General features: G+C 45.8%; 29 non-coding genes across 29 annotated transcripts; 10 read left to right on the forward strand and 19 right to left on the reverse strand.

Annotated features, from left to right (window-relative positions):
* The first annotated feature begins 11,035 nt into the window (after positions 1 to 11,035).
* trnas-uga (transfer RNA serine (anticodon UGA)) lies at positions 11,036 to 11,117 on the forward strand. The gene has a single exon. It is a non-coding gene; the product is annotated as a tRNA-Ser (tRNA).
* Positions 11,118 to 12,683: 1,566 nt separating this feature from the next.
* Positions 12,684 to 12,756, reverse strand: trnaq-uug (transfer RNA glutamine (anticodon UUG)). The gene has a single exon. It is a non-coding gene; the product is annotated as a tRNA-Gln (tRNA).
* Positions 12,757 to 15,965: 3,209 nt separating this feature from the next.
* On the reverse strand, positions 15,966 to 16,039 carry trnai-aau (transfer RNA isoleucine (anticodon AAU)). Its single transcript has one exon. It is a non-coding gene; the product is annotated as a tRNA-Ile (tRNA).
* Positions 16,040 to 16,596: 557 nt separating this feature from the next.
* On the reverse strand, positions 16,597 to 16,667 carry trnag-gcc (transfer RNA glycine (anticodon GCC)). Its single transcript has one exon. It is a non-coding gene; the product is annotated as a tRNA-Gly (tRNA).
* A 213-nt stretch (positions 16,668 to 16,880) lies between these two features.
* On the reverse strand, positions 16,881 to 16,962 carry trnas-aga (transfer RNA serine (anticodon AGA)). The gene has a single exon. It is a non-coding gene; the product is annotated as a tRNA-Ser (tRNA).
* Positions 16,963 to 18,230: 1,268 nt separating this feature from the next.
* Positions 18,231 to 18,304, reverse strand: trnai-aau (transfer RNA isoleucine (anticodon AAU)). The gene has a single exon. It is a non-coding gene; the product is annotated as a tRNA-Ile (tRNA).
* Positions 18,305 to 18,863: 559 nt separating this feature from the next.
* Positions 18,864 to 18,934, reverse strand: trnag-gcc (transfer RNA glycine (anticodon GCC)). The gene has a single exon. It is a non-coding gene; the product is annotated as a tRNA-Gly (tRNA).
* A 20,035-nt stretch (positions 18,935 to 38,969) lies between these two features.
* On the forward strand, positions 38,970 to 39,043 carry trnai-aau (transfer RNA isoleucine (anticodon AAU)). Its single transcript has one exon. It is a non-coding gene; the product is annotated as a tRNA-Ile (tRNA).
* Positions 39,044 to 51,465: 12,422 nt separating this feature from the next.
* trnat-agu (transfer RNA threonine (anticodon AGU)) lies at positions 51,466 to 51,539 on the reverse strand. Its single transcript has one exon. It is a non-coding gene; the product is annotated as a tRNA-Thr (tRNA).
* Positions 51,540 to 52,711: 1,172 nt separating this feature from the next.
* On the reverse strand, positions 52,712 to 52,783 carry trnag-ucc (transfer RNA glycine (anticodon UCC)). The gene has a single exon. It is a non-coding gene; the product is annotated as a tRNA-Gly (tRNA).
* Positions 52,784 to 55,028: 2,245 nt separating this feature from the next.
* On the forward strand, positions 55,029 to 55,170 carry LOC138226291 (U4 spliceosomal RNA). Its single transcript, XR_011184476.1, has one exon. It is a non-coding gene; the product is annotated as a U4 spliceosomal RNA (small nuclear RNA).
* A 3,922-nt stretch (positions 55,171 to 59,092) lies between these two features.
* On the forward strand, positions 59,093 to 59,163 carry trnag-gcc (transfer RNA glycine (anticodon GCC)). The gene has a single exon. It is a non-coding gene; the product is annotated as a tRNA-Gly (tRNA).
* Positions 59,164 to 61,198: 2,035 nt separating this feature from the next.
* LOC138226305 (U5 spliceosomal RNA) lies at positions 61,199 to 61,315 on the forward strand. Its single transcript, XR_011184491.1, has one exon. It is a non-coding gene; the product is annotated as a U5 spliceosomal RNA (small nuclear RNA).
* A 966-nt stretch (positions 61,316 to 62,281) lies between these two features.
* Positions 62,282 to 62,400, forward strand: LOC138226276 (5S ribosomal RNA). Its single transcript, XR_011184463.1, has one exon. It is a non-coding gene; the product is annotated as a 5S ribosomal RNA (ribosomal RNA).
* Positions 62,401 to 63,036: 636 nt separating this feature from the next.
* Positions 63,037 to 63,200, reverse strand: LOC138226282 (U1 spliceosomal RNA). The gene has a single exon (XR_011184467.1). It is a non-coding gene; the product is annotated as a U1 spliceosomal RNA (small nuclear RNA).
* A 1,785-nt stretch (positions 63,201 to 64,985) lies between these two features.
* On the forward strand, positions 64,986 to 65,104 carry LOC138226296 (5S ribosomal RNA). The gene has a single exon (XR_011184481.1). It is a non-coding gene; the product is annotated as a 5S ribosomal RNA (ribosomal RNA).
* A 636-nt stretch (positions 65,105 to 65,740) lies between these two features.
* Positions 65,741 to 65,904, reverse strand: LOC138226281 (U1 spliceosomal RNA). The gene has a single exon (XR_011184466.1). It is a non-coding gene; the product is annotated as a U1 spliceosomal RNA (small nuclear RNA).
* Positions 65,905 to 67,678: 1,774 nt separating this feature from the next.
* On the forward strand, positions 67,679 to 67,797 carry LOC138226307 (5S ribosomal RNA). The gene has a single exon (XR_011184493.1). It is a non-coding gene; the product is annotated as a 5S ribosomal RNA (ribosomal RNA).
* A 636-nt stretch (positions 67,798 to 68,433) lies between these two features.
* LOC138226280 (U1 spliceosomal RNA) lies at positions 68,434 to 68,597 on the reverse strand. Its single transcript, XR_011184465.1, has one exon. It is a non-coding gene; the product is annotated as a U1 spliceosomal RNA (small nuclear RNA).
* Positions 68,598 to 70,372: 1,775 nt separating this feature from the next.
* Positions 70,373 to 70,491, forward strand: LOC138226275 (5S ribosomal RNA). Its single transcript, XR_011184462.1, has one exon. It is a non-coding gene; the product is annotated as a 5S ribosomal RNA (ribosomal RNA).
* Positions 70,492 to 71,127: 636 nt separating this feature from the next.
* Positions 71,128 to 71,291, reverse strand: LOC138226283 (U1 spliceosomal RNA). Its single transcript, XR_011184468.1, has one exon. It is a non-coding gene; the product is annotated as a U1 spliceosomal RNA (small nuclear RNA).
* A 1,805-nt stretch (positions 71,292 to 73,096) lies between these two features.
* Positions 73,097 to 73,215, forward strand: LOC138226285 (5S ribosomal RNA). Its single transcript, XR_011184470.1, has one exon. It is a non-coding gene; the product is annotated as a 5S ribosomal RNA (ribosomal RNA).
* Positions 73,216 to 73,851: 636 nt separating this feature from the next.
* LOC138226286 (U1 spliceosomal RNA) lies at positions 73,852 to 74,021 on the reverse strand. The gene has a single exon (XR_011184471.1). It is a non-coding gene; the product is annotated as a U1 spliceosomal RNA (small nuclear RNA).
* Positions 74,022 to 79,794: 5,773 nt separating this feature from the next.
* LOC138226299 (U4 spliceosomal RNA) lies at positions 79,795 to 79,936 on the reverse strand. Its single transcript, XR_011184484.1, has one exon. It is a non-coding gene; the product is annotated as a U4 spliceosomal RNA (small nuclear RNA).
* Positions 79,937 to 80,166: 230 nt separating this feature from the next.
* Positions 80,167 to 80,283, reverse strand: LOC138226301 (U5 spliceosomal RNA). Its single transcript, XR_011184486.1, has one exon. It is a non-coding gene; the product is annotated as a U5 spliceosomal RNA (small nuclear RNA).
* A 391-nt stretch (positions 80,284 to 80,674) lies between these two features.
* LOC138226304 (U5 spliceosomal RNA) lies at positions 80,675 to 80,791 on the reverse strand. The gene has a single exon (XR_011184490.1). It is a non-coding gene; the product is annotated as a U5 spliceosomal RNA (small nuclear RNA).
* A 6,759-nt stretch (positions 80,792 to 87,550) lies between these two features.
* On the reverse strand, positions 87,551 to 87,689 carry LOC138226300 (U4 spliceosomal RNA). Its single transcript, XR_011184485.1, has one exon. It is a non-coding gene; the product is annotated as a U4 spliceosomal RNA (small nuclear RNA).
* A 1,336-nt stretch (positions 87,690 to 89,025) lies between these two features.
* On the reverse strand, positions 89,026 to 89,099 carry trnat-agu (transfer RNA threonine (anticodon AGU)). Its single transcript has one exon. It is a non-coding gene; the product is annotated as a tRNA-Thr (tRNA).
* A 1,571-nt stretch (positions 89,100 to 90,670) lies between these two features.
* Positions 90,671 to 90,743, reverse strand: trnav-cac (transfer RNA valine (anticodon CAC)). The gene has a single exon. It is a non-coding gene; the product is annotated as a tRNA-Val (tRNA).
* Between the last annotated feature and the right edge of the window lie 11,316 nt (positions 90,744 to 102,059).

Raw genomic sequence — 102,059 nt, forward strand, 5'->3', positions numbered from 1 at the left:
AAGATAATGTTTTTTTTTCTTTGAAATCGAAATGAATCAGAATATCAGTGCAAAAGACAAACTCTTGGTTTGGTTTAAAAAGATATGGTTTTAAAACAGACAAAATGTAGTAAACAGGTGTTTCTCACTTTTGGAAAAGAATGGACCGGGGGTATTTTACTAGTTGCAGTGCTGATCTCACTGGGTTACAGTCCTGCAGTGTCACACGAGGGCCAGTGGCGCAATGGATAAAGCGTTTGACTACGGTTCAGGAGATTGCAGGTTCGACTGCTGTCTGGCTCAGGTCGTTTTTAAACGCATCGGGCTACTCCCCTAAGTAGTCTGTGCTACTTACTGCATTGTAATCGTACTCAGTAAGAGATTTCCTTCATGTAAATGAACTGCACCTGACAGCTTTAGAAAAACACCTGGGCTCAGTACGGTGCTGAGAGCTCAGCTTTGCTGTTCTAATTAGCACGCACTGCATCGGCTATGACCCGAACTTTTCAATTATTCAGATCAGTAAGTCAACACGTAGTCCACATGAAAGGTAGAAATATTCTCTTGTCTGTCTCTTGTTTGTATAGAACTGAATGTCCCTGACAATGTACTGTTAGTTTTAATTGAAGAACGGCATTTGTGTTCAAATATACCAGACAAGTTTACGTAACTGCTCATGCGACACTCAGTTGTAATTAGTCAAGAAATAAACAACAGCTGCAGGTCGAACAACAGCTGCAGGTTTGATTCAGAACGTATCATATTGCAGCGCCTTTTACTTCCATTGACAAATGATTGAGATTCGAAGAGAGATCCTTCAGACCAGCAAGCAAACCCACGGCTATTTCGGTTTTCTATCTAGGCAACGTTGGTGTCTGCAATAGCATACATGATAGCGTGATGCAATTTCTGTGGCTACATTTGTTGCACGTCATGCACAGTAAGAGTGTTTCTAACACCAAATACAAAGTCAACAATTAGCGATCACGCCTTCTCCTCAGTTAACCCACTGAAACCCTTGCTGTTAACAGTTCTTTACGAGCACCCACATATCGTGTCGGTTCTTTCAGCTTTATTCATTAGGTTTTCAAAGGCATACGTAGAGCACCAGAGGTCCTAACCCAAGATGTGTGGTTATCTGAAGGATTGCTTTCCATGGCAGCGGGTCCAAGCGATTTAGCGTTTTTATAGTACAGGCACAGGGACAAGGTGACGTGCGGCAGACGCCAGAGTAGGCAGGTTTCGAACCTGCGCGGGGAGTCCCCAGCAGATTTCAAGTCCATCGCCTTAACCACTCGGCCACGACAAAAGCGAGCTCACTCCCGCCGTATTCCTCCTATAATCTAACACGGAGTGCGAGGTGGCTGCGGATACGTTTTCAAAGTCGCTCTCCGTTAAAAAAAAATAAATACCTTTGACAAAATACGTGCCGGCAGACAGTCACACCTCAGAGGGTTTAAGGCTGGCTTCACGTTGAAATGATAAAGTCTCCCCGTCCGGATGTCAAAATGCAACTTTGGCAGACAGAAAAAACATCAACAAACCACAAATGTGGTCAAGGATTTTACAAGCTGCACCATACTGCACTTTCAAATGCATTTACATTCCTCTTAGACGCAGGAATTGCCTTTGTTTTGCGCGCTTACGAACGCCATGGAAAACGAAACAAAACAAAAGCCCTCAGCTCCTGCACTTGATTATAATGCCATTTCGTGTCGAAGCAGTAATTTACGCCATCCTACCACTGCAACACGGGGAATAGAGGGAAATGAGCACAAGCTACGAATCGTCTCAATCGCTCCCTAGAGTCGTAAGGCGCATTGAAGGGTGCACCCCCATCATTAATTGTTGCGCCTCTGTGAAAGGAAAGCTCTTGAGCAGTCTTTGAAACAGCTCAGATCAAACACTTGATTGCTTCCATGCGCATCTGGAGCCCATTTCTTATTTTCACTTCACGCCGCCCAAAGCATTTCTAAAACAGGAGATTCGCGTTTAGGAATGCGCCCTGCCCTACAAATAAAACAGGTCTACGGGTCTGAAACCTGCTCCACGGAAAACAGTTCTGTTGCGCTTTTGATCAAAGGAAGATTCGCTGTTCTTACTTTTTGATGACATAACACCCAAAGGGGCTTCTTTGGAGCTGGATTCCAACCAGCATCCTTAAGTTTCTTGGCGGTATCCTTTACAGTCCTCTGTTCGGTCGACAAGGGACTGAAGGGGGCAGCTTTCCTCACACATACAGTGCAATGTACTGTAGTGTTCCCCTTCATTGAATTCGCAGTTCTGCATCAGACCTCTAACTCGTTTCCTTAGCTTGGATTTAAGCCACGAAGCAGGCTTCTTCTGTATAAAGGTCTAGAGGAATCACAAACTATTTGAGAGGCCATCATCCCAGGGGGAACTGACAAAGTCTATCCCTAAACACCTAGCGCAGTCTCTCGAGAGACTGTCAAAAATCTCTTTCTCCATTCGTGCTGCAAGTAAGTGAAAACGTGGTCTCAACCCAGGGCCACTTGGCAGCAGCAGCACGTAAATACTGTTACTGCTCGATACCGACGTTAGCCTACCATACCATGTTTAGTCACCGCTAGGAAATGTAAGGCTCTAGTACCGGAGCAAACGACAGGAGGGCCAACGTTGAACAGGCACACGAGTTAGATATGGGGAGCGACGAGGATGGGATTCAAACCCACACGTGCAGAGCACAATGGATTAGCAGTTCATCGCCTTAACCACTAGGCCACCTCGTCGGCGAAACTGGGCTGTCCGGACATGGGTTGGCTCGCTCCAGATGATCTTTTTCTTTTTTCTCCCTCGTACTCGAGGGTCATTTTCCTGTTCCACATGCGATTTCAACATTTTCCTTGGGAGATGTCAAGCCAGCAAGCCACTGCTGTGGTTCAGTGGCCAGTGTGGAGTTCAGTGGCCCTGTTGTACACAGAAAGCACATTGAGCTCCTTGGACATGAAAAGTTCCAGATAAAAGCCATTTGTCATCCTTTCTCTTGGTGTCGATGTTGCTATTGTATGTAAAGGTGGCAACTTGCTCAGCGAGCAGGCGGAGCACACACCGAATGCAGATGTGTCTGAGTGGTGTGTCCAAGTGGCTGCAAAAGGACAACACTCCCGGGGCGCCGTGGCTTAGTTGGTTAAAGCGCCTGTCTAATAAACAGGAGATCCTTGGTCCAAATCCCAGCGGTGCCTTTTTTTGTTCTGTCTTCTCGAACAGAACTGGTCATTATGGACAACCGCCTACGGCTAGACTTAATTAAATGCAAGTATTCATTTCCTGTCTTTAACGCGACTTGTTTTTCTTAAAATGGATGCAACTTGCAAAACATGAAATACAAACCTTGCTAATCAGCGCTAGCGGCTGGCAAAAAAAAAGAAGTCAGCAATGTTTTTTTTCTTTAACCTGAACCCTGCTAATGGAGAAGAGTTAAACGACCAAGTCTATGCAGCTTCAACGGTGCGCACGTCGGGTTCTTAGCTGAAAGGGTGGTAAATCACGCTCACCCCAGTCCTTAATCTTTTAAAGAGGATACAAAATTGAACCTAGTCGCCACATCACATACATCCTGATCAATGATAAAAAGGTAACATCTATCCTCGCTCCAGAGTAAATCTCACGTTGATGGCATATTTGTTTTCACTTTACCGTGAATCGGGTTCGGCTGCACAGAGGAGAGAGCAGAGCAATGAGGTCACGGGGACAGGGGAGTCACACGCTGGCGGTTTAAACACGCGGAAGATCACTGAGGGATCCACAGTATATGGACCCTCCGTGCGCCATCAGTCCGCACTCCGGACTCTGAATCCTGCCATCCGAGTTAAGATCTCGGCGGAACCTGAGGCGCAGTTCCTTCTTAAAACGTAATCTGGTGAGCATTTCTAGAATCGTACTTGTATAGATTGTAGCGTGCTCTCTGAAGGCACCAGTTCTGTAGGGTTTGGGCATTAACTGGGACAATTATTAATTGTAGCAGTAAATCATAAAATGATTCTTTGGATGGCCTTAGAATCCAACCATGCGATATAACTCAAACAACGCACACACATAGGTACTAATACACGAGGATACATTTATTAATAAATAGAATATGCATGTAAACCTAACAGATCTTATCAAGAGGGTTATCAGAATACAAAAGGTATATATTCAGTCAGTTACAAAGAGTTACATATATCAAGAGGACATATGTTCAGTATATCATTCATTTAGACCGTTTCGTAAATGAACTTGGTTATAACTTCTACATTGGATACTCAAAACAAGTACATAACTCTTAGGAATTAAATTGGTATCAACTGGTTGGGATGACAATTGAATTCTCGAGCTGTAATGCATTGAAGTTGAATACTCATCCAGTCTCTGGGGATTCAGATCTCCTGCAGACTCAAAGAAGCAGTTGCAGGCTTGTTGCTGTCCAATCCGCGCTGTCTGGCTTGGTGCCAGGTTGTGCTGTGCGGTTTGCGACAGTGCGCTGCTGATGCTCACTGACCGGCTAGTTAGTGTTGGCTTTAACTAGCAAAGTTTATGCACAGGAGAAAAGATGACTGTGGGTCCCAGCAGGTCAGGAAGAGGACCGGTTCGTTCCTGATGAAGCGCTTGTTCTGATTAGTGATTCAGCTGTCCACAGATCCGACCTGTTCACGAGGCTTGCTGCTGATGCTAACCTCGGGTGGATCCTCTGGTTACTCATGGCAACCTCCACTCTCGACTCTTAGAACAGAGGAAAGTACTGGCACTCGGACACACTGGCCGTTCCGTGGTTGTCCGGGCTGAGTCTCAGGATGGTCAGGAGGCGTGCTGTGAGAATGTCCTGCCCTTGGGAGCCTTCTGCTCCTGGGCCGTCCTGCCATGGAATTGTCTTGCACCCCTGGAATTCTCCTTAGAATTCTCCTACTGGAATAGTCCTACTAGTTCTCCTTCTCCAGGCTCTCTGTTGCCTGTTTTTACCTGGAGGAACTTCGGCTTGTCATTGGCTGAAAGTTTAATGGGCATCAGAGTCCCACATGGGTTACATTGCCCTACCAGTCCCTGACTGGTTGATCAAGGTGAGATATGAGTCACTTACTCCTGACACCTAGGAATGCAATCCAGATGTCCATCTGGCACTCCCTAGACAGATAGGCGCCAATGGATGTCCATTGATCATGATAGCCAGGCTTAGCTAAGTGCATCCCCATTTGGGAGCTGTCCCTTATCAAAAGAAAACATCTTTAAATCAGCCTGCATGAATAGTTTCTCTGTGGCTGCACCACAGAGATGAAGAGAGAGATGGGGCCTCATTTGGGAAAGCACAGCAACACTTATTTCTGTCTTATTAACAAGCATTGCCTCTACAAATCCCCCCTTTTTGAAGGCCACGAGGTCCTGAGGCGTTGTTGCCTTCAAAACAAAACAGAGTTAAGTGATGTCCCCTGTCATTAGAACATTAACCTTAAATGTCCACATTTCTCCTCGAGAATTCATACCGGAACCAGCATTGGGAACAAACAGGATTAATAACATCTGGAGTATGTATAAACACGGTAGGAGACATCATCTCAGTCTAGGCATTACAAATCAGGAAGTTCACTGTCAGTATCTGATACCTCTGTAGGCAGATATTTGGGGAAGAAGTAACTTCCTTTCTTTTGACATGCTACCTTTGACTCATTTGTGCTACCCGGAGTACTTCTTGATGTAAGAGTACAGCATTCAGAGTACATTGTCAGTCATGATCCAGCTTCCCATCAGCAGTGTTACAATAACACCGGTTCCTGTTCCCAGCCCCCCTGATGAACCATGAGACCTGTGTTGGGCACCTGCCAGGGTGGTTTGGAGGTTTGTTCCATTAAAGCAAACTAACTACCTGTACCTCCTGAGGGCTTACTGTTTCTTGGATTTCTCTCCAATTCAATAGTGTGGCACCTGAAGGCATCCACGACCTCAAGTTTGGTCTTATGTTGTCTGGTTCCAGACCGTACAGTGTCAAGTTACCATGCTGTACTATGGCCTCCTTGGGGCCAGTAGCATGCAAACCTATCAGAAATAGCAAACACACAACAGTGGCGGCAGCAATCAGTCCTCCCAAAAGTCTTTTCAGGTGGCTGATCCCAGTCATCTCCTTCTGAGTGACTGTTGCCTTTCTAAGTTGGCGCAGCATGTACATGGTCTCTTTCTCAGTATGCCATGTGGCATCTTGGGCACCAACATCCTGGAAATCTGAGGAGATCTGACGCAGCTGCTGATGCTGCTCCTCCATTTCCAGGACATCTGCTTTTTCAATTTGTTCATGCCTGTGCTCTAGGAACCCTGCAGGGGGTGGTGCAGCGGTGGAGCATGCCTGACCCTTGGCTTAGTGGTCATCTGGAGCACCTGAGTGATCTGGGATTGTTACTCCATTCTCACTGTTCAGGTCCACCCTGCACACTTCCTGATTGAGGAATCCCTCTATCGGCATGTTTACAATCGTTCGCTGGGCGTGGGTGTAAGACACCTGCTCGCTCCCCCCTTCCCTCTCTAGGGGTTCAGGGAGCTGCCCCAGCACTGGGATACAGTGCCTTGCGAAAGTATTCGGCCCCCTTGAACTTTTCAACCTTTTGCCACATTTCAGGCTTCAAACATAAAGATATAAATTTTTTATTTTATGTGAAGAATCACCAACAAGTGGGACACAATTGTGAAGTGGAACGAAATCTATTGGATTTTTGAAACTTTTTTAACTAATAAAAAAATGAAAAGTGGGGCGTGCAAAATTATTCGGCCCCTTTACTTTCAGTGCAGCAAACTCACTCCAGAAGTTCAGCGAGGATCTCTGAATGATCCAATGTTGTCCTAAATGACTGATGGTGATAAATAGAATCCACCTGTGTGTAATCAAGTCTCTGTATAAATGCACCTGCTCTGTGATAGTCTCAAGGTTCTGTTGAAAGCGCAGAGAGCATCATGAAGACCAAGGAACACACCAGGCAGGTCCGTAATACTGTTGTGGAGAAGTTTAAAGCCGGATTTGGATACAAAAAGATTTCCCAAGCTTCAAACATCCCAAGGAGCACTGTGCAAGCGATCATCTTGAAATGGAAGGAGTATCAGACCACTGCAAATCTACCAAGACCTGGCCGTCCCTCTAAACTTTCAGCTCAGACAAGGAGAAGACTGATCAGAGATGCAGCCAAGAGGCCCATGATCACTCTGGATGAACTGCAGAGAACTACAGCTGAGGTGGGAGAGTCTGTCCATAGGACAACAATCAGTCTTACACTGCACAAATCTGGCCTTTATGGAAGAGTGGCAAGAAGAAAGCCATTTCTCAAAGATATCCATAAAAAGTCTCATCTAAAGTTTGCCACAAGCCACCTGGGAGACACCCCAAACATGTGGAAGAAGGTGCTCTGGTCAGATGAAACCAAAATCGAACTTTTTGGCCACAATGCAAAACGATATGTTTGGCATAAAAGCAACACAGCTCATCACCCTCAACACACCATCCCCACTGTCAAACATGGTGGTGGCAGCATCATGGTTTGGGCCTGCTTTTCTTCAGCAGGGACAGGGAAGATGGTTAAAATTGAGGGGAAGATGGATGCAGCCAAATACAGGACCATTCTGGATGAAAACCTGTTGGAGTCTGCAAAAGACCTGAAACTGGGACGGAGATTTATCTTCCAACAAGACAATGATCCCAAACATACAGCAAAATCTACAAAGGAATGGTTCACAAATAAACGTATCCAGGTGTTTGAATGGCCAAGTCAAAGTCCAGACCTGAATCCAATCGAGAATCTGTGGAAAGAGCTGAAAACTGCTGTTCACAAACGCTCTCCATCCAACCTCACTGAGCTCGAGCTGTTTTGCAAGGAAGAATGGGCAAGAATTTTAGTCTCTTGATGTGCAAAACTGATAGAGACATACCCCAAGCGACTTGCAGCTGTAATCGCAGCAAAAGGTGGCTCTACAAAGTATTAACGCAAGGGGGCCGAATAATTTTGCACGCCCCACTTTTCATTTTTTTATTAGTTAAAAAAGTTTCAAAAATCCAATAGATTTCGTTCCACTTCACAATTGTGTCCCACTTGTTGGTGATTCTTCACATAAAATAAAAAATTTATATCTTTATGTTTGAAGCCTGAAATGTGGCAAAAGGTTGAAAAGTTCAAGGGGGCCGAATACTTTCGCAAGGCACTGTAGCTAGTTCACTGTCTTTGAACTCACCATCACCCACCAGGCCCATGTCAGTGCAGGCGGGGATTCTGACACCCCCCTTTTCCATGTTCTGCACTAACAGTCAGGTGGCTTGCCCATCCAGCTCCAGTGGTTGGTGCTGAACCACTGTTGGTCAGACTCAGACTGACAAACTGAGCTGGTGGCTGTAATAAAACCGGCTCGGCTTTCATTCCCTGTCCCTTCTGGGGGACTGGGTGTATTGGCAACCCTGCCGTTGAGGCAGGAACAATCAGGTCAATCTCACTCACTCAATCTCAATCTCACCTGGTAGTTGTGAGAAATAATGTTACCTGACTGCAGGTTCCCTGGGTCACAGCAGAGGGAATCGGCATCTGGGATCAGGTGTGTCCACAGCGCAGTAGTCTCAGCGTCCAGCTGAACCTCCTGTCTAACCTGTGAATGTTGCACCAGGGGATTTCTTTATTTATGTCTTTATTTAGTGGTTTCATTAGTGACAATGGCTAAACTTTCTTGGAAAAATGTCTTTTATGTAAACCATGTTTGCTATTAATTCATTTAGGACTAGAATATGTTCATGGTCTTCCAATAAAAGAAGGGTTCCTTTCGCCATAGTCGGGTTGACATTAGAAGCTTGCCACGCCCGGACTGTTACACCAACGCATTAGCATGTTAAAGCGATTTTGTTGAGGAGCCTAGCTTTCTTAACTAGTAAGTACTGTACTTCCTTGGTTTTGTAGGGGGGAAGGTGTCTTTCGCTGGAAATCTGGTCCCCTTCTACTGTGAAAATACCTGTGAAACCGGTTTAATCCGTCACAGCCAGCACTCCCGCTGGCCACCCACGTGTTATGCTCTTCATTAATGTCTAAGCCGGAACACATCATTATATCTCATTTTGTATTTCTTTTAAAAAAATCGTTTGCCCAGCCTAACAGTATTGTTGTTATTGTTTTTATCCTGTAAAGCGCTTTGAGGAGCCAGCTTTTAAGGCGCCATATACAATAAAGTTCATTATTATTACTATTGTTAAATTGCTGGACAGAGAGGTGAACATTATTACACGGAAGACAAAGATAGCGATTTATGTGTGGATGCTGCACATTGGTGGGGAGTCCCCATTGCCTGTAAAGCACTTTGAGTGGAGTGTCCAGAAAAGTGCTATATAAATGTAAGCAATTATTATTATGATTATTATTATTATTATTACGTTGCATTGTGCATTGTGTTGCTGTAATACAGTTTTAAATAATTAAAAGTCTAAACAGTATCAGCTTTATTTATGGGTTTTAAATCAATATAAATGTTTATATTGTAATGCCTAGGTGACTATTCATTGTTATTAAAATGACTTAAATTTGATCATGTTGTGATAATTAGAAATATAAATTTGTTTGGTGCGAGTGAAGTTTTATTTAATCTCTGAGCCAGGGAAACATTGTATTTTTTTAAAAAAAATGTTTATTAAAAAAAAAAGTAACGGCTCCAGCAGGATTCAAACACACAACATGTGATTTGGGAGTCAGGAAGCTAACCCACAGCACCACCAGCAAGGTCACACAAAGAGTGTCGAAAAAGCCCTACAAAACATTATGTAACAATTCTTGTGTTGCGGTACATGAGTATAATTATATCGTTATTAATTTCTTTAAATACGCGATTCCATATTATAGTCCCTTTTAATCAAATTCTTGTACCGGAGCTTGTTGACTCCAGTATCACGTTAGTTAAAGACGTCGATGCTTAAAATGTTTAGGGAGAAATGGAATACTGGTGTGTATGTTTTCTTTAAAGTACCGAGACCAGCCATATACTGTATGTTTAAGTTCCAAAATTAATATTGTTTATGGCCTTCACACGTGTTACAGTATGCTCCTATTCTTTTTATGCTCAGGTACTAAGATTTCCCTTCAGTGGTAAAATTCCATATAAATATTCAATGCTTAAACGGGCACAGTAAAGACATTAAATATACATGTACATATACATACTGTATACAGTACAGTTTGCATACAGTAATATGTTTATGTTCCTAAATCAATCTCTTTAATGAGCATGTGAAAGGCATGGTGAATCGGAGATTCTCAAAAATTACTGTACTTTGCATGATTGGAAACAAATGCGTGATTGCGAAATGCTGTGGTGTTACTTTTACAAAGACGGTCAATGAAAAAAAGAATGTGGACCAGGGCACTACTTTGAGTTTACAGCTTGTCCAAGGTCATTCATTATTAATACTATTAGTAATATCTTCGTTAAAGACTTTGATGGCGACAGCTCAAACATGAGAGGTTGAGCTTTATTAGCTCCACCTTGCAGTAATTCCGGATACTATTATTTTTTTGCGGTTTTATAGGAGAATTTACGGTAACTCGTGGTAGACTGCGTAAAGCGCACCGCAAAATAATGTGGTATCGCCCGCTTGTTTTGAATAGCTGCATCTGTACGCCCCGTGTCTCAACGGTAGGACGGAGTCAAATACTGCCTCGATACGTAACAGCGTTATATTAAACCGCAGGACTTGAGGGCTGTTTTGTTTGAATGTTCAAGGCATTGGTAAGAGCGTAGGTCAAGGGCCATTGGTGCATCTCCTGTAACTGGAGTAAAAATGCTATTCAAAGTGCAGTGACTGAAATCGTCGTCCACATGTCTCTGTTGTTGATTGCTTTCTGTCTAAGAACGTTCTGTTTTCATGTCCGAACGGGGAGACTTTATCATTCCAACTTGAAGCCACCCTTAAGTCCTCTGAGGTGTGTGTGTGTGCTTGCACGTATAGCGTAAAAGGTTTCTTAAACGGAGAGCGAACTTGAAAAAAGTTGCCTCCGCCGCCGCCGCCGCCTCGCACTCCCTGTTCGATTGTAGCAAGAAGGCAGCGGCCGCGGCGCTCGCTGTAGTCGTGGCCGAGTGGTTAAGGTGACGGACTTGAAATCCGTTGGGGTCTCCCCGCGCAGGTTCAAATCCTGCCGACTACGGCGTCCTTTGCATTTGGTTGCGTGCGTGCGTGCGTGTAAAAGGACCAGCGCCGTTTCGTTTTCGCTGGGACCTTTAACACTCTAAATCGCCTGGACCTGCAGCCTGTGAAATCGAATCTTCAGCACCCACGAAGGACGCTCTGCAGATAGACACAGATAACGATGCTTTTCTGCAACGAGCTTTCCAGCTGAATTTTCTCGGCAGCTCCGTACTGAACCTTTCTCCATTGCAACATAGCGGAGGCTCGTCACGTCTAAGGCAAGGCTGTGTAGGACCGCATACGCCACAGTGACTTGTACACAGACCACATGAAAGGCAAGCAAAATACACTTTTAAAATTCCAAAGACTCACAAGGTCAGAGGAACAGCGATGACCTGAACAGATCTGTTACAGAAGTCTAGGTTGACCTTTTTAGAGCTGTAATTGCATTTTTGTTTAATAGAAGATCAAATCTACTCGCATGTACCAGCACCTTACAGTTTATTGATGTTAATTCTGTTTAAGTAATAAGATTGCTAACGATGTTGTACTTTAGCCGGTGTTTTTTAGAACAAATTGCTTACACTTTTGTAAGGAATACGCAGTACGTGCCTTTGTCAGTCATTGCTCACCATACCTGTAACTTTCTTATCTAACTCACTTCCTCAAATGGTGAAGGTCCACAAACATAAATGAAAAAAAAAACCCTTGCTGTAGATGAGGTGCACAAAAAAGCAGCCCCTGATAGTGTATAACACATTTATACTATTGCAGAGACACATGTAACATATATATATACATACTGTATATATATATATGAAACAGAAATAGAAACAGAAACAGGAATCGCTTACTCACCTGGAGAATCTCTGTAGGAATATCTAGCATTTATCAATGGAAATAAAAGCTGCTTTAATAAAGTGCATGTTCAAACTCAAACCCTCAGCTGCTGTTCTTGTTTGTTTTGGGAAAAATTGCTACTGAGCATCGCATGAGCCGTTACGTACCCTTATCTGTTAGGGAATTTCAAGGGAGGAGTTAGGTCAGAATGGGTAGGCTGCAAAACAACAAGTAAAGATTTATTCCAAGATGAAACGTTGTGGCGGTTTTCTTATCTTTTCAGCATGGACTAAACTTTTACGTGTTCCTTATATGCTATATATGTATATATTAGCACCAATGTCGTTCTTAAAAACTAACATGAAATTGTCAGGGACATTCAGCTATATACAAAGACGAGACAGACAAAGTAATAATTCTATATTAACGTGGCCTACATATTGACGCAATGATCGAACTAACTGACATGTTCTGATTCAGATCCCCTGCAGTTCATGCCAATTAGAACAATAGCAGCGCTGAGTCCTCCCCACCCTACTGAGCACAAATTCAGCTGCTCTCCAGTTCTGTTCTGCATGTTTTTTCATTGCAATTGAGCTCGGAGCTGGAGATGATCTCCATACAGTTCTGTGTTAACTAGCCCGCACTTGCGTGCTAATTTACGGGTTGTGGCAAATGCTTTTCTATAGTTCACATACATGACGGCAACCTGTTACCGAGGAACCTGAGAGGTTTAAAAGCCTCACGAGCCAGGCAGGACTCGAACCTACAATCTTCTGATCCAAAGTCAGACGCGTTATCCATTACGCCACTGGCCCATAGAACATGTGCTTGTACTCCACCACAGAGAGCTCTACACTGCTACCAGTAGTACACTTCCCCATCTAAATTTTCACAGCAAGAAACTTGTGTTTCCTACTATTTTTATCAGGTTTAAAATATCATCTCCTTAAAACAGAAAAAGTGTTGATGTGTCGTGCTGAAATTCCGATTGATTTTGAATTCAAAGAAAAAAGGTTTTCTTCCAAAACACCGTGAAATTGTCACATCTTGCAGACAATAGGTGTATTCCATGTTGAAAAGAGAAGAAAGAAAAACCATGGAACCTTTTACAGGTGTGAGGCTTCTTCAGGTGTGAGAAGACCTCACGGCCGAAACGTTGTGTTTCCTTTCTTCTCTTTTCAGCATGCAATAAACCTATTACTTGTTCCTTTGCAGCCGAGGCATGCTGACATAGCTACCCAGCTGAACATCTTGCAGGCTCTACTTCTCTCCTGTAGAAGTAAAGCAGGGCTTGCTGGGTGAGCTTTTGCTCCGGTATGTTAGGTCACGTGTCATGTTAAATCACTTCTTCTAAACACAACATTTGCTGGTGCTAGCTTTCCCCATGAAAAGAGACTTTTCCCTTACAGTACATGACATATCGTTTTTTTTTTCTATCAATAAGTATAGAAATAAAACAAAAGAAAAAATGTTGTCGCCAAAGAATGCACAGCTCTGTCGCCTTGGGGAGGTGTCAAGGGCATTGAGCTCCATGAGAAGTGCCAGATAAATGCCATTTCTCATCATTTCTCTTGGCGTCAGTTCTGCTATTAAATGGGAAAGTGGCAACGGGCTCAGAGATTGTTAAGTGCACACCGAGCGCAGATGTGTCCAAGTGTCTGTAAAAGTGCGGTGCTCCCTAGTGGCTTAAAGTGCCTGCCTAGTAAGCAGGCGATCCTGGGTCTGAATACCAGCTGTGCCTCTCTCCGTGTCTTGTTGTGCCAAATGTATCATTTCAGACAAACATGTACAGCTTTGTTCAGTTTAATGCAAGAATTCATTTCCTTTCTGGAATAACTTGTTTTTGAAGAAATCCATACATTTTGTGAAAGATGAAATCAATTTCTTGGTTGTCAGTGAAAAAATATTGCTGGCTACAAGAAGCGCAAACGATTGTTTTCTTTGACCATAAACCTGCAAATGTAGGGAGCACAAAAGGCTGTCAGTCTCTGTGGAGCAATCGGTTAGTGCATTTGGCTGTTAACTGAAAGGTTGGTGGTTCAAGCTCCTCTGGTATGCGTGTCTCAGTTTTTCCAATGTAAACATCATCACCATCGCTAAAGAAGATGGCGCAGAAGGCTCCACAGCCGAAACGTTGTGCTTCTTTTCTTCTCTTTTCAGCATGGAGTAAATCTTTGCTTTATCCTTTGCAGCCTAAGCATGCTGACGCAGCTACCTTTCTCTTAACGCGCCTCAATCATTATTCACCAAAACGATCAGCAGAATAAGTCGCCTTTGTGGTGATGTCACTCCTCTGCTTCACAAATGTCCTTAGTGACGGGCCATTTCTTTCTGCCATTTTTCCGGAGCGGTTATTGATTGCTCCATCATTTCCCTCTTACTTTCCATCACTAGATTGAAAAAAAAAAACAGAAACAGGCTGACAGGACGACAATCAAATTGCAAAAACTCATCAAAGCACTCGATAGAGTATTTGAATCCACAAGTAGCTACGAGCAACTTTGTCTTGGCTTGCATGAATGTCGGAATATGTCAAAAAGAAAAAGATGGTGGCTTTTTCATATTCGTTCTTTTATTTTTAGCTCGTTGGCTCTTCTGTCCATTGTCCTCCTGCCTGGCTCTTGACCTGTGACTGTCTGAACGCACACAGTAGACTTTCATGCGGGGGATTTGTCCTGAGCCTCTGTGAAAGACCCACCCACCCCCATAAATAACTGCTCTAGAAACACATGAATGCAAAACTAAACCACAGCTTGAAGAGGAGCTTGTCATGACCGCCAGGCAGTTAAGACCAACTCTTAAGCGATCTAATCAGCACCAGCAGGGGGTGATTATTAACAAACGCTGCCGCACGAGTTAACCCACCTGCACACACTCCACCGTGCGGTACACAGTGCTATTTTTACCATCTTTACCTGCTTCCCGCTGCTCTGTATTGAGTCTATTCCTTGAGAGCTCTACCTGGCGTTTTTTCCATTACCTCGTTTATTCTGGATATTGGACTCCCCTTCTGCCTTTTTGACTTTGGACCTCGCCTCTCACCTCGGACTGTTTGCCACCAGTGTTCTCCCTGGATTACGACTTACCTTACGCCTCTTGACCACGAAACAAAGCAAAGCAGAGCAAAACAAAACGAACAAACGAAAACCCTCACGTCCCGCACTTGCATATAACGCAGTTACGTGCCCAAGCGGTATTGTACGTCATCCTAGCACTGCACCCCGGGGCGTACGGTATATGGGAACGAGCACACGCCACCAATCGTCTCGAATCACTCCCTACAGCTGTAAGGCGCCTTGAAGCGTGCACCCCCAACTTTCTTCTTTGCCCATCTGTGAAAGGTAAACTCTTGAGCAAACTCTGAACCAGCTCTAAGGAAACTAACCCGATTAGACGTTACTTTGACTCATCTTTTTACGCTCAGTGCTGGATTGCTCAAACTCCAGCTAGGGTTAGGGTTAGCATTCCCACGCTACTTAGACACTTTGTTTACGCTCAGTGCTGGATTATGGGAACTTCAGGACGAGTGGGTATTTTCTCCTATCTGTCAATTCTGTTTTGTTTTGGAGACTCTTGGCTGCCTATGTTGTACAGTGCAGCGTGAAGGAAACATTTTCCAAAACTGTGTCAGCTCAAAAGTTGTAAGAAAACCTCTCCAGCTGCTTTAACTCTCTTCATTTTTGTCATTTAATGTGACACTCGATGTATAACTGGAGCCTCACATATGCAAATGGTGAGGCTCCAGTTCGACACCACTTTACAGTATATGACAAAAGCATGGCAGACTGTGCCGGACCGGCAGATAACTTCCACTTATTTTTACCATATTAAACATTGGAAATCCTCCCACTTGTATTTGTGACACTTGATTTTGGCTCCACCTAAGACACTCTTAAATCTTCAAACACATTTCTCTTCTCCCGCAACACTCTTGTCTGTCGGCACTATGTGGCAGCGTTGCATGACAACCCCTCTCACCACGGAAAGGAACCTAACAGCTTTGGTAAGAGAGGAGAAAAGGACCTGGCCAGTACGGGGCTCGAACCCGTGACCTTGGCGTTATTAGCACCACGCTCAAACCAACTGAGCTAACCGGCCTCACAACAGTGCTCCTCTCTGTGCTGCAAAAAATCGAACTCAGGGAATTTCTTTTGTCCTCCTTTGAATAGAAAGCCGTGTAATTCAGTGTACGGGCTTTCTCGTGCAGTTTCATGGTTCTTGTAACCCAAATCCTACACTGGCCTGAAGTGCCCCCCCATTTCACAGCATTTTTCAGCTGATTTAAAATGTACCTAAAGGAGAAGCATTATTGAAGACCATCAATTACCAAGAGCTTTTGTCAAAGGTTTTGGTGGTCATTTTGAATGACCACAGAGCGCTGTGACCTCGGTTTTACATCTCATCCAAAAGACAGCGCCCTTTTACAACACAGCATCTCCGTCACTATACTGGGGCATTGGGACCCGCACAGACCTCAGGGTGAGCGCCCCACCGCCGGCACCATTAACACCGCTTCCAGCTGGAAGCTTTGTTTTTCCCTGTAGCTCACCCTCATCTGGGTACTGACCTGGCTCACCTGCTTAGCTTCAGTGGGTTTTTTGAGTTGCGAGTTGCAAGGGGATGCAAGTGATGGAGCCGCTCGCTGCAAAAGCCACTGCATTGGCCGGGAATCGAACCCGAGCCTCCCGCGTGGCAGGCGAGAATTCTACCACTGAACCACCAATGCTCAGTCCCTGGGCCTTCAAAAAAGACGCTTTTTTGGTGCTCTGTGCAAAACGCGTCGACATCTGCTTCCAGCTGCAAAATGCCATTCGCGGACGCTGAAGAACTTATTTCCAAGGCAGCGGGTACAAGCGATTGGGCGTTTTAAAACCACCAGGAACAGCAAAGAGGCGCGCTTCTTTGCTTGCGCCGAAACACACCGACTGGAGGCGGATAACGTAGTCGGCAGGATTCGAACCTGCGCGGGGAGACCCCAATGGATTTCTAGTCCATCGCCTTAACCACTCGGCCACGACTACAGCAAGCCCCACTGCCGCTGCGTTCTTGCTACAATCTTACCTGGATCGCGAGGCGCCGGCGGAAGCCTATTTCAAAGTCGTTCTCCGTTTCAAAAAAACATTTCCAAAATACAAGCCTTGCAGACAGACACGCCTCAGAGGACTTAAGGGTGGCTTCATGTCGGAATGATAAAGTCTCCCCGTCCGGACATGAAAATGCCACTTTGTTACACACAAAAAAAGAATCAACAACAGAGAAATGCCCACAAGCATTTGAAAAGCCGCACCACGACGCACTTGAAATAGCTCTTACATTAGTGGTAGACGCAGGAATCGCCTTTTTATTTACGCTCTTACCAACGCGATGGAAAGCAAAACAAAGCAAAGCAGAGCAAAACAAAACGAACAAACGAAAACCTTGCGTATAACGCCGTTACGTGCCCAAGCGGTATTGTACATCATCCTAGCACTGCACCCCGGGGCGTACGGTATATGGGAACGAGCACACGCCACGAATCATCTCGAATCACTCCCTACAGCTGTAAGGCGCCTTGAAGCGTGCACCCCCAACATTCTTCTTTGCGCATGTGTGAAAGGTAAACTCTTGAGCAGACTCTGAACCAGCTCTAAGGAAACTAATCCGATTAGACGTTACTTTGACTCATCTTTTTACGCTCAGTGCTGGATTGCTCAAACTCCAGCTAGGGTTAGGGTTAGCATTCCCACGCTACTTAGACACTTTGTTTACGCTCAGTGCTGGATTTTGGGAACTTCAGGATGAGTGGGAATTTTCTCCTATCTGTCAATTCTGTTTTGTTTTGGAGACTCTTGGCTGCCTATGTTGTACAGTGCAGCGTGAAGGAAACATTTTCCAAAACTGTCAGCTCAAAAGTTGTAAGAAAACCTCTCCAGCTGCTTTAACTCTCTTCATTTTTGTCATTTAATGTGACACTCGATGTATAACTGGAGCCTCACATATGCAAATGGTGAGGCTCCAGTTCGACACCCAGTTCGACACCACTTTACAGTATATGACAAAAGCATGGCAGACTGTGCCGGACCGGCAGATAACTTCCGCTTATTTTTACCATATTAAACATTGGAAATCCAACCACTTGTATTTGTGACACTTGATTTTGGCTCCACCTAAGACACTCTTAAATCTTCAAACACTTTTCTCTTCTCCCGCAACACTCTTGTCTGTCGGCACTATGTGGCAGCGTTGCATGACAACCCCTCTCACCACGGAAAGGAACCTAACAGCTTTGGTAAGAGAGGAGAAAAGGACCTGGCCAGTACGGGGCTCAAACCCGTGACCTTGGCGTTATTAGCACCACGCTCGTACCAACTGAGCTAACCGGCCTCACGACAGTGCTCCTCTCTGTGCTGCAAAAAATCGAACTCAGGGAATTTCTTTTGTCCTCCTTTGAATAGAAAGCCGTGTAATTCAGTGTACGGGCTTTCTCGTGCAGTTTCATGGTTCTTGTAACCCAAATCCTACACTGGCCTGAAGTGCCCCCCCATTTCACAGCATTTTTCAGCTGATTTAAAATGTACCTAAAGGAGAAGCATTATTGAAGACCATCAATTACCAAGAGCTTTTGTCAAAGGTTTTGGTGGTCATTTTGAATGACCACAGAGCGCTGTGACCTCGGTTTTACATCTCATCCAAAAGACAGCGCCCTTTTACAACACAGCATCTCCGTCACTATACTGGGGCATTGGGACCCGCACAGACCTCAGGGTGAGCGCCCCACTGCCGGCACCATTAACACCGCTTCCAGCTGGAAGCTTTGTTTTTCCCTGTAGCTCACCCTCATCCAGGTACTGACCTGGCTCACACCTGCTTAGCTTCAGTGGGTTTTTTGAGTTGCGAGTTGCAAGGGGATGCAAGTGATGGAGCCGCTCGCTGCAAAAGCCACTGCATTGGCCGGGAATCGAACCCGAGCCTCCCGCGTGGCAGGCGAGAATTCTACCACTGAACCACCAATGCTCAGTGCCTGGGCCTTCAAAAAAGACGCTTTTTTGGTGCTCTGTGCAAAACGCGTCGACATCTGCTTCCAGCTGCAAAATGCCATTCGCGGACGCTGAAGAACTTATTTCCAAGGCAGCGGGTACAAGCGATTGGGCGTTTTAAAACCACCAGGAACAGCAAAGAGGCGCGCTTCTTTGCTTGCGCCGAAACACACCGACTGGAGGCGGATAACGTAGTCGGCAGGATTCGAACCTGCGCGGGGAGACCCCAATGGTTTTCTAGTCCATCGCCTTAACCACTCGGCCACGACTACAGCAAACCCCACTACCGCTGCGTTCTTGCTACAATCTTACCTGGATCGCAAGGCGCCGGCGGAAGCCTATTTCAAAGTCGTTCTCCGTTTCAAACAAACATTTCCAAAATACAAGCCTTGCAGACAGACACGCCTCAGAGGACTTAAGGGTGGCTTCATGTCGGAATGATAAAGTCTCCCCGTCCGGACATGAAAATGCCACTTTGTTACACACAAAAAAAGAATCAACAACAGAGAAATGCCCACAAGCATTTGAAAAGCCGCACCACGTCGCACTTGAAATAGCTCTTACATTAGTGGTAGACGCAGGAATCGCCTTTTTATTTACGCTCTTACCAACGCGATGGAAAGCAAAACAAAGCAAAGCAGAGCAAAACAAAACGAACAAACGAAAACCCTCACGTCCCGCACTTGCGTATAACGCCGTTACTTGCCCAAGCGGTATTGTACGTCATCCTAGCACTGCACCCCGGGGTGTACGGTATATGGGAACGAGCACACGCCACGAATCGTCTCGAATCACTCCCTACAGCTGTAAGGCGCTTTGAAGCGTACACCGCCAACATTCTTTTTTGCGCATCTGTGAAAGGTAAACTCTTGAGCAAACTCTAAACCAGCTCTAAGGAAACTAATCCGATTAGACGTTACTTTGACTCATCCTTTAAGGGACCTTTGTTAATTGGAGAAATCAATGATTTCGAATGAATTCTGTATGCGTTAAAAGACAGCTATACACAGAAAACATGCAGGACACTGCTCATGATGTTTCCCGAGCCGAAACACAGTGCGTTTTTCCAAGCCATCTGACAAAGCCCGCCCACTGAAAACTGCAGCAGATCGTGTAAAGACGTTCAACTTTGTAACTACTGCACGCACAGGAAGCAGAATAAATTCCTCTTTTCAAACTGTCAAAGGTTTGCTTTGCGAACGCTGCAGGACATCGCACAATCTCTTTTGAACGGGGACAAACGATTTCTTATGAGGCGCACTAAGTACAGACGTTTAAAAAGCTCCACTCATGCCGACCATGCAGCATGAAGAAGCGCAACCTAACGTTTGCATTCCTAGCACTGTTGCAACCTAGCACTGTTGCATTCCGCGCATCAGTAGCTAAAAGAATATCATTTAAGGCTCTTGTTAATGCTGTTTCAGAAACCAGACTGAAATTTCTCAAGTATATTATTTGAATCCAGATACGATTGACGTTGGGCAACAACTATTCTCTCAAAACTTTTAGATTGAAATGGGACCTTTGAGACAGGCCTGTAGTTGTTAAGAACTTGTGGATCCAAATTTGACTTCTTAAGGAGCGGTCTAACAACCGCTACCTTAAATTGATCAGGTACAACGCCTGACGCAAGCGATGCATTCATCATACTAATTATAGGTCCTGCCAGTCCTTCGAGGGAATCTTTGACTAGCTGAGTGGGTATGGGATCTAGCGAACAGGTGGTTGACTTTGTCTTACGTCTGTGTCCATGAGTCCACCATAAGAAGAAATCTGAACAGAAATCTGAGTGGTGATCATGCGAGGTCACCACGGAGGAAACCACTGCTCTCCCCCCCAAAAAAACCAACACTGCCCCTCTCAAGTTTGCTAAAGACCACATGGATGTTCCACAGCAACTCCTGGAACAATGTTCTGTGGACAGACGTGACAAAAGTTGAACTTGTTGGTAAATGTGCACAGCGTTATGTTTGGAGATAACAAAACACTGCATACCAACTCCAAAACCTCATCCCACCTGGGAAGCATGGCGGAGGCTGTACGGCTTGCAATCATCGAGGGACCGATGAATTCCAAGATGTATCAGGAAATTCTACAGCAGAATGTCAGGGTGTCTGCCTGTGATCTAAAACTCGAAAGACGCTGGGTCATGCAGCATGACAAAAACAAAGGAGTACATCAACAACAGAGTGGCTGAAACAGAAGAAATTCCATATTTTGGGATGGCCAAGTAAGAGTCCTGACCCCAATCCCATTGAAGTGCTGTGGCGTGATCTGAAGCAGGCCGTTCAGCGCAAGACATCCCAAAAATATACATGAACTGAAACAGTTTTGCATAGAGGAATAGGCCAAAATACTTCCTAACCGCTGCTCAGGTCTGACCAGCCGCTACAGAAAGTGGGGATTGAGGTTTTTGTCATAAAGGAGGTTCCACTAGCTCCTTAATATAAGGGTTCACATACTTTTTCCATCAATGACCTTGATTGTTTAAACCATTTGGTCAATAAAGAAACAGCAATGTCAAATGTTGGGCGTGTGTTGTTTGTGAAATCAGACTCTCTTTATTAATTATTATGACTTAGATAAAGATAAGATCACATGTTAGGAGCCATTCATGCAGAAATCCACATCATTCCAAAGGGCTGTTTACAAAAGTTTTTCTCCCAACTGTATGTGAGAGAAAAGCAGAGACGCTCACTGAGTAAGGTGGGGTTGTAGCTTTGCAAATCACAAGGACATTTGTACGCTCAAAATGGGACAGGAGCACCCCAGATGGGACTCAAACCCACAATCGCTGTTTTAGGAGGCCAGTGTCTTAGCCATTAGGCCACTGGGGCACACTGGGGAGGGTCAATCACGCTGATGAGAGCCAGTTTTTTTTTCCTTTGCTTTTTCAAAGGGATCCCCAAAATTAGGGAAGTTAGGCAGCAGAAGGTTTACTGTGACCTGAGAAGGACCGGCATCCAATCACGGTGGTACACACACACACGCTCTCACTCATCTGAGCTACACGGCTACCAAGATGATCTCAGGTGCGCCGAGCTGGTACGGAACATATTGAACTGATCGACGACGAATTGTCTCTCAGACAGGCTTTTCACCTCTGAGCTCCCTGACTGACAGTGATCAGCTAGGTAGTGAAACAGTCAGCTGCTTCTAAGCCTTAAACAGCTGCATCTCGGCGCTTCCACGGAGAGATGATTTGAAAGCCGAACATCGCCTATTGGGAACACCTTTCTATCACTAGTTTAAGAGACTCTTAAGGTCTTGCAGAGGTGCCTGTCTAATAGCATGTGCTTTGCAAGCTATAGGTGTTTAGGCTGAGGCAGAATGCCTGTTAACAAAATGTTTTTCTAAAGGGGCCTCGCACTCTTTTCCAAGCAATGGTCACCATCCCCACCGAGTGTCACAATGTAGTCATGTCCTAGGACATCACCTGTTAGTCTCCATTTGTCTGCCACCAACACTTTAGGTTACAGAGTCACAACCGCACCCCGGAGACCAGAGGAGCCATTGGCGTTCTGGCGGCGCAGATTGGGCTGAAGGTGGGACGCTTGAATCTCGCTGTTGGAGGCCGTCTGAAACTGACCCAAGCCTTTCCCTTGAATTAAATGTAAATAAGAAATGAACCCCAGATGCACATGGAATCAATCACGTGTTTCCTTTGAGCCGTTTCAGAGACTGCTCCAGAGTTTACCTTGCACAGATGCGCAAAGATTAATGATGGGGGTGCACGCTTCCAGGCGTCTTACAACTGTAGGGACTGATTAGAGACAATTCGTAGATTGTTCTCATTTCCCTCTATTCCCCGTGTTGCAGTGGTAGGATGACGTAAATTCCTGCTTCGACACGTAACGGCATTATAATCAAGTGCAGGAGCTGAGGGCTTTAGTTTTGTTTCGTTTTCCATGGCGTTCGTAAGCACGCAAATCAAAGGCAATTCCTGCGTCTAACACGAATGTAAATGCTTTGGAAAGTGCAGTGTGGTGCAGCTTGTAAAATCCTTTTCCACATTTGTGGTTTGTTGATGTTTTTTCTGTCTGCCAAAGTTGCATTTTGACATCCGGACTGGGGGACTTCATCATTTGAACGTGAAGCCAGCCTTAAACCCTCTGAGGCATGTCTGTCTGCCGGCACGAATCTTGTGAAAGGTATTTTTTTTTTAACGGAGAGCGACTTTAAAAAGGTTTCCGCAGCGACTTCGCACTCCGTGTTAGATTATAGGAGGAATGCGGCGGCAGCGAGCTCGCTTTTGTCATGGCCGAGTGGTTAAGGCGATGGACTCGAAATGCGTTGGGGCTTCCCCGCGCAGGTTCGGAACTTGCCGACTCCGGCGTCTGCCGCACGTCGCCTTGTGCCTGCGCGGCAAAGGCAACGTGCCGCTTCTCCTTTCCCGGTGCTATGAAAATGCTAAATCGCTTGGACCCGCTGCCATGGAAAGCAGTTCTTCAGATTACCACACATTCTGCGTTCGCACCTCTGGTGCTCTACTTATGCCTTTGAAAACCTAATGAATAAAGCTGAAAGAACCGACACGATATGTAGGTGCTCGTAAAGCACGCATTAAAGAACTGTTAACAGCAAGGGTTTCAGTGGGTTAACTGAGGAGAAGGCGTGATCGCTAATTGTTGACTTTTTATTTGGTGTTAGAAACACTCTTACTGTGCATGATGTGCAACAAATGTAGCCACAGAAATTGCATCACGCTTTCATGTATGCTATTGCAGACACCAACGTTGCCTAGATAGAAAACCGAAATAGCCGTGGGTTTGCTTGTTGGTCTGAAGGATCTCTCTTCGAATCTCTATCATTTGTCAATGGAAGTAAAAGGCGCTGCAATCTCATACGTTCAGAATCAAACCCGCAGCTGTTGTTCGACTTTATTTCTTGACTAATTACAACTGAGTGTCGCATGAGCAGTTACGTAAACTTGTCTGGTATATTTGAACACAAATGCCGTTCTTCAATTAAAACTAACAGTACATTGTCAGGGACATTCAGTTCTATACAAACAAGAGACAGACAAGAGAATATTTCTACCTTTCATGTGGACTACGTGTTGACTTACTGATCGGAATAATTGAAAAGTTCGGGTTCATAGCCGATGCAGTGCGTGCTAATTAGAACAACAGCAACGCTGAGCTCTCAGCACCGTACTGAGCCCAGGTGTTTTTCTAAAGCTGTCAGGTGCAGTTCATTTACATGAAGGAAATCTCTTACTGGGTACGATTACAATACAGTAAGTAGCACAGGCTACTTAGGGAGTAGCCTGATGCGTTTAAAAACGACCCGAGCCAGGCAGAAGTCGAATCTACAATCTCCTGATCCGTAGTCAGACGTGTTATCCATTGCACCACTGACCCTGGTGCAACACTGCAGGACTGCAACCCGGTGAGCTCAGCACTGCAACTAGTAAAATACCCCCGGTCCATTCTTTTCCAAAAGTGAGAAACACCTGTTTTCTACATTTTGTCTGTTTTAAAACCATATCTCTTTAAACCAAACCAAGAGTTTGTCTTTTGCTCTGATATTCTGATTCATTTCGATTTCAAAGAAAAAAAAAACTACCTTCCAAAGCATCATAAAATTGTCCCTTCTTCCAGACTCTACTTCTCTCTTGTAGTAGTACAGCAGACCTTTCCAGGTGAGCAGATCACAGAGTCCGAAATGAGCTTCCTCCATCAAGCAAAGTACCTGAACATGACTCTGTCATCATAAAAGCGCCCCTGTAATAAAGAAATTCAATCTGAAATCAAGAGGGCAGTTGCCTACTGAAATACAAGAAGTCATCAATTTTAACCTAGCAACACATTAAAGGCTGCATCTATACAAGTACGATTCTAGAAATGCTCACCAGATTACGTTTTAAGAAGGAACTGCGCTTCAGGTTCTGCCGAGATCTTAACTCGGATGGCAGGATTCAGAGTCCGGAGTGCGGACTGATTGCGCACGGAGGGTCCATATACTGTGGATCCCTCAGTGATCTTCCGCGTGTTTAAACCGCCAGCGTGTGACTCCCCTGTCCCCGTGACCTCATTGCTCTGCTCTGTCCTCTGTGCAGCCGAGCCCGATTCACGGTAAAGTGAAAAAAAAATATGCCCTCAACGTGAGATTTACTCTGGAGCGAGGATAGATGTTACCTTTTTATCATTGAACAGGATGTATGTGATGTGGCGACTAGATTCAATTTTGTATCCTCTTTAAAAGATTAAGGACTGGGGTGAGCGTGATTTACCACCCTTTCAGCTAAGAACCCGACGTGCGCACCGTTTAAGCTGCATAGACTCGGTCGTTTAACTCTTCTCCATTAGCAGGGTTAAGGTTAAAGAAAAAAAACATTGCTGACTTCTTTTTTTTTTGCCAGCTGCTAGCAAGGTTTGTATTTCATGTTTTGCAAGTTGCATCCATTTTAAGAAAAACAAGTCGTGTTAAAGACAGGAAATGAATACTTGCATTTAATTAAGTCTAGCCATAGGCGGTTATCCACTGGGATTCAGACCCAGGGTCTCCTGTTTACTAGGCAGGCGCTTTAACCAACTAAGCCACAGCGCCCCGGGAGTGCTGTCCTTTTGCAGCCACTTGGACACACCACTCAGACACATCTGCATTCGGTGTGTGCTCCGCCTGCTCGCTGAGCAAGTTGCCACCTTTACATACAATAGCAACATCGACACCAAGAGAAAGGATGACAAATGGCTTTTATCTGGAACTTTTCATGTCCAAGGAGCTCAATGTGCTTTCTGTGTACAACAGGGCCACTGAACTCCACGCTGGCCACTGAACCACAGCAGTGGCTTGCTGGCTTGACATCTCCCAAGGAAAATGTTGAAATCGCATGTGGAACAGGAAAATGACCCTCGAGTACGAGGGAAAAAAAAGAAAAAGATCATCTGGAGCGCGCCAACCCAGTTGGGACAGCCCAGTTTTGTTGACGAGGTGGCCGAGTGGTTAAGGCGATGGATTGCTAGTCCATTGTGCTTTGCACGCATGGGTTCAAATCCCATCCTTGTTGGTTTCCATGTCTGTTTCCATTCTGTTTTTGATCCCTATTGCTCAATGCACAGTGAAAGCATTGCATACATGTGTCTGACAATGAGAAATGGGCCCCTGAGACAGTCATTTGCCTGTTTCACAAATGATCGTATTTTACTAGAGATTCTGTTTGGGATTCAGATGTGCATTCGGACAGCAATCCCTTTCAAGAAATGATACGTTCTGGATGAGGTCAAAGGTGCATCATTTGGACACTTTGTGGGCTTGAAATACAAAGAAAATCATGTTCTATGGTACAAGATAAATACAAAACTTAAGCTTTTATTATAATTAGATTTGTTTATAAAGCATAAGCAATCATTTATTACATTAATATATGTAAAAATAACATTTTAGCATCATACGTTTAGTATATTTAGTCCCTAATGCTGAAAGAAATGATCATAGAACATGACTTCTAACCTTACCTGCTGTGTTTTTGATCCCTATTGCTCAATGCACAGTGAAAGCATTGCATACATGTGTCTGACAATGAGAAATGGGCCCCTGAGACAGTCATTTGCCTGTTTCACAAATGATCGTATTTTACTAGAGATTCTGTTTGGGATTCAGATGTGCATTCGGACAGCAATCCCTTTCAAGAAATGATACGTTCTGGATGAGGTCAAAGGTGCTGGAACACTGTATTTAGGATGTGTTTGCAGTTATTCTGTGTTTCTAGCTTCAACCCAGTGATATATATATATATGCTCACTGATTTTTTGGTACATGCCCAGGGCAATAATCATTATGAGGATTTATTTCCATATGTGCTAGAGGTAGTGTTGTGAAATTCTTCAACACACTGGATCGCAGGTTTAAACCTGCACTCTTACTCCTTAAATACCAACAAATGCAGATATGTAGCAATCATATTGTAGCGGACACTCATTTGCCTGTTTCACAAATGATCATATTTTACTAGAGATTCTGTTTGGGATACGGATGTGCATTCTGACAACAATCTCTTTCAAAAAATGATTTTACCTTATCGCAGCTTTGCCCCTCTTGCCTCTTTGGAAAATATCTCCATCTTGTGGTCGTTGTTGGTAATGTTTAGACAATATCTCCATCTTGTGGTCGTTGTTGGTAATGTCTAGACAATATCTCCATCATGTGGTCGTTGTTGGTAATGTCTTCTTATGCCCTTTTTTATTTCAATTCTTTATTAGTTGATTCTAGAATCTCTACAATAGAGCTGAAAATATCAGTTTTGTAGCAGACAATATGACATTAGTTATAGTCCAATTAAGACTTTATTACCCTGTTTGTAACATAACAAATTAAAATTGATTAAAACTAAGTTTGGAACACCAGGGAACATAAAAAATGATTTTTAGGAAAACCATGAGGTTCTCTGTGTCCGATGCCTGCAAGGGGAGAAAGCTAGAATCCTTTGCTTTTTCAAAATTTGAAAATAAACATCATATAACAACAGCTTTCATTCCTAGGAGTGAAAAATAACCATTTTTGAAGACATATTAGTTTCTAAAACACTACAATAAAGTTAAAAACATCCGTTTTATATTACTTTTAGTATTTTTAGTGAAATTAGTCATTTATTGCACTATTTTTAATATAATCTCTAATTAAAAGTGAATAGAATTAAGTTTGGAGCAACAAGGAACACAAAAAAAAAAAGATTTTAAGGAAAAAAATGATGTCTTCTGTGCCAGGTGCCTACAAGGGGAGAAAGCTAGAATCCTACCCAGGCTCCTGGAGTTCTGTCCTGGCTAAAGGAGGGTGAATCCATCCCCTTCAAAGCTCCATGAAAAAATGATCATTTAAAATTTGAAAAAAAAAACATCACATAACAACAGTTTTCATTCATAGGAGTGAAAAACAACCATTTTTGAAGACATATTAGTTTCTAAAACACTACAATAAAGTTGAAAACATCCGTTTTATATTACATTACTTTTTGTGAAATTAGTCATTGATTGCACTATTTTTAATAAAATCTCTAATTAAAAGTGATTAAAATTAAGTTTGGAACAACAAGGAACACACAAAAAAAAGATTTTAAGGAAAAAAAATATTGTCTTCTGTGCCAGGTGCCTGCAAGGGGAGAAAGCTAGAATCCTACCCAGGCTCCTGGAGCTCTGTCCTGGCTAAAGGAGGGTGAATCCATCCCATTCAAAGCTCCATGAAAAAATGATATTTTTAAATTTGAAAAAAAAAAACATTATAGAACAACATCTCTTGGTCCACAGAGTGCAAAAATCCAACTTTGAAGAAAATCCATTGACTGATCCCCGAATCCTGAAGTTTCTTCGCATGATATCGGGCTTGCAACCACTTTCTGGAAAATTTTCAGCTCCATTGTAGAGATACTAGAATCAACTAATAGAGAATTAAAATAAAAAAGGGCATAAGAAGACATTACCAACAACGACCACAAGATGGAGATGTTGTCTAGACATTACCAACAACGACCACAAGATGGAGATATTGTCTAGACATTACCAACAACGACCACAAGATGGAGATATTTTCCAAAGAGGCAAGAAGGGCAAAGCTGCGATAAGGTAAAATCATTTTTTGAAAGAGATTGTTGTCAGAATGCACATCCGTATCCCAAACAGAATCTCTAGTAAAATATGATCATTTGTGAAACAGGCAAATGAGTGTCCTCTACAATATGATTGCTACATATCTGCATTTGTTGGTATTTAAGGAGTAAGAGTGCAGGGGGTTTAAACCTGCGATCCAGTGTGTTGAAGAATTTCACAACACTACCTCTAGCACATATGGAAATAAATCCTCATAATGATTATTGCCCTGGGCATGTACCAAAAAATCAGTGAGCATATACATATATCGCTGTGTTGAAGCTAGAGACACAGAATAAGTGCAAACACATCCTAAATACAGTGTTCCTGCACCTTGACCTCATCCAGAATGTATCGTTTTTTGAAAGCGATTGCTGTCAGAATGCACAACTGAATCCCAAACAGAATCTCTAGTCAAATATGATCATTTGTGAAACAGGCAAATGAGTCTCTCAGGTGCCCATTGCTCATTTTCAGACAAATTTATGCAATACTTTCACCATGCGTTGAGCAATAGGGATTAAAGATACCAGAGGTAAGGTTTAAAAGTGATTCTGAGGTGCAACACATCAGCGATACAGCTAGGCATGTGAAATGCGGGGTTTGAGAGCCCTTCAGGGAACACCGTACCCTAAAGGTACCAGAAGTCCACTAGTATAAGCATTAAGTCACTGTCACCCCTGTTACAATGTGATTGCTACATATCTTCATTTCCTTGGTTTTTAAGGAGTAAGAGTGCAGGGGGTCTAAATCTGCGATCCAGTGTGTTGAAGTATTTCACAACACTACCTGTAGCCCGTCTGGAAATAAATCCTCATTCTGATTATTGACCTGGGCATGTACCAATAAATCACTGAGTATATATATATATCACTGTGTTGAAGCTAGAGACCTGTATGTAATAATATGATGCTAAAATGTTATTTTCACATGTAAGAAAACCGGCTCAGGGACGCCAAATATGTAATGTTGCCATAGCAAAATTAAATGTAGGGGGTCTCTGAAGGCACCAGTTCTGTAGGGTTTGGGCATTTACTGAGACAATTATTAATTGTAGCAGTAAATCACAAAGTTGATTCTTTTGATGGCTTTAGAATCCAACCATGTGACATAACTCAAACAACGCGCACACACAGGTACTAATACACGAGGATACATTTATTAATACATAAAATATGCATGTAAACCTAACAGATCTTATCAAGAGGGTTATCAGAATACAAAAGATATATATTCAGTCAGTTACGAAGTGTTACACATATCAAGAGGACATACGTTCAGTATATCATTCATTAAGACCGTTTCGTTAATGAACTTGGTTATAACTTCTACATTAGATACTCAAACAAGTACATAACTCTTAGGAATTAAATTGATATCAACTGGTTGGGATAACAATTGAATTCTCGAGCTGTAATGCATTGAAGTTGAATACTCATCCAATCTTTGGGGATTCAGATCTTCCTGCGGGCACAAAGAAACAGTTGCAGGCTGTTGCTGTCCAATCCGCGCTCTCTGGCTCCGTGCCAGGCTGTGCTGTGCGGCTTGCGACGCTGCACTGCTGATGCTCACTGTTGGCTTTAACTAGCAAAGTTTGTGCACAGGAGAAAAGATGACTGTGGGTCCCAGCAAGTCAGGAAGAGGACCGGTTCGTTTCTGATGAAGAGCTAGTTCTGAATAGTGATTCAGCTGTCCACAGTTCCGACCTGTTCACAAGGCCTGCTGCTGGTGCTAACCTCGGGTGGATCCTCTGGTTATTCTCTGGCAACCTCCGCTCTAGACTCTTAGAACAAAGGAAAGTTCTGGCACTCGGACACACTGGCCGTTCCGTGGTTGTCCGGGCTGAGTCTCAGGATGGTCAGGAGGCGCGCTGCGAGAATGTCCTGCCCTTGGGAGCCTTCTGCTCCTGGGCCGTCCTGCCCTGGAATTCTCCTTTGAATTCCCTTTAGAATTGTCCACAGAACCCTCTGAATCCTCCCTTCTGAATCTTACTGAATCTCACAGGCTCTCTGTGTTGCCTGTTTTTACCTGGAGGAACTTCAGCTCATTGATTGGCTGAAAGTTCCATGGGCATCAGAGTCCCACGTGGGTTACTCGGCCCTACAAGTCCCTGATTGATTGATCAAGGTGAGATATGAGTCACTTAGTCCTGACACTTAGTAATGCAGTCCAGATGTCCAACTGGCACTCCCTAGACAGATAGGCGCCAATGGATGACCATTGATCATGATAGAAAGGCTTAGCTAAGTGCATCCCCCTTTGGGAGCTGTCCTAGGACCTTAAATCACCCTGCATGAAAAGTCTCTCTGTGGCTGCACCACAGAGATGAACAGAGAAATGGGGCCTCATTTGGAAAGGCTCAGAACACTTAATTCTGCCTTATTAATAAGCCTCGCCGCTACACACATATATTAATGTAATAAATGATTGCTTATGCTTTATAAATAAATCTAATTAAAATAAAAGCTTAAGTTTTGTATTTATCTTGTACCATAGAACATGATTTTCTTTGTATTTCAAGCCCACAAAGTGTCCAAATGTTCTATGATCATTTCTTTCATCATTAGGGACTAAATATACCAAACGTATGATGCTAAAATCCTGAAAAAAGGATAGGCTCCATTTCGTCAGTAGATTGGAGTCCAAAACTGATTTGGGTCAATATACATTACCTTTGAAGATAAGGTACAGTCTACTGTAGGGAACCATCAACTTAGAAAGCATTGGCCTTCCCTGGGGGTCAGGTAGGTGCAAAAGATAAACCTTTATCCTATCTTTATCTTAAGATAAGTGTCCAAGCAGTATTTTTCCAAGTTTCACCAAGCTCATCATGTTGCCATAGTAGACAAAGTTCTATAAAATGTTAAATAACTTTAGAAAAAAGCATCTTGGTCTTTCAGTACTGTACAAGGTGAATTAAACTGTCCCTGGTAATAAAAAGTAATTAGAAGCATCCCAGAAACTTTATCTCTAGAAACATTAGCTGTTTTATATCATGTAATTTAGTGTGATGTTGTCAGAATTCAAGGACATTATCACACACAGAAATTGGTTCAGTTAAATCTAAAAAACACAGCTAAACATGGGTTTAAATGTAAAATAGAAGTCTTACCTCTTGTCAAAAGATTTAATTCAAGAAGCGATGTAATAAATGATTGCTTATGCTTTATAAACAAATCTAATTAAAATAAAAGCTTAAGTTTTGTATTTATCTTGTACCATATAACATGGTTTTCTTTGTATTTCAATCCCACAAAGTGTCCAAATGACGCACTACATGATATAAGGAAGATTATCACATGCATATCGGTATTATCTTTCTTACGAAAATGCATTCCTTTCATTACCTTTTACTTTTTAAAATGAACTCAAATTGTGTATAATGTAATAATTTAAGTAGAATAGATTCTAACAATATAATGATCCAGTGTGTTGCACTACTTCACTGCTTCACTGCTCTATGCCGTCTGGAAATAAATCCTCAGACTGCTCACTGCCCTGGGCTTGTACCAATAAATTACAGGAGCACGTCTATATATCACTGCGTTGAAGCAGAAGACACACAATCACTGCAAACACATCCTAAATACAGTGTTCCAACACCTTTGACCTCATCCAGAACGTATCATTTATTGAAAGGGATTGCTGTCAGAATGCACATCTGAATCCCAAACAGAATCTCTAGTAAAATACGATCATTTGTGAAACAGGCAAATGACTGTCTCAGGGGCCCATTCCTCATTGTCAGACATATGTATGCAATGCTTTCACCGTGCATTGAGCAATAGGGATTAAAAACACCGCAGGTAAGGTTAGATGTCATGTTCTATGATCATTTCTTTCAGCATTAGGAACTAAATATACTAAACGTATGATACTAAAATGTTATTTTCACATATATTAATGTAATAAATGATTGCTTATGCTTTATAAATAAATCTAATTAAAATAAAAGCTTAAGTTTTGTATTTATCTTGTACCATAGAACAAGATTTTCTTTGTATTTCAAGCCCACAAAGTGTCCTTTGATCTCTATTCTGTGGTAATCCACAATGACCCCGTTCTTCAGGTGATTCATCATGTCCTCCCTCGTCTGTTGAGAGGCCATCCCGATCTCTTCTGCCGTGGCATGCTTCATACACGCTCTCTTGAAGTGAGCAGGAAGCTGATCAAAAGTATTCAGGCACATCTTGCACACCAGGGGAATCCTCGCGGGTTTCCTTTGAAAATAAATAATACCATCTGTGTATAGAAACAAGCTAAGACTGATTTCTTAAATTATCCTTAAAATTCTCTCTCATAGTTTGAGCATAATGATTTTATTGCATTTATATAAGAATTGCTCATTGCTCCAAAATAAATAATGGTTTCATAAAAAAGTGAACACTTACTTGGTCTCAGTCACAGACTTTCCAATAGAAGCCATTGTGGAGTTCAGCAACTGCAGGTCCTAGAAGTGGGGAAGGAATTTTAAAAGAGAAATTGAATTACAATGCAGAAGGAATGGCTGAGGGTTCACTGAAATATATAAATATACAAATTCCAAAGACTGAGTCCATATAGAAACAACTACTTTTCATTTTCAGTATAAGAAAAAAAAACATTATCTTCCAAAGCATCATAAAATTGTCCCTTCTTCCAGACTCTACTTCTCTCTTGTAGTAGTACAGCAGACCTTTCCAGGTGAGCAGATCACAGAGTCCGAAATAAGCTTCCTCCATCAAACAAAGTACCTGAACATGACTCTGTCTTCATAAAAGCGCCCCTGTAATAAAGAGATTAAATCCAAAATCAAGAGGGCAGTTGCCTACTGAAATACAAGAAGTCATCAATTTTAACCTAGCAACACATTAAAGGCTGCATCTATACAAGTGCGATTCTAGAAATGCTCACCAGATTACGTTTTAAGAAGGAACTGCACCTCAGGTTCCGCTGAGATCTTAACTCGGATGGCAGGATTCAGAGTCCGGAGTGCGGACTGATGGCGAACGGAGGGTCCACATACTGTGGATCCCTCAGTGATCTTCCGCGTATTCAAACCGCCAGCGTGTGACTCCCCTGTCCCTGTGACCTCATTGGTCTGCTCTCTCCTCTGTGCAGCCGAGCCCGACTCACGGTAAAGTGAAAAAAAAGATGCCCTCAACGTGAGATTTACTCTGGAGCGAGGATAGATGTTACCTTTTTATCATTGAATAGGATGTATGTGATGTGGCGACTAGGTTCAATTTTGTATCCTCTTTAAAAGATTAAGGACTGGGGTGAGCGTGATTTACCACCCTTTCAGCTAAGAACCCGACTTGCGCACCGTTTAAGCTGCATAGACTCGGTCGTTTAACTCTTCTCCATTAGCAGGGTTAAGGTTAAAGAAAAAAAAAATTGCTGACTTCTTTTTTTTTGCCAGCTGCTAGCGCTGATTAGCAAGGTTTGTATTTCATGTTTTGCAAGTTGCATCCATTTTAAGAAAAACAAGTCGTGTTAAAGACAGGAAATGAATACTTGCATTTAATTAAGTCTAGCCGTAGGCGGTTGTCCATAATGACCAGTTCTGTTCGAGAAGACAGAACAAAAAAAGGCACTGCTGGGATTCAGACCCAGGGGCTCCTGTTTACTAGACAGCCGCTTTAACCAACTAAGCCACAGTGCCCCGGGAGTGCTGTCCTTTTGCAGCCACTTGGACACACCACTCAGACACATCTGCATTCGGTGTGTGCTCCGCCTGCTCGCTGAGCAAGTTGCCACCTTTACATACAATAGCAACATCGACACCAAGAGAAAGGATGACAAATGGCTTTTATCTGGAACTTTTCATGTCCAAGGAGCTCAATGTGCTTTCTGTGTACAACAGGGCCACTGAACTCCACGCTGGCCACTGAACCACAGCAGTGGGTTGCTGGCTTCACATCTCCCAAGGAAAATGTTGAAATCGCATGTGGAACAGGAAAATGACCCTCGAGTACGAGGGAAAAAAAAGAAAAAGATCATCTGGAGCGCGCCAACCCAGTTGGGACAGCCCAGTTTTGTCGACGAGGTGGCCGAGTGGTTAAGGCGATGGATTGCTAGTCCATTGTGCTTTGCACGCATGGGTTCAAATCCCATCCTCGTTGGTTTCCATGTCTGTTTCCATTCTGTTTTTGATCCCTATTGCTCAATGCACAGTGAAAGCATTGCATACATGTGTCTGACAATGAGAAATGGGCCCCTGAGACAGTCATTTGCCTGTTTCACAAATGATCGTATTTTACTAGAGATTCTGTTTGGGATTCAGATGTGCATTCGGACAGCAATCCCTTTCAAGAAATGATACGTTCTGGATGAGGTCAAAGGTGCATCATTTGGACACTTTGTGGGCTTGAAATACAAAGAAAATCATGTTCTATGGTACAAGATAAATACAAAACTTAAGCTTTTATTATAATTAGATTTGTTTATAAAGCATAAGCAATCATTTATTACATTAATATATGTAAAAATAACATTTTAGCATCATACATTTAGTATATTTAGTCCCTAATGCTGAAAGAAATGATCATAGAACATGACTTCTAACTCTACCTGCGGTGTTTTTGATCCCTATTGCTCAATGCACAGTGAAAGCATTGCATACATGTGTCTGACAATGAGAAATGGGCCCCTGAGACAGTCATTTGCCTGTTTCACAAATGATCGTATTTTACTAGAGATTCTGTTTGGGATTCAGATGTGCATTCGGACAGCAATCCCTTTCAAGAAATGATACGTTCTGGATGAGGTCAAAGGTGCTGGAACACTGTATTTAGGATGTGTTTGCAGTTATTCTGTGTTTCTAGCTTCAACCCAGTGATATATATATATATGCTCACTGATTTTTTGGTACATGCCCAGGGCAATAATCATTATGAGGATTTATTTCCATATGTGCTAGAGGTAGTGTTGTGAAATTCTTCAACACACTGGATCGCAGGTTTAAACCTGCACTCTTACTCCTTAAATACCAACAAATGCAGATATGTAGCAATCATATTAATAATAATAATAATAATTGCTTACACTTATATAGCGCTTTTCTGGACACTCCACTCAAAGCGCTTTATATTGTAGCGGACACTCATTTGCCTGTTTCACAAATGATCGTATTTTACTAGAGATTCTGTTTGGGATACGGATGTGCATTCTGACAACAATCTCTTTCAAAAAATGATTTTACCTTATCGCAGCTTTGCCCCTCTTGCCTCTTTGGAAAATATCTCCATCTTGTGGTCGTTGCTGGTAATGTCTAGACAATATCTCCATCTTGTGGTCGTTGTTGGTAATGTCTAGACAATATCTCCATCATGTGGTCGTTGTTGGTAATGTCTTCTTATGCCCTTTTTTTATTTCAATTCTTTATTAGTTGATTCTAGAATCTCTACAATAGAGCTGAAAATATCAGTTTTGTAGCAGACAATATGACATTAGTTATAGTCCAATTAAGACTTTATTACCCTGTTCGTAACATAACAAATTAAAATTGATTAAAACTAAGTTTGGAACACCAGAGAACATAAAAAATGATTTTTAGGAAAACCATGAGGTTCTCTGTGTCCGATGCCTGCAAGGGGAGAAAGCTAGAATCCTTTGCTTTTTCAAAATTTGAAAATAAACATCATATAACAACAGCTTTCATTCCTAGGAGTGAAAAATAACCATTTTTGAAGACATATTAGTTTCTAAAACACTACAATAAAGTTAAAAACATCCGTTTTATATTACTTTTAGCATTTTTAGTGAAATTAGTCATTTATTGCACTATTTTTAATATAATCTCTAATTAAAAGTGAATAGAATTAAGTTTGGAGCAACAAGGAACACAAAAAAAAAAGATTTTAAGGAAAAAAATGATGTCTTCTGTGCCAGGTGCCTGCAAGGGGAGAAAGCTACAATCCTACCCAGGCTCCTGGAGCTCTGTCCTGGCTAAAGGAGGGTGAATCCATCCCCTTCAAAGCTGCATGAAAAAATGATCATTTAAATTTTGAAAAAAAAAACATCATATAACAACAGTTTTCATTCATAGGAGTGAAAAACAACCATTTTTGAAGACATATTAGTTTCTAAAACACTACAATAAAGTTGAAAACATCCGTTTTATATTACATTAATTTTTGTGAAATAAGTCATTTATTGCACTATTTTTAATAAAATCTCTAATTAAATGTGATTAAAATTAAGTTTGGAACAACAAGGAACACAAAAAAAAAGATTTTAAGGAAAAAAATATTGTCTTCTGTGCCAGGTGCCTGCAAGGGGAGAAAGCTAGAATCCTACCCAGGCTCCTGGAGCTCTGTCCTGGCTAAAGGAGGGTGAATCCATTCCATTCAAAGCTCCATGAAAAAATGATATTTTTAAATTTGAAAAAAAAAAAACATTGTAGAACAACATCTCTTGGTCCACAGAGTGCAAAAATCCAACTTTGAAGAAAATCCATTGACTGATCCACGAATCCTGAAGTTTCTTCGCATGATATCGGGCTTGAAACCACTTTCTGGAAAATGATGAAAAATGCCAAAAATGAAAAAAAAGTTATCAATTCTAGAGCCTAAGGGGAAAATAAGACAAATGTATATCTCCAAATAATTTTATGTGCTTCAGAAGAGCCCAGGAAAGTTTTTTGCATACATGAAACCACGCCCGTTTGCACGTAAGCAGACATGGTTGCACACACGACTGCATGAAAGCACGCGTGCATGCAAAATCATCCTGTTAAGCATTTGAAAAGCCGCACCACGGCGCACTTGAAATAGCTCTTACATTAGAGGTCGACGCAGGAATCGCCTTTTTATTTACGCTCTTACCAACGCGATGGAAAGCAAAACAAAGCAAAGCAGAGCAAAACAAAATGAACAAACGCAAAACCCTCACGTCCCGCACTTGCATATAACGCCGTTACGTGCCCAAGCGGTATTGTACGTCATCCTAGCACTGCACCCCGGGGCGTACGGTATATGGGAATGAGCACACGCCACGAATCGTCTCAAATCACTCCCTACAACTGTAAGGTGCCTTGAAGCGTGCACCCCCAACATTCTTCTTTGCGCATCTGTGAAAGGTAAACTCTTGAGCAAACTCTGAACCAGCTCTAAGGAAACTAATCCGATTAGACGTTACTTTGACTCATCCTTTAACAGTTTTCAGTCTCTGTCTTTAAACACCTTGCTCAGTCACATTCAAGCCACAAGTACTCTTCTCGGATGTTGCACAAACAAATCCTAATGTCTTGAAAGCATTGCAGCATGTTTGTGTCCCACTTCCCGTGGCTGCAGGACGACTGACACGAACGGACAAACACAATCTGTGGCGTTTAGCGTGACATAGTCTTGCAGGCATCGTGCTGTCTTACTGCAATACTATACCACTTGAGGAAACAGTCCATCTGGCCATGAAACTCATTTGAACGTCTAGCTACAGCAACTAACAATAACATGATTTATTCAGGATGTGTGGAATCAGCACGTCCCGGAGACAGCTTCTGAAATCGTGAGCATTCTCTGGTGGTGTCCTGGAGGGCTCCCCCGGGCATGTGTTGGTGGTATAGTGGTGAGCATAGCTACCTTCCAAGCAGGTGACCCGGGTTCGATTCCCGGCCAACGCAGTGGCAAGTGTTTTCAAATGCTGTCACAAGCCTTTGGTAAGCAAAGCGAAGCCTTTTGAAAGAGCTAAAGCACTGCAAAATGGAATTGAAGGAGAATCTTACAGGGGATTCTGAGCAGTGTCTAAATAAATAAATTCACAGCGTCCGCGGATGGCATTTTGCAGCTGGAAGTAGATGTCGACGCTTTTTTCACACAGCACCAAAAAAGCGTCTTTTTTGAAGGTACAGGCATTGAGCATTGGTGGTTCATTGTTAGAACTCTCGCCTGCCACGCAGGAGGCTTGGTTTCGATTCCTGGCCAATGCAGTGGCTTTTGCAGCGAAGAGCTCCATCACTTGCATCCCAACTTTTGCAACTCGCAACTGAAAACCCACTGAAGCTAAGCAGGTGTGAGCCAGGTCAGTACCTGGATGAGGGTGAGCTACAGGGAAAAACAAAGCTTCCAGCTGGAAGCGGTGTTAATGGGGCCAGCGGGGAGGCGCTCACCCTGAGGTCTGTGCGGGTCCCAATCTCCCAATATAGTGACGGAGAAGCTGTGTTGTAAAGGGGCGCTGTCTTTTGGATGAGATGTAAAACCGAGGTCATAGTGCTCTGTGGTCATTAGAAATGACCACCAAAACCTTTGACAAAAGCTCTTGGTAATTGATGGTCTTCAATAATGTTTCTCCTTTAGGTACATTTAAAATCAGCTGAATAATGCTGTGAAATCATGAAACTGCATGAGAAAGCCCGTACACTGAATTACACGGCTTTCTATTCAAAGGAGGACAAAAGAAATTCCCTGAGTTCGATTTTTTGCAGCACAGAGAGGGGCACTCTCATGAGGCCGGTTAGCTCAGTTGGTTAGAGCGTGGTGCTAATAACGCCAAGGTCGAGGGTTCGAGCCCCGTATGGGCCATGTCCTTTTCTCCTCTCTTACCAAAGCTGTTAGGTTCCTTTCCGTGGTGAGAGGGGTTGTCATGCAACACTGCCACATAGTGCCGACAGACAAGAGTGTTGCGGGAGAAGAGAAAAGTGTTTGAAGATTTAAGAGTGTCTTAGGTGGAGCCAAAATCAAGTGTCACAAATGCAAGTGGGAAGATTTCCAATGTTTAATATGGTCAAAATAAGCGGAAGTTACCAGCTGGTCCGGCACAGTCTGCCATGCTTTTGTCATATACTGTAAAGTGGTGTCGAACTGGAGCCTCACCATTTGCATATGTGAGGCTCCAGTTATACATCGATTGTCACATTAAATGACAAAAATGAAGAGAGGTAAAGCAGCTGGAGAGGTTTTCTTACAACTTCTGAGCTGACACAGTTTTGGAAAATGTTTCCTTCACGCTGCACTGTACAATATAGGCAGCCAAGAGTCTCCAAAACAAAACAGAATTGACAGATAGGAGAAAATTCCCACTCCTCCTGAAGTTCCCAAAATCCAGCACTGAGCGTAAACAAAGTGTCTAAGTAGTGTGGGAATGTTAAACCTAACCCTAGCTGGAGTTTGAGCAATCCAGCACTGAGAGTAAAAAGATGAGTCAAAGTAACGTCTAATCAGATTAGTTTCCTTAGAGCTGGTTCAGAGTTTGCTCAAGAGTTTACCTTTCACAGATGCGCAAAGAAGAATGTTGGGGGTGCAGGCTTCAAGGCGCCTTACAGCTGTAGGGAGTGATTCGAGACGATTCGTGGCGTGTGCTCGTTCTCATATACCTTACGCCCCGGGGTGCAGTGCTAGGATGACGTACAATACCTCTTGGGCACGTAACGGCGTTATATGCAAGTGCGGGACGTGAGGGTTTTCGTTTGTTCGTTTTGTTTTGCTCTGCTTTGCTTTGTTTTGCTTTCCATCGCGTTGGTAAGAGCGTAAATAAAAAGGCGATTCCTGCATCTATCACTAATGTAAGAGCTATTTCAAGTGCGGCGTGGTGCGGCTTTTCAAATGCTCAACAGGATGACTTCGCTTGCACGTGTGCTTTCATGCAGTCGTGTGTGCAACCATGTCTGCTTATGTGCAAACGGGCGTGGTTTCATGTATGCAAAAAACTTTCCTGGGCTCTTCTGAAGCACATAAAATTATTTGGAGATATACATTTGTCTTGTTTTCCTCTTAGGCTCTAGAATTGATAACTTTTTTTTAGGATTCTAGCTTTCTCCCCTTGCAGGCATCGGGCACAGAGGACCTCATGGTTTTCCTGAAAATCTTTTTTTTTTTGTGTTCCTTGTTGTTCCAAACTTAATTTTAATCACTTTTAATTAGATATTTTATTAAAAATAGTGCAAAAAATGACTAATTTCACTAAAAATAATGTAATATAAAACTGATGTTTTTAACTTTATTGTAGTGTTTTAGAAACTACTATGTCTTCAAAAATGGTTATTTTTCACTCCTAGGAATGAAAGCTGTTGTTATATGATGTTTATTTTCAAATTTTGAAAAAATCAAAGGATTCTAGCTTTCTCCCCTTGCAGGCATCGGACACAGAGAACCTCATGGTTTTCCTAAAAATCATTTGTTATGTTCCCTGGTGTTCCAAACTTAGTTTTAATCAATTTTAATTTGTTATTATGTTAAAAACAGGGTAATAAGTTTCTAATTGGACTATAAATAATGTCATATTGTCTGCTATAAAACTGATGTTTTCATCTCCATTGTAGAGATTCTAGAATCAACTAATAGAGAATTAAAATAAAAAAGGGCATAAGAAGACATTACCAACAACGACCACAAGATGGAGATGTTGTCTAGACATTACCAACAACGACCACAAGATGGAGATATTGTCCAAAGAGGCAAGAAGGGCAAAGCCGCGATAAGGAGATTGCTGTCAGAATGCACATCCGGATCCCAAACAGAATCTCTAGTAAATTATGATCATTTGTGAAACAGGCAAATGAGTGTCTGCTACAATATGATTGCTACATATCTGCATTTGTTGGTTTTTAAGGAGTAAGAGTGCAGGCGGTTTAAACCTGCGATCCAGTGTGTTGAAGTATTTCACAACACTACCCCTAGCACATCTGGAAATAAATCCTCATAATGATTATTGCCCTGGGCATGTACCAAAAAATCACTGAGCATATACATATATCGCTGTGTTGAAGCTAGAGACACAGAATAAGTGCAAACACATCCTAAATACAGTGTTCCTGCACCTTGACCTCATCCAGAATGTATCGTTTTTTGAAAGCGATTGCTGTCAGAATGCACAACTGAATCCCAAACAGAATCTCTAGTCAAATATGATCATTTGTGAAACAGGCAAATGAGTCTCTCAGGTGCCCATTGCTCATTTTCAGACACATTTATGCAATACTTTCACCATGCGTTGAGCAATAGGGATTAAAGATACCAGAGGTAAGGTTTAAAAGTGATTCTGAGGTGCAACACATCAGCGATACAGCTAGGCATCTGAAATGCGGGGTTTGAGAGCCCTTCAGGGAACACCGTACCCTAAAGGTACCAGAAGTCCACTAGTATAAGCATTAAGTCACTGTCAGCCCTGTTGCAATGTGATTGCTACATATCTTCATTTCTTTGGTTTTTAAGGAGTAAGAGTGCAGGGGGTCTAAATCTGCGATCCAGTGTGTTGAAGTATTTCACAACACTACCTGTAGCCCGTCTGGAAATAAATCCTCATTCTGATTATTGACCTGGGCATGTACCAATAAATCACTGAGTATATATATATATCACTGTGTTGAAGCTAGAGACCTGTATGTAATAATATGATGCTAAAATGTTATTTTCACATGTAAGAAAACCGGCTCAGGGACGCCAAATATGTAATGTTGCCATAGCAAAATTAAATGTAGTGGCTCTCTGAAGGCACCAGTTCTGTAGGGTTTGGGCATTTACTGAGACAATTATTAATTGTAGCAGTAAATCACAAAGTTGATTCTTTTGATGGCTTTAGAATCCAACCATGTGACATAACTCAAACAACGCGCACACACAGGTACTAATACACGAGGATACATTTATTAATACATAAAATATGCATGTAAACCTAACAGATCTTATCGAGAGGGTTATCAGAATACAAAAGATATATATTCAGTCAGTTACGAAGTGTTACACATATCAAGAGGACATACGTTCAGTATATCATTCATTAAGACCGTTTCGTTAATGAACTTGGTTATAACTTCTACATTAGATACTCAAACAAGTACATAACTCTTAGGAATTAAATTGATATCAACTGGTTGGGATAACAATTGAATTCTCGAGCTGTAATGCAGTGAAGTTGAATACTCATCCAATCTTTGGGGATTCAGATCTTCCTGCGGGCACAAAGAAACAGTTGCAGGCTGTTGCTGTCCAATCCGCGCTCTCTGGCTCCGTGCCAGGCTGTGCTGTGCGGCTTGCGACGGTGCGCTGCTGATGCTCACTGTGGGCTTTAACTAGCAAAGTTTGTGCACAGGAGAAAAGATGACTGTGGGTCCCAGCAAGTCAGGAAGAGGACCGGTTCGTTTCTGATGAAGAGCTAGTTCTGAATAGTGATTCAGCTGTCCACAGTTCCGACCTGTTCACAAGGCAGGCCTGCTGCTGGTGCTAACCTCGGGTGGATCCTCTGGTTATTCTCTGGCAACCTCCGCTCTAGACTCTTAGAACAAAGGAAAGTTCTGGCACTCGGACACACTGGCCGTTCCGTGGTTGTCCGGGCTGAGTCTCAGGATGGTCAGGAGGCGTGCTGCGAGAATGTCCTGCCCTTGGGAGCCTTCTGCTCCTGGGCCGTCCTGCTCTGGAATTCTCCTTTGAATTCCCTTTAGAATTGTCCACAGAATCCTCTGAATCCTCCCTTCTGAATCTTACTGAATCTCACAGGCTCTCTGTGTTGCCTGTTTTTACCTGGAGGAACTTCAGCTCATTGATTGGCTGAAAGTTCCATAGGCATCAGAGTCCCACGTGGGTTACTCGGCCCTACCAGTCCCTGATTGATTGATCAAGGTGAGATATGAGTCACTTAGTCCTGACACTTAGTAATGCAGTCCAGATGTCCAACTGGCACTCCCTAGACAGATAGGCGCCAATGGATGACCATTGATCATGATAGCCAGGCTTAGCTAAGTGCATCCCCCTTTGGGAGCTGTCCTAGGACCTTAAATCACCCTGCAGAACAGTTTCTCTGTGGCTGCACCACAGAGATGAACAGAGAAATGGGGCCTCATTTGGGAAGGCTCAGAACACTTAATTCTGCCTTATTAATAAGCCTCGCCGCTACATATCCCCCCTTTTTGAAGGTCACGAGGTCCTGAGGCGTTGTTGCCTTCAAAACAAAACAGAGTTAAGTGATGTCCCTTGCCATTAGAACATTAATCTTAAATGTCCACATTACTCCTCGAGAATTCATACCGGAACCAGTGTTGGATACAAACAGGATGAATAACATCTGGAGTATGTATAAACACGGTAGGAGACATTATCTAGGTCTAGGAATTACACATCAGGAAGTTCACTGTCAATATCTGATACCTCTGTAGTAGATATTTGGGGAGAAATCACTTCCTTTCTTTTGACATGCTACCTTTGACTCATTCATGCTACCCAGATTACATTTTGATGCAAGAGTACAGCATTCAGAGTACACTGTCAGTCATGATCCAGCTTCCCAGCAGCAGTGTTAAAATATAACCAGTTCCTGTTCCCAGCCCCGCGATAAACCACAACACCTGTGTTGGGTATCTGCTAGGGTGGTTTGGAGGTTTGTTCCATTAAAGCAAACTAACTACCTGTACCTCTTCAGGGCTTACTGTTTCTTGGATTTCTATCCAATTCAATAGTGTGGCACCTGAAGGCATCCATGACCTCAAGTTTGGTCTTATGTTGTCTGGTTCCAGACCGTACAGTGTTAAGTTACCATGCTGTACTATGGCCTCCTCGGGAACTTGCAGGAAAACTGTTTGATTAGGTAGCTGCATTGTGGTAGCTGTATCATGCCTGTCACAAGTCATAGTGTCAGTTAAATGTGGTGTGCTGACCAGCCATTTACTTCCTACCTGCTCTTCATGGGGTTCATTAACCTCCCTCTGCTCGATAGTAGCTTTACACCCTTCATTGGTGAATCGTTTAGACACAGCCAATGGATAGCTTTGGTAGCCATACCCATCTCAAGATTTGGAACCAAATTCAATCTTGGATTGCCTTCTGGGTGAGCTATGAGCGATGGGGTTAATGTCACATACTCCTCTACTGAGAAGAGTGGAATCAAGTGGGTTGGGAATCGTGCCGTGGTTAGACTGGCTACAGTGGCACTAAGCTCCCTTAATAGGTCTTGTGTCAACATTCTGGCCTGTTGCACACAAGCATAAACCCACTGTATAACACCAACAATCATGTCCACTGGTTGGGGAATAAGGTTTAACCCTGTTGCATAGGAAATTGCCTGTAGGGTTTTCCCTAAGCTTTCCAACTTTTGCTGCTGTCGATACAGTCTGTCACTACCCTCCGGCATCTCTGACCCCTGCCTTCTTGGGGCAGTCAGGGTGAGAGTGCCAGTAGCACACAAACCTACCAGAAAAAAGCAAACGTGCAACAGTGGCGGCAGCAATCAGTCCTCCCAAAAGTCTTTTCGGGTGGCTGATCCCAGTCATCTCCTTCTGAATGACTGTCGCCTTTCTAAGCTGGCGCAGCGTGTACATGGTGTCTTTCTCAGTATGCCCTGTGGCATCTTGGGCACCAACATCCTGGAAATATGGGGAGATCTGACGCAGCTGCTGATGCTGCTCCTCCTTTTCCAGGGCATCTGCTTTTTCGATTTGTTCATGCCTGTGCTCTAGGAACCCTGCAGGGGGCGGTGCAGCGGTGGAGCATGCCTGACCCTCGGCTGAGTGGTCATCTGGAGCACCTGAGTGATCTGGGATTGTTACCCCATTCTCACTGTTCAGGTCCACCCTGCACACTTCCTGATTGAGGAATCCCTCTATCGGCATGTTTACAATCGTTCGCTGGGCTTGGGTGTAGGACACCTGCTCACTCCCCCCTTCCCTTGCTAGGGGTTCGGGGAGCTGCCCCAGTACTGGGATAGCTAGTTCACTGTCTTTGAACTTACTATCACTCACCAGGCCCATGTCAGTGCAGGCGGGGATTCTGACACCCCTCTTTGCGATGTCCTGCACTGGCAGGCGGGTGACTTGACCATCCAGCTCCAGTCTGGCTGAACCACTGTTGGTCAGACTCAGACTGACAGACTGAGCTGGTGGCTGTAAGAAACCCGGCTCGGCTTTCATTCCCTGTCCCTTCTGGGGGACTGGGTGTGTTGGCAACCCTGCCGTTGAGGCAGGAACAATCAGGTCAGTCTCACTCACTACCTGGTAGTTGTGAGAAATAATGTTACCTGACTGCAGGTTCCCTGGGTCACAGCAGAGGGAATCGGCATCTGGGATCAGGTGTGTCCACAGTGCAGTAGTCTCAGCGTCCAGCTGGGCCTCCTGTCTAACCTGTGAATGTTGCACCAGGGGCACCTGGCGGTGGCCCTGTGACAGCTGCTCAAGCAGATCCTCACTAATAGAGGACCTCTCAGGGCTAAGGGTGAGGGCTACATCACCAACCTGCTCTCCTGCCATCTGGATCCCTTCCACCACTGCAGGGTGGTGTTCCTGACCCCTCTTGGGTGCCAGGGTGCACAGGGAAAGCTCCTTTTCATCGCCAGGTGGGGAGATCTGCTCCTCTTTAGGGATGTAAAAGGTGTGTGCTTTACCTGGTGGATCAGGCGGCTGCTTGGAGCACCGCTCCTGTGGCATGGAGGCTGTTGGGACCTTGGCCGGGACACGACTTCCCTGTATATCCGGGGAACAAGGAAATATTTTTATTTCTTGTCCAGAGGGAACAGAAGGAATCTCCACATAGGCTTATGTGTTCGGTGGGCACTGTGTGAGCACAGTCTGCCTCTTGGCCCCCCTTTCCTTCTGTACAGAAGGCTTAGGAGCCTTGACCTGTTTCCACACTTTGCCTTTCTGGTGATCCACCAAAGGTTCCTCTCTGAGTCGCATGCCCTTTTCTTTTTCAACCCGTTTGAGCTTGCCGTGTGACATCAAACACCTTTCAACCTCAGTGTCAATCAGTGTCTCACTGTGTAAGACATCTCCCATGGCAGCTTTGAGGTAAAAGCTACTTGCTTTTCCTCTGTGTTTTACTGCCTGCTCTGTGACTTCAGGGGTGGAGTCAGCACTGACTTGGGAGTGGCTGAATTCATCCAGGCAGGAACCCTTCCGCTCAATCAGATAGACTGAGGGAGGGAGAGGGGGCGGGTCTCCGCCTCCTCCAGTGGAGAGTATCAGCTCATTCACGCTTCCGGCAGCCTTGGGGAGCGGTTGTCCCTGTCCTAATAAAGCTTGTTCAAGCCTGGCCAGGTGGGCGGCTACTGAATCCTTTTGTTCAGCTTTATCTAGCCCTTTCCCTCCCCCGGTGTTCTCATGGCACTTAGGACGCTGGGTGCAGTCCTGTGTGCATGCTTTGGAACGGGGCTTAGCCAGCTCAGGAGCCTGTGCTCCTTCGAGCAGGGGGGAATTAACCCTGCTGGCTCAGACGGCAAACACAGTCACTTTAACAGCTTTTTGCTCAGAGCGACTTTGGACATCATACTCCCAGGCTTTCTGCACGAATCTCTTAATATCAGTCATTTTCATGGTCTGTGCATCTGTATGCATTAAGATCATCTTTCTGACTGACGGGTGGAGATTCGCAATGAATAAACCCTTGAAATGTGTGTTCTCTTCGCAACCCTCATCATTTCGCCCTGCAAAATAAGTTCGTCTAAGTCTCTCGTAATATTCGCGAGGGGACTCTGCTCTCTCGTGCTTAATGTTAAGAGCGGCGGCTATCGCAGCAGTCGGGTCAATAAACGCACTTTATTCTTCAATAAGTGCTTGACAAAGCTTCTCAAAATCATAACAGACTTCTTTCTTCTGCCTAGCCATCCACTCATGTACAGCTCTGCTGGTAGTTTTCCTGACCAGAAACACTTTCTCCTGTTCTGTGGCGTTTGGCAGATACTGCAGGGTATACCTGAGGTCCTGAATATAACTCTCGATATTATTCTCTGACACTGCGGGGTCAAATCTCTCTATGTCCTTCGCTAGCTCTCTCAGAGAATGGAGATTTATCCTTCTAGCTTCTCCGCTGACGGAGATATGGAAGAGATCGTGGTCAGACCTGTCGCTGCTAGAGAGAGTGCTAAATAGCGACTCGAATTCAGACCTTTTAGCAACCATCGTTAAACTTAAAGAGTATTACTTTTAAGTACGAAATCATAGTTTTACCACAGAAAACCACAAGATCAAGTATGCAATCAACCCGGTAGATCGCAAAAGATCACAAAACAATCAAGCACTGCTTAAAGAGCAAGGGGAACTTTTTTTTCTTTCGGCTTTCAGCACACCGTATTGTTGTGTATGAAACCAGCGGCGTTTTATATTGAATTATTCCGCTTGGTTGACTCATTTCAGTCTTGCCACGCCCACCCAGGGACGCCAAATAATGTAAGAAAACCGGCTCAGGGACGCCAAATATGTAATGTTGCCATAGCAAAATTAAATGTAGTGGCTCTCTGAAGGCACCAGTTCTGTAGGGTTTGGGCATTTACTGAGACAATTATTAATTGTAGCAGTAAATCACAAAGTTGATTCTTTTGATGGCTTTAGAATCCAACCATGCGACATAACTCAAACAACGCGCACACACAGGTACTAATACACGAGGATACATTTATTAATACATAAAATATGCATGTAAACCTAACAGATCTTATCGAGAGCGTTATCAGAATACAAAAGATATATATTCAGTCAGTTACGAAGTGTTACACATATCAAGAGGACATACGTTCAGTATATATTTCATTAAGACCGTTTCGTTAATGAACTTGGTTATAACTTCTACATTAGATACTCAAACAAGTACATAACTCTTAGGAATTAAATTGATATCAACTGGTTGGGATAACAATTGAATTCTCGAGCTGTAATGCATTGAAGTTGAATACTCATCCAATCTTTGGGGATTCAGATCTTCCTGCGGGCACAAAGAAACAGTTGCAGGCTGTTGCTGTCCAATCCGCGCTCTCTGGCTCCGTGCCAGGCTGTGCTGTGCGGCTTGCGACGGTGCGCTGCTGATGCTCACTGACCGGCTAGTTAGTGTTGGCTTTAACTAGCAAAGTTTGTGCACAGGAGAAAAGATGACTGTGGGTCCGAGCAAGTCAGGAAGAGGACCGGTTCGTTTCTGATGAAGAGCTAGTTCTGAATAGTGATTCAGCTGTCCACAGTTCCGACCTGTTCACGAGGCCTGCTGCTGGTGCTAACCTCGGGTGGATCCTCTGGTTATTCTCTGGCAACCTCGGCTCTAGACTCTTAGAACAAAGGAAAGTTCTGGCACTCGGACACACTGGCCGTTCCGTGGTTGTCCGGGCTGAGTCTCAGGATGGTCAGGAGGCGCGCTGCGAGAATGTCCTGCCCTTGGGAGCCTTCTGCTCCTGGGCCGTCCTGCCCTGGAATTCTCCTTTGAATTCCCTTTAGAATTGTCCACAGAATCCTCTGAATCCTCCCTTCTGAATCTTACTGAATCTCACAGGCTCTCTGTGTTGCCTGTTTTTACCTGGAGGAACTTCAGCTCATTGATTGGCTGAAAGTTCCATGGGCATCAGAGTCCCACGTGGGTTACTCGGCCCTACCAGTCCCTGATTGATTGATCAAGGTGAGATATGAGTCACTTAGTCCTGACACTTAGTAATGCAGTCCAGATGTCCAACTGGCACTCCCTAGACAGATAGGCGCCAATGGATGACCATTGATCATGATAGCCAGGCTAAGCTAAGTGCATCCCCCTTTGGGAGCTGTCCTAGGACCTTAAATCACCCTGCATGAATAGTCTCTCTGTGGCTGCACCAGAGAGATGAACAGAGAAATGGAGCCTCATTTGGGAAGGCTCAGAACACTTAATTCTGCCTTATTAATAAGCCTCGCCGCTACACACATATATTAATATAATAAATGATTGCTTATGCTTTATAAACAAATCTAATTAAAATAAAAGCTTAAGTTTTGTATTTATCTTGTACCATAGAACATGATTTTCTTTGTATTTCAATCCCACAAAGTGTCCAAATGACGCACTACATGATATAAGGAAGATTATCACATGCATATCGGTATTATCTTTCTTTTAAAAATGCATTCCTTTCATTACCTTTTACTTTTTAAAATGAACTCAAATTGTGTATAATGTAATAATTTAAGTAGAATAGATTCTAATAATATAATGATCCAGTGTGTGGCACTACTTCACTGCTTCACTGCTCTATGCCGTCTGGAAATAAATTCTCAGACTGCTTACTGCCCTGGGCATGTACCAATGAATTACAGGAGCACATCTATTTCTCACTGCGTTGAAGCAGGAGACACACAGTCTCTGCAAACACATCCTAAATACAGTGTTCCAGCACCTTTGACCTCATCCAGAACGTATCATTTCTTGAAAGGGATTGCTGTCCGAATGCACATCTGAATCCCAAACAGAATCTCTAGTAAAATACGATCATTTGTGAAACAGGCAAATGACTGTCTCAGGGGCCCATTCCTCATTGTCAGACATATGTATGCAATGCTTTCACCGTGCATTGAGCAATAGGGATTAAAAACACAGCAGGTAAGGTTAGATGTCATGTTCTATGATCATTTCTTTCAGCATTAGGGACTAAATATACTAAACGTATGATACTAAAATGTTATTTTCACATATATTAATGTAATAAATGATTGCTTATGCTTTATAAATAAATCTAATTAAAATAAAAGCTTAAGTTTTGTATTTATCTTGTCCCATAGAACATGATTTTCTTTGTATTTCAAGCCCACAAAGTGTCCTTTGATCTCTATTCTGTGGTAATCCACGATGATCCCGTTCTTCAGGTGATTCATCATGTCCTCCCTCGCCTGTTGAGAGGCCACCTGATCTCTTCTGCCGTGGCGTGCTTCATACACGCCCTCTTGAAGTGAGCAGGAAGCTGATCAAAAGTATTCAGGCACATCTTGCACACCAGGGGAATCCTCGCGGGTTTCCTTTGAAAATAAATAATACCATCTGTGTATAGAAACAAGCTAAGACTGATTTCTTAAATTATCCTTAAAATTCTCTCTCATAGTTTGAGCATAATGATTTTATTGCATTTATATAAGAATTGCTCATTGCTCCAAAATAAATAATGGTCTCAGTCACAGACTTTCCAATAGAAGCCATTGTGGAGTTCAGCAACTGCAGGTCCTAGAAGTGGGGAAGGAATTTTAAAAGAGAAATTGAATTACAATACAGAAGGAATGGCTGAGGGTTCACTGAAATGTATAAATATACAAATTCCAAAGACTGAGTCCATATAGAAACAACTACTTTTCATTTTCAGTATAAGAAAAAAAAAACATTATCTTCCAAAGCATCATAAAATTGTCCCTTCTTCCAGACCCTACTTCTCTCTTGTAGTAGTACAGCAGACCTTTCCAGGTGAGCAGATCACAGAGTCCGAAATGAGCTTCCTCCATCAAGCAAAGTACCTGAACATGACTCTGTCTTCATAAAAGCGCCCCTGTAATAAAGAAATTAAATCCAAAATCAAGAGGGCAGTTGCCTACTGAAATACAAGAAGTCATCAATTTTAACCTAGCAACAAATTAAAGGCTGCATCTATACAAGTGCGATTCTAGAAATGCTCACCAGATTACGTTTTAAGAAGGAACTGCGCCTCAGGTTCCGCCGAGATCTTAACTCGGATGGCAGGATTCAGAGTCCGGAGTGTGGACTGATGGCGAACGGAGGGTCCACATACTGTGGATCCCTCAGTGATCTTCCGCGTATTCAAACCGCCAGCGTGTGACTCCCCTGTCCCTATGATCTCATTGCTCTGCTCTCTCCTCTGTGCAGATGCCCTCAACGTGAGATTTACTCTGGAGCGAGGATAGATGTTACCTTTTTATCACTGAACAGGATGTGTGATGTGGCGACTAGGTTCAATTTTGTATCCTCTTTAAAAGATTAAGGACTGGGGTGAGCGTGATTTACCACCCTTTCAGCTAAGAACCCGACTTGCGCACCGTTTAAGCTGCATAGACTCGGTCGTTTAACTCTTCTCCGTTAGCAGGGTTAAGGTTAAAGAAAAAAAAATAGCTGACTTCTTTTTTTTTTGCCAGCCGCTAGCGCTGATTAGCAAGGTTTGTATTTCATGTTTTGCAAGTTGCATCCATTTTAAGAAAAACAAGTCGCGTTAAAGACAGGAAATGAATACTTGCATTTAATTAAGTCTAGCCGTAGGCGGTTGTCTGTAAGGACCAGTTCTGTTTGAGAAGACACAACAAAGAAGGCACCACTGGGATTTGGACCCAGGATCTCCTGTTTACTAGACAGGCGCTTTAACCAACTAAGCCACGGTGCCCCAGGAGTGCTGTCCTTTTGCAGCCACTTGGACACACCACTCAGACACATCTGCATTCGGTGTGTGCTCCGCCTGCTTGCTGAGCAAGTTGCCACCTTTACATACAATAGCAACATCGACACCAAGAGAAAGGATGACAAATGGCTTTTATCTGGAACTTTTCATGTCCAAGGAGCTCAATGTGCTTTCTGTGTACAACAGGGCCACTGAACTCCACACTGGCCACTGAACCACAGCAGTGGCTTGCTGGCTTGACATCTCCCAAGGAAAATGTTGAAATCACATGTGGAACAGGAAAATGACCCTCGAGTACGTGGGGAAAAAAAGAAAAAGATCATCTGGAGCGCGCCAACCCATGTCCGGACAGCCCAGTTTCGTCGACAAGGTGGCTGAGTGGTTAAGGTGATGGACTGCTAATCCATTGTGCTCTGCAGGCATGGGTTCGAATCCCATTCTCATCGCTCTCCATGTCTGACATGTGTGCCTGTTTGACGTCGGCCCTCCTGTTGTTTGCTCCGGTGCTAGAGCCGTACATTTTCTAGCAGTGGCTGAACATGGTATAGTAGGCCAACGTCGGTATCGAGCAGTGACAGTAACAGTACTTACTGCACCCTATAAGAAATCGTTTGTCCCTGTTCAAAAGAGATTGTGCGATGTCCTGCGGCGTTCGTAAAGCAAACCTTTGACAGTTTGAAAAGAGGAATTTATTCTGCTTCCTGTGCGTGCAGTAGTTACAAAGTTGAACGTCTTTACACGATCTGCTGCAGTTTTCAGTGGGCGGGCTTTGTCAGATGGCTTGAAAAAACGCACTGTGTTTCGGCTCGGGAAACATCATGAGCAGTGTCCTGCATGTTTTCTGTGTATTGCTGTCTTTTAACGCATACAGAATTCATTCGAAATCATTGATTTCTCCAATTAACAAGGGTCCCTTTTTGAACCTGCGAGAAGCATTCTGTCAATGTAACAGATTTACTCCGGGGAAAGCCAGCATGACATTGAGAGTAGCTCAAGCTTTCAGCACCCGTATCGGACTGCGTGTATGCAGACACCGCTCAGAATCCCCTGTAAGATTCTCCCTCAATTCCGTTTTTCAGTGCTTTAGCTCTTTCAAAAGGCTTCGCTTTGCTAGTCACAATCCAAGGCTCATGACAGCATTTGAAAACACTCGACACTGCGTTGGCCGGGAATCGAATCCGGGTCAACTGCTTGGAAGGCAGCTATGCTCACCACTATACCACCAACGCACACCCACAGGAAGCCTACAGGACACCACCAGAGAATGCTTTTTTTAATTTTTTTTTTATTAAACATAGAATTTACAAATACAAATACAACAAGAGGATCAGAGTCATGTACAAGAGAAAAAAAACGCAGCAGAAAAAAGCATTTAACTACCAGAGGTAATTAAGTAATTATGTGATCAAATTGTATATTTTACACGTATCATATTTTCCTTGCTTTAATATTTCTCAATTATTTATAAACTTTAGTTTCAACATGCATGCGTTTCCTGTAAAAAATAAAACTCAGCACACAGTTTTTCTTTTAACAACATTTCGAGTACCTCTGGCATTCATGAAAAAGACATACACAAAAGCAAATAACTAACTCTAAGACTGTCTAAACTATTGAGTTTTTCAAAGAACCAGAACTATAACAGTCCTTAACACTTAACTACACCATTCCAAACTAACACTAAAGAAACACTAGTATATACTGGTATAACAAATATAACCAAACATAATCATTAACTGAGCAGTCACTGGGAGCAAATCTCCTTCCCGTCCACAAAGGCCCTCACTCCCACAAAGTAGGCTCTCCTCCCCTCTCTTCTGGCAGCTTCAACCTGGGGCCACAGCTGGTTCCTGGTACTCCTGTCCGCGGCAGACAGGTCCTCTGCAAACCTCAGTTTGTTCCCATTCAAATACTCATTCCCCCTCGCCGCTCGCCACAGCATGTCCCTCGCCGTCCTCTTGGTGAACTGTATTATAATCGATCTGGGGCGCACTTGCCCAGACATGTTCGCTCTCCCGAGCCTGTGAACAAAGTCAATGGCCGATATTACGTCCTCCTGGTCCGGCAGGGTCCTTTTACAGATACCCTTCACTGTTGCAACAAGGTCCTTATCACGTTCCTCTTTAACTCCAAATAATTTTAAATTCCATCATCGATGGTATCTATCTACATCGTTCACTTTCAATTCAAGTTCTTTAATATGCTTTTCTTGTTTGGTATTTACTTGTTTAAGAACTTTTACTTCACTCTTTAAGTCTTCAACCTCTTTAAACACACAGTCCGTGGACTTTTTAAGACTTTCGATTGCGACTGTATTAGATCAAATCATTTCCTTCAGCTCACCCATGCTCTGTGCCATCATGTTGAAGATGTTGGTCTGGAGCTCCTCCAGCGTCAGGTCGCCCCTTCCTCTCTTGGCTGCCGGGGTTTTGACAGGTGTGCTGGGCAGGGACTCCGGCTCTTCCTCTGGCAGCTGAGTCTCACTTGGGCTGCGAGCGCTCGCGTACGAGCGCATCTCCAGCACTCTTTCCACGTCCCCTCCAGCTGCTTCACTTTTCCCTTTAGTTGCCATCAATTTTCTTGTAGTGCTATACATATACGATTGAGGTTTCTTAGACTTCTCCTTCGAAGAACCAGCACTCTCTTTTCTTTTCCCAGTGTTACTCATATCGAAATTCTTAAACCTAAAAAAAATCGTTTTTTTTCTTTCAATTATAACTGAAGTTTAAACAAGTAGTGTTAAGTCCTTATTTTTCTGTAGTCGAAAAAAGCAAAAATTAACATTCAGGTCATGAAAAACTCAAAAAAAATCCTCAACCACTTAACTTTACCTCCCACCTGAGCGCCATCTTGAACGCCCCTACCACCAGAGAATGCTCACGATTTCGGAAGCTGTCTCCGGGACGTGCTGATTCCACACATCCTGAATAAATCATGATATTGTTAGTTGCTGTAGCTAGACGTTCAAATGAGTTTCATGGCCAGATGGACTGTTTCCTCCAGCGGTATAGTATTGCAGTGAGACAGCACGATGCCTGCAAGACTATGTCACGCTAAACGCCACAGATTGTGTTTGTCCGTTCGTGTCAGTCATCCTGCAGCCACGGGAAGTGGGACACAAACATGCTGCAATGCTTTCAAGACGTTAGGATTTGTTTGTGCAACATCCGAGAAGAGTACTTGTGGCTTGAATGTGAACTGTACGTGCCCGCCCCCTTTCCTCTGTAGTGCATGAGTTCCTCCCGGCATGCCCTTCGTCATTGTTCTGTCATCTTGTATTTAAAGGGTTGTATTTCTGCTGCTGAAAAGAATCAACGGGTTTCTTTGTTCCCAACGGAGCCCTTGTCTGTCATGAAATTCTTCAAAACCTCAAGCTAGAAGAAGACGACAAATATGAAGCGTTACAGCAACGACATGCCATGAGACGATTGATAACGATTTCCATAGGATCCCCGCGGTTGCCTGGCAACCGTCAGCTTTGCGCAGTGGCAGTATCGTAGCCTGTGAGGTTTAGCCGAGGCGGGATTATTGCTAGTTGAAAACTTTTCCCAATACCCCGCTTCCGCCGGTTTGCAATACAATCGGCGAAAGCAATTTTTGACAGTCTCGTTAGAGACTGAGCAAGGTGTTTAAAGACAGATTTGGTCATGGTGACATCATGGTAGAAAGAAGCGAGCTTGTTCCCAGTGGGCATTGATTCGTCGAATATACGTATATTTACGGCGAAATTACGGCTATACGTATATATACGTCGCCTCGAAGTATAATCAACGTCGAATTGCAACCGTAAAATTGACGACATTAACAAACGCATATATAACGTCGAAAACACATCTAACACAGTGCCTGAGGCTTTTTACTGTATGTATCGTGTGTGCCGCAACTAGGAGTATACGGCACTCTGCACAGTGTTCGAAGTAAATTATTTTCGCAGCAATTAATTTACACGTGTATAATATAGTAAATATAATAAATTAATTACTGCGAAAATAATTTACTTCGTACACTGTGCAGAGTGCCGTATACTCCTAGTTGCGGCACACATGATACATACAGTAAAAAGCCTCAGGCACTGTATTAGATGTGTTTTCGACGTTATATATGCGTTTATTCATGTCGTCGATTTTACGGTTGCAATTCGACGTTGATTATACGTCGAGGCGACGTATATATACGTATAGCCGTAATTTCGCCGTAAATATACGTATATTCGACGAATCAATGCCCACAGCTTGGCATACAAGGGTTTTGCTGAGGGGGTCTTGCCACCTGCCTGAAAAAAAACCGTAAAATGTTTGAGTGCCTATAGAGTTTCTATTTTTATTTTCTTGACAAAAGTCCCCCATCAGTGCGCGGTGCCCGAGGAAAAATCTGTCGGGGGGCGTCTGAAATTCTGAGGGGGGAGTGATATTTCGGTTGAAACGGAGCTGTACGGTGCAGCTACCCAAATGAAATCTCGCAGCTATGCCATTGATTAGTGCTTCATGATAGAAGATAACGACTAGCAATCTGGTATTTGCGATGAAGTTCAGTTTCACATTTTTCGTCACTCTCAAGGTTTGTATTGCCTGGAGCGAAAAGTACCATAAGCGTTCATTTTTGCAGCTACATGGACGTTCTGAATCGTTAAGAAAAAAATGTTGTAAAACCAAGAGAAAGCACAGACTGCTATAACTAGTCCTAGTTATATAACGATTTTAAGTATAATGATAAACTACTGCAAGGAATCGGTCCACCTGAGCAAACAGGATCGTAATGTTAAAACTCAATAATATGTGCAGTTCCTGGACGGATAGCCCTCCTGCCCATCAAACAGACTGAGTGACTGTTCGTGTCATTTAGTGTTGTCTGACCATTGACAAAGTACAACTATTTTTTTAGGGTGCAAATTAAGTTAGGTAAAACTTTTTGCCCAAAACTGAAGCGGCGACATTCCCCCCTCCCCCCGTGATGCCAGGCCTGTCCCCATCCTATTCCATAATGTCATTATATATAATACCATACAACAGTGACCGATCCTTACTTATTGCATGCGTTAAAATTGCACATCAGCTCATAGCAGGGGGCACATAGCAGCGATGTATTATCAATGTTAAATTTCAACCATAATATCGACAACATTAATAAACGCATACGTTGAGAAAATATCGAACCCAGCATATTTTCCGGTTATATACCACAATGCATTGCTAGTATTCGTTGGTCACCATTTTGGACACGTTTTTCAAACGTAGAAGTATATCCGCAAATATCTCAGCAATCCTCTTTTGACGAGTAAGTATGAACAATAATAATACTATCTGAATACATACAGATCTTTCTTAATATTATTTTGATTAAAATAGTATGTGAAAAAGCAAAAAAACGGCACATAAAATAGTGTGAATGGGGAAGATGACACAAAATCGTTTTGCCGTTTCTCTTATTCTTATTCTATGTTGTACTTTCAAACTTTGGGTACTCTTTAATTAGGACAGACTTTATTGCTCAACTGCTATGATGCAAGCCAAATTTTATACATTTATTTCAGCTTTGAGCTTAGTAAACCGTTCATTTTTTAGATTATACTAAAGAAGATATTAATCATCATTTATTTGGGAAGTAATATTATATAATTTTCTCCTAGCTGCGGTGCTGAAGTCCCACCCTACATCAACAGAAAAAGAAATAAAGGAGCACGCAATGTGTTACTTGAAGAATGCATATGCAAGGCAGGGGGCCAGGAGATCTGGACTCTGAAAATAATAGGTTTTTGGTTCTGTTAGGACAATTAGACAGGGTTTGCAAATAGTGGACAAAAATCGTCTTAACTTCCATTGTAATATTTTTTTTTCTTGGAAATATAGAAGTTGTACATTTTAAAATGTATATTTGAATCAAAATGTGGTTTTGAGTTAGTGTGTTAATGTAATTAGTTTTGTGTTTGTCATTACTATACTGTATATTGCCATGTTACCAGAATTTGTAGCTGAAGTTTAAGACTAGTTGTGTTTTTATGATTATTGCCCATATGTTGATTGTTGATTGATTGTATACAATGTATAATTTGAAATACATATGTTTCAGGTGTGAATGTGTATTTTCAGAATACATTTCTAAACCTAATCATTGGCTTGTTTTACTTGTTTCTACACCTATAAAATCTATCTTTGATGTATAATAGACCTCTACCCATATACGTATAATAGACCTCTAATGTTATCCGTATAATAGACCTCTAACCATATACGTATAATAGACCTCTAAAGTTATACGTATAATAGACCTCTAAAGTTATCCGGAACTCCAACCATATATGTATAATAGTCCTCTAAATTTATCCGTATAATAGAACTCCAACCATTTATGTATAATGAACGTCTAAATATAGACGTATAATTGACGTTTAACTTTAGACGTATATTAGAATTTCATTCTAGACGAATTGTAGACCACATTTAGACGTCTAAGATATGCGTTTAATAGACGTATATTATACGTCTTTTGCCCAATGGGTTACGTCTCAACAGAAACGCTCTTTAGCTCTTTCAGCGTTATGCAGAGAACATCGTCTGTCGAGATCACTTTTGAGTCAGCGCGAAACGCCGTGTGCTGTCAGTTTGATTTCATATTGCTCGTAGCGGCGCCCGGCTTTTGTCTGTCAAACGTTAGGTTGCGCTTCTTCATGCTGCATCGTCGGCATGAGTGGAGCTTTATAAACGTCTGTACTTACTGCGCCCCATAAGAAATCGTTTGTCCCCGTTCAAAAGAGATTGTGCGATGTCCTGCAGCAAACCTTTGACAGTTTGAAAAGAGGAATTTATTCTGCTTCCTGTGCGTGCAGTAGTTACAAAGTTGAACGCCTTTACACGATCTGCTGCAGTTTTCAGTGGGCGGGCTTTGTCAAATGGCTTGGAAAAACGCACTGTGTTTCGGCTCGGGAAACATCATGAGCAGTGTCCTGCATGTTTTCTGTGTATAGCTGTCTTTTAACGCATACAGAATTCATTCGAAATCATTGATTTCTCCAATTAACAAGGGTCCCTTAAAGGATGAGTCAAAGTAACGTCTAATCGGATTAGTTTCCTTAGAGCTGGTTCAGAGTTTGCTCAAGAGTTTACCTTTCACAGATGCGCAAAGAAGAATGTTGGGGGTGCACGCTTCAAGGCGCCTTACAGCTGTAGGGAGTGATTCGAGGCGATTCATGGCGTGTGCTCGTTCCCTTATACCGTACGCCCCGGGGTGCAGTGCTATGACGATTGCTGTAGTCGTGGCCGAGTGGTTAAGGTGATGAACTAGAAATCCATTGGGGTCTCTCCGCGCCTGTTCGAATCCTGCCGACTACATTGTCCGCCTCCAGTTGGTGTGTTCCGGCGCAAGCAAAGAAGCGCGCCTCTTTGCTGTTTCTGGTGGTTTTAAAACACCCAATCGCTTGTACCCGCTGCCTTAGAAATAAATTCTTCAGCGTCCGTGAATGGCATTTTGCAGCTGGAAGCAGATGTCGACGCGTTTTGCACAGAGCACCAAAAAAGCGTCTTTTTTGAAGGCCCAGGCACTAAGCATTGGTGGTTCAGTGGTAGAATTTTCGCCTGCCATGCGGGAGGCTCGGGTTCGATTCCCGGCCAATGCAGTGGCTTTTGAAGCGACCGGCTCCATCACTTGCATCCCCTTGCAACTTGCAACTGAAAACCCACTGAAGCTAAGCAGGTGTGAGCCAGGTCAGTACCCGGATGAGGATGAGCTACAGGGAAAAACAACGCTTTCAGCTGGAAGCGGTGTTAATGGTGCCGGCGGGGGGGGCGCTCACCCTGAGGTCTGTGCGGTTCCCAATTCCCCAGTATAGTGACGGAGATGCTGTGTTGTAAGAGGGCGCTGTCTTTTGGATGAGATGTAAAACCGAGATCACAGCGCTCTGTGGTCATTAAAAATGACCACCAAAACCTTTGACAAAAGCTCTTGGTAATTGATGGTCTTCAAAAATGCTTCTCCTTTAGGTACATTTTAAATCAGCTGAAAAATGCCGTGAAATGGGGGGGCACTTCACGCCAGTGTAGGATTTGGATTACAAGAACCATGAAACTGCACGAGAAAGGCCGTACACTGAATTACACGGCTTTCTATTCAAAGGAGGACAAAAGAAATTCCCTGAGTTTGATTTTTTGCAGCACAGAGAGAAGCATTGTTGTGAGGCCGGTTAGCTCAGTTGGTTAGAGCGTGGTGCTAATAACGCCAAGGTCACAGGTTCGAGTCCCATACGGGCCAGGTCCTTTTCTCCTCTCTTACCAAAGCTGTTAGGTTCCTTTCCGTGGTGAGAGGGGTTGTCATGCAACGCTGCCACATAGTGCCGACAGACAAGAGTGTTGCGGGAGAAGAGAAAAGTGTTTGAAGATTTAAGAGTGTCTTAGGTGGAGCCAAAATCAAGTGTCACAAATGCAAGTGGTTGGATTTCCAATGTTTAATATGGTAAAAATAAGCGGAAGTTATTTGCCGGTCCGGCACAGTCTGCCATGCTTTTGTCAGATACTGTAAAGTGGTGTCGAACTGGGTGTCGAACTGGAGCCTCACCATTTGCATATGTGAGGCTCCAGTTATACATCGAGTGTCACATTAAATGACAAAAATGAAGAGAGTTAAAGCAGCTGGAGAGGTTTTCTTATAACTTTTGAGCTGACACAGTTTTGGAAAATGTTTCCTTCACGCTGCACTGTACAACATAGGCAGCCAAGAGTCTCCAAAACAAAACAGAATTGACAGATAGGAGAAAATTCCCACCCGTCCTGAAGTTCCCAAAATCCAGCACTGAGCGTAAACAAAGTGTCTAACTAGTGTGGGAATGCTAACCCTAACCCTAGCTGGAGTTTGAGCAATCCAGCACTGAGCGTAAAAAGATGAGTCAAAGTAACGTCTAATCGGATTAGTTTCCTTAGAGCTGGTTCAGAGTTTGCTCAAGAGTTTACCTTTCACAGATGCGCAAAGAAGAATGTTGGGGGTGCACGCTTCAAGGCGCCTTACAGCTGTAGGGAGTGATTCGAGACGATTCGTGGCGTGTGCTCGTTCCCATATACCTTACGCCCCGGGGTGCAGTGCTAGGATGACGTACAATAACGCTTGGGCACATAACGGCGTTATATGCGAGTGCGGGACGTGAGGGTTTTCGTTTGTTCGTTTTGTTTTGCTCTGCTCTGCTTTGCTTTGTTTTGCTTTCCATCACGTTGGTAAGAGCGTAAATAAAAAGGCGATTCCTGCGTCTACCACTAATGTAAGAGCTATTTCAAGTGCGACGTGGTGCGGCTTTTCAAATGCTTGTGGGCATTTCTCTGTTGTTGATTCTTTTTTTGTGTGTAACAAAGTGGCATTTTCATGTCCGGACGGGGAGACTTTATCATTCTGACATGAAGCCACCCTTAAGTCCTCTGAGGCGTGTCTGTCTGCAAGGCTTGTATTTTGGAAATGTTTTTTTGAAACAGAGAACGACTTTGAAATAGGCTTCCGGATTGGGCACACCCGTACGGATTGGGCACGCCCGCAAGCCGAGAGCCACAGGCGATGAGCCCGGAGCTGAACGGGCCCCACTGGCTCGTTTGTAAGGCCAGGTGCATTGCCAACCACGACCGTCAGGGCAGAGGCTTTGAAGGCGGCCTGGGCTCCTGCAGCTGTGCAGCCACGCACTTTGGTTTCTCTTCATTTCGTACAAATCTTTCGCTTTTTACTAAAGATTTCCGTGGAGAGGAGCATGAATGAGCTCCATGCAATTTTTGTGCTTCCCTGCCTTCGGGTGGGGCGCAGCTGGGCTGGTCAAAGAGAGAAAACAACAACGCTCACAATCGCTCTTGTTATGGCGATTGTGGCCGTCTGCTCTGCGAGTCCTCGGTCTCCGCCCGTCTGATTGGCGCTCTCTTCTTTGGGGGGCGGGAAGTGTCCGGCCGCAGGGGATCTTCAGACCTCGCTTTGCATAGCGGCTTCCCAGAGTGCGTCGTTTCCGGCACAGTGTGGCCGGGTGTTTTCCGAGTTATCGCACGGATTGGGCAGGCCCGCAAGCCAAGAGCCGCAGGCGATGAGCCCGGAGCTGAACGGGCCCCACGGTGGAAAGAACGCATGGGTTCTAATCCCATTCTCGTTGCTCTCCATGTCTGACACGTGTGCCCGTTCGACGTTGGCCTTCCTGTCGTTTGCTCCGGTACTAGAGCCGTACATTTTCTAGCAGTGGCTGAACATGGTATAGTAGGTTAACGTCGGTATCGAGCAGTAACAGTAACAGTATTTACGTGCCGCTGCTGCCAAGTGGCTCTGGGTTGAGACTGCGTTTTCACTTACTTGCAACGCAAAAGGAGAAAGCGATTTTTGACAGTCTCTCGAGAGACTGCGCTAGGTGTTTAGGGATAGACTTTGTCAGTTCCCCCTGGGATGATGGCCTCTCAAATAGTTTGTGATTCCTATAGACGTTTATACAGTAGAAGCCTGCTTCGTGGCTTAAATCCAAGCTAAGGAAACGAGTTAGAGGTCTGATGCAGAACTGCAAATTCAATGAACAGGAACACTACAGTACATTGAACTGTATGTGTGAGGAAAGCTGCCCCCTTCTGTCCCTTGTCGACCGAACAGAGGACTGTAAAAGATACCGCCAAGAAACTTTAGGATGCCGGTTGGAATCCAGCTCCAAAGAAGCCCCTTTGGGTGTTATGTCATCAAAAAGTAAGGAACCCCCGCCACACACAGCTTCAAGTAGCGAGTCAGGCGCCGGGGCTTTCGCTTACGGCCACACCACCCTGAACACGCCCGATCTTGTCTGATCTCGGAAGCTAAGCAGCGTTGGGCCTGGTTAGTACTTGGATGGGAGACTGCCTGGGAATACCAGGTTCTGTAAGCTTTTGCTCTCCCGGCCAGCAGGGGTCGCCGTTGGTGCCGTAGGCTTTGGGAGGAAAACCTGCAGGATGGAAAGGTGATCTATAGCCTCATCTCTAGAGATGTTTTGTAGCTGTGGCATGTGTGTGACCCATATTAAAAAAAAAAAACCCGTCTGTAAAACGAATATCGAAGCTGCTTCTAAATCTGCAAATGAAGATGAGTCGATAAACCACTCGTTTTTCGTATAACTAGACATATATTCATTTGTTACCGATTTCATTCATTGAGCACGGATACAATAGAGGTACAGCCATTCACTGTTTGACATGTCTGCACTGGTACAGAACCGAGCAATCAGAAAACGGGTGAAACTGTCTTTAGACTCAGCATACAGTACCGAGACCCCCCATGACCAAATAAAGGCTAACCTCGATAATCAGCCTAAAGAACGCAGACTACAGCAAAAGGACTGACTTTGAAAAGGGAATGAACGTCCGGAAGGACTAGTGGAACTAGCTTGAGATGCTTCTCCGGACCCCTAACTAAAAGCCAGCGAGAACCAGCAGCGGCGTCCACTCCTGTCGAACCGGGATCCTTCCGCAGCCACGCAGCTCGTGGTGTCCTAACCCTCCCGTATCTGATTTTGGACCAAGCACATCAGGGGAGAGCGCGAACGCAGTCCCCCACTACCAGAAATTATGCAGCCGAGATTCCCACATTTGGGGAATTCGCAGGGGTCAGCACAGCCGGAGTGCAATGGCCAAGCCTCGCCCTGGGTGAACCTCCTTCTTGATCAAAGTATCTCCCCTGCCAGGTAAGTATGAGTTAAACAGGCCCCTGCAAGCGGCCCGCACCCACAGCACAAATCGCGCAGCCTAGGCCACCTCCTCGCCCCGCACGCCACCGCCTCCTGCTGGGCCCACTCTTTCACACACTCACACGCCACACTAACACTCAAAAGTGTTGGGAAAACGAGAAAACGAGCGCGCCGTTTTCTACACATCTGCAGTCGCCGTTGCGCATTCGCAGCATGTTCGCAGGATGCAATTCGGCCTCATTTGCATAACTCCAGACCGGCAGATCGCCACGCAAGCTCGCGACGTGCGCCTGCCACACACCGAACAAACCTTTTCAGCAATTTCCAAAAAACGGGCCTGCTCGCCTGCCCACAAGGCTCCGTCTCTTACCTGCTCTCCAGAGCCTGCTGCCTTCTGTGCTTTTCTCTCGGCACCGCTGCAGCGCACACAACTCCTGCAGCGGGAGGGGGGGAGAAAGTTCCCGCGCTCCGCCGCAGGGAAGGCTCGCTCCGTACGCACACGTCCTTTCGATGCCAGTCCAACAAGTGCTCCGCATTAGCTGCGTCGGGGCTCCGGCGTGTCGCACCTCACCTCACCTCGCCCTGCCCCCTCCTTGAATGTCTGCCGCTAGGCATGCCCCGCTCTCCTCCGCCTTATCTTATCGCGTGTGAGGACCGACAATGGCCACAATGCCGGGGAATGGCACCTGTAAAGTGTTAATTGGGGCACAGGAACAGCCCGTCTCGTCTCGGGGGGGCCGGCTTCAGAGACAATACAGCAAACACAGCGGGGCGGGGGAAGAAGACGACACCACACATGCGGGTACATTCAGCTCCGGCGGGAACGAGACATTTGTCGGTCTTTTCAAGTGCCGAGAGCCGAGCAATCCTTCACTTGTATCGTTTCTCCCCGGTGACTAGATCTGGCCCTGCGACTCTCGACTGGGCTCACCCCCGGGGCAGCCCAGCAGGTGTGAGCCTGGCCGGCACCCGGATGGGAGATTCCACCCCGGAAAAGCTCCGGTTGCTGCTGCTCCTGCAAGAGGTGTGACTGGGACCAGTAGGGAGCGCTCACCCTGCGGGCTGTGTGGCTCTCTTACGCCCCAGCCTCCTGATGGCGACACTCTGCTGCACAAACAGGCGCCGTCCTTCGGGGGAGGCGTCAAACCGAGGTCCCGACCCTCCTTGGCCATTAGGAAACCCCAGGGCGTCTCTCAAAAAGAGACGCCGGGGGTGTCCCTCTGGTCTTAGTGCTCCCCTTTACCCATCAGTCGGGGTCTCCTCCTAATCCCCGTCTCACCTGTAACAATCAATGACGAGGCCCCCCTGTCCGTGAGATTTAGTACTCGCGCAAGAGACTGGGGGCAGAGCGCGAACGCGGTCCCCCGCCCCCCACAAAGTGCGCGCTCCGGGTTCCCTCTCGGGGCCCTGCAACACAGCGGAAGGGCAGCGAGAAGGAGCCTCTTGCTCTGATGCCGCAAGGCCACAAGAGGGCGGAGGCGCCGCGCGCCCGGCCGACGTGTTGGACCGGTGCGCTTTACGTGCTGAAATAAACACGCGAAAGCCCCGAAATGTTTCCAGAGTGCTGTGCACTGGAGGTTTTTGTCTGGTGAAGACTTGCCTGGTGCTCCTCCAGTGCGGGACGAGTCAACACAAGGGAGCGCATTCGCCAACATCCAGGCACGCAATGGGATTTGGAAAGCAGCTCCTTTCCAAAGAGTTGCACACGAACGATCCTTCAGTCCCGCTCGGGGGGCACGGAACCCCCGCCACACACAGCTTCAAGTAGCGAGTCAGGCGCCTGGGCTTTCGCTTACGGCCACACCACCCTGAACACGCCTGATCTCGTCTGATCTCGGAAGCTAAGCAGCGTCGGGCCTGGTTAGTACTTGGATGGGAGACTGCCTGGGAATACCAGGTGCTGTAAGCTTTTGCTCTCCCGGCCAGCAGGGGTCGCCGTTGGTGCCGTAGGCTTTGGGAGGAAAACCTGCAGGATGGAAAGGTGATCTATAGCCTCATCTCTAGAGATGTTTTGTTGCTGTGGCATGTGTGTGACCCATATTCAAAAAAAAAAACCCGTCTGTAAAACGAATATCGAAGCTGCCTCTAAATCTGCAAATGAAGATGAGTCGATAAACCACTCGTTTTTCGTATAACTAGACATATATTCATTTGTTACCGATTTCATTCATTGAGCATGGATACAGTAGAGGTACAGCCATTCACTGTTTGACATGTCTGCACTGGTACAGAACCGAGCAATCAGAAAACGGGTGAAACTGTCTTTAGACTCAGCATACAGTACCGAGGCCCCCCATGACCAAATAAAGGCTAACCTCGATAATCAGCCTAAAGAACGCAGACTACAGCAAAACGACTGACTTTGAAAAGGGAATGAACGTCCGGAAGGAGTAGTGGAACTAGCTTGAGATGCTTCTCCGGACCCCTAACTAAAAGCCAGCGAGAACCAGCAGCGGCGTCCACTCCTGTCGAACCGGGATCCTTCCGCAGCCACGCAGCTCGTGGTGTCCTAACCCTCCCGTATCTGATTTTGGACCAAGCACATCAAGGGACAGCGCGAACGCAGTCCCCCACTACCAGAAATTATGCAGTCAAGATTCCCACATTTGGGGAATTCGCAGGGGTCAGCACAGCCGGAGTGCAATGGCCGAGCCTCGCCCTGGGTGAACCTCCTTCTTGATCAAGGTATCTCCCCTGCCAGGTAAGTATGAGTTAAACAGGCCCCTGCAAGCGGCCCGCACCCACAGCACAAATCGCGCAGCCTAGGCCACCTCCTCGCCCCGCACGCCACCGCCTCCTGCTGGGCCCACTCTTTCACACACTCACACGCCACACTAACACTCAAAAGTGTGGGCAAAACGAGAAAACGAGCGCGCCGTTTCCTACACATCTGCAGTCGCCGTTGCGCATTCGCAGCATGTCCCGGGATGCAATTCGGCCTCATTTGCATAACTCCAGACCGGCAGATCGCCACGCAAGCTCGCGACGTGCGCCTGCCACACACCGAACAAACCTTTTCAGCAATTTCCAAAAAACGGGCCTGCTCGCCTGCCCACAAGGCTCCGTCTCTTACCTGCTCTCCAGAGCCTGCTGCCTTCTGTGCTTTTCTCTCGGCACCGCTGCAGTGCACACAACTCCTGCAGCGGGAGGGGGGGAGAAAGTTCCCACGCTCCGCCGCAGGGAAGGCTCGCTCCGTGCGCACACGTCCTTTCGATGCCAGTCCAACAAGTGCTCCGCATTAGCTGCGTCGGGGCTCCGGCGTGTCGCACCTCACCTCACCTCGCCCTACCCCCTCCTTGAATGTCTGCGCTGGGCATGCCCCGCTCTCCTCCGCCTTATCTTATCGCGTGTGAGCACCGACAATGGCCACAATGCCGGGGAATGGCACCTGTAAAGTGTTAATTGGGGCACAGGAACAGCCCGTCTCGTCTCGGGGGGGCCGGCTTCAGAGACAATACAGCAAACACAGCGGGGCGGGGGAAGAAGACGACACCACACATGCGGGTACATTCAGCTCCGGCGGGAACGAGACATTTGTCGGTCTTTTCAAGTGCCGAGAGCCGAGCAATCCTTCACTTGTATCGTTTCTCCCCGGTGACTAGATCTGGCCCTGCGACTCTCGACTGGGCTCACCCCCGGGGCAGCCCAGCAGGTGTGAGCCTGCCCGGCACCCGGATAGGAGATTCCACCCCGGAAAAGCTCCGGTTGCTGCTGCTCCTGCAAGAGGTGTGACTGGGACCAGAAGGGAGCGCTCACCCTGCGGGCTGTGTGGCTCTCTTACGCCCCAGCCTCCTGATGGCGACACTCTGCTGCACAAACAGAGGTCAAACCGAGGTCCCGACCCTCCTTGGCCATTAGGAAACCCCAGGGCGTCTCTCAAAAAGAGACGCCGGGGGTGTCCCTCTGGTGTTAGTGCTCCCCTTTACCCATCAGTCGGGGTCTCCTCCTAATCCCCGTCTCACCTGTAACAATCAATGACGAGGCCCCCCTGTCCGTGAGATTTAGTACTCGCGCAAGAGACCGGGGGCAGAGCGCGAACGCGGTCCCCCGCCCCCCACAAAGTGCGCGCTCCGGGTCCTGCAACACAGCGGAAGGGCAGCGAGAAGGAGCCTCTTGCTCTGACGCCGCAAGGCCACAAGAGGGCGGAGGCGCCGCGCGCCCGGCCGACGTGTTGGACCGGTGCGCTTTACGTGCTGAAATAAACACGCGAAAGCCCCGAAATGTTTCCAGAGTGCTGTGCACTGGAGGTTTTTGTCTGGTGAAGACTTGCCTGGTGCTCCTCCGTGCAGATTGTTTGTCCTCCTCCAGTGCGGGACGAGCCAACACAAGGGAGCGCATTCGCCAACATCCAGGCACGCAATGCGATTTGGAAAGCAGCTCCTTTCCAAAGAGTTGCACACGAACGATCCTTCAGTCCCGCTCGGGGGGCACGGAACCCCCGCCACACACAGCTTCAAGTAGCGAGTCAGGCGCCGGGACTTTCGCTTACGGCCACACCACCCTGAACACGCCCGATCTCGTCTGATCTCGGAAGCTAAGCAGCGTCGGTCCTGGTTAGTACTTGGATGGGAGACTGCCTGGGAATACCAGGTGCTGTAAGCTTTTGCTCTCCCGGCCAGCAGGGGTCGCCGTTGGTGCCGTAGGCTTTGGGAGGAAAACCTGCAGGATGGAAAGGTGATCTATAGCCTCATCTCTAGAGATGTTTTGTTGCTGTGGCATGTGTGTGACCCATATTCAAAAAAAAAAACCCGTCTGTAAAACGAATATCGAAGCTGCCTCTAAATCTGAAAATGAAGATGAGTCGATAAACCACTCGTTTTTCGTATAACTAGACATATATTCATTTGTTACCGATTTCATTCATTGAGCACGGATACAATAGAGGTACAGCCATTCACTGTTTGACATGTCTGCACTGGTACAGAACCGAGCAATCAGAAAACGGGTGAAACTGTCTTTAGACTCAGCATACAGTACCGAGGCCCCCCATGACCAAATAAAGGCTAACCTCGATAATCAGCCTAAAGAACGCAGACTACAGCAAAACGACTGACTTTGAAAAGGGAATGAACGTCCGGAAGGAGTAGTGGAACTAGCCTGAGATGCTTCTCCGGACCCCTAACTAAAAGCCAGCGAGAACCAGCAGCGGCGTCCACTCCTGTCGAACCGGGATCCTTCCGCAGCCACGCAGCTCGTGGTGTCCTAACCCTCCCGTATCTGATTTTGGACCAAGCACATCAGGGGAGAGCGCGAACACAGTCCCCCACTACCAGAAATTATGCAGTCGAGATTCCCACATTTGGGGAATTCGCAGGGGTCAGCACAGCCGGAGTGCAATGGCCGAGCCTCGCCCTGGGTGAACCTCCTTCTTGATCAAGGTATCTCCCCTGCCAGGTAAGTATGAGTTAAACAGGCCCCTGCAAGCGGCCCGCACCCACAGCACAAATCGCGCAGCCTAGGCCACCTCCTCGCCCCGCACGCCACCGCCTCCTGCTGGGCCCACTCTTTCACACACTCACACGCCACACTAACACTCAAAAGTGTGGGCAAAACGAGAAAACGAGCGCGCCGTTTCCTACACATCTGCAGTCGCCGTTGCGCATTCGGAGCATGTCCCGGGATGCAATTCGGCCTCATTTGCATAACTCCAGACCAGCAGATCGCCACGCAAGCTCGCGACGTGCGCCTGCCACACACCGAACAAACCTTTTCAGCAATTTCCAAAAAACGGGCCTGCTCGCCTGCCCACAAGGCTCCGTCTCTTACCTGCTCTCCAGAGCCTGCTGCCTTCTGTGCTTTTCTCTCGGCACCGCTGCAGTGCACACAACTCCTGCAGCGGGAGGGGGGGAGAAAGTTCCCACGCTCCGCCGCAGGGAAGGCTCGCTCCGTGCACACACGTCCTTTCGATGCCAGTCCAACAAGTGCTCCGCATTAGCTGCGTCGGGGCTCCGGCGTGTCGCACCTCACCTCACCTCGCCCTACCCCCTCCTTGAATGTCTGCCGCTGGGCATGCCCCGCTCTCCTCCGCCTTATCTTATCGCGTGTGAGCACCGACAATGGCCACAATGCCGGGGAATGGCACCTGTAAAGTGTTAATTGGGGCACAGGAACAGCCCGTCTCGTCTCGGGGGGGCCGGCTTCAGAGACAATACAGCAAACACAGCGGGGCGGGGGAAGAAGACGACACCACACATGCGGGTACATTCAGCTCCGGCGGGAACGAGACATTTGTCGGTCTTTTCAAGTGCCGAGAGCCGAGCAATCCTTCACTTGTATCGTTTCTCCCCGGTGACTAGATCTGGCCCTGCGACTCTCGACTGGGCTCACCCCCGGGGCAGCCCAGCAGGTGTGAGCCTGGCCGGCACCCGGATAGGAGATTCCACCCCGGAAAAGCTCCGGTTGCTGCTGCTCCTGCAAGAGGTGTGACTGGGACCAGTAGGGAGCGCTCACCCTGCGGGCTGTGTGGCTCTCTTACGCCCCAGCCTCCTGATGGCGACACTCTGCTGCACAAACAGAGGTCAAACCGAGGTCCCGACCCTCCTTGGCCATTAGGAAACCCCAGGGCGTCTCTCAAAAAGAGACGCCGGGGGTGTCCCTCTGGTGTTAGTGCTCCCCTTTACACATCAGTCGGGGTCTCCACCTAATCCCCGTCTCACCTGTAACAATCAATGACGAGGCCCCCCTGTCCGTGAGATTTAGTACTCGCGCAAGAGACCGGGGGCAGAGCGCGAACGCGGTCCCCCGCCCCCCACAAAGTGCGCGCTCCGGGTCCTGCAACACAGCGGAAGGGCAGCGAGAAGGAGCCTCTTGCTCTGACGCCGCAAGGCCACAAGAGGGCGGAGGCGCCGCGCACGCGGCCGACGTGTTGGACCGGTGCGCTTTACGTGCTGAAATAAACACGCGAAAGCCCCGAAATGTTTCCAGAGTGCTGTGCACTGGAGGTTTTTGTCTGGTGAAGACTTGCCTGGTGCTCCTCCGTGCAGATTGTTTGTCCTCCTCCAGTGCGGGACGAGCCAACACAAGGGAGCGCATTCGCCAACATCCAGGCACGCAATGCGATTTGGAAAGCAGCTCCTTTCCAAAGAGTTGCACACGAACGATCCTTCAGTCCCGCTCGGGGGGCACGGAACCCCCGCCACACACAGCTTCAAGTAGCGAGTCAGTCGCCGGGGCTTTCTCTTACGGCCACACCACCCTGAACACGCCCGATCTCGTCTGATCTTGGAAGCTAAGCAGCGTCGGGCCTGGTTAGTACTTGGATGGGAGACTGCCTGGGAATACCAGGTGCTGTAAGCTTTTGCTCTCCCGGCCAGCAGGGGTCGCCGTTGGTGCCGTAGGCTTTGGGAGGAAAACCTGCAGGATGGAAAGGTGATCTATAGCCTCATCTCTAGAGACGTTTTGTTGCTGTGGCATGTGTGTGACCCATATTCAAAAAAAAAAACCCGTCTGTAAAACGAATATCGAAGCTGCCTCTAAATCTGCAAATGAAGATGAGTCGATAATCCACTCGTTTTTCGTATAACTAGACATATATTCATTTGTTACCGATTTCATTCATTGAGCACGGATACAATAGAGGTACAGCCATTCACTGTTTGACATGTCTGCACTGGTACAGAACCGAGCAATCAGAAAACGGGTGAAACTGTCTTTAGACTCAGCATACAGTACCGAGGCCCCCCATGACCAAATAAAGGCTAACCTCGATAATCAGCCTAAAGAACGCAGACTACAGCAAAACGACTGACTTTGAAAAGGGAATGAACGTCCGGAAGGAGTAGTGGAACTAGCTTGAGATGCTTCTCCGGACCCCTAACTAAAAGCCAGCGAGAACCAGCAGCGGCGTCCACTCCTGTCGAACCGGGATCCTTCCGCAGCCACGCAGCTCGTGGTGTCCTAACCCTCCCGTATCTGATTTTGGACCAAGCACATCAGGGGAGAGCGCGAACGCAGTCCCCCACTTCTAGAAATTATGCAGTCGAGATTCCCACATTTGGGGAATTCGCAGGGGTCAACACAGCCGGAGTGCAATGGCCGAGCCTCGCCCTGGGTGAACCTCCTTCTTGATCAAGGTATCTCCCCTGCCAGGTAAGTATGAGTTAAACAGGCCCCTGCAAGCGGCCCGCACCCACAGCACAAATCGCGCAGCCTAGGCCACCTCCTCGCCCCGCACGCCACCGCCTCCTGCTGGGCCCACTCTTTCACACACTCACACGCCACACTAACACTCAAAAGTGTGGGCAAAACGAGAAAACGAGCGCGCCGTTTCCTACACATCTGCAGTCGCCGTTGCGCATTCGCAGCATGTCCCGGGATGCAATTCGGCCTCATTTGCATAACTCCAGACCGGCAGATCGCCACGCAAGCTCGCGACGTGCGCCTGCCACACACCGAACAAACCTTTTCAGCAATTTCCAAAAAACGGGCCTGCTCGCCTGCCCACAAGGCTCCGTCTCTTACCTGTTCTCCAGAGCCTGCTGCCTTCTGTGCTTTTCTCTCGGCACCGCTGCAGTGCACACAACTCCTGCAGCGGGAGGGGGGGAGAAAGTTCCCGCGCTCCGCCGCAGGGAAGGCTCGCTCCGTGCGCACACGTCCTTTCGATGCCAGTCCAACAAGTGCTCCGCATTAGCTGCGTCGGGGCTCCGGCGTGTCGCACCTCACCTCACCTCGCACTGCCCCCTCCTTGAATGTCTGCCGCTGGGCATGCCCCGCTCTCCTCCGCCTTATCTTATCGCGTGTGAGCACCGACAATGGCCACAATGCCGGGGAATGGCACCTGTAAAGTGTTAATTGGGGCACAGGAACAGCCCGTCTCGTCTCGGGGGGGCCGGCTTCAGAGACAATACAGCAAACACAGCGGGGCGGGGGAAGAAGACGACACCACACATGCGGGTACATTCAGCTCCGGCGGGAACGAGACATTTGTCGGTCTTTTCAAGTGCCGAGAGCCGAGCAATCCTTCACTTGTATCGTTTCTCCCCGGTGACTAGATCTGGCCCTGCGAATCTCGACTGGGCTCACCCCCGGGGCAGCCCAGCAGGTGTGAGCCTGGCCGGCACCCGGATGGGAGATTCCACCCCGGAAAAGCTCCGGTTGCTGCTGCTCCTGCAAGAGGTGTGACTGGGACCAGTAGGGAGCGCTCACCCTGCGGGCTGTGTGGCTCTCTTACGCCCCAGCCTCCTGATGGCGACACTGCTGCACAAACAGGCGCCGTCCTTCGGGGGAGGCGTCAAACCGAGGTCCCGACCCTCCTTGGCCATTAGGAAACCCCAGGGCGTCTCTCAAAAAGAGACGCCGGGGGTGTCCCTCTGGTGTTAGTGCTCCCCTTTACCCATCAGTCGGGGTCTCCTCCTAATCCCCGTCTCACCTGTAACAATCAATGACGAGGCCCCCCTGTCCGTGAGATTTAGTACTCGCGCAAGAGACCGGGGGCAGAGCGCGAACGCGGTCCCCCGCCCCCCACAAAGTGCGCGCTCCGGGTTCCCTCTCGGGGCCCTGCAACACAGCGGAAGGGCAGCGAGAAGGAGCCTCTTGCTCTGACGCCGCAAGGCCACAAGAGGGCGGAGGCGCCGCGCGCCCGGCCGACGTGTTGGACCGGTGCGCTTTACGTGCTGAAATAAACACGCGAAAGCCCCGAAATGTTTCCAGAGTGCTGTGCACTGGAGGTTTTTGTCTGGTGAAGACTTGCCTGGTGCTCCTCCGTGCAGATTGTTTGTCCTCCTCCAGTGCGGGACGAGCCAACACAAGGGAGCGCATTCGCCAACATCCAGGCATGCAATGCGATTTGGAAAGCAGCTCCTTTCCAAAGAGTTGCACACGAACGATCCTTCAGTCCCGCTCGGGGGGCACGGAACCCCCGCCACACACAGCTTCAAGTAGCGAGTCAGGCGCCGGGGCTTTCGCTTACGGCCACACCACCCTGAACACGCCCGATCTCGTCTGATCTCGGAAGCTAAGCAGTGTCGGGCCTGGTTAGTACTTGGATGGGAGACTGCCTGGGAATACCAGGTGCTGTAAGCTTTTGCTCTCCCGGCCAGCAGGGGTCGCCGTTGGTGCCGTAGGCTTTGGGAGGAAAACCTGCAGGATGGAAAGGTGATCTATAGCCTCATCTCTAGAGATGTTTTGTTGCTGTGGCATGTGTGTGACCCATATTCAAAAAAAAAAACCCGTCTGTAAAACGAATATCGAAGCTGCCTCTAAATCTGCAAATGAAGATGAGTCGATAAACCACTCGTTTTTCGTATAACTAGACATATATTCATTTGTTACCGATTTCATTCATTGAGCACGGATACAATAGAGGTACAGCCATTCACTGTTTGACATGTCTGCACTGGTACAGAACCGAGCAATCAGAAAACGGGTGAAACTGTCTTTAGACTCAGCATACAGTACCGAGGCCCCCCATGACCAAATAAAGGCTAACCTCGATAATCAGCCTAAAGAACGCAGACTACAGCAAAACGACTGACTTTGAAAAGGGAATGAACGTCCGGAAGGAGTAGTGGAACTAGCTTGAGATGCTTCTCCGGACCCCTAACTAAAAGCCACCGAGAACCAGCAGCGGCGTCGACTCCTTTCGAACCGGGATCCTTCCGCAGCCACGCAGCTCGTGGTGTCCTAACCCTCCCGTATCTGATTTTGGACCAAGCACATCAGGGGAGAGCGCGAACGCAGTCCCCCACTACCAGAAATTATGCAGTCGAGATTCCCACATTTGGGGAATTCGCAGGGGTCAGCACAGCCGGAGTGCAATGGCCGAGCCTCGCCCTGGGTGAACCGATTTCGATTTTTAAGAACTTTATTTTCTTTTCACAAAAAAATACAGGACATCACAAATCAGAAAGCTTTACATTAATATACATACTTAAAAAAGTATATATGATCACATCTCATTACATTTTGACACGGTAACAGTTACATAGCAACAATTTTCTTTTTTTCTGGTGCAAATCACATTCTTTACTTAAACTTGATAATGTTTTTCACAGTTTCTTGAGATATTGACCTATGCTCTCTATTTCCCACAGATTTTCTGCTTCCTCCCTCCCTTCTCTCCACAGATCTCTGAGGTAATAGATTTCTCTCAGGTGATGAACAAGGCCAGGCTACCTGCAGCCTTGACTGGAATCTTGATGCCTTTGAACAGCCCCATGTTCCTCAGTCTCCACAGGGCATCTTTCCCACTGTTCACCACGGCCCAGATCCTGTCAAACACGTCAGGAGGAAGTTTGACAGGAGAGATGCCGTATATGACGAAAGCAGCAGTCAGGGTAAATTGGGACGAGAGAGCCTGCAACCAATCTTCAAACTGTGCCCAGAAGGCCTTTGCAAAAAAGCAGGACCACAGGAGATGGGATACAGTCTCCTCCTCGCCGCAGCCCACCCTAACGCAGCGAGGGCTGGGGGTGAGGCCCCTACGGTACAAGAAAGTTCGTACCGGTAAACACTGGTGGACGACACTCCAGGCTAAATCTCTGTGAATGTTGCACAGAAACTTAGAGGATGTGTGTTTCCACACCTTCCTTGTTTGGGCTGATGTTAAAATGCCCACATGGGTCTGCCTATTGTTCTGGGGTGCAACGAAATCTTCCAGTTTTTGGACCCTGACATCTCGGAGGGGAATATGGCCAATTGGGTGAGATCTTAGAAAACTTTTAACTGTCCCATAAATTGCAGGGCATGTGTCAGAGAGTTGGACGTCCAGCTTGGGTCTGACACCCCACACTCTGAACACCTCCCTACCTACCCAGAGCCTGGAAAAATAAGTCCAGGTACGCGCTGCAGGTGCTGTTGCAAAGCCTCTCAGCACAGAGGCCAGGAAAATGCACAGCAGCTTCGTAGCAATATCTGGGACAGACTTCCCCCCTGAGGGTAGCGGCTTGTACATTATTTCCCTTCTGAGTCTTTCCTGCTTCCCACCCCATAGAAATTGAAACATCAATCTCCTCATCACCGCCGCAACACGGTGTGGGATTGGGAAGGTAGAAGCCAGAAAATTCAAGACAGGCAAGAGCTCGGCTTTGATGACCAGCACCTTCCCTGTCATGGTGAGGTCTCGGTTCTTCCATTGCATCAGTTTTTTGTTTAAGATTGGCAATTTGTTCTGCCAATTAACTGTTCCCATCTCTTCTCCAAAATACACCCCCAGGACCTTAATTCTCTTCTCTTGCAGCCTGAGATCATGTCCTTCTTTTGGCTCCCTCCAGTTCTGATAAAAAATCTCACTCTTAGATTTGTTAATTTTTGCGGAGGAAGCCAAAGAGAAACGATCACAGCACTGCAGAGCTCTGCTAATTGAGGCATTGTCAGAGAGGAGCAGGGTGACGTCATCCATGTATAGAGATGTCTTTACCTCTCCTCCCCCACTTCCAGGCACTGGTATCCCATTAATGGCCTGATCCTGGCGCAAGGCACAGGCTAAGGGCTCCATAGCCAAAACGCATAACAAGGGGGATAATGGGCAGCCCTGCCTCACCCCTGAACAGACTTCAAAGGGGCGTGATCTATTGCCATTAACCATGACTCTGCTGTTGCTACCTGTGTACAGCAGGTTAATCCACTTTCTCATGATGGGGCCAAACTTCATGTGCTCAAGTCCCCATGTTAAGTACTGCCGGTTTAGGCGGTCAAAGGCCTTTTCTAGGTCTACACCTAAAATGCAAAGAGGGAGGGAGCGATCCTCAGAGTACAGACAGACATCCCTCAACAAGGCCAGGTTGTCGCTCATCAGGCGTCCTGCTATCCCACAAGTCTGTTCTTTCCCTACCAGTGAGGCCACTACATTTTGTAGGTGCAGGAAAAGGGCTTTGGACAGGATCTTAGTGTCCAAGCCTAACAGGCTGAGGGTCTCCAGTTCTTTATGTCATTTTTTGCTCCTTTCTTAAACAAGAGAGAGATAGTGCCTTCCCTTAAGGAGTCAGGCAGCAATTCTGTCTTATAGCTTTCCTCGAATAGGAGCAGTAGCGGATCCTGAAGCAGATCCCAAAAGGTGCAATAAAATTCTTTAGGGAGCCCGTCAGCACCTGGAGTTTTCCCCTTCTGTAAGCTCTCCATCGCCTGTCTCAGCTCTTCTACTGTCAAATCCCTCTCAAGTACTTCCCTATCTTCTTCACTCAAAACGTTTTCTAGCTTTGAGGTAAAAAAATGAATTTCTTCATCCTTTAGCTCTGTAGAGCTGTACAGTCTTGAGTAGAAGGCCTCGGTGCAGGAGAGGATAGCACTCGGCTCTGTTCTCTCTCGTCCCTCCTCATCAACTACACTTTCCATGACAGACTTGGAGCCTACCACTTTCCTGAAAAAGAAGCGAGTACACTTCTCATTTTCTTCCAAGAACTGCACTCTGCCTCTTAACAGCACTCCTCGACTACTTTCTTCGGCTATGCTCCGGATGTCCTTTTTTAAAAGGGTGATATCCTCGAGCACATCGAAGCCACTGTGCAGCATCGTGTAGAGACGCTGCAGCTGCCTCTGTTTCCTGGCTAGCACTCCTCTCCGTCTGGCAGCAGCCTTCCTTCCCTCAGCCATGAAAAATGCCTTTGTCCTCATCTTCACCTCCTCCCACCACTCTCCTACTGACCCGTACAGACACTGCAAGGACAGCCACTGTGATAGTTTCTCCTTGTAGCGGGATACTACCCCCTCGTTCTCTAGCAGCTTTGTGTTGAGTTTCCAGAGGCCTGGGCCAAAGACAGTCCCGCCCTGGAGTTCCACTCTACACCCTAAAGCCTGATGATCTGAGAAGAAGACAGGCTGAAGAGTGACCCCAACAACTTTCACTCTCTCTGAGACAAAGCAATAGTCAATTCTGGAGCTGCTATTCCTCCCTGACCATGTATATCCTGCTGTTGTGGGATATATACATCTATATGTGTCTGAGAGTTTAAAGTCTTGAACTAAGTTTTGCAGGGCCAGTGAGCTGGAATCCAATTTTATCGGAGAGCTAGACTGCCTGTCTGTGTGCTCTAAGATACAATTAAAATCCCCTCCCACTATCACGTCTGTGCTACTTAACAATAGGGGAGAGAGTGCCTTGAGTAGCTCCACCCTTCCTCCCACGTCAGTAGGACAATACACATTGATTAGCCGCAGGTTAACGGTCCCCCATTCCACATCCACACACAGCAACCTGCCATCTATGACCCTCTGAATACTTTTCAATTTGAAAGCCCATCCTTTGAAAAGAATGGCCACGCCAGAGGCTCTGTTGTTATTGTCCCCTGACCAAACAGAAGGCCCTTTATCCCACCTATCTTTAAAGCTTTTATACCTCTCTTGATAGGCTAAAGCACACTCCTGCAACATCAACACATCTCCCTCTCTCTGCTGGAGGTAATCAAAGACACACTGGCATTTAACTCTGTCATTGATACCTCTGGTGTTAAGAGAAATTATGTTTAGAGCCATTTTACATAAGAAAGTGGAACCAGTCTTTACAAAACACATTTCTCTTCGGTCTCACCTGTTACCTTCTCTTTCTTTTTCTTCTTACCAATTTCCTGCCAGCCATCCTCTGAATGAGCCTTCATCAGGGTGGCAGCAGTAAAAGCGTTCACGGAGTCCATTTCAAGGAAGGGGGTAGAAAGAGGGGTGGAGGGGTTCCAGCTGTCCCCATCGCCATGCTCTCCTTCCTCCTCGCTCGGGGAGAAAACAGAGTCATTTTTCCTTTTCCTCAAGTCCAGCTCCTGGGAGCACTGAGGGGAAAGGGGTGCAGCCGATGCACCAGTCTCCTCTTCCCCCTCACCCACCAGCTGTTGCAGATCCTCCGTGACGGACTGGATGGAGGAGAGGAGGGCATCTGTAGCACTTGCAGAGTCTGAGAAAAGCAGCTCCGCTGAATCCTGGGTATCGTCGCTGGACCCGCTCCACCGGGGGGCCCCACACTGGCCCTCGTTCTGAGGAGCAGGAGTGGGGGAGGGGTCCTCGCTGTTCTCGGGGGTTTTCAAACCCTCGTGCTTGTCTGGTGCAGTCTGCGGTTGTGGGAGCGTAGTGGATTTCTCTTCCACCGGCCCCGGAGCCACAGCAGGACTGATCCTGGCTGGAGGCTGAGACTCTTTGTCCAACAAGGGTTCTTTGTTTGACTTGTTGTTTGCTTTGGCTTTTCGGGCCGGTTTGGCTGAAACAAGCACTGCCTCATCCTTTCTCATTTTGAGTTTATTGGCGTAGGCGTGAGGGCAGTTCTTAAAAACGTGTCCTTCCGAGCCACATAAATTGCACTTTGGCAGCATTGAACAGTCAGAGGCTAAATGTCCCTGTTTGCCACAGGTCTTGCAGCATTTCACAGTGCAGGACGATGCCAGGTGTCCCACAGCACCACAGCGCCGACACACCTTTGGTTGTCCCACATAAAAAACATAGCCATTGCAGGCGCCCAGCTGGATTGTAGAGGGCAGGTGCCTTAAGCCTCCATTTACATTGTCCGGTAGTAAGCGAACCTCGAATTTGCTCCTGTTTTTATACCGTCAACATCTCTAACCTCAGTTCCATGGTGGACGGTGCAGTACTGGTTAAGCCAGATGTGAATGTCCTCCGTCTTTGCCAGTTCCGAGAACATAACAACATGCACCGTTTTCCTCTCTCTCTGTGTCAGAGGCTGCAAGTTGATCTTCTCAAGTGCAGGAACTTTCCCTCTTTTTGCCTCAAAGACATCCACGCATTGTTCAAACAGAGGATAGGTAGCAAATACAACCTCAAATGCTTTCTGACCTGGGAGAGCAAAGATGAAATCCAAGTGCCGAGGTTCAAAGCCAAGTTCCTTCTGTAACACTTTTCTGCTGAACTGCATACGATCCATGAAGAGGTCATCCAAAAGCTCAAAATGTACAGCATTCTTGCGGGATCCAAAGGTTGCCATCTCAAACTGCAAAACAAACACTGCTTCCACAAAACAAGAAAACAATCCAACTACTCCAACTACAGGCTGATCAAGGTATCTCCCCTGCCAGGTAAGCCGAGAGCCGCAGGCGATGAGCCCGGAGCTGAACGGGCCCCACTGGCTCGTTTGTAAGGCCAGGTGCATTGCCAACCACGACCGGCAGGGCAGAGGCCTTGAAGGCAGCCTGTCGCACGGATTGGGCACGGATTGGGCACGCTCGCAAGCCGTGAGCCGCAGGCGATGAGCCCCGAGCTGAACGGGCCCCACTGGCTCGTTTGTAAGATCTGCGGCAGATCGTGTAAAGACGTTCAACTTTGTAACTACTGCACGCACAGGAAGCAGAATAAATTCCTCTTTCAAACTGTCAAAGGTTTGCTTTGCGAACGCTGCAGGACATCGCACAATCTGTTTTGAACGGGGACAAACGATTTCTTATGAGGCGCAGTAAGTACAGACGTTTAAAAAGCTCCACTCATGCCGACGATGCAGCATGAAGAAGCGCAACCTAACGTTTGACAGACAAAAGCCTGGCGCCGCTACGAGCAATATGAAATCAAACTGACAGCACACAGCGTTTCGCGCTGACTCAAAAGTGATCTCGACAGACGCTGTTCTCTGCATAACGCTGAAAGAGCTAAAGAGTGTTTCTGTTGAGACGTAACAAGCTTGTTTCTTTCTACCATGATGTTACCATGACAAAATCTGTCTTTAAACACCTTGCTCAGTCTCTGACGAGACTGTCAAGAATTGCTTTCGCTAATTGTATTGCAAACCGGCGGAAGCGGGGTATTGGGAAAAGTTTTCAACTAGCAATAATCGCGCATCGGCTAAACCTCAAAGGCTAAGATACTGCCACTGCGCAAAGCTGACGGTTGCCAGGCAACCGCGTGGATCCTATGGAAATCGTTATCAATCGTCTCATGGCATGTCGTTGCTGTAACGCTTCATATTTGCGGCCGGACACTTCCCGCCCCCCAAAGAAAAGAGCGCCAATCAGACGGCCGGAGACCGAGGACTCGCGGAGCAGACTGCCACAATCGCCATAACAAGACCGATTGCGAGCGTTTTTGTTTTCTCTCTTTGACCAGCCAGGCTGCGCCCCACCCGAAGGCAGGGAAGCACAAAAATTGCATGGAACTCATTCATGCTCCTCTCCACGGAAATCTTTAGTAAAAGGCGAAAGATTTGTACGAGATGAAGAGAAACCAGAGTGCGTGGCTGCACACCTACAGGAGCCCAGGCCGCCTTCAAAGCCTCTGCGCTGCCGGTCGTGAATGGCAATGCACCTGGCCTTACAAACTAGCCAGTGGGGCCCGTTCAGCTCCGGGCTCATCGCCTGCGGCTCACGGCTTGCGAGCGTGACCAATCCGTGCGATAACTCGGAAAACACCCGGCCACACTGTGCCGGAAACGACGCACTCTGGGAAGCCGCTATGCAAAGCGAGTTCCCAAGATCCCCTGCGGCCGGACACTTCCCGCCCCCCAAAGTAAAGAGCGCCAATCAGACGGCCGGAGACCGTGGACTCGCGGAGCAGACTGCCACAATCGCCATAACAAGACCGATTGCGGGCGTTTTTGTTTTCTCTCTTTGACCAGCCAGGCTGCGCCCCACCCGAAGGCAGGGAAGCACAAAAATTGCATGGAACTCCTTCATGCTCCTCTCCACGGAAATCTTTAGTAAAAGGCGAAAGATTTGTACAACATGAAAAGAAACCAGAGTGCGTGGCTGCACAGCTACAGGAGCCCAGGCCGCCTTCAAAGCCTCTGCGCTGCCGGTCGTGGTTGGCAATGCACCTGGCCTTACAAACTAGCCAGTGGGGCCCGTTCAGCTCCGGGCTCATCGCCTGCGGCTCACGGCTTGCGAGCGTGACCAATCCGTGCGATAACTCGGAAAACACCCGGCCACACTGTGCCGGAAACGACGCACTCTGGGAAGCCGCTATGCAGGCAAGGTCCCAAGATCCCCTGCGGCCGGACACTTCCCGCCCCCCAAAGAAAAGAACGCCAATCAGACGGCCGGACCCAACAACCTTGGCGTTATTAGCACCACGCTCTAACCAACTGAGCTAACTGGCCTCGCAACAGTGCCCCTCTCAGTGCTGCAAAAAATCGAACTCAGGGAATTTCTTTTGTCCTCTTTTGAATAGAAAGCCGTGTAATTCAGTGTACGGGCTTTCTTGTGCACTTTCATGGTTCTTGTAACCAAAATCCTACACTGGCCTGAAATGCCCCCCATTTCACAGCATTTTTCAGCTGATTTAAAATGTACCTAAAGGAGAAGCATTTTTGAAGACCATCAATTACCAAGAGCTTTTGTCAAAGGTTTTGGTGGTCATTTTTAATGACCACAGAGCGCTGTGACCTCGGTTTTACATCTCATCCAAAAGACAGCGCCCTCTTACAACACAGCATCTCCGTCACTATACTGGGGCATTGGGACCCGCACAGACCTCAGGGTGAGCGCCCCCCCGCCGGCACCATTAACACCGCTTCCAGCTGGAAGCTTTGTTTTTCCCTGTAGCTCACCCTCATCCGGGTACTGACCTAGCTCACACCCGCTTAGCTTCAGTGGGTTTTCAGTTGCGAGTTGCAAAAGCCACTGCATTGGCTGGGAATCAAAACCAAGCCTCCCGCGTGGCAGGCGAGAATTCTAACACTGAACCACCAATGCTCAATGCCTGTACCTTCAAAAAAGACGGAGGACATTCACACCTGGCTTAACCAGTACTGCACCGTCCACCATGGAACTGAGGTTAGATATGTTGACGGTATAAAAGCAGGAGCAAGGAAATTCGAGGTTCGCTTGCTACCGGACAATGTAAATGGAGGCTTAAGGCACCTGCCCTCTACAATCTGGCTGGGCGCCTGCAATGGCTATGTTTTTTATGTGGGACAACCAAAGGTGTGTCGGCGCTGTGGGACACCTGGCATCGCCCTGCACTGTGAAATGCTGCAAGACCTGTGGCAAACAGGGACATTTAGCCTCTGACTGTTCAATGCTGCCAAAGTGCAATTTACTTGGCTTGGAAGGACACGTTTTTATAAACTGCCCTCATGCCTACGCCAATAAACTCAAAATGAGAAAGGATGAGGCAGTGCTTGTTTCAGCCAAACCGGCCCGAAAAGCCAAAGCAAACAACAAGTCAAACAAAGAACCCTTGTTTGATAAAGTCTCAGCCTCCAGCCAGGATCTGCCCTGCTGTGGTTCCGGGGCCGGTGGAAGAGAAATCCACTACGCCCCCACAACAGACTGCACCAGACAAGCACGAGGGTTTGAAAACCCCCGAGAACAGCGAGGACCCCTCCCCCACTCCTGCTCCTCAGAACGAGGGCCAGTGTGGGGCCCCCCGGTGGAGCGGGTCCAGCGAGGATACCCAGGATTCAGCGGAGCTGCTTTTCTCAGACTCTGCAAGTGCTACAGATGCCCTCCTCTCCTCCATCCAGTCCATCACAGAGGATCTGCAGCAAATGGTTGGTGAGGGGGAAGAGGAGACTGGTGCATCGGCTGCACCCCTTTCCCCTCAGTGCTCCCAGGAGCTGGACTTGAGGAAAAGGAAAAATGACTCTGTTTTCTCCCCGAGCGAGGAGGAAGGAGAGCATGGCGATGGGAACAGCTGGAACCCCTCCACCCCTCCCTCTACCCCCTTCCTTGAAATGGACTCCGTGAATGCTTTTACTGCTGCCACCCTGATGAAGGCTCATTCAGAGGATGGCTGGCAGGAAATTGGTAAGAAGAAAAAGAAAAAGAAGAAGGGACCAGGTGAGACAGAAGAGAAATGTGTTTTGTAAAGACTGGTTCCACTTTCTTATGTAATATGGCTCTAAACATAATATCTCTTAACACCAGAGGTATCAATGACAGAGTTAAATGCCAGTCTGTCTTTGATTACCTCCAGCAGAGAGAGGGAGATGTGTTGATGTTGCAGGAGTGTGCTTTAGCCTATCAAGAGAGGTATAAAAGCTTTGAAGATAGGTGGGATAAAGGGCCTTCTGTTTGGTCAGGGGACAATAACAACAGAGCCTCTGGCGTGGCCATTCTTTTCAAAGGATGGGCTTTCAAATTGAAAAGTATTCAGAGGGTCATAGATGGCAGGTTGCTGTGTGTGGATGTGGAATGGGGGACCGTTAACCTGCGGCTAATCAATGTGTATTGCCCTACTGACGTGGGAGGAAGGGTGGAGCTACTCAAGGCACTCTCTCACCTATTGTTATGTAGCACAGACGTGATAGTGGGAGGGGATTTTAATTGTATCTTAGAGCACACAGACAGGCAGTCTAGCTCTCTGATAAAATTGGATTCCAGGTCACTGGCCCTGCAAAACTTAGTTCAAGACTTTAAACTCTCAGACACATATAGATGTATATATCCCACAACAGCAGGATATACATGGTCAGGGAGGAATAGCAGCTCCAGAATTGACTATTGCTTTGTCTCAGAGAGAGTGAAAGTTGTTGGGGTCACTCTTCAGCCTGTCTTCTTCTCAGATCATCAGGCTTTAGGTCGTAGAGTGGAACTCCAGGGCTTTGGCCCAGGCATCTGGAAACTCAACACAAAGCTGCTAGAGAACGAGGGGGTAGTATCCTGCTACAAGGAGAAACTATCACAGTGGCTGTCCTTGCAGTGTCTGTACGGGTCAGTAGGAGAGTGGTGGGAGGAGGTGAAGGTGAGGACAAAGGCCTTTTTCATGGCTGAGGGAAGGAAGGCTGCTGCCAGACGGAGAGGAGTGCTAGCCAGGAAACAGAGGCAGCTGCAGCGTCTCTACACGATGATGCACAGTGGCTTCGATGTGCTCGAGGATATCACCCTTTTAAAAAAGGACATCCGGAGCATAGCCGAAGAAAGTAGTCGAGTGCAGTTCTTGGAAGAAAATGAGAAGTGTTCTCGCCTCTTTTTCAGGAAAGTGGAAGGCTCCAAGTCTGTCATGGAAAGTGTAGTTGATGAGGAGGGACGAGAGAGAACAGAGCCGAGTGCAATCCTCTCCTGCACCGAGGCCTTCTACTCAAGACTGTACAGCTCTACAGAGGTAAAGGATGAAGAAATTCATTTTTTTACCTCAAAGCTAGAAAACGTTTTGAGTGAAGAAGATAGGGAAGTACTTGAGAGGGATTTGACAGTAGAAGAGCTGAGACAGGCTATGGAGAGCTTACAGAAGGGGAAAACTCCGGGTGCTGACGGGCTCCCTAAAGAATTTTATTGCACCTTTTGGGATCTGCTTCAGGATCCGCTGCTGCTCCTATTCGAGGAAAGCTATAAGACAGAATTGCTGCCTGACTCCTTAAGAGAAGGCACTATCTCTCTCTTGTTTAAGAAAGGAGCAAAGAATGACATAAAGAACTGGAGACCCCTCAGCCTGTTAGGCGTGGACACTAAGATCCTGTCCAAAGCCCTTTTCCTGCGCCTACAAAATGTAGTGGCCTCACTGGTAGGGAAAGAACAGACTTGTGGGATAGCAGGATGCCTGATGAGCGACAACCTGGCCTTGTTGAGGGATGTCTGTCTGTACTCAGAGGATCGCTCCCTCCCTCTGTGCATTTCAGGTGTAGACCTAGAAAAGGCCTTTGACCGCCTAAACCGGCAGTACTTAACTTCGGTACTTGAGCACATGAAGTTTGGCCCCATCATGAGAAAGTGGATTAACCTGCTGTACACAGGTAGCAACAGCAGAGTAATGGTTAATGGCAATAGATCACGCCCCTTTGAAGTCTGTTGTGAGGCAGGGCTGGCCATTATCCCCCTTGTTATTCGTTTTGGCTATGGAGCCCTTAGCCTGTGCCTTGCGCCAGGATCAGGCCATTAATGGGATACCAGTACCTGGAAGTGGGGGAGGAGAGGTAAAGACATCTCTATACATGGATGACGTCACCCTGCTCCTCTCTGACAATGCCTCAATTCGTAGAGCTCTGCAGTGCTGTGATCGGTTCTCTTTGGCTTCCTCTGCAAAAATTAACAAATCAAAGAGCGAGATTTTTTATCAGAACTGGAGGGAGCCAAAAGAAGGACATGATCTCAGGCTGCAAGAGAAGAGAATTAAGGTCCTGGGGGTGTATTTTGGAGAAGAGATGGGAACAGTAAATTGGCAGAACAAATTGCCAATCTTAAACAAAAAACTGATGCAATGGAAGAACCGAGACCTCACCATGACAGGGAAGGTGCTGGTCATCAAAGCCAAGCTCTTGCCTGTCTTGAATTTTCTGGCTTCTACCTTCCCAATCCCACACCGTGTTGCGGCGGTGCTGAGGAGATTGATGTTTCAATTTCTATGGGGTGTGAAGCAGGAAAGACTCAGAAGGGAAATAATGTACAGGCCGCTACCCTCAGGGGGGAAGTCTGTCCCAGATATTGCTACGAAGCTGCTGTGCATTTTCCTGGCCTCTGTGCTGAGAGGCTTTGCAACAGCACCTGCAGCGCGTACCTGGACTTATTTTTCCAGGCTCTGGGTAGGTAGGGAGGTGTTCAGAGTGTGGGGTGTCAGACCCAAGCTGGATGTCCCACTCTCTGACACATGCCCTGCAATTTATGGGACAGTTAAAAGTTTTCTAAGATCTCACACAATTGGCCATATTCCCCTCCGAGATGTCAGCGTCCAAAAACTGGAAGATTTCTTTGCACCCCAGAACAATAGGCAGAACCCTGTGGGCATTTTAACATCAGCCCAAACAAGGAAGGTGTGGAAACACACATCCTCTAAGTTTCTGTGCAACATTCACAGAGATTTAGCCTGGAGTGTCGTCCACCAGTGCTTACCGGTACGAACTTCCTTGTACCGTATGGTCCTCACACCCAGCCCTCGCTGCGTTAGGGTGGGCTGCAGCGAGGAGGAGACTGTGACCCATCTCCTGTGGTCCTGCTTTTTTGCTAAGGCCTTCTGGGCACAGTTTGAAGATTGGTTGCAGGCTCTCTCGCCCCAATTTACCCTGACCGCTGCTTTCGTCATATACGGCATCTCTCCTGTCAAACTTCCTCCTGACGTGTTTGACAGGATCTGGGCCGTGGTGAACAGTGGGAAAGACGCCCTGTGGAGAGTGAGGAACATGGGGCTGTTCAAAGGCATCAAGATCCCAGTCAAGGCTGCAGGTAGCCTGGCCCTGTTCATCACCCGAGAGAACTATTACCTCAGAGATCTGTGGAGAGAAGGGAGGGAGGAAGCAGAAAATCTGTGGGAAATAGAGGGCATAGGTCAATATCTCAAGAAACTGTGAAAAACACTATCATGTTTAAGTAAAGAATGTGATTTGCTTCAGAAAAAAGAAATTGTTGCTATGTAACTCGTACCGTGTCAAAATGTAATAAGATGTGATCATATATACTGTTTTAAGTATGTATATTAATGTAAAGCATTTGTGATGCCCTGTATTTTATTGTGAAAAGGAAATAAAAGTTCTTAAAAATCGAAATCGCTGGAGGAAACAGTCCATCTGGCCATGAAACTCATTTGAACGTCTAGCTACAGCAACTAACAATATCATGATTTATTCAGGATGTGTGGAATCAGCACGTCCCGGAGACAGCTTCCGAAATCGTGAGCATTCTCTGGTGGTGTCCTGCAGGGCACCTGTGGCCGTGCATTGGTGGTATAGTGTTGAGCATAGCTGCCTTCCAAGCAGTTGACCTGGGTTCGATTCCTGGCCAACGCAGTGGCAATTGGTTTCAAATGCTGTCATGAGCCTTGGATTATGACTAGCAAAGCGAAGCCTTTTGAAAGAGCTAAAGCACTGCAAAACGGAATTGAAGGAGAATCTTACAGGGGATTCTGAGCGGTGTCTGCATACACGCAGTCCGATACGGGTGCTGAAAGCTTGAGCTACTCTCAATGTCATGCTGCCTTTCCCCGGAGTAAATCTGTTACATTGAAGGAATGCTTCTCGCAGGTTCAAAAGGGACCCTTGTTAATTGGAGAAATCAATGATTTCTAATGAATTCTGTATGTGTTAAAAGACAGCTATACACAGAAAACATGCAGGACACTGCCCATGATGTTTCCCGAGCCGAAACACAGTGCGTTTTTCCAAGCCATCTGACAAAGCTCGCCCACTGAAAACTGCAGCAGATCGTGTAAAGACCTTCAACTTTGTAACTACTGCACGCACAGGAAGCACAATAAATTCCTCTTTTCAAACTGTCAAAGGTTTGCTTTGCAAACGCTGCAGGACATCGCACAATCTCTTTTGAACGGGGACAAACGATTTCTTATGGGGCGCAGTAAGTACAGACGTTTAAAAAGCTCCACTCATGCCGACGATGCAGCATGAAGAAGCGCAACCTAACGTTTGACAGACAAAAGCCGGGCGCCGCTACGAGCAATATGAAATCAAACTGACAGCACACGGCGTTTCGCGCTGACTCAAAAGTGATCTCGACAGACGCTGTTCTCTGCATAACGCTGAAAGAGATAAAGAGCGTTTCTGTTGAGACGTAACAAGCTCGTTTCTTTCTACCATGATGTCACCATGACAAAATCTGTCTTTAAACACCTTGCTCAGTCTCTGACGAGACTGTCAAAAATTGCTTTCGCCGATTGTATTGCAAACCAGCGGAAGCGGGGTATTGGGAAAAGTTTTCAACTAGCAACAATCGTGCGTGCTAATTAGAACAGCAACGCTGAGCTCTCAGCACCGTACTGAGCCCAGGTGTTATTCTAAAGCTGTCAGGTGCAGTTCATTTATATGAAGGAAATCTCTTACTGGGTACGATTACAATGCAGTAAGTAGCACAGGCTACTTGGGGAATAGCCCGATGTGTTTTAAAACGACCCGAGCCAGGTAGGAGTCGAACCTACAATCTCCTAATCCGTAGTCAGATGCATTATGCATTGCGCCACTGTCCCTGGTGTGACACTACAGGACTGTAACCCAGTGATCTCAGCCCTGCAACTAGTAAAATATTACCCCCGGTCCATTCTTTTCCAAAAGTGAGAAACACCTGTTTTCTACATTTTGTCTGTTTTAAAACCATATCTCTTTAAACCAAACCAAGAGTTTGTCTTTTGCACTGATATTCTGATTCATTTCGATTTCAAAGAAAAAAAAGCATTACCTTCCAAAGCATCATAAAATTGTCCCTTCTTCCAGACTCTACTTCTCTCTTGTAGTAGTACAGTAGACCTTTCCAGGTGAGCAGATCACAGAGTCCGAAATGAGCTTCCTCCATCAAGCAAAGTACCTGAACATGACTCTGTCTTCATAAAAGCGCCCCTGTAATAAAGAAATTAAATCCGAAATCAAGAGGGCAGTTGCCTACTGAAGTTCAAGAAGTAATCAATTTTAACCTAGCAACACATTAAAGGCTGCATCTATACAAGTACGATTCTAGAAATGCTCACCAGATTACGTTTTAAGAAGGAACTGCGCCTCAGGTTCCGCCGAGATCTTAACTCGGATGGCAGGATTCAGAGTCCGGAGTGCGGATGTGATCTTCCGCGTATTCAAACCGCCAGCATGTGACTCCCCTGTCCCCGTGACCTCATTGCTCTGCTCTCTCCTCTGTGCAGCCGAGCCCGACTCATGGTAAAGTGGAAAAAAATATGCCCTCAACGTGAGATTTACTCTGGACGAGGATAGATGTTACCTTTTTATCGTTGAATAGGATGTATGTGATGTGGCGACTAGGTTCAATTTTGTATCCTCTTTAAAAGATTAAGGACTGGGGTGAGCGTGATTTACCACCCTTTCAGCTAAGGACCCGACATGCGCACCGTTTAAGCTGCATAGACTCGGTCGTTTAACTCTTCTCTATTAGCAGGGTTAAGGTTAAAGAAAAAAAACATTGCTGACTTCTTTTTTTTTGCCAGCCGCTAGCGCTGATTAGCAAGGTTTGTATTTCATGTTTTGCAAGTTGCATCCATTTTAAGAAAAACAAGTCGCGTTAAAGACAGGAAATGAATACTTGCATTTAATTAAGTCTAGCCGTAGGCGGTTGTCCATAATGACCAGTACTGTTCGAGAAGACAGAACAAAGAAGGCACCGCTGGGATTCGGACCCAGGATCTCCTGTTTACTAGACAGGCGCTTTAACCAACTAAGCCACGGTGCCCCAGGAGTGTTGTCCTTTTGCAGCCACTTGGACACACCTTTAGAAAAACATTTTGTTAACAGGCATTCTGCCTCAGCCTAAACACCTATAGCTTGCAAAGTGCATGCTATTAGACAGGCACCTCTGCAAGACCTTAAGAGTCTCTTAAACTAGTGATAGTAAGGTGTTCCCAACGGGTGATGTTCGGCTTTCAAATCATCTCTCCGTGGAAGCGCCGAGATGCAGCTGTTTAAGGCTTAGAAGCAGCTGACTGTTTCACTACCTAGCTGATCACTGTCAGTCAGGGAGCTCAGAGGTGAAAAGCCTGTCTGAGAGACAATTCGCCGTCGATCAGTTCAATATGTTCCGTACCAGCTCGGCGCACCTGAGATCATCTTGGTAGCCGTGTAGCTCATATAGGTGAGAGCGTGTGTGTGTACCACCGTGATTGGATGCCGGCCCTTCTCAGGTCACAGTAAACCTTCTGCTCAAAAAAAGTGAGGTTTTATTTAATCTCTGACCAAGGGAAACGTTTCATTTTTTCAAAGAAATGTTTGTTAAAAAATAAAGTCATAGTTCAATGGGATTCAATCATAGACCGTGTGATATGGAAGTCAGGAACCTAACCCACAGCACCACCAGCACAGTCACGTGCTGAGTGCTGAAAAAGCACTACAGAAACATTATCGACAGACAATGTACAGCGTGTACTATTCTTGTGTTGCGGTACATGAATATAATTATATCGTTATTAATTTCTAATTTATAACTTTATTAACTTTATAAATTTATAAATTAACTTTATAAATTTATTAACGTTATTAATTAATTTCACGACGCACAGACAGGGCGCGGGGAGCCGCCGCCTGCAAACACAGCTCCAGGCAGGACTCCACTCCGCAGGAGCCGCAGAGCAGAGGAGATGGGGGCAGCTTAGCTCCTGTGCAGAGACCTGAGCTGCTGTTGCTGCAGACACTGTCTTTTCTGCACTCGGGGTAGGAGTGAATGTTGAGTTGCCCTTAGAAATGAAGCAGAGCACTTCAACGGCACGGGTGTGTGTGTGTGCGCCCTGGTGATTCTGGGAGACAGATTGAACCTGGGCTAAAAGAGAGGGGGCTTAGCCCTCTTCCATTTGCTAGTTCAAAGTTGTACAACCCATTTGTATCTGCTAGGCGGCGCAGTCGTCGTGCACAAAGAACGCTTTGAAAAGCGTCAAAGGCAAGTCATTCCGAGTTGGTCGTTTGTGTTTTCCGTTCAGACGCGAAATGCTGAAATGATCTCTCGGCTCCTCGGTTGTCATTTCTGCTCCTTAAAGGAATCACAGCACCCGTCGGCTTCCAGCACGGTGGGTCGGGACACAATGCCGGGGGTCGGAGAGAGCGATGTCTTCCTCGTTAGTATAGGACCTGTCACCTGTCCCCACCTGTCACGCGGGAGACCGGGGTACATCAGGACGCGCATTGAAGTGAAAGCAGGATGCGCTGCGACATGCACTGTGCAGATCCCGCCACACTAAGGGGTGAGTGGGTCTGTTCGATCACAGCGCTAGGCGAATCCCCAATCCCCTTTTGTGCGTGGCGACAAAATAAGTCTGTTTCCGCCCGGTTTCGAACCGGGGACCTTTCGCGTGTGAGGCAAACGTGATAACCACTACACTACGGAAACGGTGGTAAGATATGCCCAGCGGCCCAGCGTTGAGCTTCGCCATTGCGATTCAGCTGCTTCCAGTGCCTTTATTGGAGTGCGCTGATGGACCGTGCTCTCTCTCCAGAGACCAGCACGCCTGTCATGGACGGAGCAGGAAAGGCGCTGCCACATTCTACAGCCCTCTCCACGCAATCGACGAAATCTGGCTACTGAAGTGGAGAAAATCGCCTCTCCAGAAAGTGCAAATATCATCTTGGAGAGTATAAATCCTATTGCCGAAGGTCAGCTCTGTCTACCAGAGTGACCCTCCCACCTCCTGCAGCGATGGTCAGCTCGTCTCACACGCGAGAAGTTTTGGCTGGAAACAAGCGCCCCCTCTTCTCGCACGTTTTGCACGTTCGAGAAGGATCTTCTTCACATTCGCCCATGCAGTTCCCAGTCTTGTGGACGAGGACAAAAAGAACACACAAGGGCTCATCCAGGAGTTGAACCCAGGACCTCCCGCACCCTAAGCGAGACTCATACCCCTAAACCAATGAGCCACGGCAGCACTTTCCATTTTATTCTGTCAGCGAGCTTGAGGACGGGGGAGAGGCGTCATTCGCTCGTCCAGTCAGACCTTCATCAATAAGTCAAGAAAGCTGCAATTACACGACTGCCTTGCAGACGAAGGGCAGTGAACTGCACCCGGTAAGAGGGGAACAAGCGGCACTAGGTGACACCGAGGCATAACCCCAACGAGGGGGGTTAGCTTGCATGGTACAGCGCTCGCTTTGCATGCGAGAGATAACGGGATCATTTCCCACATCCTCCAGGTGTGTGCTTAGAGCTTGATGTGCCGAAAGGTGTCCTTTAGCCTGTGGTCACGCCTTGCATGGAGAGCGTCATGCAGCTGTCAATCATTTTGCAGCCACGCCCCCTCTTCATCTTCTCTCTGCCTTAAGCGTCTCCGCCACTCTCTCTTGACATTTCATGTCAGCATGTCAGAAGTCCGAGTGACGTTTTTAATGGCTGAGTGAGGGCACGATGCTGAAGCAGAGAGGCCACTTCAGCCAGAGAGACTTGTGCTAGGTGAGATCTGAAAAACGGACTCGCAACAGAAACAGACCAAAAAAGTATCGGTGAGATCAAAAGGCAAATGCAACATCCAGCAGAGGGCGTCTAAAGATTAGGGAACGGGCGACTGAAATCCATATGAGGCAAACTTTCCAGCTGTGTACTGCAGCTGGCCTCGTTGGCGTAGTTGGTAGCGCGTCAGTCTCATTGTCTGAAGGTCCTGAGTTTGATCCTCACACGGGGCAGGGCTGCTTCCTCTCTTGCTCTTTTCAAACACTTGCGGCAACTGTTCGCTCATAACCACGTCTGGAATGCGTGACCTTTACACGGGGGAGAAGCAACGCCGCATCCCTTTTCTAAAGAACATTCACATTCAGAAATAAGTCAAGAAATTTGCCATTACTTTAGCTCGCGCTGCTGTCAGCCTGCCCATGTTGCCAAAGAAAGATTCACTCGGCGTCAACATGACAGAACAGCGATCACTTGAAAACACTGTTCCACACTCCGTAAGCAAGAACTTCAGTGTTTGCAGTCACCCGATATGCCGATAGTCAAAGGAGTACGAAACATGAAGCGTCAAAAGACAAGATGAGTTGATGGAAAGAGCCTTGAATTGATGAGCACAAAAGTTCAGCTCGTACAATAGGCAACGAAGGTCCCGGCGTCATCATCGCACTTGAAAGGACTGCCTTGCAGACTAAGGGCAGTGGGAGGTTGCTGTTTTCAGATGGAGGCATTGGGATGGTGGGCCGAGATCTATTCTTCTTAAGGAATTCTTCATCGTGAAAGATCGGTCCACAGGTCATCCAAAGAACTTACAAATTTTTTGGACTCAGGGAATCACGTGCTTCCGGAAGGGAGTGAAGTGCTCAAACACATGACATGCCCCCTTGATCTCACATGCACAATTCTGCTGCAACATGCACAGCTACCGTCCACACCAGGCAGTGGGGCTTCAGCAGAATTTGCTACGCCACCTGCAATAACATATCCAGCTGCACACATATACATGGCCCCTCTGTCCTTTTCAGGATCTCAAAAAAAAGCATAGCATGGTTTTCCTGCAACCTGATTGACCGCATCTCCCTCAGAATGTGCCCCGTTGCATTCATTGCTGAAGCAGGACGGAGGCTAACGGACATGCCAGAACAGTTAGGCTCAGCGATCTCTCCAAAATATTGTGGTTGTAGTGGAAGAAATATGGTTTAAATTGTACCTTGGTATTTCAAACTCTCTCTAGAATGTTATCCTTTTCTATTTTATTTTGACAGGAACTGGCTAATGACACTAGATGAAAAGAGAAGAAAGAAAACACAACGTTTCGGCCGTGGAGCCTTCTTCAGGTGTGAGGGCTCCACGGCTGAAATGTTGTGTTTTCTTTCTTCTCTTTTAAGCATGGAATAGACCTATTACTTGTTCCTTTGCAGCCTACGCATGCTGACACAGCTCCCCACCTGAACTGCTTATGATGCCTGGTAGTTTGTGGTACTTGGGTATTGTCTTATGTTTGCTCAAACTGCATATGTGTGATTGCATATTTTTGGGTATTTTCATATGTCAATATTTAATTCACTGACATTCCTGTATGCTTGGAAGAAAGGTAGATTGGATTTGGCACAGGACGCCTGCCCATATTTGTTGATCATTGTTGGGCTGGAAAAACAATGATAAAAAGTGTATGAAAAAAGCTCTCTCCAATATTTCCCTTCTCTTCGCCATGGTTACACTGCCTGTTCTTTCCGTCTTTTGTCCTTCTACAAAGATTCCAGGGCTCTTTTTCCACCATAATATCAGAAGCCAAAAAATAACCATCTAATGTGTAAACAGCATTTGTAATGTTGGTAGCTGGAAGAGGTTAAGTATGTTTGCAAGACCTAGTTGATTACACCAGACTTACTTTGTTGTTGTCAGTTTTTTTTTTCTCTTTTAAAGGCTGTAGGTGGGGTGTGATGGACTGTACCACTATCATAGAAGATTTTTTCAGGACACATCGCAGTTCCATAGTAGAATTTATCAATAGTAGAATTCCATAGGACATTATTTACCAACATATTACCCAGTGTGAGACTCTGCCAGTAAACCTCAGAGCATTGAGTTCTCCACTGATAAAGATGGCTGTCTGAAGTCATGAAATCCACTGCTGGGATGCCTGAGAGACAGTAATTGAATCTTGGCTGGAATTAGGCTTTCTATTAGTGTTGATCTTTGGGAATTATGTGGTAAAAAGGGAAAACTCCTTTACTTTAGTCACTTTGAATGTTCAAATGTACAGAACCTGCAAAACTAAGCAATGAAAAAAATCCATCACCACTCTCATGATAGCATAACTCATAGTCTCTGCTGTTGTGTAACAATACACACTTTCAATTTTCTTATCGCCTGTCTCCAGAGAGAATCTTGTTAGTGCTGATGACCTTGAATTAGACCTTGTTGACTCTGTAAAACAATCTTCCTCTGCTTAGAATTTCACTCAGATTGATTATGTTCTCAGATTATTCCTGGCAGGACTGAGTTTCCAGGAAATGAAAAGTGAAAGAAAAAGTACAGAAGATCAGCCCTTGAATATACAACATTGTGCAGTGAGATTGTTAAATGTATTAGCTGCTATCCCGTGCTAGAGCCTGTCGTGGTAAGCAGTGGATGACAGGATCTAGCATAGATACTAATGAAACACTGTTAATGAAAGATAAAACACTTGAGTCTTATTTTAGTTTTCCATTTCCCTTTCATTTGTGATGTACTGTACAACAGGCCACAGAACATGCACAAAAACAGATATGCACACATTCACACCAGGCAATGACAGTCTGCCCAGTCAGAATCTGAGCTGAGGTATCAGAATTCTGAATTCCCTGAATTCTGTCATGGATCATCCACAATAAGGGCAATGTTTGAACACGAGGATCCCCAGGAGAGAGCCTAGTAACACAAATCTTGGAGCAAAAGCAGATGATTAACTTCATAGTTTGTGTGGTTGAGCCAAAGTTGAGCATGAGGATATGTGAGTCACCATTCTTAGAAATGGATCCAACTTCAGACAGGCGTCAAAAGTAAGAGTATACAGTGCTGGGGCAATGACACTTCAATGATCAGAAGGATAACAAGAGTTTTAATGCATTGAAATTGATTTTCTGGTGATGCACACTGTCATGGAACTATTAATTTTTTAAGGATCACTTACTGACGTCAGACAGCTGCCAATTCTCCAGACTGGAAGGATGAACAGTTTATCCCCCTAGGTACCATATTTCCATATTTCGAAGCATTGGAATAATACATGTCATACAGCAACATAAAAACAGGAAGACAAGTATCACAGCCCCTATAATCGGTGTTAGTAACTTAAAAGAAAAACATTCCCCCTGGCCCAAACAGTGATTCTAACCAGGAGAGAAAAGCCAGTGTATCTTTTATGCCTCTCTCTTTATTCACCTTGTCTTTTAGTTCTTTCAAATGCTGAATAGCGAGCGTAATATTTCCGTAATCATCGTCATTAGCTGGAATATATGTACAACAGGAGTCTCCTACTAAAGCATAGACTCCTCCAGATGCTGCATTTTGAAGGTCCAGCACGAACCTGTTCTGAAGTACCATTAATCTAACTCCCCTTAATTCTTGTTTGATAGCGTCTAAGCCTTCTAACGTGATATTAATAAAAGAGTACATTTCATAAAAAGTCGCATGGGTGAGGCTGTAGAATGAGGCATTAAAGCACATATATAACAAGATGCATTAAATTTCTTTAACTTTACAGTATGATTTATAAATTTATACCACAAATTACTCATATCCCCCTCATTATCAGTTTCATTCAGCCAGTTTGTATACAAAGAGGCTTCGTGTTTAGATTCTTCCTCTTTTGGGGTGGTGACAGGCTTCTACATAAAAAGGAAAAAGGCTGTGCACATCAGTCCCACGCAGGTTATCCCCATCTGTCCTTGTGGAGACATCACTCCTGCGCTTTGCTCAGTTCGTTTGTGACCTTTTTACAGTGGGAAGCATGAATCCAGGGCACCATTTCTGTGACCTTCACAGCAGTGGCAGTGGTCAGCAGCACCTGGTACAGCCCCCTCCACCTGAGTGAACACCATTTGTTTTTCCTGAAGTCTTTCACCAGAATCCAGTCTCCTTATTCACTCATTAGTTCTTACAGCACAGGTAAATCCCTGTGGGCTGGAGCCCAGTATAATCTTAGGCTTTTTTGGTCAACATTGGTCAACAGATTGGTCAACAACTGGGTAATAACTCTTAGAAAAATCTACACATTGTTCCCCTGCCTCAGCTGTGACGTTTTGCAGAACAATTCTAGCTGAAGTTGTAAAATTTCTCTTTGTTCCGTTCCTGCAAAACATCTTATTATGAGCAAACAAACCACAATAATCATTTGCATCTAGGGGAATCACTCCCAAGGGTAACCCCCCTTAAAGCTATATTGTTCTACCCATCAGGTTCTGCCACTAGATAAGAGAACCTTTCCCATGAAATCATTTTTTGACCTTCATGATCCCTTCAGGGTGTACAATTAGCACAGAAGCAGCAGCTTTAGTCCACATGTTTTTCAAACAGGATATTAACGATATGATCATAACGAATAATACCAGACCCACAAATATGTATTGAACCAGAGACCCTCTCCATGTTCCTAGCACAGACTGTAGCCATGTACCAATGCCCCAATCATCTGGATTATAATTATGATATATATTTTTCTTCATCATAGATGTGCTTTGCTAAGTCCTAGCAACCTACAATACTACAATAGAGAATTAGCAAATTCAACAATCCATTCCTCCAGCTAAATTCATCCCTCCAGGAAGTTTCATTGATTGGCCCGTGATGATATCAAACAGGCTGTTACACAGTTCTGTTTGATCCAGCCCGCATCCCATGGCGTTCCTTCAGTCTGATGTCTAGTCGATCTTTCAGAGATCTGTTCCTTCATTCCACTGTTCCAGCAGACTGAGGGTGATCTCAGTCCATCTCACTCCGAACAATGCAGCCACAGCCTGACACACCTTCCCTGTGAAGTGTGTTCCTTGATCATAATACAAGGGGCAGGGCAGTGCCCACCGAGGGCTTATCTCTGTTATCAAGTGTTTGGTAGACACAGAGGCAGTGGCAGCAACCCACCAGGAAAACAGATTATAAGAGCCCAGGTTTCCCTTTACAATTTTCAATTTCCCAGGTTTGAAAGGTTCCTCAGTAGCAGGCCTTTTGAGCTGTTGCACCCGCACCTGAACTGTAGTTGAGTTCCTTTGATAAACATTACATCCAGATACCACATAAGTGGTTACGGCTTCAAACCCGGTTCTCACCCAGTTTTGGGTAACCGGCACACCATTTGACTCCCACCTGGGTGTCCAACAGAGTGCATTTGTCGGGCTATAAAGGGCATTAGGCTGTGAGGGCATGCAGGGCGTCTGGTGTGCTGTCAGCTCCACACCCCATCATCATGCAGCCCCACAATCTTTTCTAACCATGTCCATTTCTCTGCTTCACAGAGGTCTCAGACTACTGTTCTACAAGTATTGCTCACCTGACAGTTGCATCTGCAAAGTTGTTCCCTCGAGTTACTGGAAACATTTCTTTATTATGTGATTTACACATTACCACAGCTACTTCAGTCAGTAGCTGCAAAGCTTCTAACAGTTCAGAGATAAACCCAGCATTCTTAACTGGAGTCCCTGCTGTGTTGAGAAAATCCCTATTCCTCCACCACCATCCAAAATTGTGGCATGCACCAAATGTATATATAGAGTCTATATACATATGCAGCCATTCAAAACAAGCGGGGTACGCTGCGGTATAACACGGTGGGCGTTTCGCAGTATACCGCATCATACCGGACGCAAATTAGATTATGTTAATAGTATCCGGAATCACCTTGTAAAATCGCCAGGTGGAGCTAATAAAGGTTAACCTCTCCTGTACAGCATTTGAGCTGTCAGCAGAAAACGTCGGTTTTGAATCCTGATCACTGCTGAGGGACAATCTTTATTCAATTAAGAATTTAAGGTGTATACTCTTTAGACTTTAAATTTAAACAGTGTATTACAGCATGTTAATCATTAAACATTAAAAAGGCGGTATATTTTATAAAAGCAAGATTGTTCTGTTGGACAAAAGTACACAACCTACCACCTTTATCATAAATATTTTAATTATGCAGGAATATTTTATGCATCAAAGTCTTTACTGAAGATATTACTAAGAGTATTAATAATGAATGACCTTGGACAAGCTGTAAGCTCAAAGTATTACCCTGGTCCACATTCTTTGTAACCGTCTTTGTAAACGAAAATAGTTTATTTTTTCATTGACAAAAAGTAACACCACAGCATTTAGTTGATCCGATCACGCATTCATTTCTAATCATACAATGTAATTCTTGAGAATCTCCGATTCACCATGCCTTTCACATGCTCATAAACGATTTTAATTTAGGAATATAAACATATTAATGTATGTAAACTGTACTGTATATTGCTGGTCTTGGTAGTTTAAAGAAAAAATACACACCAGTATTCCATTTCTCCCTAAACATTTTAAGCATCAAAGTCTTACATGTTGTTATTTGGGAAACATTTTTACGTGCTCCTTCTGACCATATTAGGATTATATACTTTGTGAAAAGTGATAGTATTTAACCTTTTCTGTGAATTCGCTTGTTATCTAACAAATGCATACTTTTAGAATTTGATTAACAGGGAATATAATATGGAATTGCGTATCTAAACAACTTAATAATGATATAATTATAATAATGTACTGTCTGGCGGAATAAACTGAAGAGGTTAGTTAATGCGACACGGAATTATTAAGAATTATCACCTCTTTTTACACTTGAGAACAAATGAGAACATTCCACTCAGTGGGATGTTATCTCAAGCACCTGCTAATTCGTTTTACACCACTGGACGACAGGAGAATGTGACTGTACTGTATCTGTACAGAATGTATCTTTCAATCAATACAGTAATTGATTAAAATCGCAATCGTGCGTTTAATTAAATGCCTTTTTTGATTCACAATCTGAAAATGAAAACAGCGGTAAAGTCACCTTGAATTTAAAAAAAACGATTTTGGCACGCCTGTAGCATTTTCACGAAACCTCCTAAAGTTATGAGAACACTTGCTTTGTGTATAAAGTACATTGTGAATGTTTTCACAGCCTTCACTTTGTTGTTTTTATGCCATTTTTTTGACCACACACAAATATTCCTATGTCCGTATCTTCGCAAGGGAATCAGTGCGAATTTTAATACTAATTAAATGACCGCGGGCACTTTCCACCCCCGCTACATTCTCAGAGTAGAACAGACTAACCTTCTAATGAAAGACGGTCCACCTCCCACGGACAGGAAAAGTGCCCACAGGCACTTAAACTTAATATGGTCAGTAACAGTAAAGAGTAACATGGTCAGAATGTTTAGGGAGAAAGTGGAATACTGGTCTGTATTTTTTCTTTAAACTACCAATACTAGCCATATACAGTCTGTAATGTAGGGATTTCTATATGTCTTTATTTAGTGGTTACATTAGTGAAAAGGCTAAACTTTTAGCTTCAGTAACGCGTACGCGTACGCGTACGCGTACGTATGGTGTACATGTTTGTTTTGGGTTTTGCTTGTTCACATATCTCCCCTTTTTATAAAACAACGTGGTTGAAAACTGTTCCAGAGACACTGTTGTTTCATCAGTTAAAAGTACATCATGAAATGCCTCTCCCTGTTCAATCTACTGTTAAAAAGAAAAGGAGCATAAAGCGTCTGATGGTCATAAACGATATTCATTTAGGAACAGCATCAGAGATATGTTTTTAACTGCACTGCATCGGAGAGAATACCATAGTGTGTTTTTTTTTTTTACTCCCTGGCGGAAATTGGCTTCCATAAGAATCAATATGGCTCAGAGATTAAATAAAACTTCACTCGCACCAAACAAATGTATATTTCTAATCACAACATGATCGAATTTAAGTCATTTTAATAACAATGAATAGTCACCTATGCGTTACAATATAAACATTTATATTGATTTAAATCGCGTTTAAATCGCCGTTATTTAAAACCCATAAATAAAGCTGATACTGTTTAGACTTTTAATTATTTAAAACTGTATTACAGCAGCACAATGCACAATGCAACGTAAATCGCTATCTTTGTCTTCTGTGTAATAATGTTCACCTCTCTGTCCAGCAAATTAACAATAGTAATAATAATGAACTTTATTGTATATGGCGCCTTTAAAGGTGGCTCCTCAAAGCACTTTACAGGTTAAAAACAATAACAACAATACTGTTTGACTGGGCAAACGATTTTTTTTTTAAGAACTACAAAATGAGATATAATGATGTGTTCCGGTTTAGACATAAACGAAGAGCATAACACGTGGGCGGCGTAGCGGTCGGCTCTGGCTTTCCCATCTACTGTATACCGATACGCTGCATACAACCCCCCTCTCTGCGGGAGTTCTGGCTGTGGCGAATTAAACCGGTTTCACAAGTATTTTCAAAGTAGAAGGGGGCGAGATTTCCAGCAAAAGACACCTCCCCCCCTCAAAAACCAAGGAAGTACAGTACTTACTAGTTAAGAAAGCTAGACTCCTCAATGAAATCGCTTTAACATGCTAATGCTTTGGTGTAACAGTCCGGGCGTGGCCAGCTTCTAATGTCAACCTGACTATGGCGAAAGGAACCCTCCTTTCATTGGAAGACTATGAACATATTCTAGCCATAAATGAATTAATAGCAAACATGGTTTACATAAAATACATTTTTCCAAGAAAGTTTAGCCTTTGTTACTAATGAAACCACAAAATAAAGACATAAATATAGAAATCTTAATATTTTTAAAATACATGACTTTGCTAAAATTTATTTGAAAATAAAAACGATTACAAACGCCAGCGGATAGAGAGAACAGGGGAGGGATGTTGGTTTTGCATAAGGGGTGGGGCTATAGAAATGAGGTCTATTTGAGAATGTGGAGTTACATGTTCTGGCTGTTGGTGAATTATCGTTGTTGAGTATGGCGTGTTGAGGTATTGATTTTGTGTAATGCTTTATGTTGAAAATTTAGGTGGATTTTGTTTATAATAACGAGGATAAACTGGGATGGGAGGAGGATTTGGTTTTGCATAAGGGGCGGGAATATGATAATTTGAGGAATTTGAGAGAGATTCACAGAGATTCCCTCTGCTGTGACCCAGGGAACCTGCAGTCAGGTAACATTATTTCTCACAACTACCAGGTATTGAGTGAGATTGACCTGATTGTTCCTGCCTCAACGGCAGGGTTGCCAATACACCCAGTCCCCCAGAAGGGACAGGGAATGAAAGCCAAGCCGGTTTTCTTACAGCCACCAGCTCAGTTTGTCAGTCTGAGTCTGACCAACAGTGGTTCAGCCAGACTGGAGCTGGATGGGCAAGCCACCCGACTGTTAGTGCAGAACATGGAAAAGGGGGGTGTCAGAATCCCCGCCTGCACTGACATGGGCCTGGTGGGTGATGGTGAGTTCGAAGACAGTGAACTAGCTATCCCAGTGCTGGGGCAGCTCCCTGAACCCCTAGAGAGGGAAGGGGGGAGCGAGCAGGTGTCCTACACCCACGTCCAGCGAACGATTGTAAACATGCCGATAGAGGGATTCCTCAATCAGGAAGTGTGCAGGGTGGACCTGAACAGTGAGAATGGAGTAACAATCCCAGATCCCTCAGGTGCTCCAGATAACCACTAAGCCAAGGGTCAGGCATGCTCCACCGCTGCACCACCCCCTGCAGGGTTCCTAGAGCACAGGCATGAACAAATCGAAAAAGCAGATGTCCTGGAAATGGAGGAGCAGCATCAGCAGCTGCGTCAGATCTCCTCAGATTTCCAGGATGTTGGTGCCCAAGATGCCACATGGCATACTGAGAAAGAGACCATGTACATGCTGCGCCAGCTTAGAAAGGGGACAGTCACTCAGAAGGAGATGACTGGGATCAGCCACCCGAAAAGACTTTTGGGAGGACTGATTGCTGCCGCCACTGTTGTGTGTTTGCTATTTCTGGTAGGTTTGTGTGCTACTGGCACTCTCACCCTGACTGCCCCAAGAAGGCAGGTGTCAGAGGTGCCAGAGGGTAGTGACAGACTGTATCAACAGCAGCAAAAGTTGGAAAGCTTAGGGAAAACCCTACAGGCAACTTCCTATGCAACAGGGTTGAATCTTATCCCCCACCTAGTGGACATGATTGTTGGTGTTATACAGTGGGTTTATGCTTGTGTGCAACAGGCCAGAATGT

Source organism: Lepisosteus oculatus, unplaced genomic scaffold (assembly GCF_040954835.1).
Source record: "Lepisosteus oculatus isolate fLepOcu1 unplaced genomic scaffold, fLepOcu1.hap2 HAP2_SCAFFOLD_131, whole genome shotgun sequence".
Lineage (NCBI taxonomy): Eukaryota > Metazoa > Chordata > Actinopteri > Semionotiformes > Lepisosteidae > Lepisosteus > Lepisosteus oculatus.